The sequence below is a fragment of the Limanda limanda genome, chromosome 6 (genome assembly GCF_963576545.1).
Source record: "Limanda limanda chromosome 6, fLimLim1.1, whole genome shotgun sequence".
NCBI lineage: Eukaryota > Metazoa > Chordata > Actinopteri > Pleuronectiformes > Pleuronectidae > Limanda > Limanda limanda.
Genome location: NC_083641.1, coordinates 16,394,536 through 16,531,754, shown reverse-complemented (window position 1 = coordinate 16,531,754; position 137,219 = coordinate 16,394,536). Strand labels below are relative to the sequence as shown.

The 137,219-nt window shown below is 42.5% G+C and overlaps 10 protein-coding genes, 1 long non-coding RNA gene and 1 other non-coding gene across 14 annotated transcripts; 5 read left to right on the top strand and 7 right to left on the bottom strand.

Moving 5' to 3' along the window:
• Positions 1-6,452: 6,452 nt before the first annotated feature.
• rnf26 (ring finger protein 26) lies at positions 6,453-10,274 on the top strand. Its single transcript, XM_061073042.1, has one exon. The coding sequence runs from the start codon at positions 6,887-6,889 to the stop codon at positions 8,171-8,173; it is 1,287 nt and encodes a 428-aa protein (XP_060929025.1). The 5' UTR covers positions 6,453-6,886; the 3' UTR covers positions 8,174-10,274.
• Positions 10,275-18,759: 8,485 nt separating this feature from the next.
• c1qtnf5 (C1q and TNF related 5) lies at positions 18,760-24,246 on the bottom strand. Of its 2 annotated transcripts, XM_061073095.1 has the most exons (4): positions 24,036-24,246; positions 23,527-23,628; positions 20,389-20,633; positions 18,760-19,691 (listed from the first exon to the last, which is right to left on the bottom strand). In XM_061073095.1, the coding sequence occupies exons 3-4, from the start codon at positions 20,618-20,620 to the stop codon at positions 19,171-19,173; spliced, it is 753 nt and encodes a 250-aa protein (XP_060929078.1). In that variant the 5' UTR covers positions 20,621-20,633; positions 23,527-23,628; positions 24,036-24,246; the 3' UTR covers positions 18,760-19,170. The 2 variants fall into 2 exon arrangements, with proteins under 2 accessions (XP_060929078.1, XP_060929077.1); XM_061073094.1 differs by having other exon boundaries at positions 23,527-24,246.
• Positions 24,247-26,783: 2,537 nt separating this feature from the next.
• On the bottom strand, positions 26,784-63,497 carry kmt2a (lysine (K)-specific methyltransferase 2A). The gene is made up of 34 exons (XM_061072680.1): positions 63,233-63,497; positions 52,976-53,048; positions 49,548-52,846; positions 48,758-48,935; positions 48,157-48,385; positions 47,328-48,013; positions 47,143-47,216; positions 46,793-47,029; positions 46,509-46,655; positions 45,516-45,614; positions 45,074-45,194; positions 44,800-44,913; positions 44,379-44,563; positions 44,087-44,263; positions 43,723-43,833; positions 43,017-43,090; positions 41,059-41,273; positions 40,857-40,951; positions 40,637-40,774; positions 40,372-40,530; positions 40,079-40,190; positions 39,899-39,977; positions 39,591-39,751; positions 39,354-39,500; positions 36,577-39,238; positions 33,889-36,462; positions 33,356-33,424; positions 33,046-33,275; positions 32,713-32,787; positions 32,420-32,594; positions 32,010-32,117; positions 31,803-31,883; positions 31,505-31,634; positions 26,784-31,408 (listed from the first exon to the last, which is right to left on the bottom strand). Exons 1-34 carry the CDS (start codon positions 63,476-63,478, stop codon positions 31,133-31,135), a joined length of 13,536 nt encoding a protein of 4,511 aa, XP_060928663.1. The 5' UTR covers positions 63,479-63,497; the 3' UTR covers positions 26,784-31,132.
• Positions 63,498-65,732: 2,235 nt separating this feature from the next.
• On the bottom strand, positions 65,733-77,663 carry ube4a (ubiquitination factor E4A (UFD2 homolog, yeast)). Its single transcript, XM_061073072.1, has 20 exons — positions 77,592-77,663; positions 74,773-74,942; positions 74,478-74,654; positions 73,787-73,899; positions 73,507-73,659; positions 73,237-73,396; positions 72,907-73,109; positions 72,504-72,695; positions 72,065-72,398; positions 71,799-71,925; positions 71,327-71,634; positions 70,842-70,974; positions 70,502-70,692; positions 70,056-70,156; positions 69,517-69,630; positions 69,071-69,245; positions 68,793-68,973; positions 68,441-68,588; positions 68,113-68,270; positions 65,733-67,927 (listed from the first exon to the last, which is right to left on the bottom strand). Exons 2-20 carry the CDS (start codon positions 74,900-74,902, stop codon positions 67,792-67,794), a joined length of 3,234 nt encoding a protein of 1,077 aa, XP_060929055.1. The 5' UTR covers positions 74,903-74,942; positions 77,592-77,663; the 3' UTR covers positions 65,733-67,791.
• Positions 77,664-79,277: 1,614 nt separating this feature from the next.
• si:ch211-235m3.5 (BICD family-like cargo adapter 1) lies at positions 79,278-95,004 on the bottom strand. The gene is made up of 10 exons (XM_061073461.1): positions 94,615-95,004; positions 92,567-92,782; positions 86,550-86,669; positions 85,277-85,423; positions 84,531-84,713; positions 82,547-82,711; positions 81,892-81,969; positions 81,307-81,419; positions 81,036-81,156; positions 79,278-80,243 (listed from the first exon to the last, which is right to left on the bottom strand). Exons 1-10 carry the CDS (start codon positions 94,858-94,860, stop codon positions 79,998-80,000), a joined length of 1,635 nt encoding a protein of 544 aa, XP_060929444.1. The 5' UTR covers positions 94,861-95,004; the 3' UTR covers positions 79,278-79,997.
• A 10,822-nt stretch (positions 95,005-105,826) lies between these two features.
• On the top strand, positions 105,827-109,820 carry im:7138535 (uncharacterized protein LOC797998 homolog). The gene is made up of 8 exons (XM_061073240.1): positions 105,827-105,954; positions 106,062-106,168; positions 107,703-107,828; positions 107,977-108,215; positions 108,297-108,377; positions 108,452-108,568; positions 109,153-109,299; positions 109,402-109,820. The coding sequence occupies exons 1-8, from the start codon at positions 105,911-105,913 to the stop codon at positions 109,561-109,563; spliced, it is 1,023 nt and encodes a 340-aa protein (XP_060929223.1). The 5' UTR covers positions 105,827-105,910; the 3' UTR covers positions 109,564-109,820.
• A 685-nt stretch (positions 109,821-110,505) lies between these two features.
• chchd2 (coiled-coil-helix-coiled-coil-helix domain containing 2) lies at positions 110,506-113,604 on the top strand. The gene is made up of 4 exons (XM_061073053.1): positions 110,506-110,673; positions 112,110-112,374; positions 112,893-113,112; positions 113,216-113,604. Exons 1-4 carry the CDS (start codon positions 110,624-110,626, stop codon positions 113,224-113,226), a joined length of 546 nt encoding a protein of 181 aa, XP_060929036.1. The 5' UTR covers positions 110,506-110,623; the 3' UTR covers positions 113,227-113,604.
• Positions 113,605-115,869: 2,265 nt separating this feature from the next.
• LOC133003827 (phosphorylase b kinase gamma catalytic chain, skeletal muscle/heart isoform-like) lies at positions 115,870-120,973 on the top strand. Its single transcript, XM_061073645.1, has 9 exons — positions 115,870-115,952; positions 117,987-118,165; positions 118,382-118,436; positions 118,519-118,584; positions 118,669-118,832; positions 119,702-119,792; positions 119,884-120,037; positions 120,156-120,281; positions 120,707-120,973. The coding sequence occupies exons 1-9, from the start codon at positions 115,870-115,872 to the stop codon at positions 120,971-120,973; spliced, it is 1,185 nt and encodes a 394-aa protein (XP_060929628.1).
• A 1,017-nt stretch (positions 120,974-121,990) lies between these two features.
• On the bottom strand, positions 121,991-124,192 carry LOC133003746 (uncharacterized). 2 transcript variants are annotated; one of them, XR_009678299.1, is made up of 6 exons: positions 124,090-124,192; positions 123,582-123,698; positions 123,202-123,253; positions 122,692-122,783; positions 122,193-122,251; positions 121,991-122,110 (listed from the first exon to the last, which is right to left on the bottom strand). It is a non-coding gene; the product is annotated as an uncharacterized LOC133003746 (long non-coding RNA). The 2 variants fall into 2 exon arrangements; XR_009678298.1 differs by having other exon boundaries at positions 122,193-122,783.
• LOC133004049 (small nucleolar RNA SNORA15) lies at positions 123,028-123,166 on the bottom strand. Its single transcript, XR_009678330.1, has one exon. It is a non-coding gene; the product is annotated as a small nucleolar RNA SNORA15 (small nucleolar RNA).
• A 1,675-nt stretch (positions 124,193-125,867) lies between the features above and the next one.
• Positions 125,868-129,547, top strand: psph (phosphoserine phosphatase). Its single transcript, XM_061072989.1, has 6 exons — positions 125,868-125,897; positions 127,350-127,493; positions 127,591-127,725; positions 128,463-128,608; positions 128,809-128,957; positions 129,080-129,547. Exons 2-6 carry the CDS (start codon positions 127,354-127,356, stop codon positions 129,188-129,190), a joined length of 681 nt encoding a protein of 226 aa, XP_060928972.1. The 5' UTR covers positions 125,868-125,897; positions 127,350-127,353; the 3' UTR covers positions 129,191-129,547.
• A 63-nt stretch (positions 129,548-129,610) lies between these two features.
• Positions 129,611-136,347, bottom strand: nipsnap2 (nipsnap homolog 2). Its single transcript, XM_061072988.1, has 10 exons — positions 136,254-136,347; positions 135,500-135,639; positions 135,374-135,419; positions 134,900-134,994; positions 134,512-134,582; positions 134,295-134,435; positions 133,059-133,090; positions 131,183-131,277; positions 130,819-130,902; positions 129,611-130,631 (listed from the first exon to the last, which is right to left on the bottom strand). The coding sequence occupies exons 1-10, from the start codon at positions 136,343-136,345 to the stop codon at positions 130,567-130,569; spliced, it is 861 nt and encodes a 286-aa protein (XP_060928971.1). The 5' UTR covers positions 136,346-136,347; the 3' UTR covers positions 129,611-130,566.
• Positions 136,348-137,219: the final 872 nt, after the last annotated feature.

The window sequence follows — 137,219 nt, the reverse complement described above, 5'->3', positions numbered from 1 at the left end:
GGTATTTAAAAGTTACAAAGTCGTGGCGGAGTGGTTCCAATTTTCTAGAAAGGGGGCGGAAGGATGTGTTTGGATTATTGATTCGAATCACACTGCTCAGTCTTCCGGGAAAGTCTTCTCCATGGTCCTGCATGGACAGGAAGCTCTAAGAAATGTTTGATTCAGGAGGAGCGAGGGGGTTTCCGTCCTAGCTGTGAATCAGTGGACCAACTCTTTACCCACGAAGTCAAACAGGTTTCCGGTGGGTGATAGACTGAGCCAAGGTTGGTCCTTGTTGCCAACCAGGGCGATGATGCTATTTTTAATTTGTATCTGCCTTTATATTATCCTATAATGAAAAATCATTCATGTTTACCAAACCATGGCAGCACATACACACACACACACACACCTGATGGCAGGGATTGTTGTTGAAGGGTCGTTACTCTTCAACTGAACCTTGGAGTTTGGCACAGCCAGGAACATCTGATCAGAACACCTCTGGGAGCAATGTACTGTATGCTAGAAACAATACAAGACTTCCTCATTCTCTGAACGGACGGTGATAAAACCTCTAAATGTTTGCGCCGTTAGAACAGTCAATTAATCGTAGCATTATTTGATCCCGTGTGAACAATCCCAGTCTAGTTGGCCACAGATCAAAGAAGAGCAGAAGGTGTCGTGTAAACTCTGAGACCCTCGACGTCTACCTTCTATGTCGGCCAAGTGGGCTGCCTCCTGGCACAGGACAGGAAGGATTCAGGCGATGATACTGGACTCTCTGATGTGATGGAGTCCACAGTGGAGACGGGGTCCGCTCGTAACAGCATCAGTGCTCCATCAAAGACCTCATGTGTTCCAGAGGCATGAAGCTGTCAAGTTGGTTTGGTTTAGGACTTTCAGACCTTCTGCCAGGGAGGTTATGTTTTCATCGGCAAGTTTGCACACAAAAAAACTGAATGCGTTTAAACAAAACTTGGTAGAAGGATACAGCACTGATAAGGGAAGACAGAAGCAGAGAGGGCGTTTTGTAACATGGTCTCTATTTTCCCACGGAATAAAGAAAATAAAGAAACTTGAAGCCAACTTTTTTAAATGCAAAGTAGTCTGACAAGAACGATGTGAAGGAGGAGGCGTGGGTGTTAACATTTTCTGGCCAGGTAATTGAACTGAGAGTGGTATCCATGTTCTCATTAATCTCCCAGCAAGAAAGCAGATAGGAGTTTTAATATAGATTAATTAATGACCGACACACCCATAGTCTCATTGCAGTTTCTTATTTTCAGGGTACTGCTGTGTCTAAATGTTCAAAGCAGGTGGACAGCAGAAATGAAACAGAGAGGAAGCAGGAGTGTGTGTCTGCTCGTAGTCGACGGATCCTGTAGTGTTCCCCAGATACACTATCACTGGTGCTCTGTTTTTCTCTCCCTCCTAAAGCCATCAGAGGGGATCTGTTGGTGGAGATACGAGCACTGTGGCTGTGTTTTGATGGAAATATGAGGCCAGTGCTGATAACACATGTGTGATGTTGGGTTGATTGGGTCACTACACATCCTCTCCTCCTGCAGATCACTGCTTTGTTTCTGCAGTGAAGGGAAACAATTGCAATTGTCTGATGTCTCACAATGCCGTTTACACACATTCTACTTAAATATGCATCACAGGCTTCTACAGTATTGATCTATAAACCATCAAGGATCCTATAGGTCAGAAAAGGCCTACTGGATTGTACTGTAGCCTGTGTAGATGTAAAGAAAGGTGTGAACTGCTGTGTTAATGCTTCCATTTCCTTTCCTTATGGTTTGAATCGATAGGAAAGAACGGGCTGTTCTCAAAACAGCTACATTGTTCTACCACTCAGGGTCTGTGACTGAGTCATAGGGGCCCTGTGAAATGGGTGTGGCACATTTGGAAATTGGGTACAGTAAATAAATAAACATATGGAAATTTGGTGAGACCAATTTTTTTTTTATAGCACTCTTAAATTCATGGTGGACAAATTGCAAGAATGTTCCCCTTTCACCCTCAATTTAATATGATACATCCTGGACAGGGCGTTGGGGAATATCAGGGGGCAATGGGTTTGGGAATGAGACCGAATGAGGAAAATAGAAGCAGGAAAAGCTCCGTGCCCTCCCCCACATAGTTCCCAGGGACTGCAAAGCCCTGAAGGATGTTATACGACCGTGTTTCTAACCTGATGACTGGAGATTAACCTCTATCATTAAACCAATAACCCATTCAAATGAATCCGGTTTAACAATTTTTCATCATAAATGAGAAGTTGCACACATACTGTGTAATTCATAAACAATTGCATTATTCTTTATGATTAGCTTTGTCTGTTCTGAGTCTGTCAGATTTGCTGGATAATCTTTTCATCTGATTTGTACAAAGATCTGTTTAATAAATTCCTGTTTTATGTTAATTTCTATTTAGAATGTCTAGAAAATGAACAGACAAGGTTTAGTTTATTTCTTATTTCTTACACGTCACAAACTGAAAATGTCAGGAGGAAAAACTCCAACCAAGATGTCAACTGCGAGATTTTAGGCGATGAGGGCCAACGCTAAAATTCTCATACAAGTTACACCAAGAGGTTCGATCAGAACTAATTTAATCTAACTCTCATCAAGATGGTGGATGAAACTTGGCCCCTTTAACAATCACGGATGCACTGACTCAAGTGTGGTTACTGTGTACCTCTGTGCGTGCCACTCCTCAGTGATTGATGATTACATACAACTTCTGTTTATCTCCCCAGTGCTCACAGCGTCGTGCTTATGGGCTAAGGAAAGCCTGAAGGAAGGAAACAGAGGAAAAGAAGTCATTCTTTCCGAGCCACTGAAGCCAGACTGGAGAGCAAGTTGTCGTCTGTCCGGCATGAGAGGCGGCTATTGTCCGAGCTGCTCTGGAGGATGTGGGGCTACTGAGCATACACTGGACTGGTATGGTGAGGGGGCTCCGAGGAAGAGTGGGAGAGCAATTTGAATTTCTGCTCAACTCCATCACAACAACTGGGATTGTGACAAAAGAGACACTGTGATAACTGTGCGAGCCAAGGCATGAACATTGCTTCTCCATGGTGATTATATGTAATAGGGGCATTAATCATAATAAATCAACCCTCCGACATGTGTCTTCAGTGTTTCAGCCTGGGAAGATTTTGATGTTAAAAAGAAGAGAAAGGAAAGATGAATAAAAAATTAGACTAATAAAGTCTAATGACCTCAGATTAATGAGACTTTCGATCTCTGTTTGGGGCGATTACAACCACAGGGAAATGAGAACACGCAAGACAATCTCAACTTGTGTCTTGTTTCAAGACTTTTCCATAAATTAGTGTCTGGGTCTTGAAATATGAGATAATAAAGAAATGATCTTCCTTAAATGTTCAGTGTGTAGAATTAAGTGACATCTAGTGGTGAGGTTTCAAATAGCAGCTGAATACCCCTCACCACTCCCTTCCCTTCCAAACATGATAGGGAACCTGTGGTTGCCTTCAGTTGTCATAAAAACTCAAAGCATTTTTAGTGTGTCCAGTCTGGGCGACTCCTTATCTAATACAGTATTTAAATATGTAGGGCCCATTCCAGGGTAAAGAAAACAACAATTCATTCAATTCAGACGAAACACACTAGTGAAAACATCACTGGGATTATTTTATATAAAATTTCTACCAAAAGTTCTCCTTCACCTCAATCTTACACATTGGTCATTTAAATATAAAGAAGATTTAATCGGGATTGTGAAATGGTAATTTCTGGGTCCAAAAGGGTTGGGTCATAACAGTACCTGCAGCCGCTGCAGGAGCACTAAGGCCTCTGTACTTTTTAATGATTGAAAGATCATATTTCAGCTACTAAAAATAAGCTCCTGACATTGGCAAATTGTAGCTTCATGGATGCAATCAGGTGCTTTATTTTACAGAAATGACTTGTCTATTAAACGGTAAGTTGTTGGTAAGTCTTTAGCTCACTCTCTACAATGCTGTCAAGAGATATCATTTGCAACCGTACGCCTTGAAAGATTAGGTTTATGTTTGACAGTGAACTGCTTCATTGCTATAGGATGTGGCAGCCTCAGAAATCTTAACACTGACTTTTCATGACCATTTGTTGTTTCTTTCCTGATGTTTAATGACCATTCCTGAGGAGAAGAGTTGTTAGGTGCTCTTTCCAGGGCTGTGTCTTCATAAATTTTGTCTGATGAAAGTCTGAGGAGCAAAAGGATTTTTGGGTTTTAACAGGACCTCTTTCGAAAGGATTTGAAAGACTAAATTGATAATCAATTGAAATATACATTTTACATTTATTGATAAGGCTGGTGATTGTTTGCTGCAGAATGATTCAATGATTGATCTATTGATTGAAAATCATCAGATTGATATCAAATAATAGTCAACAACCGCCCTATAAGTGACAAAACAAAGGATCCCACTGAGGTTATTTTTTGGCACAGAGACAGAATAATGACTCATGCAGCAGGAAGCTGCTTCTGCATCCTGCAAACTCATGGACATCCTGCAGATGTAGACAAGGTCCTGAGAAGACGACTCAAAGGACAGGAATGTCATGCTGAGGGACCTCCACACACTTAGTCATACCATTCATCTCTCTCTGAGGCACGTAAAACCATCATTGCCTCTTTTCCTGCAATGAGTCTTTTATCCCCGCTCAGTTTGGGTGTGACAGGGGCAAATGACAGTTGACAAACATTCTCTGAATACTGCATATTTCCAGCCCAGTGTTGATGATGCTGAAACCCAAAATGTATGTCCATGTTTGTGTCCATTATGTCATTCGAGATATGAAATTAACTTACAATATACAACCCTACCATGACAGTGTGGAAGCGACTTTCGGAGTTAGATGACAAGATCAATATCACTCTCACGTCTGTAGTGTAAATATGTGCCTACAGTCAGCACAGAGCATTACGATTTGAATGGGGGGAAATAGCCAATCTGGCTGTGTCCAGTTTCCCTTCACTAGAAAAAAAAGCTAAATGTTGAACGGATCGGATCGGGGGGATGAAGCACATGGCGAGGAAGGAAATAGTTTTGATATTGTTCACCATTGTAAAGCTTTTATGTTTCATTGTCACTGAAGCAGCTGAGGTTGTGGGACAGAATAGATCAAAACATGAGATTGTGTTAATGGCCAAGGGATGGGGAGACGGGAAAACCCTGAAAATGACTAGAGCAGTCGTTTTTACACACACACACGCACACACGCACACACACACAACACACAGACACACACATACACACAACCTAATTTAGAAGAGAAAGACAAACTGTAGATCCCCACTTTCCAATTTCACATGTACAGTATATGATAGCTTTTCATTGTTTGGGTATTCATTAGGGCCCGAGCACCTCCGGTGGGAGGCCCTATTGTTTTTCGAAGAATTTGTATTTCCCTTTTGGAGCTTTTTCAGGGCCTAGACATGCTCAAATTGTTATCCAAGTTTGCAGGGAATTCAAAACCCCAAAATGTAATTGTATTCTGGAATCATTTGAAATGGGCGTGGAAAAATGGCTCAACAGCGCCATCTAAGGAAAAGCCCCTCAGTTACCTTCACAAAATCGTCGCCCAGATGTATCATTACCAGACAAACAAAAAAAAGGTTGAGGTTGAATTGGAAAAAAGCAACAGGACTTTAGTGGCCATATTGGCCATTATCCACATTTTTACTTTGACAAACAAGTCGTAGGGCTTTCATCAGATCAACTTCAACTTCTGGGAATGTCATCTCAACAAGATGGAGATCTAAACTACATCGGTATGATTTCATCACCCAGTGTGACTGCGGCGTGGCATCAAAGTTTGATTACACGCCATCAAAACATGAGGTTCTGTATCTCTGACATATTTGGTCCAATCGAGTCCAAACTGGACATGTAAGACAAGAGTCCCGGCCTGATGACATCTACATAAAAATCACGACAACAGGAAATGTAATATAAAAGAACACTTCAAAGGATTCATCAAGAAAATCATTATTTGTTATCAGTTTGCTTTGATGTCACAGTGTCAGTGGTGTTGGATTCCTGTGATGCCATAGATGCAAAGGTGAAAGATTTATATGATCTGATGAGAGAAAAGAGAGTTTTTGACCTGAACACTGTATATAGTGAAAGGGATAGCACCACCAACGCAACTGCTGAAAAGAGGTAAGCCCTGTTCTGAAACTAAATTCGATTTTGATAAAATTTTCACTATTTGGTCTAACCACTCCCATCTTGTTATTATAATATTATTATTATTATAATTATTAACTGAAAACTGAGTGCATGTTTTTAATAAATCAATTGTTCTAAAAAAGAACATTTCCAAAAATAGTGGCATTGCCTGAAAATAGCATATTTCAATATATAAACTCCTTTCCTTTTAAAAAATATAAATCATTTTATTTTGTAGACTCACCGGAAACCGGAAATAGATGCTGAGGTTACTTGAGACGACCAAAACAAACATGGCGGCTGAGGTAATAACATCGAAGCGTATGTGTGTTTTTCTGCGTCTCTCTTGTTGACGCCGTTCGATTTTTACGGTTTAACACTTTTTTGAAACCGTATTTCTGAGCCGAGGAAACGCTTCCGGATCATTCGACGATCGGAGAGAAGAAAACTACATCGAGGAAATGAAACGGAAGTGTGCGTCTCTCGTTTGAAACAAAACATCCGCCTCTTGGAACGCGTGTGTATGTTGTGTGTGATGGACAGAACATGAACAAGAAGGCGTGTTGTGGTGAAACAAAGCGGGGGATGGCGGAGGGTTTCGGGTAACGCACCGGGACGAGCTGCCGGTCCGAACAAGATGTAACACCCGAGTGTCTCAGCTCGTACACAGACTTCACCGCGGAGACAAGCTGAGGGAGGGAGGACACCAGGGAGGACAGCATGGGGCTGGTGAACTTTGTCCTCTCCACGGTTGGAAAATGTCTGGACGCCGTGTGTCTCCTCCTGGACCTGAACTTCTTGGTGGTCCACACCGTTGTGCGGACCCTGCTGGCGGTGGTCACCTTCATCACCAGCCTGCCCACCCTCCTCCTCACCTCGGTGCTGGAGCTGGCCAACTTCCTGGTCTTCTGCCTGGTGTCCGCAGCGGAGGCGACCACCACCGTGGCCCAGGGCACCGTCACCATGCTGGGGGGCCTGCTGCTGGCCCTGGAGGGGCTGCTGGAGAGCCTGAAGATGGTGGGCTACCTGTCCATGCACGTCCTCCTCCGCGGGAAGGAGCACCTGTGTCGGGGGGTGCTCTCCATGCTGGAGGGCTGCGGCATCGCGGTGTCCCTGGTGGTCTACTTCACCAACACCGTGGTGAACTACGCGCTCATCGCCACGCAGAACGTGTACATGGCGGTGGCGGGGGTCTGGCACACGGTCTCCAGCCCCCTGCTGAAGGTGCTGGAGCTGACCCTGACCTCCTTGACCTTTCTGTACAGCAGCCTGGCTGGGACCTCGGCCTTCCTGTGGTCGCCCTGCCAGCTGCTGCTGGACTTCCTGGTTTCTCTGGTGCACATCTTCATCAGCATCTTCATCCTGAACATCTACGGCCTCGTGCTCACCGCCACCATCGCCCTGACGACCACGGTCTACCTGAACCCGCAGCTGACCCGACAGGCCGCCGCACAAACCGTGGATTACGTGAACTCTTTTCATGGTGTCCACCGCCTTGCTTCAGCCGCGCAGGGCCTCCCACATCTGCTGCGTGGTAACATGCGGCGCCTGCGGAGGATTCTCCATCACCTCTACCTGCTGGAGACACGACTCATGGAGCATTTGTCTCGACACTTCAGCCAAATAGGCCGGGCGCTGGACGGCAACCCTCAGGAGGAGCGGCGAGGCCCGCCAGACGGACGAGCCGGGGACGGAGCCCACCAGGAGATGCAGGATTTGGTCTTCCCCTCCTCCAGTACGGACAGACCCCTGAAGAAGGTGTCGTCTCCGGACAGAGGCGGCAAACCTCTGCCTGAGGACAATCTGCTGACTCTGCTGAAGGAGCAGGAGGACAGGAAGAAGTGTGTGATCTGTCAGGACTGCACCAAGACGGTGGTGCTGCTGCCGTGCCGACACCTGTGCCTGTGTAGAGAGTGTACCGACATCGTGCTGAGGCAACCCGTCTGGCAGCAGAAGTGTCCTCTGTGCCGCCGCTTCATCTTCAAAACTATGGACGTCTATCTATGAGGGACCAGGGGATCTAGAGGCTGCTGACAATCAGTATCTACACTTACAAGTTCTAACACCACTGAAATAATGTTGTATGACTTTTGTTTTACTGGGTTTCCTTATACATATGTTGATATTCTAAATGGAAAAAATAATTCTGTCAATAAATCCCATAAGCAAGACAATGAATCTTCGCAGACAGCTCGTACATATATTGTTTCTGATGTTAAAAAACACTTAACTCTGTGGTTTTTGGGGAATTGAGTAAAGGCAATACTTGTTAGTGGATCAATTTGTCAAGGGCTTAATTTGTTAATAGGGATTTACTGATAATAAAAAATTGAGACTATCCGCAGACATATCTCCTAAAATCTTGTTTCAGATCTGTGTGGTCAGTTCAGAGGAGAAATACTAAAGTAAAGATGCGAACAGGAAATTATATAATACTTACGCCCTCAGATGCTTTGGATGATAAAATGGCACAACAAAATAAAGACGAGGGTTGCAGTGTAATTATTTCCATGGTCAATTTGCTGATTATTTTCCAGATTAATCACGGAAATGTATGAAACATCAAAAAATTGTCAAAAACACAACTTTTCAGATCCCAAAGCAATGTCCTGAAAAACCTGTTTGTGGGATGTTGATTTATGCAAACAGTCATCAATAGTTTCCCACCACAAACATTGATTTGTAATTTTTTTTTTGTGAAGCTGAAATCAGCAAATATTTGGGGAAAAAACCGACAAAGTTAATCCACTAGCAACAAATCTGCAGCTTCATTGTATTTATGTTAAGTGATCAACTGATAAAACGTCGTGGCCTTGAAAGAGACTGAGAAATGTTGTTTTTTTTCTAAATTTAACGGGACTGTTTAACCACTATTTTCTTTCCTGCTACCTGTGCATTCAACTGTGGGATAATAAACTGGGTTTTGTACTTGTACTGATTGTCTGAAATATATTTAATTTTGTTGCTTTTCAAGTGTGAGCGCTTCCTGTAATCTGGACGTGCGTCACAGCTACAGTCTGTGTTTTGCCACTGTGATGAATCTGCTGAAAAATGATCCTGTGTCGCCGCGCTGGTCTCAGGTCTCGTAGCCACGGTAACCCATAAGTGCCCCCCCCCCCTCCCTGATGCTGAAATGTCTACCGCTGCTCCTGTCTTAAAAAATGTGCTTTAAATAGACCAAGCTGTGAATACAAACACATGCATTGAGTATACGAGTGATGACACACGCTGTATTTTAAACAGTATATTCAAATCAACTCCATGACTTTTTGTTGCAGTGGAATCTTTTACCATTTCACTATACTTGTGTAAATGTTTGCGCTGCATGGAGCCATGTAGTCAAAGTCATTTAGAATTGTTCAGTCAGTGACAGTAAAATTCAGCTTTATACGATTTAGATTCTATTGATAGAACTTATTCCAGTCCTGCATCAGAGGCCGGTTACAGTCATCACCCACACATGATCCATAAAAGCTTTCCTCTCTCCTCTTGTATAAAAGGACCATAAACTAATAAGCATTCACAATTTCATTTGTTTTCTCATCTGTAGCTGTTGAAGCTAACGTGTTGTCATTGATCGGTGTTTAAAGGGCGATGGTGCCACTTAATGTGTTATCATTGATGTCGGGTGGTGTGGAGTCAGATCTGTGGGACAAGGGCTGTTTATAACTTGCCCTCATTTGCTTTCTGAACAGTTTTTTAAATTTTTACATAATTTGTATGATTAGAAGAAATGTGATTTCTGCATTGTTTTTGTGACAGGAGCCATGTCATACATTTTACTGACATTATGTTTCTTTAGTTCCTTACTCAGATATCAATAATGAGAGTGACTGTTTGATGAGGTTGCCAAAGATTTGTCGGGACCAGACTGTAGTCAGATCTCTCTCAGGTATCCCTATAATGCTAATGTGCAGTATTTCCCTAACTAAAGATTGCAGTGGAGTGAAACCGCTCACATGACTATCATCTGCTGCTTCCTGCAGGAATGATGACACAGTGTGGGACGATGCGATTTGAAGAATGTAATTTGTGTGTTTTTTTTTAATGCTGTGGCTGCCACATAGTGAGAATTCATATGTTCATAATAAAACAACAGTCGAGACTGGTTCTTGTGACCTCTTTTACCAACTCAACACAACACACATGTTAATAGTGATTCAGTATCTATGATCCTTATCGTTAGAGGTTTATGGGGGGGCTGAACCAATTCCATGGTGACATTGGGCTTCACAAAAACACATGAGCAGAAAAACACTTAATTTCTTCATGTCATGGGTACAGAAAGTGTTCACCAGGAAGAACCTTTACTCTGAAGAAAGGAAACATGGCCTTTGTTATATTACACCAAATTTAGTTATACTAATTTTACAATGTCCACATAGACAGACAGCAGGACCACCTCTGGACCTTCATATGCAGATTACTACTACTGGAAAGAGTTGTGGGCGGAATAATGTTTATCTGAAAGCAGTGATAACTCAGCAGCTGATTTCAGAGAGAGTTCAACTCCCATGTCTTGTATCTGCAGAAGTAAAGGGGGATCTAGCGGAGCTGCAGTGTTAGAGGAGGAGAGGAGGCCCTGATGCACGAGGGACCACTTCCACAAACATACGACTATTCACCAGAGGCCTGTGATGCAGAGGCTCCGGTCCTGTTCCCAAAGTTTTCTCTAAAAATATCCCCAGATCCACATTGAACATCTGCAGAGATAAAAAGGATAGACTCAGATGTTGAGTTTCTGTGAACATGACACAAGCATTTTACTCCTCATCTTTATAACTCGGAGGTTTCTCTGTGATGTCCACAAACCAAACAAGCTGTTAGAGGGATCAGAAAACTAATCCAGAGGTTGTTAGTTGACGACCTGACCCATGAGCTCTGCCTCCGCTGTGTTTACGTGTTGGTTGTAAATGGCGGTTGTGTTAACAGAGGGGAGGAAGTTTAATGTTGGGGGGGGGGGCGGAGCCTGATACTCTGGGGGTTCGACCTCTTCCCTCTAACTCCGGGGGTCCCTGTTGGGAGCAGTGTGGGAAAATGTCAAACCCAAGTGCACTTTTGTCTGCCTCTCTCAGGATCTATCTTTTTCTGTTTATGATGACTCTCTCTATTACTGACTCTGGCTGCTGATTCTGCATCATCTCTGTATTGTTTGTTTTAAACTCTGCTTCTTTACGACTGGGAAAACTTCTTCAAAACCAGAAGGGGTTCGAGCCACAGAACAGTGATGCTAACGGAGGTCAAAGGTGACAGCCGGATCTTTCTCCTGGAACTTGGAAGCTTTGCAGGAACTCCCCCAAAAAATCCCTGGTCAGGGGGTTAGTACTTTAGCGGAGGGGCTTGCAGCGCTATATGTGATCATATTAAAGCCACCATTTATAATAACATGTCACATACATTTTTTATAAACCACTCTCGTACCGACATCATGGAGCCACAGGAGAAACCCTATGATGGATGGACAGAAAACAAAGTCCGAGTGTTTTTGCTGAGGAGGAAATTCAGACGTGAAGATTGTGAATCTCCAACGGCGCAGCATGACCCCTGACCTCCCTGTAAGGGGGCTCATAAATCACGAGTCTCACCCTAGACAGAGTACAGGAGGTTTTAGATGATGTTTCTATTTCTGATATATTGACAAGCCTGAAGTGACAGACTCCTCCGTCATGACGCAAAGACAAACAGAAGACACATAGATTGTAGACACAATCAGAGATCCACAAGAGGTAAAGAGGAAAAACGAAAGAGCTTGAGTGAATTAAATGTGAAGTCAGCCATTTGACGGTGAGATGAAGACACAGACGTTCAGCACGGACTCTACTGTGATGAAGAGGTTTGTTCTAATTAGCAGATTTCTACCACTGATAATCCTGATGGCTTTGAATAAACTCAGTGTGTGATTAATGGGCGTCACAGAGATTAAAGCTGCTGCAGGAAACTGGGTGATAGCCATCAGGTCACAGGAGTCGGGTTGGGTCCCCCCCGTAGTACTTGAACTTTAACCTTCAGCCTGAATGACACATGAAATGTGCCACTGTTTCCACACAAAGAGATTAGAACCAGAGCCGGGAGGCAATTTAAAAACTGTTCAGACAGATACTCTGGTTCAGCGTTTCATAACATTGAATCTAGCGTGATTTAATGTGGTTTTTCCTCACACTGATAAACAGACAAAAAGCCTGTAAGGTGAATGTGAAGATAAATATCTCTGAAGCGATCTAAATGAGCTACAATTACAAGATTTAGACGTGAGTGTGCTGCAGGAACTGCACAGTGAGGACATTGGGTCACACACTGCATTTCTGACCGTCTTGCTCAACAGAGACTGGAGGTCTTTCAACCCCCAGGCCAGAGAGTGATTAAATGCATTAATCATTACCGTACTCTTCTTCTCTCACCTCAAACTTTCAATCACTTAAACTTCTTTATTCTCTTATATCTGTATTGTCAATATCCCGATTAGCAGATACTTCTTTACAGTGACAGCTTTTTAGTAGTTCTGGTGGCACGACCTTCATCCCACTGCAGATTACATGTACTGACTCTTGACTTTTTATGATTTTTGTGCTCTTGTGTTTGACTGTTGTTTATGCTACTGAATGCCTTAATTTCCCTCGGGACAAATAAAGTATCCATCTGAATAGTGTTAGACCTCTCTGACTTGAATCTTCAATGGTGCAGCCTTTAGAAGTCACATGATGATTTAAATCATTGTAAAGAAGGGCTTTTTATTTGATTGTTGTATTTGAATAAACATGTAGGCAGCATCAAGGCAAAACCTTCACCCTGAAAATAATAGTTTGTTAGAAATGTTTAGGAGCATGGTATCACCAAGTATAGCACAAAAGAAAGGCTACTTCTTTGGATAACTGAAACAAGTAGAAGTTTGACTTTGTTCAGTTACTTTGTGCAGTAAAAAAAATGCTTGCATCCTGACCATCATCTCTAAACATCTGATTTCATCCTCCAAACACGAACTCTGCATTTTTTCTGTGAAGAATTCTTCTCGTTGATCTTACCTTACAAGGGAAAGTCAGGTCAAAGTAAACCTCGGTGGAATTTCCTCCTGATTGTTCCACAACAGTGTAACTGAGGTCCACTGTTTAATATTGGTTTCCTACAATGTCTCATTAGACATCGACTTTTACTTCAGTTGTTGATTTTAGCTTCTCGTCCAACACTAACACACGGAAGCTCTCGATTTCACTAGACATTATTATTTTTGGACGCTTGAGAACATCCTTTGAAAAACTGGACAACGGGAAGAACTGTAATGGAAAACAAATCTCCAAGGATTCATGTAAAAGTCTGCAACAGGTAATTCAAAGACATGTACTCAAAATTAATCAGTAGCTGTGCCAGGTTAGTCATATCATTCTGAAGATAATTAAAAACTCCATGATCTCTCTGCTGTACTTCTTTACGTTTTGAATTTATGCAAACATTTTGTCCAAGTGTCAACATATGACCACTAAGGCCTTGATTTATCCATTTATCATTGAAATATGCCACTACCTTTAATTAAGTGTTAATCTCCTGAGAGCAGGTTCTGGTTTCAAAATAAATCATCTGTTTTTCTAGCCTGTATATTCTGTAAAAGGAATGATGTGATCAGTAAATAATGTCTGGAATCCTAATGTACCATAAACATTCCTGTCTGATCTATTTATAGCATCCAGAGCTGGTGTTATACTCATCATAGAGGCACCTCAGGTCAGTGGATAGAAGCGGATATAGAAACGACACCAGTCCTGTCCAGATCATCTCAAACACAGAATGGAGATGCTCCTGCAGGGTCTTAGCTGTGAAATGCTGTGACAACACTGCCCCCTGCTGGATTACGCAGTAGCTGAAGAAAGTGACGTCAAGTCACAGAGGAAAATATGGTTGATAAGAGCAGATTTCTCTCATTGAGGACATGAATTTAGGTTTCTGATCTGAGAATTTTATTATCTGAAGGTTGATTCAGTTATTTGTTTTCCTTAATAATAATCTAATAAAAAATGTGTTCAGAATTTATATCCATCAGCACCTTTAAACCTCACTAACATGTTATGTCTTGCTTGTTTGATCCAAACTAAAAAATATATATTGTTTTCCCTCATAGTGATAGGGGTAGTCTAAATATTTCCAATAGAAATGTCCATTTTAGATTGAAAATCAAAACGGATCTTAAAAATAATATTAGACCTTCATGCAGGGACATAAAAAAGGTTTAGCGGCTTTTGGAGGCAAATAGTTCACATTTTAAAGTGCAAGGGTTTTATGATCTCATCATTTTCTTAAATCATTGATACTGCCCTGTCTCCTCTTTGTGCGTGAACATTCATCTGCATTATTTAATCCAGATGTCAAACTCTTGCCTCACTCTCCTCCACCCAAACAAACCCCCACCCAGCTCGTTCACAGAGCGACGTCAGCGTCTGCTCAGCCATTGGCTTAAATTTACAGGCTGTGAACTAATGGAAATAACTGATTAAAGCCAGAGGAGGATTGATTAACTCGCTGCTCCTCTCCTTCTGCCCTAGAGAGAAAAAGTTATGCGGTTATATTTAGAGTCTAATTATATGTCGGAGACTTTGGGAGTGAAGGGAAAATAATATTTCCTAATGTCTGAGGTACAGTGTGTTTGACAGTCATAGGGAGACCCCTGGGTTGTGGTTTTGTCAGTGTTTATTCTCTTAAATAAACAATCAGGCCTCAATAAAATGTCAGGAACAATGGCAGAGACTTTGCTCAATAAACTGGGAAACATAACATGTTCTTTTATATTTGAGAGACGGGCAGAGGGAGATGAGTTCTATTAGCTGCTCAGTGTTGAAACGTTTGAGTCAGTCACAGCATTTGGTGGAATCATCAGACGGAGGTAAACAGTGTGTACTCAGTGGAAAATGGATCTTTTCCAGGCTTTCTCATTAAAGAAGTTAACTCTGGTAGTGCTCTGCCTGTGAAAGTGAAACCCAAAGGATCTAGTTTTTTATTAATAAAAATCCAAAAGAAAAGTACATCAATCAGGCAGAGGTGGAAAGTATAAGTGTAGTTCCTCAAGTAATTTGCTCCACAATATTCATTTAGCAGCTGTGGCTAATTTAGTATTTTACATGAAAAAGAATCTTATACAATAAAGTGCATTGTTAACCATTAAACTATTGGTTGTAGACATTTTGGGCTTATGACTCCTCAAAAAAAGAGTCATAAGCGAAGCTACACGGTGTGATTTGAATAAGAAAGTTCAATGGCCAGATATAAAACCACCACAAAAACCCATATGAAGTTTTGGATGAATTTATTTATTTTCTTTTCTTTTCCTTTAAAGCAGAGAGATCAATATGGGGAGGGGTCAGCTCCAACTGGTGCCGGGCTCTGTGCACAGGGGAAAATGATGGTTAGTTAAGAGCTTCAATGCATTTGCCTCCTTTTAGTGAACATAATGAGGGAAATTGGGACTCACCTCATAAGTTCAGGTGTGGACCAGGAAGAGGAGGATGCTCTGCTGGGGGGTCCGGCTGGTCCCCCTAGTCAGGTCAGGTCTATCCCATCCAATGGCTCCTAACTTAGCTGGTGTTCCCTTCTTAAGAGGTTAGAAGCTCTGCTCTGACACCTTCATGGTAACAGCCACCACTGAGTTTGCACTGATTCCAGATTGAGCATACCTGACACCTGTGCCGGGGGGGGGGGACCCTCATGCACAGCTCACTGAACCAGACTCAAAACAAAAGAATGCAAACATGCAAAGTAAAAGTAAATGAAAGAAATCAAATATAACTTATATTTTTCATCTTTTCTGCTTCATGAATAATTTTGCGCCCTGGGATAATTCTAACAAATGCTGATGTCTAATGTCTATGTATTTAGTTTTAAGGATTATGATTCTTGTAACATCATCAACCCAGTCATGAGAAATAGGATGAGAATACATTGGATCAACCCAATTGGATAAGCGTCAATGTGCTGTAGATCTTTTTTGGGATTGGAACCTGAAAAAGATGTCGATAACCATTCGGCCAGAATTTCCAAGAAGCATTGTTGGTTGCCTGCGTTCTGGTTCAGGGTTACAAGGCCAATCAGGAGTAGACTTGCAGCCACTGTTTTTCTGACAGGTTGTCTGAACAGGCACTGACAACCTGATTGACTTCACCTGGAAACGTCTGTAGAGAAATTGACGATATCGACGTTGCACCTCCAAAATGTCCTGGTCGTGGTAATGGATACAAAAAGAGTAAACCTTTAAAACACTATTCTTCTGATCAGGGGCGTTTCTAGGATTGAAAGAAAGGGGGGGCTTAGCCCCTAAGGATGCTGAATGTTTGCGCGCGCAGCGCGCGCCAATTTATTTTGAGCTCATTTGGGGCTGCGGATATCCATTGTTTCAGACAGTTCATAGATTGGTTCAATCAGAAAGAGTGTGATTTTTTCTCTGTATCTTTGCTTGCATTCATTCAGTATGAGATAACAGAAGAGACAGAATTTCAGGGTCATTGTGAAATTTGACAACACAAATATGAACTTTTCTCAAATAGAGAGAAATAATTTTCAACTTCTGAGTTGTTTATTTGTAGCTAGCTTAGTGTAAACATAGCTCAGTACAATATTCCCTTTCATTTGCCTCAAGTAAACCTAAATTTAAGCAGGTAACAATCATTAACAACTACAGATAGCCACATTCTGTAACTACCTGTACTTACAATTTCACTCTGTGCATCATTTACTATGATCTAAACTCCGTGGCTGTAATCCTGCTGTCTTGATGAGAGACGTTACTTGGAGTGAGAAAGCCAGCGCAGCAGCGATGCAGACTCCCCAAGGTCCTAGTGCCCGGTCTTTTTTGTTAAGTATGATGAGAGGCTATTGGATTGTAATTTGATGGTGGAGAAAATATACAAACCAGAAAAGCACTCACATATGTAGCATGTGAGACTTATGAATAACTTGTCCATGTGTAAAACAATAGTTTAATTTTTTTTTTTTTTAATAAAAAAAAAAAAATTAGTAACGACGCCCCTGCTTCTGATCTACCTACTACTGATTTCTATTGTCTGGTATGAAAGATGCTTGATCCAGTACAGTCAGTAGATGGCGCTATAGTTCGAGGTGGACGTTTGCTCAAACCTCCAACAGACATCTCAACTTCCCTGAGGCCCGAAAATCTGATAACTGCATCAAATGACCTGGAAACTGTTTAGGAATCAGATAACATGAGTTACAGACTCTATAGATATTTTTGATAACGTGTAAATGCAGGAATATTTGGATTGTAATTTGATGGTGGAGAAAATATACAAACCAGAAACGCACTCACATATGTAGCATGTGAGACTTATGAATAACTTGTCCATGTGTAAAACAATAGTTTAATTTTTTTTTTTTTTAACTAAAAAAGAAAAATTAGTAACGACGCCCCTGCTTCTGATCTACCTACTACTGATATCTATTGTCTGGTATGAAAGATGCTTGATCCAGTACAGTCAGTAGATGGCGCTATAGTTCGAGGTGGACGTTTGCTCAAACCTCCAACAGACATCTCAACTTCCCTGAGGCCCGAAAATCTGATAACTGCATCAAATGACCTGGAAACTGTTTAGGAATCAGATAACATGAGTTACAGACTCTATAGATATTTTTGATAACGTGTAAATGCAGGAATATTTTTAAAGAGTAAGTTTTCACACAGTCTGAGTAATGGACACACACATTTCTCATTGTGCCGGTGAAACTGCAAGTTACATTTGTTTTTCCCGTTGTGTTTACACCAGAGCTGAGTATGTAGACAGCATGTCGACCACTAACCATCCAATTAGGCAAACCCATTGTGGCTGTGAGGGTTTCTTTCCTTCATTAGTTCTAGTTTCTTTCCCGAAATCTCTTTTCTTTCATTTCAGTCTCACTCTCTGAATAACATTTCATCTTCTCCTGTGTCCATGTAGGTTTACTCGGAATCCCTGAGTACAAACACATGTAGATCGAAGATTGAGTTAATTGACTCTGAATTGACAGTGTGAGTTTATGTGTGAGTATGAATGGTTAGATGAGTGGGTGGATGGATGGAAAATGGAAGGATGTATAGTTGGATAGATGGATAGATGGATATAGGGATGGATGGATGGGTGGATGGGGATAAATAATGGATAATGGATGATGGAAGGATGGATGGATGGATGGACAAATGGATAGATAATGGTGAATGGATGGATGGATGGCTATATTGACGGATTGATGGATGGATGGATGGAAGGATGGATATATTGAGAGATGGATGGATGGATGGATATATTGAGGGATGGAGGGATGGAGAGATGAGGGATGGAGGGACGGATTGATTGGGGGGTCCATGTTGCCTATGATTTATTCTGTGCTTTTACCTAAATGGGAGTGAAGAGTGTTTTTTTTTACTCTTGTGTGTTTTGTTATTTCCACCAAATGAAAATGAATAAACATCTGTCTAATAAAACTTCTGTTTAATATTACAGATGTGCACAGGCAGGTGTGGCTCCACAATCCTGTTTGAATTATTGAAACTCCTGACAAAATTGCTCTCCTCACATTTATCTCTCTTCTGTATTTAAGTGTAGCTGTGGCCAAAAACATCACTCGAGTGTGTTTTAAACTAAAATGATTTATTCATGTTTCATGTTGGCTGAGGAGGAACAACATGCATTATTAACATGAAGACTGTTTGAATCTGTGGCCTCGGGTTGGTTGGATAAGTCCCAACATCTGGTAGAAGAATCAAGTGTCTCAACCGTTTTAAAAGCTGCAACTGAAGAACAGACACTGAACAAACATCAGAGCTCAGTGTGAGCACCTCACACTTCACCAGGACGGTATGTGCCATCCAAAGAACATTGTCTGTCTTTACTTCATACACAAATACAGCTGTGGCACATCTCAGCCAATTCACTTGTCATTATCCAGAACATCTCAATTAGGAATCTTCTAAAAAAGGTTGTGATTCATTTCCCACAAAGGAAAGTGACTTTGTTTTGTTCTTAAGCACATCACACATATCATCCAAACACAGCAGAGTTCTTCCATTCGGAGTACACCAGGAAGCCGGTGAAGGTGCTGTCCGTCTTGGTGCTGGAGTAAAACCCGTTGTACTCTGACAGAGCCATCTGGACCCACACCTGGTCACCAGGGACGAGGTGGAGCAGGGAGCCGCCAGACAGTGACCCCGGTTTGGGCCAGTTTCCGTAATACTGAAAATAGGATGCCACCGTGTGTCCGTTCTTCATCAGGTCAAACTGCAGGCTGGCACGGTAAACTGTGGCGTGGACGCTGAAGTAATACACTCCAGGGACTTTGCAGGTGAAGCGTCCGGTCTCGGCGCTGTAGTCGCCTTGTTCATTCAGCAGGATCTTGTCAAAGCACAGAGCGTCGCCCACAGTGAGGGGGAGAGTGTGGCCCTCAGATAGTTTGGCACTGAAGGCTGATTTGGGGGCCACAGCGCACTCGCCCTGTTGGCCCCTCTCCCCCTTGTCCCCTAGGTTGCCTTGGTCTCCGGTCAGGCCTCGTGCTCCTGTCTCACCTGGAGAAAAAGAGGAGCACAGATGTGAACACCCAGAGACACACACACAGGCACACACACACACACACACACACACACACACACACACACACACACACACACACACACACACACACACACACACACACACACACACACAGTTCTGTCTCAATGCCTTCAGAGGACATTACATTGACCTACATTGTTTTCCTGAGCACTAACTCGAATCTTACCCATATAACTACTTGCTTAATCCGAACCCTTACCTTAACCTTGCCCTTAATATAGCCTTAGCCTAAAACTTAACTTAAACCTAAACCTACACCCAGCCTTAACCTTAACCTTAACTTACACATACACATACACATACACATACACATACACATACACATACACATACACATACACATACACATACACATACACATACACATACACATACACATACACATACACATACACATACACATACACATACACATACACATACACATACACATTCAAATACACATACACACCTACACCTACACCTACACCTTAACCTTAACCTTAACCTTAACCTTAACCTTAACCTTAACCTTAACCTTAACCTTAACCTTAACCTTAACCTTTACCTTAACCTTAACCTTAACCTTAACCTTAACCATACTTTCATCTTTATCTACATCAGGTGAATTTGCTTTTTGTTTCTCATAATGTGACTGTTATCCACACACACCTGAGTCTCCCCTGTCCCCTTTCTCTCCCCTCTCGGCGGGAGCAGCATCTCTCCCGTCCCTCCCATCTCTTCCTGGCTGACCAGCACTGCCATGAACTCCAGGAGAGCCCGGGATACCAGGGTGACCCGTGCACAGACTGGGTGGGATCTTGTTGTCCTCTAACTGGTCGGACCAGTGGACTTGTAGGACAAGGAGTGAGTGCAACAAGGATAACCACCCGAGTGAGGTCATTGCAGTGTCACAGCTGAGAGAGAAAAGATAAATATTTAAATATCTTACAACAGTGTATAACACAAGAGTTCGAACTGAACCACACACAACTGGATTACAGTGATCTGGTTAAACACAAGTCCTCCACAGATAGCAGCACTATAAACATCACGTCAAATCGAAGGTGGTCAAATTACAAACTGTGGGGGAGGCACATAGAAATTATGACACAGCAACATCTATGAACAGCTTGTGATTTCTTGTTCCAGTGAAATGGAATCTACCAAATGAATTTAAGGACTTTTTTCCTTCAGGCAGAGCTGACGATACTAAATCATGATGGACAACAACTAATTCACACAACTATTTAGAATAAGTTCAATCCTGCAGCATGATGTTCAGTAGAAAAGACTGCACACTGCGTTCAGTCCCGAAACTGTCTGCAAGTACTGATTTATCAAATGTAGTATCTATTGTTTGAGTAGTTAATTTGAACACATTTGATCTTGCACTTTATATTTTTTAAAAAGAATCAAATCAGGGTTTGTTGCCAAGTAGGAACCAGTTGGAATTTGCTGTGGTGTGTTCGTGCAAGTAAAAATATAAAAAATAGGAAAACAAGAAACAAAGTTCCATATACAAATATTATAAGAAGGGATTGTAGAATACTTATGACAAACTATGAATGTTCTGTTGTGTCTTCCAACTAAGTCTTCTCTTGTTTTGAGGGTAAAGTGTGGTCGCCATATTGCGCAACTGGACTGGTATTCTCCATTGGAGTATATTATATAAAGTGGAAAGAAGTAACCACTAATTTAGACCAGATGACGTAATAAATATGTCCTGCTCCACTCAGGTAGACAAAAATATGAGATTTAATGGTTTTTAATATGTTGAAATGATCCTAAGTGGAGGTTTTTAATGTTACAACAGACGCTGGAAGTTTGTTTTCATTAACTCTGTAAAAGGTTTTGGTTTCCATCAGTGATTCAGCTTCTGCAAATAAACGTCTCAGAGTCGGGACACTAAGAACAGCACGCTCTGTGTGAGTGAAGGCACGTGGAAGGAAGTGATGGAACGAAGGAGGGAAAATATGACCAGAGATAAAAGAATACAATTTGTCAAAGAGTCAAATCATCCATGATCCCAAACGCATTTATTGTAATGTGTCCAATTGTACATGGATGAAAATGAGAATTGTTTATCAAAATATACTTCAGTTGGTAACATACAAACTAATTAAGTTTGTTCAAGTAAAGTTCCACACAGACCTAATTGATCATTTTACAAACTATTACTATTCATGTAAATACCCTTGTACATTTCTAACATGTCATATGGGATGGTTTGGTGAATGAATGCAGATTTAGCCACATATAGTTGATCTGCAGACGAGGAAGGTAAAACTAATAGATCAAGATCACGATTACTCATATTTGTCCAATAAACCATTACCAGATGCTTCTCAAAAAAAAGTATGACAAGTTGCTGAATACCAGACGGTCGATTCATGGTCAGACCGTTTAAAAAGTTCATCCTCAGACTCTCCTCCCTCACTGTCTCCTTTTGTTTTCTGACTGTTTGAACACGAAGAAAGAAGCTCTAATCCTCAGTTGACCCGATGCAGACGAGCAGACAGTTATCAAATTACGTGGCTGCTACCGACCCAGTATAACGTCAAAGTATTTGCAGCACGCTTGTCTTTTCCTGTCGGAGTTTTAGTCAGGAAACACCAGCTTGTCTCTGTTGAGCTGTGTGTGTCAGAGCTTAGAGGACTTATAGACTCGTAGCACTGGGTTCCAGCTCTGTGACATTGTAATGAAAGCTGTCTGTCTGCGGGTCTCCTTATTGCAATCGAGAGTTTACAGTGCATCCACAACAGCTACAGTGGAGAAGAGGGGAGGGGGATAAAACTGATATAAAAGAGGGAACCAGCGAGAGAAAAAAGAAGGAGGGAGAGAGAGACTTGTATGTCAGGATTCCTGGCAGACAAGAGGAGAAGTACTGGGGAGTCTGAGCAGCTGCCTGTCTCCGTCACCCTCGATGATGAGGAACACACACTGAAGAATCCTCCTCTGAAGTTCACTGACATGTGAACATCAGTGTTTACTGAGCGACTCTACCCTCACTTAATACTGTGGGAGCAGATCATTGGCTTTGCTTTTCTGCATGTGAAAGTCTGTTAATGTCAACATATTGAATTCTTTCAAACACTTTATTTACCATTCTGTATTTTTTGGGGATATCCTGTTGTTTTTAGTTTAATAAACAGTTTGAAGAAGTATAAATTAAGCTTAATCCAAATCACTTGACTGTAGCCTATCAGTTGAAAGTCTGGTTAGGGTTAGGGTTAGGATGATCTTTGAACTTTAACAGACAGTTTCAAGATCAGATTTCTGAAAGATGTCAGCGAACAAACCCCAAACAGCCACATAAAAAAAGTTTGGCATCAAGCCTTCAGACCAGCTGGAGTTCTGAGATATTATCCACATTTACTGTAACTCATTATCAGGCTGTTAAAGGCAGAGCTGCTCCTTTATTTGAACCTGGTGTTGCTTAATAATACTCTTTCACAAATAATACTCTAACTAAGTACAATTTATACTTATTGCCAATACTTTATACTTTTATTCTACTATAAATCTGCTATATTTCAGATCAATGTTTGTACTTTTTAACTCCCCTACATTTATCTGACAGTTCAATTGCACAGTCAATATTTCTCAGGAGGAATTTTCTAGTTATATTGTTATCAACAGTTTTATTAACAAAATACACAATGCTGCTCTATGCTGGAAAATAAACACTTTTATCAAGACTAACCCTATAACTCAGGTCTGTAATGTTCAGCCTTCAGATGTTTCCCTTGACACTCACATACAGTAGACAGCTTGGATTCAATATTTAAGAAATAAAACCCAACTTACTGGCTGAAGTGATGAAGACTTTAAGAGCTGCTGAAGTACGTGAGTGCCGAGGAGAGTCCAGCTGAAGCTGATCCTCCCCACAAGAGCCTGGCTGAGGAAAAACTGAGAGGAAACGGTAAAGTAATGAAAGCCAATTAGAGCCTGGAGGAGGAACTAGGGTGGAGGAGAGAGAGCAGGGAGGACACACAGTGAAATATGGGATGGTAATCTACCACAAATTTAAGGGAAATATAACTAAATCAAAAAATGTGGCACAATCGGAAGGAAGGGAAGGGTTTGGTTTGGAAGGATGGGAGAAGTTTAGGGCAGGATGATAAATGTCTGAGAGATGATACAACGGTGTTTGAGGAAACTCTCTGAGACAGAGCCAGAGAGTTCAGAGGGCTGTGGTCAGAAAAGGACAAACGCCAAGACAATGACCTGCAGCTGAAAAAATGAGCTATAACCGTCTCTATTACTCAGAAACACCAATGCTGTAAAGAAAAAGGTGAAGAGAAGTAAATACAGACATCATGAGGCAAACAGGCGAACACAATCTGCATGACGAGTCTTCTCCACTCTGGGATTTTCATTATCTGCCTCCGAGATGAACCAGTTTGTCTGATCCAGATACCATCCTCTCCTTATCAGCCGTTTTACTCCAGCGAGACTCTCCGACAGTAATCCTCTTTTGATTGTAATCCCCTCAGTGGCAGTGTGAAGACGGTGGAGAAAAAAAGTCAAACTATCATTTTTGGCAGGAGAGCTGAGGCTGAACTGATAAAGCCGTGCAGCTGCCTTCAGTTCAGGCCAATGAAAAACTGTTTTGACAGTTGCCGTGCATCAGCAGAGACCCTGGAGGAACCAGCCCTGTGCCAAGGAAAGGAGATGTGAGAGGCCACGGTCCATCCAGTAAATCTCTGAGGGGGAAGAGAGAAAATAAACAGGAGTCTGCAATTAAAGGTTCAGAGCCATGAGCCAGTTTTATTAACCTAGAGTTCATTGGCGAGGGGCAGCATGTTATGGGAACAACTCAAAGATGTAAATAACTATTTGACCGTCATGAGCTGATGCTGAATGAAGAACATTAACCGAATGAAATGTTTCATGGAACACAAATGTACAAAGAGTGTTAAATATGTCAAAAACACTTGGAAATATATTTTCAAAATGAATAAACCGATGAATCAATGTTCACTCATTTAAAGGTGTCCATGGAGTCTGCACTGAAAACAGGGACCAGAAAAAACACATGGCTCCCATGTGCAGACCAGTGTAGCATTAGCTTAGCTTGAACACATGGTTAATGAGCATGTGATACAGTCGGCTAACATGGGGTTAACATATAGTTTGGATAGTAAGTATACTTCAGGACCCCATGAGGCTCAGTTTGCATGTGTCTCTTCGTCTGGGGGGAGTCATTATTTGTCACAGGTCCCTTCATCGTAGGATTTATCAGAGTATTTATGAGAAGTTTTATAGCACACAGGCCTCCTATCAAAAAACAGTGGTGTAATAGTTTAAACAAGTAAATCATAAGATGAATTCAGTCTTCGTGAGTTATTATAACATACTGAGACAATTAAAATGACATAATTACTTGTGAATAATGAATCACTACCCTTCACTTTTTCAAATGAAGCATGTTGGTGTTTGGTGTCCCAGTCTGAGAGCAAAGTGTGAAGCAGCTCGGATTCAACACATGTGTCTGCTTAGAGCTTCGACACTAAAAAACATTGTTTTTTACAGGGGTGTGATCGAGGGGGGTGGTGGTGAGGGGGTGAGCGGCTCTTTGAACCCAGAGGTGACTTTCCTTGGAGCTGGACTCCCCGGGCTGGTGTGAGGAGCAGGATCCTGCGGCGACAGCAGAGTTAAGACGTGGTTTTAATAAGCTGCGCCAGAATCAGCACATTCTGGTGCTGCTGTGCTGATTTCCTGTAAGAATCCATAAACTGCTGAATGGAGGGTTTACTGTTAATGTGGACCACTTGGTAAACGAGCAGAATGAGTTTATTGGTAAAGGGTAGTGGTAAAGTTATAACAAAAGAGCTATAAAAAAAAATGCTTGCTAGATAAAAGTTTAGGGTTGGGCGTGTTTCAGAAACTGTCAGAGTAAAAACAAAGACATGGTGGGAAAGTTTTGATCTCAAAAAATTTGAACACAGATTTGATGCTTCTTTAAAAAAGACTTGAGTGTAATGATCATCTGCTATTGGTGGGTGAGAAATCTGTTCAAAACTTTAAAATAACTTGTTACAGTTTACAGAGAAAACCGCTATGTGAATATTTGTAGGAAGATCATTCGCATCAGTTTCAAAAGTTCATTCTGGAAAAACATTCTCACCTCAAGGGCCGTTTAGTAGCTGATCTGGAGCTTTTGATCACATTGCACGTTCTTTGTGAGCAAATGGAGTTTTGTCCAAACCGAGTTTTGTCCAAACCTGGTCTCCACGCAAACTACAACTATGAAGATCATGTACGTTGAAAGCTTAAGAACAACACTTCATATGATGATGAAGACATGATTCAGTATTTTTAAAACACTTTAGGCATAATTCAAAACAACCTTTCTAACCTGGAGACCTTCATGTATATTTTCTAATATATTTCATATCTTTGCTGTTTGTCTTTTATATGTTCCTGCTTTGGGACAGATGATGCAAATTTGCTATATACAATGTTTCTGCATTTTCCGTCAGGTTAAATTTAAGACTTTTTAAGACCATAATAGATAGATCTAAGACATATGTCTAATATGACAGATATAAAGAAACATCCTAGTCACAGAATTACTCACACTTCCTCATAATTAAAGATAAGGTGAAGTCATTTAGTAGAGAATAACCCTTGGTATGTGATTTTGCATAGGAGTCAGTAGTCCCACATTCCAGCAGAGTACGAAGATATATCAGTTCCATGTTGGTCTTGTTTGTAGCTTTATTACAGCGTGAGAATATCATTATGAAAGAACCAGGGCGACATTATGAACTCTGCATGCCACCAAAACATTTGTATTTTGCTCCTAAAGCACAAATAGAGGTTGCACTAAACTAATATTAACAAAATTCCATATATATTTCACCGCATTAAGGACTAAAATTCACCTTATTCAATCTTAAGACTTTTTAAAAACTTTTTAAGACCCCATGGAAACCCTTAATACATCGCTAACATGTCTTGTGCATGGCCCCCCTTAAATAAACTACTAAACTAAATCTTTTTGCAACAAGTGGTGTTAATGTCTGCACTCAATGATTGAGTCAAGAAACGGAGAAGAGTAAAGGAGACATGTTTATTATTTAAACTATCACTTAAATAAAAAAGTGCATAGAAAATAAACATGATTAGAAACTTTTCTTTTTACACTTATGTACAACTTTGTTTCCTAATTATACATTCAACCAAGTAGTTTGTGGTTTATTTTCACTGTGGTGGTTTTCCTTCATTTCGTTGATGTGTATTGAAAGAACACTGTTAAAAACGGGAGGAAATATGACTGTTGAACTCATGAACACCGTTATTACAGAGAGCAGGAGGAGTATTGATAAGACAAAGGTATATTGAAGGCATAAGAAAGCAAGCCTGTCCACAATCCATGACCCATACATCCGCTCCCCCTGTGACACCACATCCCATCCTAGGCTGACAACTTCTATACACGAGAAACAAGTAGAAAATGACAAATACACACTCAGTATTTGTCCCACCTCTCCCAAACCTTGACTTGTAAAAGAACAATTCAGGGTGGATGTTGCACAAAATAAATAAATTAAAATGTTTTTAACATCAGCATTATGACTTTCTATAAAAACAGTACATGGTAAGTACAACCAAAGCTTCGGAGGAGAGAGAGGTGGTCCGGGAGACACAAGAGGCTTCCAAAAGAGACAACTGCAATTTTGGTGGAAATCTTTAAAGACTCCTGATCCGTCTCCACAAACCCCGCTCTTCATTTATACCACATCAAGTAAGTTGTCAAAACGTCCCTGTTAACACGCACAAAGAAAAAATATAACAGAAAAACATTCACTACAACAGCCAGGGGGGGGGGAACAAACAAACAAACAAACAAAGCAAAACAAAATAAAAACAAAAAATAGGCTGACCTCAAGAATTCACAACCACATTAATACAGGTACATTTCTCATCACATAAAAACCATTTGTGTTCCAGAGAAAGGAAAAAGGAAAGGAAAAACTGCAATGTCCCTTGCTGGTGCAGGAACGCTCACAGGCACAGCAAAACTGGTACTGGATATTAATATACAAAAGAATGATGCACGTTAGTTTCATCTGATAGTACTGTAACACAAAACCATTATAGAGTACATTGAAACATTGCTAATAACCTTTATAAATCTGCTGATTTGCTACTGTAACTAAGTTTGTCTGTCCATTCCATATATTGTATAATACAAGAAATTACTATGCACGTTTCTGTATATTATTGTCATGTATTTATACTATAATTACAGATAGTGACGGAGAAGGGCCACTGGTGTGGCGTGGTAAAAACAAAATCCAAAGAACCAACAGACACCATTTCCTTATTGTATATATGTTGTTTTGAAAAAGTGAAATACACAGACTTATTGTTCGCTAAACCCAGCGACCTTGAAAATGTAGAAGTGGATCTCGAGAAGCAAGTTGTAGACAGAGCCCTTGGCATCAGTAAATGTGTCGTCACCGATGCTAGCGTGAACTGTTGAGCTAACTCAGTAAGAACCTGTTGACGTACAGGCAGACGTGTCGCTGCTGTTCGTGTGTCGCTGTTTTTTATTCCCAGTACTGAAACGAAACTCCTGCTGCCCAGCGTGAGGTCCCATCTAAACACCATCCGTTATCTACCAGGGTGGTTAACGCAGGAACTGAAAACAAATGTGGCAGACAAAGTATCGACATCATCACAAGTCTGGTGATGTGGAGGAGGAACATACATTCATTGTTGACCTTAGCAGCAGAACCCAGCGAGCCCGGCGTGGCAGCAGCTGTTAAACCACAAGGCCGACCTGTCAGACAAGACCTGATCTTGGGCCCAAGCACAGCCGAGGTTTGCACAGGCTGAACCTTCAGGAAGGAACGGGCTGCTGGTGTGATCCCTGCCTTCACTTTGCTGCAAAAAACAAAAAAAAAGTCAAGTGCACTTCGCTAGAGCCTCAAACACCATGTTCAGTTCTAGGTTTAACTGAACTCAGGGGCCTCATGCACTATTTCTGCATCGCAGTTGCATTGTCTGTCTGGAGAAAGAGTTGAGGTTTCCTATGTGCCTGTGTCATGACTTCAGTGCAAACCAATCTGTGGGTCACTTTTTTGTTCACAACAACAGAGGGCAGTGTGGGGGAAACGGCCTTCAGGTGACAAAGTCAGAGTGAGAGGTGGGCAAGAATAATTTCATTAAAAAGGACAAAAACGGAAGTAGGCGACTTCATGACCAGTCGGTCGAAACAGTCTAATTTGATATTGGGTCCAGTACATGAAGGCATGCTCCTTCACAACTAAGGCAAACCCAGAGGACGCTAACCAATAGAAGATAAAGTGATTTCCAAATGCTGGTGAGTGGTCACCAAATAGACGGACTGGCTCAACACAGATATGCTGAATGACCTTGGTAGCTTAAAATAAAGGCACCTCTTTACTAGTGACTGCAGAGGGACAGAACACTTCAAACCGACAGGACTCAGGTTGGGTTTTTACACATGTGAACAGTTGGCTGCAAGTCTCCCGACCCACAGTTTATAAGCGACAAGAAGTCTGTAAAGTGGACTTGACTCTCGGTGTGATGTGGTGTGGAGACGATAAGGCTGGAGAGAGGAGATATCTGCTATGGATCAACAATCTGAACTCTCTCAAGTGCATATTAATAGTTGGTATGACTGCCACACTGCCAGCTAGAACTGGAACAATGGAAAATATAATCTGTCAGCTCCGACCGAACGGCCTGGGATAGATAAAGAGCTACTGGTGGACTGAACTCAAAACGGGACCAAGCCACAGACCAGCGTCAGTCTTTGGAATCAAAGAAAACATTCAGGCTACAAATTAAAAAAAATAAATCACAACAAAAACAACTTTGAAAAGGCAGTGGAATACAAAACATAGAGACCGAGCATTAGTGTTTGTGTAAACCTCTATTTCCTACAAAAATGGCAATAAAATAAATACGATTTTTAAAAAATATAAATACCATCATTAAGTGCTATTCACTAGTGAGTGCTTTTAAGTCTTTTTTCGTAGAAAAATATACATTATTTACATTTGTTGTTTTTTTTAAAAGCAAGCATGATACTTTCCTGCCCGCAATAAAAAGACAGATAATAGGCAAGACTTTAAAAGACTTTTACAAATAAAATCTTCTCCATGGTAACGGTTATCAAAACAGGCCAAGAAGAAAAGTGGTGAGAAAATTAAATTGTGATGTTTGGTTCTCTCTGCTGCTGTAATTTGGAACGTGATTCAAAATCTGAGCTTATATAATTACCAAAAAAAAACAACAAGTCTGATATCAACAACAGCATGCACAAACTGACAACACATCCGTCTGTATGGTTCCGTAAGATCCATGGCTGTTTGTAGTTCACACCTCGAAAAAAAAATTCAATTATAAATATTTCTACTAAAGCACATCAGTAGGGTTTTCCAGTCCCTTGGCTGTCAGTCCACCAGAATCTCTAGCTGCCTTGCTCTCTCAGGCCAGACGCTTCAATCCCAACAACATGTCTACATAGCTACCAAGCTGTCAGACTAAACGTTACTTTAAGTACACAGGATGATATCAACCTCAGATATCACCCCTTCACTCGAACTACCAAAAATAACCTTTTGTTTTTTTTCCAACCAATCTAAATTTCAATCCTCCTCGTTTTGCTCTGCTCCCTGTGGCCACAGCTCCTCCTAGTGTCGGTACAGCTTATTTCAGGCTGCTGAACACCAGCTGCTCCTATTTACACACCTATAAGCTTTTAGGGGAAAGGTTTCAGTAAAATTACAATGGCTCTGAAGGCATCAGGGCACATTTACACAGGGAGATGTGTACCAATATCACGCGACACTGTGACGCAAATAAAAAAAACAAATTCTAACAAAGTCTCTAATTTGTCTTTCTAGAAAAAATTACTTTTCCCAGTCCCTTTAACAAATTGCACTTTGGTGTAAAATGGAACCAAGTTATTTGATTTTTACTTTCCATGATCAAATCTCAGTATAAGTGGACGTGGCAATGTAAAGAAAAAAAGAACATGATGGGGTAACTTTATCATCGAAAGTTAATATTGTAATTTAATGTGAAGGCTCAACCGTTTCATACCTCACCTCTAAAGGTGAAACGTCCCGTGCCAAATGTAACTGAGACAAAAGGAGGCACAATATGTTGGAATTTCTGCAAATGGCCTTTAAACTAAAGTGGCTTTAGCTGCATATACGGTTCGACCCACAGCGGCTCTGTCTCTGCCGTGTTCTGCCAACACCAGCAGCAGAAACACGGACAGAGCTGTTGCACAGTTGGCAGCTGTGGTCCTACGTGGACCAAACTCAGAGTGCTAGTGCCACAACAAACCCCCAGCAGGGGGCGTCCTCAGAACATTGTGGCCTTGCTGCTCACCAGATCTTCAGTCCTCTTTTACTTGTTTAGATCAGTTGAGGAACTTGCGACACTTCTTTGCACTGCAGTTGCAGGGTAGCTTGTTGCTGGCGTCCTCGATGGGGAACTTGTAGTCATAGGTGAGCTCCTCTCCGCAGAATATGCGGCGAGAAGCAAAGATGACGATGTGTTTCTGGCCGTCCACGGTGATGACCCGAGAGTAGCAGTTCGGCTCACAGGAGTGGTTGATGAAGCGTGCGGCGTTGCCATGCACCGTCGCATCGACAACCTCGTAGTCATCGATCCGAAACATGTAACAGCCAATGCCCTTTGAGGAGAGAGAAGACAGAGGTTTTATCTTACTCGTTCGTTTTTCAGTAAAGTTCATCAAACAGCAGGCAAAACTGAAACCCCAAGTCCTCACCTTTCCGTCATAATATTTCTCCCTTTTGTCAGTGAGCACAGAGCGAATGACATTTCCAGAGTATTCGATGATCATCTCCCCTGCATCGATGGTTTTCTTGCAGAACAGACCACGGCCGTGAATGGGAGACCTGCAGAGGAGAGCGGCATATCACGAAAACACAAGTTAGGTCTCGATATATAGATGCAGGTATAATTCTAATCTCTTTATTTTATATCCTGGAGCTATTTGATCTACTTCTTATGAAACTATTCATCATCCTCAATGGTTATATGTGATGTTATGCCACTGATCTAACCTGTAGACTCCCACGGTTTCCCTGGATGTGGCCTTGAGCTGTTTGAATCTCAGCGTGAGTGGTAGCTCCATGGAGGCCCGTCTGCAACAGGAGCACGAATGAGCAACATTATGATGACAGTTTCTCTGCTAACTAATATGAAATCATCTTGACACAATGATTTGGACAATAAACTCAAGATTAAGTTCAGCGCTTGCTGTAACTGACCTAGCTGTCTTGAGCTGCCCTTCCTCATCATCGTCTTCGTGCGGCCTGTACTCAGGAGGCTGGCGGTGTTTTGAGGCCAAGAAATTGAACATGTCAAAGACAGACCTCCTGGAGGGTAGACAGGTGGAACAGACAAGCGGTCAGAAACACACAAGAGACAGGAGGTTGGAATGATCTCATTAAGGGAAGAAGTTTCCTTACAAAAGCCATTTTTTAACAATGTGCAGCAAATGTGGTGCATACAATCAACAATAGTACAGTGTGGATATAGAATCAGTAGAAGTTAAGCGGATCTATATTCGTAATAATGTTGCAAAAACCTTCATGCCTGAGATACAGACATACAGAATTTCTTTACAGACTCTGCTTAACAACTTGCTCTAACAATATCATATAGATCTGTTCCTGACCTGTGGTTGATCTCTGCACGAGCCGAGCCGTGGGGGTTGATGGGAGGTTCATCGGTTTCCTCTGGTTTGTGGAAGCGGAAGCGGTAGCTCCGACAGTGTCTGGAGCCATACAGCTGCTCCAGCAGGAAGACCACTGCCTCATGGACGACTCCCAGCATCCTCAGCCCATTCACACCTGTGACAAGAGGGGAGACAGACATTACAGTCTTCCATTTACGTGTGTTTGGAAAGCATCTTAGAAACCGTTTGAACAAAAACAACTTGTGTTTTATGTAGTGAGTGAGACACCTCACCTTCAAAAGAAAGCTCTTGGAGTCTTGCATTGGAGCGAGCTTCCTGCACTTTGTCAGTCAGAGATTTCCAAGCCTCTGTAGCGGGACAGACAGTCGGGAGATGACAGTTAGTGTTTTGCACCCAGTGTTTTGGCTATTCTGATCATATTAACGGAAAAGCAATCTAGACACACAAAATATAGTATATGTATGTACCATTAATGTGAATGATGTTATTATCACCTTGAATATTTGCTCTGTCTATCAATTAAAGCAGAAGGGAAGTTGAACTATTTACAGTATTTTGTGTTTCAGGGTGTAGGTTGTGATTTTCCAGAGTTTGTTTTCTCTCACCTTCGATACTCTCACAGCGGATGTGGAAGCCGTCCTCACTGCAGATTTCAAAGATAATGCCCTTCTTGGGTTTGCTGTCCAGGCCGGCGTCCCAGCTGTTCCCATCCTGGTCAGGGGGTGAAGCCACAGGAAGAGACACTGCCGCCCCTTCAGCTGCAGATGCTTTGTCTTTTCCCACAACTTTCCCCAGTAAAACAGAACCTTCAGATGTCTTCTTTTTACCAAAAACACTGGAAAAGAAGTGAGGATGTGTTAGAACTCTATTAAATTATTCATTTGAAAATGGGTGACTAATATTGAAACTACATACCCCTTGGTGGTTGCCTTATCTGCAGGTTTGCCGGTGTCCATTGGTTCAGGGGAGATCAGCTCTTTGGAACTGTTTGCAAAAAATACAGAAAGGTTCAAAATGGAAACATATTTATATTCTACATAAAGTACTAGAAATGGTAGATAATTGTCCTCCAAAATGTAACAGTGAATTGTAGATGCATATTTTTTATCTGAACCTAACTTAAAAACATAATTTTGCATAAAAATGATTCTCTTGAAGAAGCATCTGCTGAATCAAACCTGACTTTAAAATCCCCATTCTAAGATTCAGAAAGAACTATACTGTATTTTATCTCCATGCAGATGCTATTGTACTTTGAAGAATCTGTTTGAGGTAAAGTCACAGTATAATGACAGAGGGCTTTGAAGTCATTTAAAAAACTAACTTACTGTTTTAAAAGTCACCTTCATTATGCAGAACAACTTTCAAGAAGTTATTGCATAACAAAAACTGACCCAGCTCATAGTATTGACACATCTCAAACATCCAGGACAGTATGGCGGTCTCACCTTGGGTTTGATGGAAGTCGTCCTGCAGGGTTGCTGTGATGCTCCTCTGCCCGAGAGCCCTTGAGCTTCTTCCCGCTGCTTGAGTCTGAACTCTGTCTGCTCCTCTTGGATTTCTGTTTGCCCTTTTCTGTTCCTGAACCTGTTCTTGCTGTAGTCACGATTGTGTTGGAGTAAGAAAGTCTTTGTTCTGATGATTTGGCAATAGGAATGGTTCTGCTGCCCTGCGAGAGTGCAGAGGTTTGTGTCTGTGTCGTGAACACTCCGATAACACGCCCCTTGGCAGAGCTCAGGTGGGTGGCTGTGCAGGGGGTTAAAGTGACAGTGGTGGTTGGACAGGAGTCCGCACTCTGCACCCTGTTAACAGACCGATGCTGTAAGTGGATATTACCGCATTCGCTCTCTCCTTGCTGGCTGACAGCCATGCTGATGGTCTGCTGGGAGGGCAGAACGCAGATGCTACTGGCTATTGATGTCTGCACTGAAGAGCTAAGCTGTGACATCAGAGGAGCTCCCCCTGCTGATTGAAGGAGCATGGGCTGATCTGACAGGCCCAGGCCATGCGGACCTGCCTTAAACAGGAGACTGCTAATTGGTCCTGTGATCTCAGTGGAGCTAAGTACAGGGGTTGAGAGGGAGACTGATCCGGGTGCAAGAATACCAGCAGCACCACTAGAGGGCACAGACACGACACTCAACACTGACTGACTGGGGTTGAGACCAGAGACTGTGCAAGGCAGGAGATGTGTAGAGGAATCGTGACTCAGGATCCCAGGTTGAACAGTACCAGCAATCCTCTGCTGAATTAGAGTAGTGGGATCCAAGTACATTACCCCACCCGATTTTGGTCTCTTGATGATATTTGGAACCTTGCGCTGATGAGCAGAGAGGGTGGTTAACTCAACCAGGCCACCAGGTTGGCCAGAGATGCTTGCAGTGATCTGGGGGGAAGACAGGTTGATAAGGGTCATGTTAGAAGGTCCCACTTCCGAAGGGGCCAAAGTAGGCTGGCTACGGCAGCGGGCCAACTTTTTGCCTTTTCGTGGCTGAAGACGGGAGATGGGCCTCTTTCTGCCGTGAGCAGAGGCGAGTGCCATCTGTGCGGAAGTGAGGGAAGAGGGACTGGACACTTGGTCGTGGGGCTGAGTGGGCAACCCAATGAGAAGCCCTGAGGTGGTGCTGGGGATTCCAGTTTGGAAACCTGCCTGTGCGGCTCCAGTGAAGGTGTGAATATGAGTGGGGTGAGACATGGTGCCCAGGACTTTGCCACCGGCAGGAAATATTGGCTGGGCTGTGGATAAACCAGTATTCAACCCTGTGGTGAGAGTCATAGAGCTCAGCACTGCAGAGGAGCTGGTATCCATCACTCCTGTTGCACTAATCTTTTGGGTGACACCATTTGGGACAGTCTGAAGGACATAGAGGGGCTGGAACTGTTGATTGACAACAATGAGTTTGTCAGGGCCTGGTTTGATGAGTGCCGGACTGGAAACCTGAGTCTGGGATGGTCCTGGTCCAGGGACTGAACTCGGGCTGCCCTGTGCTGCAGTTGTTGCTGGTAGATACTTCTGACCCTGAAGAGGCAGGGAGGGAGAACTTGGCAAACCCGGAGTGCCACAACTCCTTGGAACGTCCTGGTTACCTGGAGGGTCAACGACCTGGCCAATAGCAGGACTGGGAATAAACTGCTCAGGAGTCATGTGACCTTCGGTGACAGTTGGAGCATCATGCTGATTCCCAGATGGTGACACATCTGACTCTGCTCTTTTCTTGTCCCCACTCTTTTCTGCACTGATGGTCTCTGGGTCAGAGGTCAAGCTGAGCATGGTGCGGTCTGAAGTATCTGAGATGAGACTTCCAGCAGTGTGGTTCTGACTGGTGCTGACAGACGGGCTGCGTGTGGTCAGGACAGAGAGATCAGAGGGCAGCTCCAGAGGAAGATATGGCTCCTCTACAGATATGGAGCTGTTCACGCTACTCTCCGCTACACCTCCACTCTCAGCACTGGGCAGCGGCTGGGAGAAGTCGTCAAACAGAATGTCTTTGCGCCGGTTGACATCCACCCCGACATAACCCTCGTCCATCAGCAGCTCCGAGGAGGACGGCTCAGACTGTTGACCCAGAGCCTGCATTGACATGGAGGGCGTGTTCAAAACGAACTCCATGATGTCTGAAGGCAAAATGTTCCCACAGTCGTCGCTATTGTTGTTATCGGAGTCTGATTTTAGAAGGTCTGTGCTAAGAGACAGTTGGGCCTCGAGAGGATCTTGACCCTGAGTCTGAGGCTGCGATTTGCCAGCGACTCCTAGAGGAAGACAATTCTCTTTCTGGTTCTTTCTTCCTTCTCGGGTGTTGCTACTCACTGCTCCTCCACTGTTGTCGGCCTCCTTGTTCGAGTCAAGAGAGTCGTGTTTCTCAGCGTGTCTTTCTCTGCCTTTCCTCTTAGGAGTGCTCTTAGGTGGGGTGGAAGAGGATGTGGTGGTAGCAGCTGTGGTGCTTGTGGTGCAGGTGCTCGTATCGCTCTCTGAGCCGTCGTCCACGCCATCAAGCTGCCCAATACGCTGCTTGCCTAATGTCCTGTTTAATAAAGCAAAGACAATATATCAAATTGTTATTGAAGATCATAGAATAAAATATAAATATATATATATCTTTGCTAAGAATTATACCAAAACAATAGTGTAGACTTACAGAGCACTCAGCATGTCCTCTTCAGCTTTTCCTTGAGCCCTCTGTTGTTGCTGCTCCTCATCTTTTAGAAAGCGCTGAAGCTGGGAGCCCCGTCCGAGACACTGGTCGATCCCTTCTATAGACGGAAGGCCCTCACCAGGGTTAATTACAGTTCGGGTGAAGTTGTAGTAGTAAGGGTCTTTACCCCTGTGTTTCATTGCGCTGTCTTCATCTTCTCCACTGTCCCCTGATGAAGAGGAGGTGCTGATATCATCTGCTCCATCTACCTGCCCCTCAGCTGACTTCTTACGGCCGCCGGTCCTCCTCTTAACCACAGGCCCGGTTCCATCACCGCCACCATAGAAGGCAAGATCTTCTTCACCATATGAGCGAACCCCATAGAAGGGTGTGAGGCCAAAAAACATGTTTGATCGTGCACGGGCACTGCGTCGAGGGTACCGCCGCTTGGCTGAGCTTGACCCATCACTGTCATCCTCATGATGTTTGTCATCCAGATCCCTGTCATGGTCATCATCCAGGCCGTCACCCTCATCGTCGTGGCCTTGAGCGAGGAGGCCGTGGTGGTCTCTGAGCTCACTGCGTGAGTGGTCCTTGTGCACGTCGTCGTCCTCTGTCTGAGTCTGAGTGTCCGATTCTGAGCTGTCACTGCTGCTCGCGGAGGGTGAGGAGAAGATAGTAGAGCCTGCAGAACAACGGGTCCCCTGGCCAGCAGGAGAAATGGTGGAAGTAGTGGTCGTGGAAGAGGAAGAAGAAGAAGAAATGCCACTAAAATTGCTGGTCCCATTAGGGTCAGTCTTGATATCACTCTTTAGTGGAGTTAAAATGGGGGATTTAACTGATTGCTTTTTCTCTCTGGAGGACAAAGTCAGCTGGTTGTTTGTTTGTTTCGAGTGAGACTGGGAAGATGTCTTCACTCCTTTCTCTGGAGCTAAACCAGCCTGCTGCTGCAGCTGCTGTAGGTCCAGAGTGGAGCTGCTCTTCTTCTCGGAGTAATTTTCTCTGCTCTTTAAGGAGAATCTGTCTGCTCCCTGGTTCTCATGCTTATCCCCATGCTGAGACTTCCCATGGACTTTACTGCTGTTTCCCAGCATTGGAGCTTTGCTATTGCTGCTGTTGTTGGAACTGGGGCTTGAAACATGTGTGTTGGAACCGGCTGTGGCTTTAGCATTGTTGTTGATGATGGGAATTTTGTTGCTGCTGTTGTTGTTTTGGAGAGTCTTGTCTATTTCACGGTCTTTGGAAACCTCTCTGCTGCCTGCCGTCTTAACTTTGGGGTGTTTGTCTTTGGCAGCTGAGGCTGCAGCTGGGGAGCCCAGCTGCATGGAGCCTCGCTTGACCACATCATCTTCCGCCGATGCCCTAGACGGCCACAGGGGCTTCATAACCGCTGCTGAGGCTGAACCCGAAGAGTAATCATTGGATTTCCTTGCACTGGACTTCTGAAATGAAGGCTGTGCGGATCCAGATTTCCCAACAGCAGAATCTTTATGGTGTGGAGCTAATGTTAGATTTCCAGTGCCACTACTACTCTCCTTCCCTGAGCTGGGCTTGTCCTTAGACTGGATAGTGTTGGAGGTGGGGGTCGAGCGGTGACGAGGCAACAAACTGAGGCTTGCAGAAACATCCTGGTCTTTGCCTCCGTGTTTCCCTTGCTTGTCCATCTGCTTGGTGCTGCCCCCTCTCTGGTGACCTGTGAGAACAGCAGTGCCCACAGGAGGGGAGGACTGGCCTGAACCTGCAGGTGCCAGTCTCGGGCTCTTACTCTCACCTCCAGCTTGTTTGGACTGAGTGCCAGGGTTACTGTCTTTCCCTGAGCCAGAATCTTTGTTTCTCTCTGTGCTTCTGTAACTGGAGTCTCTAGACGGAGGTCGACCCTTGTCAGAGTCTCTACTAGAGGGTCTGTCTTTAACTTGGCCTGAGTCTTTTCCTGTTTCTCTGCTGTATTGTCTAGGTTTATCTGAGTCCCTAAACCCTGAATCTCTATTGAGTGACTTTGCTTTGTCCACATCTTTATAGCTGGAATCTCTAGAGGATGATTTGCTCTTATCTGTTTCTCTATTGCTTGACTCTCTGCTTGCCTGTCTCCCCTTCTCAAAGTCTCTGTTTACTTGTCTCCCCTTCTCTGAATCCCGACTGAGTGGTCTTCCCCTCTCAGATTCTTTTAGACCAGAGTCTTTACTCAGCGATCTCCTCTTCTCCGGCTCTTTGGCTGGTTGTTCGCCCTTGTCTTCTCTTTGCGCCAGCTCTCTTGACGATCTGTTCTTCTCAGAATCTTTAGAAGCTTGATCTCGACTTGAAATCCTCCCCTTGTCGGGATCTCTCAGCCCTTGTTCTCTGGTTTCTCGCAGCCTGTTTCTGTCTGCGGAGAAGGGTCTCCCTCTGTCATCATCTCTCTGGACTGGACTCTTTGCCGAGTCTTTACCGGGGTGTTTGTACTTTTCTGGGTCTCTGGCAGGAGAGGGGATGAGGGGAGGGGGAGAAGTAAGGGGTCGTGACAAAATCCGAGTTGGGGAGGTCACCCCTCTCTGTCTGTTCAGGTGGAAGGGAGGAGGAGAGAATGGAGGGGAGCTGTGTCGACGTGAGTCAATATTCCGCATGCCGGGGTTCACCAGGGAGTCTCCTACTGTCACAATCTCATGGCTTTGAGGCTGAGACGTACCTCCTACAAAATGAAAGAAGTAGAAGTTGAGATTACTCAGTGAAAAAGGCAGGCACCATTGACATTCCACTCAATGAAGTTGGAATGATAAATTGTATTCAAAAATGTCTAGTCATACCTGGGGAGGGCATTGGCCTGGGGCCTAGTGAGCGCTGACAAGGGGGGTAGCTGGGATGTCGATTCCTGGAGTAAACCCTGAGCTTGGGGGAGTTTGTGGGGGAAAGGGTGTCGGAACGCCTCGGGGACTCAAATGGATCAGGAAAGTCTGAATGTGAAAACAGTTACACATTTAAGTTCCATACATCCTAGTCCCAAATATAGTACAGACTGAAAACTGCACTAGTCTACAGGTTACCTGTTATGGAAGGTGGGCTGTGTGCTATTGTACGATTCTCTTCGAAAGCCATCATGTTCTTCAGGTCAGTTTCTATCACTGGAGGACGACAAACTAGGATCCTACAGGTGTACACACAGCGCTTCCGAGCATCTAAAGTACTCCAGTATACCCTTGAACACCTGTAGAAATGGAAATAAATTAACTTAATTGGCAATCAAATTTCCTCCTGCAGTTGGATGTACTTTACTTGTAGAGACAGTAGTAATGATGGCACTTAGCAATAGAAGACTTGCAGATAAATGAAAAGGAGAAAGAAAAGCACTCACTGGTATCCTACGGGGAAGAGTTTGCGTTTGCAGTCTGAGAGTTCGGTCAGTATCCCCAAACAATCGATGGTCATGGAGCCTGTAATGATGAGGTTTGAATCAGCATTGAAGAGGACTCTGACAGTAAGACAAGGAAATGGTGCAACAACATCGACAAAAAATTAGCAGCAGTCGACCTACCTATCATCATGTGGACATTTTCAGGCTCCAGTCCTGCAAGCCACTTCCTTCTGAGACTGATTCCCTCCAGGTCCACCAGGACCCTGCGGGTTACCTCAAACCCAGACACCACCTGGAGGAAAAATACACAAACATAGGATAGGTGAGTAGAAAATAAAGAATAGTAAGTCACATTTTCGACCCTGAAGTAAATACACATGATTTTGCAACCAATTTTTAAAGTGTCTGCTATCTAGATTCATGAATTAGTATTAAACTAAGTTATTATATCATAAATAATGATATTTCCTTACTTCTCCCTTGATGAGGTCCCTGTGCTTTGGACAATAGACCTTCTTGTCCTCCAGGAAGATGCAGTGGCATTGGCGGGCGCACATGAAGTGGTAGTTACTGGTGCATGAGGTGAGGCAGCAGCCAACGGTAGCCCCTGGCTTTTGACACTTCTCACAGTGCTAAATAGAAAGTATAAATGTATGAATAAGTCAAACTCACATAACAATAAATATACACTGAAAATCAAGTGTGGGAACTTGTGATGGACAAATTATCCCATCTTACCAGCTGTTTTCCCCTGAGAACAGCCATATGAACATTTTTCAGTGCGCCATCATCATCCTCAAACACCTCAGCAGACCACAGGGCACAGTTCACATGGGTCCACTCGTTCTGGCCGATGTACAACAGCCTGCCACCCTCCTAAAACAAACAGAGATGTTGAACATGACATAGATTGACCTTTGTGTGTGTTTGAGAGATTTTAGCTGGATATCTGACTCACATTAGTGTTCTCGTCTCCATATTTCAGACAAAGGACACACTGCCTATTATCAATAACACCCGGTGGAGGAGGGAGCTCTGGGCTGTCTTCACGATCTAAGAGGGAAAGGTCATGTTAGAATTTGGGAATACACATAAAGTGACAAGATGTAAGAAACAGTGTTCATGCAAGTATTCATACACGTAATTGTTTATTGTCTTACCAGATAGGAGTGGAGGTGGTGGTGGTAGAGAGGGAGGGAGAGGAGGAGGGGAGGCTGGAGAATCGGGTTCACCTGGGGTCTTGGGACGGGGAGCTGGTATGATCTTTTTCATGAGGTGGGGGTGCTCAGCGCGGGAAAGCTCCTGTCTCTCCTGCCACTGGGCGTAGTTGTGATCCAGGGATGGAGGCAGCACAGCGTTCGGGAGGAGCCCATTGCTATGGAGTAATGACGAGCAGAGACAGGGACATTTCTATTATTACCAACATTGATTGGGTAAAATATGAAGTATTGATTGTTTTATGTCCGAAGCACTGACGTAAACTACTGAACTACCTAAGTTCAAATAACCACACACGTCACTATGTAGATTTACAACTTAACTGAAGACTAAGGACATGAAAAAGTCTCCAAGCACATAATTCTGGGTTAAGGGGAGCATACACTGGACATTTCCAGACTTCTGGTTTTCGTCACTTCTGTCCAGCATCTAATGTTTAACAAGTTTGTATTTGCATGCTTTTGTTAACTTCCTAAACCCCCTTAACAGGCATCCATCCAATGGATGGCCACAGGATCCACTGCGTGGATCACTGGTTTCCTGGACCGAGGCACTGATACATAACGCAACGGAGCAAACTGACAAGTAAACCACAATTAGACCACAAGTATGTATCAGAGAGCCTTCAAATGAAATTTGACACTCTTAGGGTTTGCCTCCCACAACGCCTTGAGGTGAAGCAGGGTAAACGGCCGAGGAGTGGTGATAGCTCGATTTAAGAGTGAGGGAATTAATGAGTGTGTAGTGCTTAATTTCAATAGGCTGAACAGTAAAACACACTATTCATATACTTTGTGAAAGGTTCCTGCTGCCATATAATGGCTATGACCTATTCTTTCTAATAATCTAGATAAACTTGACATCTTCGTGAACAGCATCAATTATTCATAATGACCATTTTATTATGAATCATTGATATAAAAGGCACCCATCAATATATAATATAATATATCTAACTGCAGCCGGGGGGAGTTGATTTCCTTGATCCATTACTCTCTAGTCAGTGCAGACTAAAAGAGATACTGACTACATCTTTCCACCAGATACTGTATTAATCACATCAATTAGCTTTCAGTCATCACTCACTCACATTCACCACTAAACTGTCCAGTGGGTTCATTAATCAAATAGACTGTGTAATCAGTTTCATTACTGCAGCTTTAAATCGTGACCTTTAATCACAGTCACTGTCCTGACTTAAGTATGACTGACCAGCATACAACTTTGCAGATTTTCACTCTTACGAAATCCTTATCTCTCTACTTGGCTCATGTTTCTTTCGGGTTGTTGTTTAAGTCAGCGCACACATTTTAGAAATATTAATTCAATGCTTTCTGGTTCCATCCTTTACCCTGATGATGATGCTGCAGCTTCTCCCAGAGAAACCACATCTTACTGTTCATTTCAATAATTACAGACCAACAGTTCCTGAAAACGGCAGTTCTTCTTTCAAGGGTCGTGGAACGTGATCATGTTACTAAAGTGCCCCAAAAAGTCTTCTGTGTAATTACCAACATAACTCGCAGCTCAAGTTTATAAAATAACAGGAGATCACACACGTCACAAAATTGAGAGCAATGCATCCTGGGAGACATCTTTAAGTATTAACTTTCAGATTCTTCATGTTAGTTTGAGCTTTCAGTCAGCACTGTTTCCTGACTGCGTGGATATCAAATTGTTCAATATGAAACAAAATTGTTAAACCAATCAGTAAGTACATAACTTGTCGAATGTAGAAAAACATTTTTGAATAATGACATCATAACTCTGTAAAAGTAATCGAGAAGCAACTGGTCATATAAATGATGGCTTACATAACTCTAATGAGTTAGTCAGAAGAGTTGGACACTGACCACTGAACACAAACGCTTGCATTGACTATGGTGGGATAGACACTCACTTGGCAGAGACTTTTTGCCTTTCCCAGAACCTGGACTCTTTCGCTTTGAACCATGGGAAGATCCGGTCCATTTGCTGAAAGAGAAAACATGCAATGAAGTTTGCACACTAAAGCATTCGCACAGACCATAATTAGGGGCAAGAATTCGAGTTAGCCATACTGTAGCTCCACAGAAGGGCCCTAGCTTGATACTGCCACACCTTGACTAAGATACTTCACCTATTCCTGCTTCAGGATTACACCAATCATAGGATAAAGAGTGATTTTTGTAATTATTAAAAACACAAGACGTGTTGGTGAATGTTTTTTGGAAGCCTGTATGTGTCAAAAATTATATTGCATCATATAACTTCATACAAACACAGAGCCTGAGGCCTGTGAGCTGCTCTACAATGTTGTGTTTTCATTGGTGCTGAGGGGACTGATTCAATCTATAGCAATGACATTAACATTGACAGGTACACAGACTACAGAGTGGATGAACCTGATTGATGTTACAAAAGCATGTGGTAGTGCATTCATGTAGAAGTGCGACAGCGAGCACACGGCAAATAGCTCTGCATACGTTGCACATATCTCAAAGTTAGGGATCTCATATGTTATTATGATAAGTGTAAAAAATGTTTGGTACATTACTAAAGCGTGACGGGACAATTTAGAATATGGTGGGCCGCCACAGTCTGGATAATTAATGAGACGTTCTTACCCGGATAAAGAAAGACTTGACCATGCTGTTTGCTTTCCTGCTCTCCGGCTGGCCACCGTCACCATTGAGGGCCGTTTGAATGATTCGCACGACGTCGTCACTAAACTCCAGCTGGGAGAGAAATGGAGAACGGACACACATATGGAGAGTAATTGTTAAAACAGTGAAGTGGCGACGGACACTGGGAAAGTCATTAACAAAACTATTCATCTCCCTGACAACAGATTCAGAAGAGACCAATAGTTAACTCTACAACTGTAACTGGTGTCATAGCTTCAGAGTTATGACTGTAATAGATACAAACTGCTCTGCGAGGTGAATAAGACCTCACTTTTCCAGACAACAGACTGATAACATAACATACCACTGAATTGTAGCGGCCTTGATCCATCTTTTTCTCAACATTGTCCAGGTCTGGAGGGGAGTCACTGGAAGGTGTGGAGGTGACTTCAGTCAGAACTGGAGGATCTGGGCCCTCGGGGGAACGACGGGACGGACGACTCTCCTCTGTCTCTGGATTCAGCTCCGGAGGCTTCACCGCCTGCCCCAAAGCCAAAGGGTTACACACTGAATATCACTATCCTGCTTATTAAGCTGCAATTGCTCATTCAGGTGTTCTGGAATCTCAAAGGAGGAAGCAACGGTGTGTATCTGACCTGTCTGTAGCGCAGCAGGTGTGTGGATGTACGAGAGTTGAGCAGTGCGGTGAGGACGTGGCGGATGCAGCCCTGAAGCTCCCTCTCCAGCGCCGTCCTCCACTCGGCCGGATGGCGCTCAGTACATTTGGTACAATTGTAGGCAACACTCTCTGGCAGCTTTGACAGTACCTCATACATTTCATCTGGGGGACAGTGGGAGATGACAGGTCATTATTGTGTGTTATTAAGTTTATCGTCTTTCAGCATATCATCAGCATGACAGCGCTCCCAGAGCAGCCTGTCAGTCATTTGCACAGACACTGACAGCTGACAAGACAAATAAAGAACAAGTGCTGCGGAATATTAAGTACGGAGCTCCAAGAGAGTAAACTTTTGTTTCAATACACATCTCTACCTGGCTTGTGTGGGGCCTACTGACCTGTCAGGTTTTCACACTTGGCATGAACCCAATGGTTACAACGACCACACTCCATCATCTTGCTGTCATAGTCGTCGTCATCATAGCACTTATCACAGAGTGGGCAGAAGTTCCCTGAGGGATAAAACAGTGACCGTTACATTCTGATTTAACAACTTCGCAAAGATTCAAATGTCCTTTTAAAAATGCCGCTTCAAAAAACAGAACAGATTCTTACAAAATTATTTTCCTTCTAACCCAGAAAAAAATCATCTCAGAGGGTAATTATGCTCACCTTTAGCAAATAGTTTGGCACAGTCATGACACATGGAGAAGTCATGTGACCATTGGGCATCCCAGGACTTCCCAGGTTTAGTGGCTCCACAACTCTTACAGCGCACACACTTGGTGCAAACCTGGAAGGAAAGAGCACACAAGCAAGACGCTGACTACATGACAAAAACTTGCGAGCAGTTGTTTAAAGAGCAGGGATGGCGTGAAAGTGACACTGTGAGAGGAGTAAAATGTTTTCATAGACACGGCCTGTGAGAGGCTCCCATGAATGTGAGTCGCGCAGTGGTGAGAAGCTGGAAAAATGTGTGAGCATGATGCTTAAGTTTGACTAACGTTTGTCAGTGGTTCAAACTGTGTTAGTTACACAAAGGTGAAAACGTAGAGGGTGTCTTAAGGAGGAGATGTGTGTGTGTGCGTGTGCGTGCGTGCGCGTGCGTCCATACCCAGACTCTCTTCTTCTTGGTGGGTCTGGTTGGATGGTTGGGACCCAGGCACTCCGGGTGATAACTGTTGCGGCACTTATCACACTCTAGCAGCTGCTGCTACAGTGACAGAAACAGAAAGTGTGATGATATTATTTAAAAATGAAAAGTGGCCACATTAAATTGTCCATGCTCAACAAACAACACAGATCTGTTCAGAATAATTGGCAACAAGTATGTGACCTGGTTCCAACATGTAATGGTATAATTCACTGTGTATGTAAGATGTCATGCATACATCTAACTACAGTGTAATGGAGGTAACTGAGTGGCACATTCATTGTGGGCTTCATGGATGAATGAACATCATAATTAAAAGGCATTACGATGCAGCTCCAGTTTGAGCTGTACTGAGCGAAGCGTGGCAGAGTTTATAGACAGCCACTTAAGTGGCAACTAGAGTCAAGCTTTTCCTGTGGGTTTGGGTCAACACAGTTAGGCCTCATCAAGGCTTAACAACATACAGTTAATGTGCTGCAGCCGGTATTTTCTATTCCAAACTACGAGCCATTAATAATGCAAAAAATAATACATTGGCAAGGTTAAAACATCTAGTGTGTAAGATTCAGGTGAACGGGATGTATTGGCAGAAATTGAATATAAAATAATCATAGTGATGTTTTCACTGGTGTGTTTCATCTAAATTGCTGACAGACCAATAACCAAATACAAGCTTCTTAACATGTAGCTACTGGACAAAACAATCCAAAAGACACATGATTGAGTTGTGTAGACCAAATATGTATGCATATATTTCTGACATAACAACCGTGCTAGACTAAGACCATGAGTTAAATAATAAAATCATGGAAGGAATCCAAGAAGCTGATTAAGTGCTGTCTGCTGGCACGCTTCTTTCTCAGGAAGATTCTTCAGCCTTTACACTCTGTCACTCTAAACTAAGCTTCTTTGTGAGCAGCTTTGAAATGAACAGAACTGAACTTAATGGCTTACTTTAGTTTTCTGGTGCTGGCGCCCACAGACCTGGCAGAATCGACATCTTCGACAACACCAGTTCTCAATCTGCTCCTTAAGAGGGCGCTCCGATTCCCCCAGGCAAAAGAGATGGAACGGTTCACAGCAAACCTGACAGAAGACAAACTAAGGACAAAGAGACAGAGAGAGAAAAAGCAGACAGGGGAAGGCAGCAGGGGAAACAGAAGAGATTGTTAGAAGGTTTTGTTATTATGCAGACAAATGAATAAAAAAAGTTTTAACAACAAAGACTGTTTTTTTACCTCAACATTCCCGCTGCTTGCACATAAGAAGCAGAGCACCCTGGGTGTGACCGGCACAGAGGTGAGCAGGCTGAGGCCACCTGCCTCCCACACCTTCTCCACATCATGGTCCGTCTTGAAATCCACTCTGATACGATGCACTCCGTCGCAGGGCGCTCTGGACTTCGTCTGGCCCCTAGTCGAGGGAGTGCTCAGCCAGTTTAAAGTACTGCTGCCGGGGGGTTTAGTTGTCAGCGGCTTCAGGTGATTATCGTACAGGAGAAGGGAGACACAGGGTTAATATTGTGAATTATAAGAGGCCGATGTAAAGAACCACCATTTTTAGAAATAAAAAAGTGACCTCTTCTTACCTTATCTTTTGGTCTCTGTTTGGGAGATGGAGGGACAGTGCGGGAAGTTGGCTTCTTCAACGGTTTTGATTCAACTATTAAACAGAGACAGGACATAACATTCATATTGTGATGGGTGCGACTTATATATCTCTATCATAACTTTTTTTTAAGAAAATCAGTGCAACAAGTTTTATTTTTTTTACCTGTATCTGAAATATTTGTAGCAGAGCTCTGCTGTTGCAATGATTGATGCTGGGGCTTCTTCTTGGACTCGTTCAGGGGAATCTTGGGTGAAGCCTCTTTTTTTGGAGGCGCCTGACTCGTAAGAGCCCGTTGTTGCTGGGATGCTTGATGAGACTGCGTAGACTGAGAGGGGGAATTCTGGGCTGAAGATGACGAGGAGGAAGAGGATGATGACGATGACGAAGAAGACGACAAGGAAGAGGAGGATGACGAGGAGAAGGATCCTGGTGTAGGCAGATGTGGTTTGTGTCCCTTCTTACTGGTGACACTGGCCGTGACGGAGAGCTGTTTGGACTCTGATGACGGGGCTGGAGATGGAGCCTGGGCTGTGCTGGGGGTCTGAGGTGAATCAGCAGGGGCAGGGGACGATGTGAAGGCGGGTGATGATTGCTTTGAGGATGGTTGCTGCCTTGACTTCTCCTCTCCCAGCTTTAGAGGAGGAGTTTCACTCTTTCTGCGAGGGGGCTCTTCCTTTGGTGGTGCAGGAGACGACTTAGGGGCAGACTCTGAGTTCAATCTTTTACCCGGATTGAGACCCTCTCTCCTCTCAGACAACCTGTACTTTTTCTTGTCCTTCTTGCTTTTGTCTTGCTTTTGAAGAAACATCTTTGAGGGCATCCACTGCAAATTCTGACACTTCCTCATCCTGTAGATAGTGAAAATTACAAAGTTCAACACGGCATTTCTTAACGATCTAATTAAAAAACTAATTTGTAATAAAATGATCTTCAATGGTCTCTTGAGATTGATAATAATCCTGCACAACAAAGGGCTCATCGTCTTACTTACTTGCAGCATTGCTTTTTAATGTTTCGTCCTCCAAACTTAGGCTTGTCGAGACAGTTAGTACAGATACCACAATCCTCTGGAACCTGGCAGCCTGAGCATTGGCCACAGCGTCGTGACCGACGTCCCTTCTTGGGAGGAGCTTCTTGAATGGACTTTTGACGTGTTTCTCTTGGCTTTAAGGGAGGGGATTGAGGCTCTGCCTCTTCAGAACCTGCTACTGATGACTTGTCTGTAAAAAGAGAAACATCATACATGCAATTTAACAAATGTAAACTAGGTGGCTTGTAAAAAAGAATGATACCGATTACATTCAAACTGGAACACTTTATTGTATAAATGTAAATATATAAAGCTCAGAATTAAACAAAATCTTCATTAAGCAAATACAAACCAGGGCTTTTATTAGTATCTCTCAGCTGTGTGAACAATACTCCAAAGCAACTTCTAGTTTTATATAATAGAAATTAAAATTATATTATTTTAATCATTGTTTCCATTATTAAGCCCCTACTCAGAATAAAGATATAAACTTAAACAGTTGAGACCAGATTAGTAATTTACAAGCCACAAGGTAATGAAAATAAAATTGGGTGTGCCTTACCATCATTCCCCATGGAAGATAGGATCTTCTCTCTCTCCTCCCAGGGCAAGGCACTAAGTGTGGGCATATCATCAGGGAACACTGCCCGATTACGGCCAAGAGCCACAGCTGCACGACGACATACATGTTTGATGCGTGGACCACGAACTGAGGTCTCTGACGAGTCGCTCTCCTGACCCTGCTCACAATCACACATCACCACAAAAGAGTGAAACAAATGTTTGAGGAGCTTCATCATAGGAAGTGAATACACAGACATGTGTACATGTTCAATAGAGAAGGCTGACATTTAAATACGTTGCTTATGTCCCTAGGATTTGAGATTTTATTGGTTGTCAATGCTTCACTGCAGCAAACAGAACTCTCATCTATGAACAATGTGCAATAATAAAGATGATGTGGTGACAGGGGAGTAGGGTTGGTTTGAGTTCAGCTGGAACAGTTGAAAATGTGCAGTGACTGCTTATAATCATTTAATCTTTAGATTAACAGCAGAAGAACAGACGAATATATTCTGTTCAGAAGACAATACTTTCAAAAGCAAAGCCAGTGCAGCGTTCTGCATAATGTATGAAGCAAACAGAATTCCCCTTATGTAACACCCTCTGTGGGACTTTCCTATTATCAAGTTTCAGTTTGAGTACAAACACAAATCCTATTTTTAACAAATGTTCATAGCAGCATGTCAGAGCCACTTGCTTGTGGCTATATAATGTGAATGAGAGAAACGGAGAAGAATTTAGGTGAGACATAGTAACATTGAAAGCAACACATGAACAGGAAAACTGACCTGGACCTTGGTCTGATCTGCAGGCTTCAGCTTAATCTTCTTCAAGTCAAAGAGCTGTGCTTTGGCCTTCTTCAGTAGTCCAACTACCCGCTTGTCACTCACAGGCTGTTTCTCTGCTTGGTCCAACACTGATCCAAGAGAGGAGACAGGAAGCTGTTGTCTGCCCAGCTGCCCTAGAGGGCTTGCAGTCTGCTGGTTAGGAGCACTTTGTTTCTCCTTTTCCTTTTCTGCATCCTCCGTTTCTTGTCCTTTCTCAGAGGGTCTACCTTTTTTAGGTAAGCGTCCTTTGGCGATGGACACAGGAACAGAGGAATGGGGCCCACGTACCTCTGAGGAGGCAGTGTCAGAAACCGTGTCAACTGAGGTCGATTTTTTTCTTCCTGGAGCCTTTTTCGTAGCAAGAGATATAAGAGCATCTTCTGAGTCCCTTCCATCCTTCCTCCCTTCCTTCTTATTCTCCTTCTCTCGGATTTTCTCTGAATCCCTTTCTTTCTCCTTAGGAGCAGGTTCCTGGGGAGCTGGTGAACTTTTTTCTTTACCCCCTTTACCAGCTCCTCGGCCTGTGTCCTGGGCACTGGAAGGAAAGATAGGGAAAAGTGGGGAAGAAGCAGCTGATTTAGTTGACAAAGGAGGTTGGTTTCCAGCAGCTCCCCTCCTGCTTTCAGGTGTCCCTTGTGAGGCCAGACTCAGGGATACGGTGGAGAAGGTGCTGAAGGAAGCAGGAGTTAAGGCACTAGTGGCTAGTGGACTTGCAGAGACCCCTGGCAATGAGCTGGGGTTACTACTTTTGACAGAGCCCATCAGCACAGACCTCTCAGAAGAGCCTTTCCTCATAGATATCTGGCCTCCAATTTGGCTGCTGCGTCTGGTCATGGAATGAGAAGGAGACCGCGGGCGGCCCCGTAGCGTTCCAGTGACAAGTCGTCTCCTGCGCCGCGAGATTCTGCTGGAGCCAGAGGATGACTGGTGTTGGGAGTGAGAGCCGGAGATGCTCCCAGAGGATGACTTCAGGGTAACAGACTCAAATATCCTTGAGTGGGCCTCACTGGGTGTAAAGCGAGGAGCGCGGAGCAATGGGCTGCGTTTCTGGAGTGGTGCATCAAAGCGGGATGAGGAGGGATGTTGGTGGTGGGTATGGCTGTGAAGAGGGGCAAATAGACGAGTTCCTGTTCCTGCTCCACTGCCTTGTGCAGGGAATGCCACTGGAGCAGCTCCCCCTGCTCCACTAACACTTTGGGGCAGCAGACCAACATCTTGAGCCGTGAGAGGGGGAGGACGGAAGTTGTCAAATACAGGCTTACGAATGAGGCCTTCCTTGGCATATTTAGCAGAGGAAAAGTACTGGTGTTCAGGGTGGGACAGGGACGTCCAACGGAAGGTGGGCTCCCTCAAAATTGAGCGGCTACGCTTGTCTGCCAAGCTGGACAGCACTGACGGGCCAGACAGAAAATGAGGCATCCAGGGGGACTGCGAGTGGTGTTCACTGATAGTAGCTGTGTTGGAGGAAGCTGACTGTAGAGGTTGTGGAGGGGTGAGGAGAGGTGGAGGTGGAGGTGAAGAAGAGGAGGAAGCTGTGGATGAAGCTTGCTGGGAATTTGCAAGTGTAGAGGAGGACATCAGCACTCCAGTTTGTGGACTGATGATCGGCTTTTTAGGCCCAGTCGTGAGAGTCTCTCTCACTCTCTGGCTGTGACCTCCCCGGCCAACTGCTGGTTCTCTCCGACCTCGCCGATTCCTCTCTGCCGACACATGCTCATGCTCAGGCTCTGGCTCAGAGGGAGGGGAGGGAGGCCGTGAACTGTGCAACAGGTTGCCCTCCCTCTCTCCTTGCGAGGACGGAGAACGATCCTCTGGCTCTGACAAAGCCTGTGTGGCCTCAGAAGCCTGGGAGTCACATGATGAGTCATCCAAGCTTGGGCTGCTGGATCTGGAAGACTCTGCAGAGGAGAGCTGGGAGGAATGCTGCGACACAGCACTCGAGCCACAAGATGCAGCGCTACTGCTAAATCGCCCATTGGTGGCATTGTTGGTGTTGTCGTTGTTGAGCAGACTGGCAGCAGTTGATGGAACCGTGGGGGTAGGGGCAGCAGGTGGAGGAGGGGGGAGGGAGTCATTTTGAGCGGAGGTACCAGTGCTAGTAACAGCCGGTGTAGAGACCAGGGCAGGAGACAGTGAGGAGGAGGTGGTGGAGGTGGAGGTGAGTGGGGCAGATGCAGAGACAGATGAGGGGGTGGTTTCTAACCGTGGCATCTTCACATGTGGTGGTGGCATTCCAAAGCCGCCCTCATCTTCAATGAAACGCTTTGGGGTTTTGATGATGCGAAGGGAAACAGTGCTGACCACAGGCATGATAAACTGTCTAATGTTCTTCAGTTGTGTCTTCCTGATGCCAGCTTCAATGACTCCTGTCCCACGGCCCCCGGTGGATACAGCTACTTTCTCCATTCGCTTCTGTGCTCCTTTCTTAGCTCGCTGCAGCAGCTGTTTAGCAATGGCTGCATCGGTGCGTTTAGAAGGGGGGACAATTCTGACAGGTTTTCTATGGCGAGGGCTTTTTCTGAGACCCACCGTCTTGCCTGGCTTGGAGGGAGACGGGGAAGCAGGTGGATTGGAAGAGTCCTGGTCCTCAGCTCCATCTACATTCCTCAGCATCAACTGCTGGGGAGTATGGGGTTCTGCACCTCTGGCCCTAAAGGCCTTGCTTTTCCCTTCCCCACCTTCAAAAGAGGTAGAAAGCTGTGCAGCAGCAGCAGCAGCAGCTGCTTCGGCCTCAGCTTTGAGCCGTTCAGCAGAGGGTGGTCGACCACGTCTGCGTCGGGGTACACCAGGCAAAGTCTTAAGCCGTGCCTTGAGAGGGGTGAGTTTAGTTGCTCTTAACTTCTTCATGTTGGTAACTTTGGATTCACCCCTCCCCCCTTTAGGCAGCCTTGCCTCACTGTCATGAGGCTGAGTAGAGCCAAGTGGCATCCTCTTGGCACCCTTTCTGTCCGTGTCCTCCTCTGTGTCCATGCCACACTCAGACCCAGCCTGCCTACTGTTATCCCCTGCTGCATGGCTGCCTGTACTCCAAGCTTTCTTGCTACTTGAAGATGGGGGTCGACCTCTTCTCTTTTCCCCGGTGCCAGGTGGCCTTCCGGGCAGCCTTTTTACCTTGTCAGCTGGCCTTTCTGGACCCTCATGTTTTGTCTGTGTGGGGGTGGGAAGTGAAGAAGGGGAAGGTAGACTTGTAGCAGCTTTCTGGGCTGTCAAGGCCCGTGGTGGTCGGCCTCTGGGCTTCTTTTCTTGTATGGGTGGGCCTTCTGATAAAAGAGAGCAAAACAAGGGACATTTAGGTGGCATGGAAGCATCAGATATAGACAACCTGCACAGGAAGAGGTATCTCAAGACATCTGCAAGGTCTCTGATAGGCCAGCAGGGAGTTACTTTACCTGAAGAGGTTGTTGAAGCACACTGTACTCTTGTCTGCTCGTCAACAATCCCAAATCCTCCAAATGCTTCTTCCTACAAGAAAAGGTGAAAAGCTATTAAATCCTTTGTGAACATACAATTTATGTAATGATAAAACACAGCATAGAAGCAATGGCTGGACAAAGGTGCAACATCGATCATGGTACATAATTGTCAGTTGGCCTAAATGTTCAACACTAATATCAGTTCAGAAGTAGGACTAAGATAAGAAATATAGCTTTGAGGATATGAAATGCTCAATCACTTTCGCTTGCTGGCTCTCGCTGTGCTTTCTTCTTCTTTGGTTTTCAGGGTGACATGTCTGCAGCCAGATAAGTCTTAAACCACAACTGAGATTGAATTGCTAACATCCAAATTTTACTGAGTGACTAACACATCGTGCCGCATTCCTGCTCCCCGAAGGAAATGTTATATTCTAAGGTGGTTGCTCATAGATGTACAGTCAGACAGAGAGCCCGGACAAGGACACAGACAAAACAAAGAGGCCTTAAAGAGAAAGTTCACCCAAAAATGAAAATTTCTGTTTTTTCCTGTTGTTTTATTCAGTCTGAGGAAGGACTCACCATTGACTTCAATAGTATTGGATTCTTCTGTAACACTGTTTACCCCTGAGACTCCAGACCTGTTTTGTGGACTCAAACACTTTACCCAACCCTCCATCGGCATAGTGGTGAGTAGATAATGAGTGTATTTTCATTTCTTGGTGAACTATCCCTTTAAGTCTATAGCTGTATGAGCAGCCCTGTGAGTTTAAAATGCTCATCAAACAGCTCCATCACACAAGATGTGTGGTGTGATGAAGTCTTGTGGTGCACAAGGCCATGTTGTTACCTTCCTATGGTGATATATCATTTACGCTGTAAGCGTTTCAGATTATCTCAGCTGGAGCTTATCACACTTAAAGGAGACACATTGTGCTTTTTCAATTTTTCTTTTTCATCTATTGAGGTTTAAAGTTTTGTGTATGTAAAAGATAAAAAAGCCCAAAGTCCACAGTAAAGTTGGCTCCTCCAAAGAAAACACACCTCGGTAGTCTAGCCAATACTTCTATAGCATCATGATGTCAGATGGTCCCAGTTTGCATAATGTATGACCTTAACAAAGCCAGTGAAAGGAAGAACAGAGGTGCACATTTTCCTACATATGCTGGAAGTGGTTGACCGGTCACTCCAATCAGAGCAGACTGAGCTCTATTGGGAGGGGCCCTTAAAGAGACATCGACTTCTTAAAAGCGGAATTATTTCTCTTTTTTCATCTCTTGGTCCATGACATAATAAACAAGTCTTCATTTATGCACAAAACACTGGGACGGATGATGCATCAAAAAGCATTTAAGAACCTGATATGGCAGATAAACCAGACTATAATGAATGATGCTGCAAGTTCTTGCACAACAAAAACAGACTATATTCTAGGAACAAATGCCAGCAGATATAATGCACCTCGCAATTGAGTGAGTGTTATTCCTCTACCTCAGTGGTTCCCAAACTTTTTACAGTCCCATACCCCTTCATACATTCAATCTCCAGCTACGTACCCCCATGTTATTTTTTAATGTTTGTTACTGCCGCCGCCCCCAAGAAATTGTGAGTGAATGTAATACACTGTAAAACCAGACTGAAAAACAATCCTCTCGTGCTCTCAGTCCAACTGAAATTAGCAGAAGATGATTAACATCTTGAGGATTCAGTGTGTGTCACTACTTCTTCCAATCAGTGTGTGTGTGTGTGTTTAAGAGTCGAGGTGAGTATGTCATTTCGTCATGTTTATTTATAGCAGCATGCAGGGATACAGTCGAGGTCTCGTTGGCCCAGTTTGTGGAGCAGCTGCTAACCAAGTGTGCGCACACAATTACATGAGAACTGATTTGCACCAGCCAAGAATTTCACACATCCTGATGTGTGCAACCAAAGTCTCCTTTATTTGTTAAAAATCACAACAACAGATAGTCAACAATGCTGTTTATCCTGGTAGGAAATATAAACCTGAGCATCCTCCACTCCTCATAGTGCAGCTGAGCATCCTTTTCCTCTTACATCCTCTCCTCTCTGAGGCAGCTTCTGCTCCTGGTTGGTGTTGTTGCAGAGCAGAGGGGGGCGGAGTACCAACACACGCCTCTGACTCGCTGCTATAGTGTGAGTTGCAGTCAATGACATCACAACACGCTTTAGTAGGGGAGAGTGCACAGAGCGGGCTGTGCAGGTTCATGCTGCACATGCACACTCGAACATGTTGTGCACACGCACCTCCCGATGCTGTCAGCCACACAAACACTTCACACATATAGAGAGAGGAGAAAAACCTGCGCATGAACTGCACAGTGAGATGTAAACAAGCGGAGCACAGGAGTGAGGTTTGCGGGGGAGGGGAGCACAGACGAAGCAAGCACGCAAAGCATAGCAAAGAAAGGAGGAGGTCTGTGGGAGGAGGGAGAGGAGGAGAGAAGAAAGAGACAAGGAAGCAGCATTTTGACCACATGTACCATCAACAACAGAAGGAGCGCGGCAGTCTCCCGGGAGCAGAGGATGAAAAGGGTTTGGTGTTTCAACATGCTCCTGCAGCCCCTTGCCAAATCCCAATCTAAACGGGCCTCCCACACACGACAAGGCAGCCCCTTCCTCCCCCTTGCTCCATGCCATGCTCCCTAACACATATTCAGTCACTCACTGCTCGCTCACTTGCTTCCCACCCACTGACTACTGAGCACTGAGCAGCAGCATGTGAAACACAAGGCTCACCATGAGCTCAATAGTAGGGCAGGCAAACGGAGGTACCATCAAGAAGTAAACAAACACTGTAGTAGACTAGCAAGGTGAGGGGAATGCTCTGCCTTTCCTTGCAACATGCAAGGGATCAAAAGTTGCTGAAAAGATCTGAGTTTCCCTTTTCTTTTTTTATCTTTTCTGCTTAAAGATTGTACAAGAACGTTTTTGAACACAACTGTTCTAGTTCTTCTCCTGCTGTCGCTCTCACCATGAGATCCTGAGCAGTTTGACTTCCTGCTGCTCTGTCACATCTTATGTAAATGATCAATACATAAATGACTGGATATGAAATCCAGAGATCAAAGAAAAGGAAACTGATCTGAATCATTGAGGCGACAGCATCATTAGTCTCGAGAGGTGCGGGGGACTGTCCCTGACAGCTATGAGGAGAACATAAGTTTGGTTTGAGGTAAACATCTCAAACTGAAAAGCAAAGGGGACTTTTACTGACAATCAAGACAGCGTTTATCAGAAATCAAACAGCAGCCGATAAGGGACCAGTTTCCTGGGCAGGCTATAAACCAGGTTTTATCTGCAGAAGTCATTTCTTAACAATGGATTCTCAGACTACTTTTAACATAGATTATATTTAACCACCTACATTAGTCTTCATTACTTAGAGTTAATGCACATAGCTTTAACTTGCAGGAGCTCCTAAAAGCTGTAAATAATCACAATAAGCCCATAACTTTTTGAAAGTGTATGAGCAGACACAACTAGAGCACACCTCTGCCAAGGCTAAATTGAAAATGTTGGATTTTTACTTCCATACAAATCCTCCTAATTTCCAAATGCTACGAAAACCTCCCCAACTAAATCGGAAGCCAAATTTAGCAGGTTCTTCCCTGGCACATGCCCCATCCCTCCTCCACGTACTTTTGCCCAATCCAACTGACAAATAGGGTTGGGCCAATGGACAACACCATTGTGTCCCTTTAGCCCAATCCAAACAACATCCGGACAGACCCTGCCACAAACACAAATGTACACACACATTGCAATTCCATTGTCCCTGCTATAATAGAGAAAAATATACTAATTACTTATCATTTATGACAAGTTGTTTCCTGCACAAGTTTGTTTTTGGCCTGATCCAGATCCAAGTCTTTTAAAGGTTCAGTGTGTAAAATGTGGGTGAAAGGGATCTATATGCTGGAAATTGAATATAACATAATCCTATGGATGTTTTAACTCATGTGTAATCATCTAAATTGTATGATTAGTTGTTTTCTTTACCTTAGAATGGGCCCTTTTACATTGGAAGTGGGTCCTCTCTACGTAGGACGCCATGTTTCTTACAGTAGACCAAAACTTGACAAAGTAAGTGAGGGGTATTCATCTGCAATATGCAACCTCACCACTAGATTTCACTACATCCTACACACTGAACCTTTAATATCGAGTCTGAACATAACAATTCTGTACTTCACATTATGACACCTACATTTTGATTAAAGTCTCAGTGTATCTGACACGTCGAAATAACAGAGCTGTAAACTAGTTCTTCCCAAATACCCTGTTTTTATGAGCTTATTCATCCACATACTCAGTAACATGCTTTAAAAAATATGTGTATGTAAGATGAGATGAATGAAAGTTCATCTTGGAGAACAGCGTCGTCAGCAGCGACGTGATACAAAACGCTAAGACGTCTCACTCTGTTAATTTCATTGGAATTAGAGAAACACACAGTTCACCCATGCTTGTAGAGTGGTTGTGGTCGTAGAGTGGTGGTTCTTCTCTCACAATTCTATCTTTGACAAGATAGTGGCTTGCAGAGATCACACAAACAGCCATGTTTCATTTAGAGCTGCCATCAAGTTAATTGTCTACAGATGATAAAACTGCTACCATTTGTATTTGAACACTGCGATGCTTAGCACCAGCTGAAGGTTTTCTACGCTACATTGCTAATGATAATGATGATTATTAGTGATTGTTGCTAATGATTATTAGTGTAGAAGCTTAGTAAACAAAGATCATCAATTGTGATGCTCCACTGTAAACACTCAGATTTAGTAGATACACCAAACCCTATTGAAAAATAAACAAACCTACAGACATGTGAAAACATTAGGAAGATAAAACAAATTCACTATGAAATTACTCGTATGGCCCCCAGTCAACCTCTCTCCTTCAAATATAATATTTACATTCATGAAATATTACATAGCAAAAAATGGCGTTGGGTACATTGGTAAATGGGAAGTTGGAAAAAGGCTCAATGTAGAAGTGTGTAGATAGACTTTCTACTGCTTATCAATACCAGCAAACTCAGTTTCCATTATACTTTCTTACCTATGTTAATTAGGTTTTGCACTATATTGCACCTAGTTAAGTTTATTCTGGAGGTCAAAAGAAATACAGTTAAGATTTGGAGTTAACAAGGGAAGAAAGGGGTGACACAGTCTTTTTTTGCGAGAGAACAAGTGTCTCATCTCATCTCCCTAACCACCCCACACACCCCAACACACTACTCCCCCACATATTTAAATAAATGCAAAATTAATATGAGCCAAAATGTATAAATCATCAAGATTTCAAACAAATCTTGCTAACAAATGCATTATAATCACAAGGACTAGGCAAAGTGAGAAACTTTAAGTCAGACGTTATCCATTTAAAGATAGAAAATCATCTGAATGAATAACGAGGAGGAAAAGAGTGGAAGGAGTTTGGATCAGACTGAGGGGAAGGATGTCAAATAAATGTTTAATTTGTCAGGTCAGGACCCTGTCAGTCACTGTGATGCTCTTATGAGGTTTTCCCTTTCCTACTACTCTGAGAAAAAAAACACACATATTCTTGACACATTCCAAGAAGCTTACATTTACTGTAGAGACACTGTGCATCATCCTTTCCTGGAATATAAATTGAAGATGATGAGTTCATACTCCTATATGGCCCTCTCATGAGATATCTCTTCAAACAGGCCAAAGAGGAATTCCAAGAATTGTGCCAACTTCTGCTATTAATTATACAAAGCAGCGAACATGAGTAATATGAAAGAATGTTTCAAATCTGCTCTGAGTCACTGCTTAAAACATCTTGTTTCCTCCACCAGAATGAATTACCCTGTGGTGGGACTCTTTTGTAACCCCTGTCAGCCCCCAAGCAAAAGGTGGACATTTGTTTTTTCAAGTGTCCAAACACTGAGTGCAACTGTTTTCACATTTGTTCGACAGTAACACAAACCAAAACAAACACTTTCCAGGGAAAGGTGCCTCCTCTTGCTACACCTCGCACGTAGGGAGACATGAACAGTCAATGGACAAAGACAAACAGACAGACAGATTGGCATGTGTGTATGGTGTCTGTCTTGCACACACACACACACACACACAGGCTGGCTGGCATCCGTAGACACACACCCCCTCCTACCCACCCAAGTAGGCTGCTTGAATTGAAGTTCTAATCAAAATAAAGACAAAGAAGGCATGCCCACTTCTGAGTGCAATAAGGGACATAAAGTCTGAGGGACACCCCTACCACAAACACACACACACACACACACAACACAAAGAGTAAGACGACACAATTGTCGCCTTTCTCCCAGTCAGGCAACTCTTAAAGCAGAGGTGAAAGCTCCTTGCCCGCCTGCTGTAGTAGTATAAAGCCATGGATGGGAGGGTCTGTGACTAATTCTCCTCCCAGCGTTGCCCCGTTGGGAGGAGGGGTGTCGCCCCACACCCTTTGATATCCCTGCCTGTGCTCTTTCAGCTGCCTGCACTTTGTGAGAGCTAGAATAAAAGCAGACACAAAGCTTCCTGCTCCAATCCACACGCTGTCTCTGGGATGGGTAAGCGGTTAGGGGGGGGGTTGTCTTCGATTTAAATAGGCCAAACACCTGCTGGACTGAAACCCCTTCCGCTCAAACACACCATTTCTCTCAAATCAGTGAGGCAAAGAGACATTTAGGGTTGATACATCTATTCAGCTGCACTTTTGTATGAATGATTAAACATTGATAATAATATGGGGGATGGACAGATGCAGCAGGAGGCATGATATAATGGAGCAAGGACAAAAAGTGAGAATGATGCTAAGCCTGATTAGCTTTACAGTGAGGTTGCGGGGGGGGTGATAAGATCACACGTCTACAAAATAAAGTCAACATGGACTAAATTCAGCATCAAAACAAGCAACAACAATTTGGCCGGATCCGGAAAATGAATTCCCTACACACATAAAGCTAACAAATGCCTTCATTAGGGCAGCAACGGCCGACAAGAACCCCTTTGAGCCAGCCCAATAGGCTTAGTGATCCATTCCAAAGTGGCAGCTGTCAGGAGAAAAGTTGCTCTGCCTCTCAGACGGCGTTGTGTGTGTCTGAAGTGGATTTGGGGTTTTTTCTGCTTGGGTGGAGGAAGGAGGGGTGACCAAGTGTCAGGCTGGCACACAGCTCGGGGTCGCCCTGTAAGCTCAGCAGGCTGCAGTGTGACACTGAACAATCCTGCCCCGTTCTGGCCAGACAGGCACTACACTGCTTCTCTATTAAATCCCCACGCTGTGTCCGCATCTTCCACCGGCTTCAGGTGCCAAGGGGGGTTTAGTGGTCCAGTCCTGTCTCTACAAGTCCAAACACTGCTATCTTCTCATTCACTGGAGCCAGGGAAGAGGGAATGTATTGTTACATGTAACACCACTCTCTTGAAAGGTTGACGTTACATCTGTTCCTCCAGAGTATCATTAAGCTGTGATTTATAGCACAAATGTACGTCACGACCACAATACGCTCTCCATAATCTTTATATGATTCAACCTGCAAAGTCATTTTATACACCAGCCTGTGTCTACACACCCCGATCACTGGTATACTCCCAGCTTTCAGTCTTTCAGAAGGGGGTGGGAAGAGCTCAAAAAGCTTGAAAACTTACATTTCAAGAAAAACATGTGTTTCTCCAGAACCTTTTAATGCATTGATTTAAAATATATTGCACTTTTGAATCAATTGAGTCATCATGCTTCATGCACATCTTCCATAGTATTCATGTTTTACAGGACCCTCTTATTCCTCCACACATCCCAAACACTGCTGCACTCTGAACGGCCACATGGACTCATGGCGTTGTATAACGAATGTTTCTCTAGAATACTGTGAAATAAAGATGCTAATATGATATATGAGAATAATGTATTTTTACAATGTTCTGCTAAATCTAACAGCAACACTGTGATGATTTTTTGTTTCAATCTCCCAAATATTAGCATTAAAAATGTATTCAAGATCCATGCATTTTTTCAAGTTCAGACTAAAAAAAACAATAAAAACGTAGGTAAACGTCAAAGTGGCGTGTATGCAAACACTCCAGTACTCTAACCCAAAGAGACTGGGAGCAGTGGAGCTGCTGGTAAACATCTTACATTTCTGGAGTGTTTCTCCAGAACCTTATAAAGCATTGATTTAAAATATATTGCACTTTAGAATCAATTGAGTCATCATGCTTCATGCACATCTTCCATACTATTCATATTTTACAGGACCCTCTTATTCCTCCACACATCCCAAACACTGCTGCACTCTGAACGGCCACATGGACTCATGGCGTTGTATAACGAATGTTTCTCTAGTATACTAAATATACTACGAAATAAAGATGCTAATAGGATATATGAGAATAATGTATTTTTACAATGTTCTGCAAAATCTAACTGCAACACTGTGATGATTTTTTTTTTTTCAATCTCCCAAACATAAGCATTCAAAATGTATTCAAGATCCATGCATTTTTTCAAGTTCAGACTAAAAAATCAATAAAAAACGTAGCTAAACGTCAAAGTAGCTCCAACCAGAAGAGACTGGGAGCAGTGGAGCTGCTGGTAAACATCCCCACACAGCGTGCTCCCACTGCAGAGGACGCGTGCTGCTCATCATGGAGAAGGAAGATGGTAGTTCGCTAAGAGGAACACACCCCCACATCACACGGTCCGTCAAGAAGGGGGCTCGTTGTTATTGTAGCCAGCCCTGCACGCGCACACTGTCACGACCACGTCTCGTCTCTCTGCTGGAACAAGCCGATCCAAACACCAAATACACCGATACACTCTCACAAGCACTCCAGCTCCAAGGGGGGGAGCGATCCTGGACGTGTGGCCGTGCACCAGACGTCCCCCGTCCCCCCCCTTGAGCATTATCAGCCCGATATTATTTTGGTACGAGCTACGTAGTGGCTGTGAGGAGACGGGGAAAACATGTCCCCCTCCCATTTTCCTATGCATCAGCAATAGCCCCAGTGGCTAGCGTGGCGTAATGCGTAGCATGGTAGCTGCCCTAGCACACCACCACCACAACCCAGCCGGGGAAATTATTTACTTTCGTGTGCGAGCTCCGCCAACTCCGGCTGCAAAGCTTTAACCCGATGTGTGCTCGGCCGGAGGAGGAACACAGCAGCCTCCCGGGCGAACCTGCAACTTTGACGCCGCTTACGTCGGCAGGGATCCTGGTGTGGTTGTGGCTGTGAGGTGTAGACAGCTAGCCTGCGAGCTAACCCGTCCAGCTACGCTAGCCGAGCCTCGCTGGACGGCTGGCACCTCACTGGAAACAGCGAGTTCAGGCTGTAAATACTGAGCTGTGAGGCTTGTAAGGACCGATTGTTAGATAGTAACGAGCAAACCAAGTGAATAGCGAGCAGCCCCGTTCACGCAGAAGCTACAGACGGACGCTAAGTTCACGTTAGCTAGTTACAAACCACAATTGTAGACACTCGCCTCCCCTCAAGTTGACATGTCTTGTTTTCAAACACACCACACGCTACCGTGAAGGTCCCGGGATGCTTCTCCCCGAGCAAACCTCCCTATAATAAACACACATATTCAAACACTGCTTTAATGTGTAGAAATCACATTAAATCCAAAAAACGGGACGATAACTTTTGCTCTGCGTTAATGTGACATGATTATGAAGGCTTCACGTCAAAGCTAATGTCAAGGAGCTAACTAGTGAACCAGTTACAAGGGCTTAGCTCCACACAGCCCAGACAGTCAGTGGGTGGACCGGTGTCTGGGCTGTGTGGGACCCGGGCTGGGGGCTGCGATCGCCGGGGAAAACACCAGGGGTTTCTCCACAATGTTTTGGTTCGGTTAGCAGCCTGATGCTAGCAGCTGCTCATCCACACTGTGTGGATGTAGCATGCCCCCCCCTCCTCCTCCTCACTCCACCCGAGGAGGAAACTTTCTCTCAGGTAGAACCCATAGAGAACCCAAACGTGAGAACCCGCCGGGGGCTGAAGTCAACAAGGGGACACGTTCCCGGGGAGTTTAAGGCCACAACAACCCGACTCAAAGTTAACTGCATCCCGGGCAATGACAAGTTTGCTTCCAGCCCCAGTGAGGGAGAGATGGTCAGAGAGTCACCGTTAGCTCCCGGGCTGTGAGGACCAGCTCTCCCGGGGGGGACCGAGCCCCAGCGCCGGTCCCACCCGGGCTCTGCTCCCCGTCCCGTCCCGTCCTTACCTCCGCGCTGCTCGAGTCGCTCGATTCCCCCAAAACATCCCGGAATTTCTGCAGGTTGCTCCCGATGACCGAGGAGACCTGTAGTGCAGCGTCGAACCCGGGTCCGAGCCCCGCTGCGTTGGGGTGGCCTCCCGAGACGCTCCGCAGAGAGGCAGTCACCCGGACTCGGCCCGCTCGCCTCCCGGTGCCGGAGTGGCTGCTCCCTCCGGGCCGAGCGGGGAACCGCCACCGACAGCTGTGCGCCATTTTACTCTCTCTGCCTGTCTGCTGCCCTGTGAGCACAGATACCTCGGTGGGCGGAACCCTAACCCAGCACTCACAGGAACAACCTCCGCCACAGCGCCCCGCTCTCACTGGCCGACACGTCGTTATCCAGGTTGCGGGGCGGAACCCGAGAAACCCCGACAATGCATTTCCTCCGCGGCCTCGTTCACACTCTGCATGGCTGATTCCAAATCAGGTTCAGGGGCTTTGCCCGGGAAAGGAGCTCCGCACTTGAATCAGGAGAAAGGACCAGGCCGTTGTTCCCGGTCACTTTCCAGGTTGAACAACAAGGAAAGTGATGTGTTTTTTAACAAGTGGCAGTGAAAGTGTGAAATGATACAAGAGCAAGTAGCACTGGAGAAACAAGGCAGTGGATACCTGTTAAACCAGGGGCGCAGCAAAGAAATCTGTTAGCCTATGATTCTCTGTTAAACATTAAATTTTGAATGTTTATTTTACACTTAGTATTTATGGTAAGTCAGAAAATTTCGATAAGTAGCCTATAAGTCAGTGTGTACAATTTAGTTACATCTAGTGGCAACTTCACACCCCAAAAAACTATTCCGTATTTATCTGAACATCAAGTCAAAGTTGAGAAACTGAAAAAATTGTCAACATGACATCTTTCAAGAGGGTGATTTGCAGACTGCATGTATACTCCCTTCTCCTATCTTGAGTATATAATTAAGTAATCAAGAAAAAGTTATAGAGGGAATTGCTTTGGCAGGTTTCTTAGTTGTAATTAAAACGTATTGCACCATTGTCAGTGATAATCATACATTCAAAAAACACAGTTATGAGCTTATAATTATTATTGTTATTAATTTGAAAATAAGACCTCCATTAAAGTTGATGTCCCTAATGTAACATGTTACACTTTAAGAACTTCAAGGTTTTTGAATATTAAACTTTATACAGAATCATATGTAGTCTGTTTGTAAATAACAGTCATTTTCAGCAACTTAGAGATTTATATTCAGATACAAACTGGGAAAGCAAAGAAAATTGTCATTTTTCATCAGCTGAACATATCTTCATTTAAATTCAATGTTCGTCAACTAAAACCTATTGTCTGTTTTAAAACCCAAACTAAACAACTCAATTACTGCTAAGTCGCAGGGATGATCCAGCCCCATGCCACTATGCTGCCATGGGTGGAACCAGGACAACAGTGGACACAGGAGCTGGGTCCGAACTCATGGGTAAGTTTGGCAGGCTGTCGTGTTGGCAGGACTTCAACCACCTATTCATTGCACAATATCTAATAATATGTTAATTTCAAAATAAAAATGAACACATTTCAAATTAAAAATATTTTATTTTTTTTAAATTAAATTAAATTAAAAAAATTAATTTAATTAAATTAAAAAAAAAAAAAATTAAAACTGCGCGCGCACATCCTGCGCAGAAGCCCACTGCGCAAATCCTGCAGAAGCCCATTGAGCAATCACCCCGATTATGGACATGATTAATGTTTATTTTTGTCGACATGACATGATATGCCATCAGTACAGCTGATTTCAGACTCTTTATATTTTTTGTTATATATTTTTATTGTTTTTTATGGCTTACAATTTTGTCTGCCTGTGTGTGCATCTGTATTAAGTCCAAAAGTTATTGTGGATGCATGACAGTTTGCGTGTGTATGTTGGGGGGCACCAATTTGAAAACTCGCCTAGGGTGCCAACATTGCCAGGGCCGGGCCTGAACGGCTGTCAAACAACACTACACACTAATGTCTGATTTGCCATCTTAGCTGTAATCTGGATGATATGTCTTACTATCAAAGGAAAGATGAAGAAATACACAATCCAACAAATGTGTGGTTCTACTATATAACTTGAGTGTCTCAATACTAATTGAGGGTCATTATAATAAAAACTATGAGTTGCTTGGAAAAGAAGTTCAGTTGAAAACCACAAAACAGATGGAAAAAAGCTAAACAAAGATGTGCGAGACAAAGTTAAGTTATTTTTAAAGTAGTAAAATATTCCAACATATAGTATTATCTTCAACATCAAATATTTATCTCAACTTTTTTCTAAATCAATGTATAAAATATTGACAACAATAATCTTACCTTCTACCTACGTCATGTACCTCTAAACATGTCTTTTGAGGTCCTCCTTTTCTGCTTGTTGTCAATTTCATGGTTGATCTCACGAACAAAAATACAATGTATATTTCCGTGTGTATTTAAATCAATCATATTTCTGAAAGAGAACATCACAGTGTCTTATATAACGCACATTAGTTTTTATTTTTTTAATCATACTGTACAATCAAAATAAACAATTTATGATCACAATTAAAACAAAAATATTGCAATATAATTTAACCCACGTAATCCTTCAGGTGGTAGATATTCAACAAACAGTTAGAGGGCATGCCAGCGAATACAGCTTTGTGTACATCTATCACAGTTTCCCATTTTATACAACCACACTAAAACTTGAATTAAAACCCTTTAATTGAAAAAGCTTCTCAAAAACAAGTTACCTTCTCTGATTTACGTTCATTTTCTACCTCCCTGCCTCTCTGAATCAAACTCTGACAAATTATGTCTCTTTAAAGAATGAAACAATTCAGATCTTCCTTTGCTTAAACTTACTGCAAGGCTCTTGGTTTTAGGCACCAGTTCTATTGATCAGTTGTTTGCCCACTCGCTAATTCACTATGCATTCACACAACAAAAACTCTGTTCAGCATCACTTAAAACCCGGTGATGTTAATTCGAAGGATGACAATGACCGCCAGTCAAAAATATTTGAACCCTATATTCTTGCTTTTTTGGTCCAATGTCAAGAAATATGGCTAATGGCAAGACCTTAAAATGAATATGAGCAGATGGTGAAGAATAAAAAAGTAATAAGATCTGATTTAGGAAATATCCACCTGAGAAGCCACTCAGCTTCGTCATAATAGGGACAAGACAAATCGATAAATGTTCAGAGAACAGATTTGCAGTGTTGGATGTTGTGAATATAAAAATTAGGTGTTTTTTTTGCAGTTGCTTGGCTCATTTCTCACCTCAGATTCATGCAGTCTGATTTTGATGAATAGGTAAGTGGAAATTCAGTAAAAACTCCAGTTCCATTACATAATGGTAATCAGTGCATAATCATTAGTTAACCACAGTCCACATTGATGTCAGCGTGACCTATAAACATTTTTCATACTCAAACCTGCGGTGCTAAAATATATTTTATCCTCTCACTATTATCCAACAACAATTTAAAGCCTTTACTCTTCCAAATATGTAAAGTGTATTTATTTTAAGGATGTAAAATTGCTTTAGGGAAGTGACCATCTGTGCCATATGTTTATCTTTTGTTCAACAATCAAGCAATTTTATTTTGCAATCTGGAGGTAGAGGTAATTTAATATGTTTTACAAAGGCTACATCCTAAAGTTATTATAAAATTAGAATAGTTATTCGACAGTATTTGAAAATGTTTAAATTCCTATATCCAACAGGAAACAACCCACCAGAAATGCTCACATCATCAGTTAGACTTAGTGCAGGTGCACTACAAGAAGTGAAGACCTATATGTATACATGTTAAAAAACACAGTATGTTTTTGTGCTATAGGTTTTGAAATACAGTTTATTTTCCAATAAATTATGTCCCACAGTATTCAGTTATATTTTTAATTACTTTACTTAAATTTTTGTGACTAACTCTATTTACATTGCTGCTTCAGATTAAACCAAAACTGCTCGAATATAGGGTGATCAAAACCTTCGAAAGGCAGTTTATCATGTATTCTTCATGAAGGTGAAATCAAGGTTAAATCATATATGACTCCATCAATCTTCTGCCTCATGAGTTCCCAAAAATACTCACCTTGCAGTATAAAACCTTGTTTTGGCCAGCTGCTCAGTCAGGAGTTCATTCAGTACATTCAACAAGATCTGTTGAATCTGATACATCTGGCCACAGCTCTGACTGTAATAATAACTAATCAATACACAGTGTTCAGGAGGGAAAGGAACCAGAGGTGATATCACCTAATGTTTAGAGTCAATGGAGTCAGCTGCTGTGCATGGATTTTGAAGTTGCCACCAGCTGGTGTGCTACAGTTTGTCTGGACTGTTGTCACAGAGAGAATCCAGTGATGATGAAGGCTGCATGAAAAGCCTAATGCAACATTAGTCAGATTGGAGGATTCAGAAGAACTCCACAGAGGAGAGCACACCGTGAATTAGCCAAGAAAGCAGAGGAGCACATGAGATGTGGGCCAGGAAAGAAAGGAAGGATTGAGTCATTGTTTGTCACAGCGAGGGATCACAGCTAGCCACTGGGTCCCAGCTGCAAGCTCTCCTGCTTATGCCTATCAAGCCACTGTAAAATCTGCTGTTTGAGGTCCTCGTTTGGCCTGATCTGGTCCATCGTGAGAGGACTGCGGTTGAAAGGGTCCGTCTGGTCACTGCAAAGAGGATACAGGCAATAAATTACTCATTTGACTCTTGCACACCAACCTTTTATTCTGTCATTATGCTCCCAAGTGTGAGTTATGATTCTACAGTCATCCCAGTTAGTAAGATTACAATGAATACCGGATGTTATTCTACTTGTGAAGTGAATTTCTAGGCATTGAAGGAAGTAACTTACCTAAGGAGATGTCTTGCTATAGTTGAGCGATCAACTGTTACGTTGGATGAGGGAAGAAGCACAGGATCCAGCATCAGAGTGGACATGATGGGGTCCAAGAACTCATCTGGAGCATCTGAATATGTCTCCTCGTCCTGCTGATGCCTATCTGCATGGGACTAAAACAGAAATGAAGAAAAATGTTAATCAACACCTTGTGGTTGTACAATATTAAAGACTTTTCTACTATATCCATATTTATCAGTCATCAGTACAGATTCAAAGGACAAATATTTGAAAAAGATAAAAACGTCCTCTTCTTATCAACATTTTCCAAATCAAATCTTACCTTTATTTTATCAGCAAGAACTCCAAAACCAACAATCATGTCACCAGGTTTGTTGATCTTCTTCAGTACCCTAACAGTCTGTGCAAAGAGGATAGGAGAGTACGACCGGCCGTCCTTTGGGACTGTAGCACAGAAACCCTCCTCATCACTGCCAAGGACAAAAACATGTTTTGGTTTAATTAGGGATCATGACAGAGTTTGCTTTGTAGCATGTAGTCAGCAATGTGCCACTGTATTTCTCTTCCAGATAATGAAGAACCAAACAAATTATATACAAGGAATAGAATAAAAACAGTTTATTTTCTTTTTCTCATGTGTATTCAGTTTGTACATGCTGTGTGTGACAACATACCCCAGGTGCAGGTAGATGGTGCAGATATCAGAAACAAGCTGCTGGGGCTTGAAGTCGAACTCACTGAAGTCCTTGACTTTAAGGGCGCCCATCTTAGGACCCACTAGGTGCTGCAGGAAGTAGTTCAGCATTGAGATGATCCTCTCAGCCAGGAAGGGATGCACAAAGATCCCCTTGATATCTGGAGAGGGAATCATAGAAAAGGAAAACAAACGTGAATGGATAAAGATAATGATTCATTAATACAGAGTCACATATAAAAATCATTTCTGCCTTACCTGAGGTGAGAAAGGCCAGTGTGCCGATGGTCTCATTCGACATGATGTTGTGGAAGCGTCCCAGCTGTCCCAACATCTGCAGGCTCGACTCTTTCTCTCTTCGGGCATCGGGGGCCAGGCCTTCCCACTCCCCTCGATCACGCTCCAGCTGCAGAACCTTGATTTTACTCAGGTACTGTGAAAAAAGAATTACATATTATTAAGATCATGAAAATAGTGACAGAGTGTTAAAAGTAAAAGTAAGCTATTGCTAAAGATTTCAATAAATGGATGCTAACAATTTTATATTTCCGTATTGCTTCAAAAGAACCAAATCTGTGCATGACTGGGAGCAGTTTTTTTTAAATTCCTGCTAATGTGAAACTAGAATTTACCACCAACGAAATAATTAGGAGCACCACTACAGACAAAAATAGGTCAATATGCAGTGAACCTCGTGAACTCACCTGAATAGCCTCATCTAGCAGGAAGATGGCATCATTCATCAGTAAGTTGAGGTACCTGAGGAACAGAGGGGGGTTCATGGCCTCCAGGTTCACAGATGCATAGGCGGCCAAATGCTGAAACGAGAGATATTACATCAAATGAAGAGAACATGATGGGATCAATGTTCTTTCATATAAATTCTGTTACATTTCGCAGTCCATATTATGAGTGTAGACCTTTTGACTTTCCATGTCCTTTACTACTCCTCTCACAACTGAACACTATTTGGCTGAGATGTGGTAAAAGTGTCTAATACTAATACTGTAATCATAATAATACATGTTTTACGGAACCTATTAATAAGCCATTAGTGGTGAAAGGATAGAGAATATCCTTGATAGAAAGGTATTTGAAAAGTTTACAGTGTCTCACTATTGGAACAGCAAACAATATTATTCTGGCAGCCACTGACTGGAAGTCACACAGAAACCTGAAAATGAACTTCTTGTCAACATATCACCATCTCAAAACGCCGTCAAAAACACAGATACCTCATTACCTTGATGCTCTCTCTGTAGCTTTCTTTGCCCCACATGTACTTGAGGATGGGATACATGGGCCTTCTGTAGTTGAATTTCTGTTCAAACTGATGAGGATCCCCTGAAATAGAGTGAGGAAAGGTAAATAAAACAACGTGCTTCATTGATGCCTTCTATTTGTTGTCACTTAGCCCAGCTCCTCTCCTTATCTTGTTCTGTAGAACACACACAGCTGTGCACACACAGTCCAACCTCTGTCAGTCTTTGCAATAATACCATTATTGCCTTTAAACAGTTTATTTTGACTCTTTTCAAGTGTGCACACTTGTAACAGCTTCTGTTCAATCTATGGATGTAAGTATGACTTATGATATATGATCTTCATGACTTTTCCAAGTTCAGTGAAGTCTCCATCCACAGCTAACACTAGCTAGCCAAAAACCTGTGAGGAATACAACTGATTCACCTGTGAATTCAATGTCTACGAACACACTGATGAGGGCCTCGGCCAGCTGAGGTGCATATTTGTAGGAACAGAACACTCTCTCTCGCTGGAAGATGATTGGCTGAGCAGCACCAGTAGACACAGGCTCCATGTGTGGCATCACTGCCTCTAGGACCTCCGCAAGCTTTGCTCTTAAGTGTGGGTTCTTCATCCTGTTTGAGGAAGCGGACAAACAGGCTTTGAGCATTATCTGAACATTTTATTAGGATCAGAACTAGATGAGCTTCCTTCCTCCTTTCAGTTCAACAGAAAACTGTTTACATAACAGTCATGATTTTTTAATGTAAGAGAAAAAACATACCTGTCCACATTACCCATGAAGACAGTGATGAAGTTGAGAATCTGCTCCAGACTTTCTGCAGAAGTTTCCAAAACATCGTCTGCAAACCGCCGCAAAAAGATGAAAAAATCTCCCATGTTTTCTGCAAAAAACTCTGACAAACACACAAAGATGCACTTTAGCCATGACTGTCATGTTAAGGAGTGTGTAGCATTGCTATCAGCTATATATAACCCAGAGTTAGAGACTTAAATAGCAGGACCGAAAACTATCTGAACTTTTACCAGGGGAAGATGCTGTTAAATAAAATTAGCTTTCTGTCAATTATTGTGAGGCCAGTTGAAGCATATAGGTTCCAGTTAAAAAAGTAAAAAAGGGAATAATCCTGATCCAATTTAAGATGGAGAAAGTTACAGAGAAACTCCGCTGATCTCATTGGGCCGCTCGACAAAGCAAAAAGGTATTTTTCTATGAACTTATATTGTGCATTGAATGATCTGACCTACCTGGTACGTAGCAGAGCACAGTATTCTGCAGCGAGGGCAGGGGGAAACTGAGTGCTACATGTTCAGGCCCCTGGTTTCCCATTCCAAGCTGTACCATCAGCGCAGCAGTGGAAGCTTGGAGGTTAAGGCAGCTTTGCAGCATAGCAGGCTGCGTAGTGGCAGCTTTGGTTGACAGATACACAATCATCAGACGCTCAAACTGCTCAAGGAGCTGCTCCGACATCGGGTTGCCACTCCGCTGGGCCTCTTGCCACGTCACCTGGAGCCGGTGGAGAGACTGGTTCATCTTCACCATCTGCTCATGGAGTCTGCACACGGACATTGTGCATGGACATTAACAGAGCAAGACAAAAAGGGTTAATGCTGAAATACGGTGAAAACATGAGAAAAGTACAGCTTCACTTTAAAGGCTTTAGTTGAGATAAGTCTAAAATTGCTATTTTAACTGGATAGAAAAGATATTGGTATGTACCTGTGGAAGCCTAGATGCTGTGTGAGCTGTGTGAGGATGAGGTTTTCAGTCAGCAGGCTGTAGGACTGTGCAGACTCCACCGGCTGTTGAGGGGGCAGAGGGATCAGACAGGTTTCCTTGTCGAGACCTGAAATGAACGACAGGGGATCATTTAGTTTTACTCAATTTTTACTACTAAAACATAACTACTGTATTATAGAACTACAATAACAAAATAATGCCTATAAAATGATAAGTGTTATTGACAATCATTCACATATATTCACCTTTTGCGTGCACATTGCGATTACGCCTCTCTTCTTCGCTCAGCTCTTTGAGGGCGCAGTAGGTTGGGTTGAAGGTGAGCAGTTTGGGCGAACGAGGCCTGCAGAAAGGCTGGCACAGCTTCAGTAGGGCGGCACCCAAGTTTAAAAAGAATGCATCTGAAGCGTACATCTGGAAGAAGATCTCTGGCATCTGATTGGCCCATATCTTTGCCCGTCCAGCGTTAGCCTGCAGACAGTTGCCCAGCCACGAGAGCAGGAGGTGACGCGTCTCACCAGATCTCTGGAGCAAGTTTTTCAAGATTTGGTGCAGCTTGTCTTGAAACTGGCCCATAAACTGTAACATATGAACATCAAAGACAATCAGCCCAGATGTTTTTGTAGTTTAAAGACAATACTGTAGTTTTGCAGCAAAAATGATGATTCAAATCATTCTGTGGACCTGGTGGATGTTGGCCTCCTGGACCTTTGTCTCCTGGGCACTGGAGCGGGAGGGGTTCAGGAAATAGCCATGTCCCTCCACCACACCTGGGGTTCTTAACAAGCAGGAGATACTCAGCACTGCCCCCAATAGGGTTTTCTGGTACTGCAAACCATTGGTTGGGTCTTTGGGCTGAATGTATTCCATCAGTACCTGAGAAAAAAAAAAGAGTCATTTTGGGAATGATTTGGAAAGATAGGGCAACTACAGAACAAATATTAGGTAACACTGTCAAATGTTATGGTATTTCAGTCTATTATTGTATGTTATATGATAAGAAGTAAGCAGGAAAACGTTAGGGTAGATTTCAAAAGGTAGATTACAATGACATTTGCAGATATAATGTCTATGTGTGTCAACTGACCTTAGCAATATCTTTTTGGTGGCTGAAGTACAGGAGAACGTCTAAGTAGGAGTAGAGGAGAGGCTGACAGAGGTCCATGTCTTTGATGCGTCCATGGAAGATATCAAACACTGGTACTATCACCTCTGCGAAGGTACGCACCTCCTGGTCAGAGAGCAGGGCGGCAGTTACCTCCTCCACAAACTCAACCACCTCTTCTGACTCTGAAACACAACAGTTTTTTAAGTGGAGAAAAACTATTTACAGAGAAAAATGCCAAGACAAGGGTAAAAGGAAGGGAGGAAAAAAAGGCAACAAATGAAAGGAAACTGTCAACAACACTAAACGTACGGGCTCCGTTGAAACCTTCCAGCAGCAGGTCGAAGAGCTGCTCGTAGATATTCTGGGTGACGTAGATCTCTGGGGTGAGCAGAACTGTCCGTGTGTTAGCAACCGTCAGATTCTTACAACGCACAGCAAACGACAGTAGCTTCTCTGGTACCTTCGTCACCTGGGGGACAGATATTGAGAAAATGTCCAACTACCAAGATTAGTCTAAAAACAGTGCTAAAACAGAGAAGTTTAGTGCAACATATAGATTGATGTAGAAAAATCTTGCACCTCTTCTTTAGATCTCTGGTAACAAGCAAAAAGGTAAGGGATGGCACATTTCTCTCCAGCGTCGCGGTCCGCAGATAGATTCAGAGCACTGCATGATGTCATGTAGATGAGGTGGTTTCCTGGCTCTGGCAGCAGCAGACGGTTAAACAGACCCTGAGGAACAGAGGGAAACATCACAGATACAGATCAGGCCGTGTAATAGGTTTATTGAGAGGAGAGAAACAAGACGTGGCAACTAACTAAAGTGTGGTGTCATGAAAACCCGTTGTTGACATCTGACCTGGTCTATGTTGTCCATGTCCAGCCAGTCCTGTCCATCCAGATCTGCAGCCATCTCCTCCAGATACACACAACGAGGGGGGATCCCATTACCTCCTCTCAGACTGGGATCACCTGGGGTTGAATATAGAGTCAGATTTTATAAAATAAAGTCTGCTTGTATGTAATGTTATACCTAACATCCCATGAAGCTTAAGTCCGACAATCATGAATTCTGGAAATAAATCAAAAGCCCAATATAGAATAAAATAAACACAGGGGGATTAAGTGCACAGCATGTGTTTACTCTGGTATATTTGAGAGGGAGGTGGAAGAGGAATTCATTGAAATGGCTCTCTGTGAAACCCGAGGGGCTTTTAGTCTGCATTTCATGAAAATCATGATTCATTCTTAAACCGTCACAGCGCTGGAGAGATGTAACCGTCTCACTGGGAGACCTCTCAGTGGGTGAGGGCTTTGTTCTGTCTTAAAAGGTGGTGAGTCATCCGTTATTTACTGGAAACTTCTAAATTGATTTTCAAGAACAGCAACATCCACCGACACCACCGAACAAAACATACTATGCTATTATTTGCAAACAACGTTTTGAGACAGCTATAACTCTGAGTGTTCCCAGTCAAAAAACAAAATAAAGGGTAGCTTGTACCCTCCCGAGTGAGTTAATACCCAATAATTTGTCTCCTTTTACTTACTGTTGTCTAGAGTGATGAGAAATATGCGCTGGATCATGTGATTGACATTGAGCTGTTCACACAGCTCCTGGCGGGAGCGGAATGAGCGACTGATCTCTGCCACAGATTCGTCATTTTCATCAACGCTGTCTGACACAGAGTTTTCTGAGTCCGACTGGCTCTCCCCGGAGTCCTCCACTGTGACACCAGATACAGGGTTTAAGTGTGAAACCATGTGGATTTACTTGAGTTAGATGTTAGTATGACCTTATCTGACTCGAAATAAAAGCAGAGGATCAGATAACTCTTTTCTTACGTGGTGGTTCAGCTGACTGCGGTTCCGGTTTCTGGCCTGATGCAAACTGTTTAGCATCAGCCAGTGAGCTGAAGAGGGCAGCGAAAGGGTTGCAGGAGATGTTCTGGTTGTTGTTGCCCTGGTCAGTCATCTCACTGGGGCTCAACTCTCACTCCATCCAAGATCCCAGCCTTAGGGAGCAATTCAGACATGATAAATAAGTGGCATATGCGCAGGACTTGTAACAACCAGGTAAGGGATTAGTGAGCCTGTGCAGCATATTACCACATATACATGAAATTATCATTTCCATCAGTGTCTAATTATTATCAACACCACCATTGACTGTATACAGTCTATGATCACAACCTCAACCTTACAATTAAATGTGATATTTAACAGCTTACTTTCATTTACTATCATCACTTCTTTTAGATTAAATTGAACTTTTTGTCTCCATCAAATTATGATTATACTTTAAATCAGAAAGCATTATAATAAATGTCATTCTCCGTCTCTTTTGTAGGGGGACAGTTTAAAGCCAACGTCACAATGAAGAAGTGCAAATGGGTCAATAGCGCAAAGTTTCCGGTAAATTTCCAAAAACTTTCCATGGGAAGTTAAGCTAGGGAATTTGGGGAATTTTGAAAAAAAAAATAAAAATACACAAATTAAACGCTGAGCTATAAAAACATCATTCAAAAGTCTATTTGAAAGATGTATGGAATGCAGCACACGCTGCACATTGAATTTCAACCCTCCACTGTGCATTCTTCCATCACATGCACAGATAATTCCCAGCATCCTTCACACTACAGCAGGGCTGTTGAGGCCTGCTGTAGTGTGCAGGACTAGTCAGGTAAGTTTCAATGATATTACTGGGGAAAATACATTTGCATGCTGATTGAGGATTGTTCATCTGTTCATCTAGCCTATTTCCATACATTTATCCATCAATTATAAAATATTTTTACACATTCCAATTGTTTGGCTAACTATTTATATCTCTGGCATTGCATTAGTGTTTTTTTACATACTTTTTCTCATCTTATTCTACAGAACAATGCCACGTGCACTATCTCGTGATGAGACATTTAACCCCATCCAATGTAGGAGGAAAGGCTGTGTACATTTGCAAATACTGTGCAAAGACCTATTTTCAGAATGACACGAGGCAGAAGCGTATAGTCAAGTGCCCAAAGTTTCCTCAGGGCTCAAATCAGCCTATGACAAAACAAAATGTTAATATTTGTCTGTATATGACAAGGTAAATACAGTTAGTATAAATTACCCACAACATTTCCAGTTTATTCCCCTTAATTCCCGTTAATTCCTGTTAATTCCCGTATATTTCCGTATATTCCCATGGAAAGTTTACAACTTTGAATATTCCCGGAATTTTGCAACCCTATTCATGTGTCTTTAGTACTGGTTCAACCCTCCTCACTGTCTGGATACTACACTCATTTACTCAGTCCAATATTGTCATAAACAATAAATATCATAAAAGCACTCTTCTGCCCACTCCCCCACCTCCGCACTCTGGTGTACTTTTTACACCAGCCTGTAACAGAAATGACAATTCCTGTATTGACAGCTGGTTCAGCCAGTTTGTCTACTGTCTCCAAAATGCTGATAGATACAGAGATGCACAAGTTTTACACTTCATTAAACTCCACATTTCTCTACGTTTGACTGTTGCACAAAAACAAACAACCAAAAGGTATATTTTCACTTTGGCTTCATGAAGTACTGATGGAAAACGTTCGCTATTTTCTGGCATTTAATAGACTGAACAATCAATCAATGTATTAAAAAAATAACTGTATGTTACACTGATGGTGAAAATAACTGATTGCATTATATAGAAAACCTCAATTCCTTTTCATTCTAGAAAACGTGATAGAGGTATGTAAACACAACTTTACAACATGAGCTCAATCAAATCTAAAAATAATGTTTTAAAACTACAGTCCTTTTATTAACCAAGGCCACAACACAATATTTGGACGGAGGGCCCTTCACTGTTGGTGTTGCACTCGAACAGTGAGGCCCACAACTTGAGGGCCTTTGGTCAGATTGTAATCTAGTGTTGGGTCATTCATCACATCTGCAGTTGTACATTTTGATAAGGACTTTCTAAATGGATTTGTGGTCAGAGGTCCTGCAGCATTATTAGAAGATAATCGGTCAAACAGACTCGGAAGGAGAGGGGGTCTCCTTGTGCTCCTGCTGCACAAGGATTTTCCACAACCTGGAAGTTTTCCGTATTAAAGGCTTATTACTAATTTGTAAAGCATAAATGAATGGCACGATTAAAGAGTGATTTAGGGATTATAACCCTTAGCTGCTGCCTCATCAGACAGTGGCACTGGAACCGGTTCTGGCGGGACTACAAAGCCTCTGTCATGACAATCAGACCCAACAGAGCTGATCCTCATGCCCACAGTGTGACACCGAGCTGCGGACTCACAGGCACCACACCGACGGTCCGTACCGGTCCCCGGACTCTGCTCGGTGCTTCAGCCTCACGTTGCAGCAGCGTGTCCCGGTTAATCACAAGTTCAACACCTCACACCGATAACACACGTCCTTCTCCGGGCCTGGCTCTCTGACGACCCTCCATTGCTCCGGATCACAGGTGTCACTTCCCCGCTGAGGGGCTTCAAAGCCCAGCTTTAGCCTCGTGACGCTAGTTAGCTGACGAGCTAGCTAGCTAGCTAAGCTGTCATGGGGTCAACCACGGCTGCATTTCAGCTTCGATTTAACAAACTGTTACGTGGAATTCGTCTACGACCAGTTTACACAACGAATAGGAACAATAAAGAGTGATGTCGTACCTGTTTGACGGGAGGAGGTGTGTGTTTGTGGTTTAAACAAATGGATCCTACGAAACCAGAGGGAGTTCCTTAGTAAACAGTAATCATCTACGTCATCAAACTGAGACGGAGCATCCTGTCTGCTGAGTAACTTTTTTTATTCTTCAAAGAAATAAAATAAATTGTGGAAAAGTAATAAAACAGCATTCAGTGTACAGCTTTATGAATAGTAAATATATATAATCATCTCACATCCCCAACAGTTAAACTAGATTCACACAAAAATTTAGAGAGAATATATAATCTTATAAATAAAGAGCAGTTTCAGATTGAATATTATTTTTATCTGTTTTAAGGAAGAATAAAGGAAAGTGCTTTGCTTTACAATATTCTTGGCAGAACTGCGTTGGATCTATTTAGTTTAAAATGCATCATGGATGGATTAACATCTCAGGCAATACAAATGTTGGCAGACACAAACTAACCCGTTGTCTTTAGTTTAAATAGCTGAACAATACATTCACAGAAAATAAATTGGCGTTAATTAGGGCCCCAGCACTGACAGGCACTGCGAGACGTGTAAGGATTATTATTATTATTCAGGCAAATGAATTGGCTTTTTGAGGGCTTTAATTCCCATTTATTTTGAGATAAGAAGTTTGGTGGAATTGAAGTAAATTCCGTGTTGGGTACATGAGGTATGACAGAGGACTTAAATAAGAATTTAGTTCCGCATTGATTGCACAATATCTTACACTATGTAAATTAAACAAACTAAAATAAATAAATATCGCTTCTGCGCAGGATTTATTTAATTTAATAATACAAAATTTAGAAAATCATTTTGATATATTTTTCATTTATTCATTTATTTTTGTTTTTATGTGTCCTATGAAAACAAAGTAAACTTCTTGACTGATATGCAATCTAAATCTGTTAGCTTAATTATTAGCTATTTTTTTCTATTGTCTGGTATTTTATACAATACAAAATTAATCAATCATTAACTGTCAGATGTTTTGCTAATGAAAAGCATTTTGTTTGCATCACTGCGGATGTCCAATAATAGGATAATATGACGTTTGATCAATGGAGACATGACCTCACAATATTCATCAAATTATGTCAAGTATTATGTAGGTAACCTGCCACATCACAAGCTTGGACAGCAGAGGGCAGCAGCCCACCATTACCTCAGCTGTCTGATGAAGTGGCCAGAGTGTGTATCACATCAATAAAAGGAAAAGTTGTATTCAAAGCTGTAATAATGCTCTAATAATTGAATTCAATACGCATTATGACTTACAGTCAAATATATATTTCTTGGCAGAATTTTTTGGTAATTAGACAAAATGTTTTTCTCCCTTTAAACATTTTGTGTCATGCTTTTACTAAGTTGCTGGTGCTAGGAACATGTGCAGTATGATATGATCTTTCATGCAACTTTTTTCCATAATGCAACTAAACTCGCTTTCCACATATTACATGCATTCAGACGGAGCCAGAAAGACAAATAGTAAAACACAGAGGAGATTGTTCAATGTATCTTGAAATTCATTGTGCCAAAGGATTTATTTTTTCTTCCAAAATGGAGATTGTGCATTGTCAGCTATAATTTGCTATAGACACTTCTTATTACTTGTCTGATTCACCTGTTATCAGTTTATCAAATTATTCTGAACACAAAGACTCAGGGACACAAATATCTGACAGGATTATTTGTTCTTTATGAAATGTTCTGGCAAATCATTCCAGAAGTTTTCAGTCACACAATTTAGGACACAACACAGTTTGAACTAAGCAGCTTTGATAGTGAACACTGAGTCACAGTACATACACATACAGTATGTGTGTCTGCTACACACACACACACACACAAATGCTTCACCATTATTCAGATTATTCAGAAACATATTTGTTTTATATTGAAAACAAAAAAGGAACAAAATTATAGAAAAACAGCTTTGTCAGTAAACATAGTGTTTCTTAAACAAATTAAACTCTTTTTAACAAATGAAATCTTTATATTTCTTTCCTGACATTACATTTTTTCTTTGTTCTGTTACATTAAATAATCCAAACAAATACTCTCTACTTGTCTATATCTACAGTAGTATGCACAGTATATGATATAAAGTCTCAGACAGAATGACATTCACATTAATACAAAATAAGGCACAATATTTACAGTCTCAAGCAAACGTTTGAGCGTGATTCTGTGAACATGACAGTGCTGCAGGTTGTCACATTTTAGGTTTAATGAAGGCTCAGCCTCTCAGTAAAATGTCTTTCAGTCGGTGTCTGTTTGAAAAGTCCAGTGTGGCTATGTTGTTCATCACTGAATCCAAAGTGTCTTTATGGCTCTTTAGCACCAAACATAATCAGTTCAGTTATGACGTCCCTCTGTCCTCTGATACTCAGCGTCCTTTATTTGCCATACTGCGCTCCTTTCCCACGTCTTAACCAGTCCCTCCAGGGGGACTGGGGTTTGTCTGGATTAATGTCTGAACTCCAGGTTGAGGATGAGGACGAGGTGGGCTGGAGGGTCCAGGTGGAGGCCACCTTGCTGGGCCTGCGGAAAAATGACGTGCTGTTGGAGGCAGGTTTCTTCTGAGTCTGCTCCGACTGCTGCTGGGACCTCAGCTGCTGGTTGATGATGATCTGGATGTCATCCTGAGGAGAGATGGAGGTGAAGATGGGATGAGCAGGAGGTCTGAGTGCCAGCAACTAAGGCTGGTGTCTCATGTTCGGCAAGATTAGCATCTCCAAATCATCACCGTCATAACTTACATTCACTTCAGGAGTTAAGATTCTGTTTCTGATCAATGCAGATATTTCATCTAAATGAATTTGGACCTTCAAGAGGAATTAGCATACGGCTGCTCCACTTCCTCCCATAGCATTGAACCAGAGTCTGTGGTGCAGTGATCGGGGATGGAGCCAATCGACCAATCACAAGCCAGCCTCAGCTGTCAATCATAATGTTTCACCCCATTTTTTTTAGCTTTATGGAAAAATAAAAGCAAACTGGCCTGAAAAATGAATATATATATATATATATATATATATATATATATATATATATATATATATATATCAAATCATATTAACAACTACCTAAAATGCCATTCATAACCTTCATGACTGGTAAGAGAATGAGAGAAATATGGCCTTGTCCACTGACGACACTCTCAATGAGATCCATCCCTCTCGTGTCTGTTATCTATCACTAGAACTGCACGCAGAATGCCTCACTGATTATTTATGAATATGATCTGTGGCGCTTTACAGCTTAAAATTGTAAATCACTTACATTGGTCAAAGGTTTCATGAAGTAGAACATGCACAGAAAGATTTTAAGACATCAAGATAGAGGGATAGAACCACAGCATATACGGAGCTGTAGGATAATGTAGATTGGAGGTGAAGGGGTAAAAAGCATAGACAGAGAAACATGTATCCCACCTGCCAGGCCTCCAGCTCCTGGGACAGTTCAAGTTTACGTTGAATGGCTTCTAATAACTGGTTGTTCAGAGACATCATGTCGTTTTTACTTCGCACCAACTCCACCTCCATCAGGTTTTTCCTATGAAGAAATTAATGAAACTTCTTCAGTAATAGATCAACCTAAACATTTACATATATATAAAAAAGGGATTTGATTTATAATGGAAGGTGAGATATATTTGATATTGTAAATTACAGTGATGGTATTAAGAAGGGATGAGATTCTCACTTGGCTATGGCTTCATCTCGGTCTCTGATGGCCTGTTGAACAACTTCACCTTGTTCTTGGACGTTCTGCAGCTTCTGTCTCAGCTCAGTGTTTTCCTGCTGCAGCTGGACATTCTGCAGGAGGAAGATAACATGAGCGGTGATTAGACGACTGTACAAAACTCTGTTCGTCTAAAGCACAACACAGACGACATTGTTGTTGCACTAAAATGGGTTTAAAAGACTTAAATCGATGTTAAAGGATTGCTGGACCAAAGCAAATCCACTTATTTTGCAATTTACAATTCATACTTAATCAAAAAACTAATAATAATCCAGGTGTTACTCGGCCACACACCTATGATAACTAAGTTATAAACTTAACATACCTCTACAAGTGATGCAGTATAATATTTAATTTATTTGAATTAAATCTGGCACCAGACAATGTAACCTTGTGTCAAATAAAAACTCCTGAATCTGTCTCTACACATGACACTGAGATGGATTACAGTCACAGTAACAAGGTCAGTAACGGCAGAGCCAAATGGAGCAGCCACAGGTGCTGCTCCTCCCTGACAGACGTATTTGTTCAACACTGTGTTACCTGATCCCTCAGCTCCTGTGCCTCACTCCTATTCCCACACTGATCACCGGTCCTGTCGACAAAAGCCAGATTCAGCTCCTGAAACGGAGACATAACCAGAAAGATCAGGTGTCAGTCGAGCATTTCACTGACATTTACACCAAAAGCAAGTTTCTGGCCTATTTGCATGTCGCTCCAAGGGAAGAAGTGGCTGGGCAGGGATATTTAGTTACAGATGCATGCGTGTTACTGGTCTGACTGGTCTACACATGCTGTGAGACACAACTGGACAGCTGTACACACTCGGGCACAGCAAACAGAGGTTTAGTAAAGCTGACAATGCCAACAATTCAAAGGATAAACAAGGTTGCACTGTTACTCAGCATGGTTCAAAGTAAAGACACTAGGACCATTGACAGCGACTGGCGGGCAGATAGGGTAACTGAATAAATGTATGGCTCTGTGATGAGTAGGCTGCTTTATAGATCTGGATCCCATTTATGTAAGACTATGTAAGAATATGAGATCATTGGACGTTAGGACTTTAGAGGACTTTAGTGTAATGACAAATGGTTCAAAAACTCCTATCCTCCTCTTGTTTCAAACAACAAGGTCGACCTTTTCTTTTAATTTCCTCTCCTGCCCCACTTTCTCTTTTGGTGTGTCTCTCACCCACCTGAGGGCTGGATCCCTGCGCCAGGGTCTGGGCCACTCCCTTCAGCCGGAGCAGCACCGCCTGCAAGTCATCCCGTTGATCCGGGAAATCTGACCCCGCTTTGCAGCTCGGATCCTGGGTCAGTGGAAGTAGTAACTGAAGGATGGACCCCATTTCTTGTGTTATCTACGTAGAAAAGGGGGGAGGGCATGTTGATTTATATTTATTATGACAAAAACACACATTGTTTACTCAAGCAGAAGTACATATACCTGTGTTAAAAACGTCTCAAGAAAAGTATAAAAGTACATGCTCTGAAACGCACTTAAAATAACTTTCTACTGGATGTATCTGTGCAAAGCAAACTTTAGACTCACGTCGCATCAATATAGTTCAAAGACTATTTAACTTAATCACTCTTATTTTAAATAAAATGAAAAGATAATGTACTATATTATATATAAAACAGATAATTCCACAAAAATGCATTAAAACGAAAATAACGAGCCTGTTTTGAAAAACTACGTAGTGGAAAGTACAGATATTTGTGTTAAAATGTAGGGAGACAAAGTAAAATATCATCAGAAAAATTGAAGGGAAGTGCAGACACTTAAATAATCTGTACTTGACATAATAGAAGAGAACTAATGTTTCAGATGATCCCTGACAAATAAAACTGGGTCAAAACAAAGTATTTATTTTATTTTTCCCCCCTTCAGCATGTTATAAACTTTATTCTCTTCACATGTGACATTATTGGGAGTATGACCTCATCACTTTATTTCTTACTTACTTCCTTGACTCAAATGTATCATGACGGTACTGATCTCATGATAACTGAACACAGGTTTGTTTTTTTTAGAAGAGATAATCATGTCATATTTTATGATAAGGTCACAAACACATGTGCCGTTGAAGAAACTCTGCGGAGATGTGGTCACGACAAACAGGAAATGTATCGAATGACTCACAGGTCGAGGTATACATCACATTTTCCTGCTGGAACAAAACAACAATGGCAGAAGGCCAGAGCGTGAGATCTAGAAGTCTTTTTCCTTCACTGTTTTCAAGTCAGTTTTCCTGTCCCCTCGCAGGTGTAAATCAAACGAGTGTTTTCCGCAACGCGTCTTATCAGAATTTCATTTTGTGGCGTCTTCGCTTTGCACACCAGGACTTTCACACCTTCTTTTTGCAGAGTGTGTTATTGCATCAAACACAAAGTCCCACTGTCACAGAGAACTTGCACAAGATGTTCTGTCAGACCGTTCCTGTCTACAGACGCAGCTCCTTTACTTTTGCTTTCATACATTCATACAATTCCAACTATTTTCAGCTTTAACTCAGCTTAAAGATGATGCTTCTCTGGTGTCATTAACATGTGACCGCACAGTTTTTTTTCAGCTGAAAACATAAATGCAAAGTGTGTGTTTCCAGTCATCACAGGAACATTGTTTCCTCTGAGAACATACATGATTCATTGTGGGCAGGACAACAATAGAACAAGACCAAAACTATCACTTGCCACCCACAGTGTGGAGAAACACAGTTGAATTTACGACTTTGTTCCATTTTGCACAATCAATCTACAGCATTGACTGACACTGTGAGAATAACTTTTGATGTAGAGAAAAATCCTAATATTCAATATATATAATATTTAAATCATAATGTTGCCAAATATTGTAATAAAGATCAATCAGAAACAGTTTAACAAGACGGAATAAAATTAGGTTTTAGGGCTAATCCAGCTAAATAGGTAACTGATAAATCAAGGCTATGTTGCCCTTTCTATTATTCATATCTTCTCACTATATTTGTTTATATTGTATAATGTATGATATAAATGTAGGTTTTTGATCAATATTTGACCTTTGTGGATATATTTTTTACTTCATTGATCCCTTTTTAATTATCTTTTGTGTTTTTCCAAAATCCCGCTCCGACACAACGTCTTAAACAAACTGTGTTCTATCACTAATCTACTCGAGTGCTTCTGTTTCCTCACCTCCTCTTTGCTGACTCCCAGCCCTGCCGTCTCCAGGCTGCTCTCCAGCTCAGACAGCAGGGAGGCGTCTCCATGGCTCCTGGCTTCCTGCAGGGACACCTCCTCCTGAAGCTCGTCCACCTGGGCCTGCAGCTGCTGGGAGCGACCCCGGGCTACCTCCACCTCCTGCCACGCCTCTGCGAGCTGGAAACACACAGCACAGGGAGGAACACACAAATGAACATGTGTAGATACAGAACACACAGGCATAGGTGTGAGCCTGAGCTTTAACAACAGATGACAGACATTAAGATGACATAATGAATCCTCATAGATTATTTAATGGATAACTGACAGAGGAAGATGGATTATGGTAACACAAACTTATATTACTCCAGGGCAAGTGTGCTGTGGTGAGACACCGCTTAAAAACTCTACTAATGTTCAGCGCGAGAGAAATCCTGACGTGCCAGATTCCAGCCCAGAGTCCGACGTGAAACTCAACAAACGAACACAAGTGGAATCCAGAGCTGTGAGTGAAAGTTACAATGACGGGGATGAGGTAATTGTTTAGCAATGTTTGCCACAATCCCACCGAAACCCGGGCAGGGAGCAGAAAATCCCCATTGTTATTGAGGCTCTTTCATTCCTACACCGACCGCACTGAGCTGCTCTGTGTTGTCTGAAAGACTGAAGCTGGTGGTGCGTCTGTGTCGTGATGCTCGTGGGTTTTCACTATGTGATGTATAAATGCAGAAGGTGCACACCTGCTGGCTGTGCTGCTGGTTGAGTTGGTCGTGCAGAGCCAGACGTGAGTGTAAAGAGGCCAAACTCGTCCTCAGCTCAGAGTTTTCTTGACAAACGCTCTTCAAACGCTCCTCCAGCCCCTGCTCCTTCTGGGTGAGACGCAACACCTACAAAAATACACACAGATAGATATGAAGTAAAAAACATCTCTGACTCCCGACCAGCTGATCCCTTAAACCACACCATCAATCCACAAATATTAAGATCTGGGAGTATCGAGAAAATATTTGGGAGTTTTTCTTTGACTTGATTCTGCCTAAAAAAACAAAATACATTTCCAGGAAGAGTAAAAAATTCAGCAGAGACTTGCTCTTCTGTATCAAAGGTATGTTGTTTGGTTTCTGCTTTTTGGAAACAATTCATCACAAGTACAGAGTGAAAGAGTGTGTGTGTTGCTGCTTGAAGAACAGATAATGCTTAATTAGTTACAATTAATAATTGATCTCTTTTGAATCTGTAATAAAAAAAGACCGATCATTATCGTGATCAGTCCAGTTTGTTTTATTTTTTTAAAGTCTGTCTTCGTGTGTATTTTTTTACAGACGTAGAAATTACTTTTCTATTTTGAGAAACTGCTGTTGTTGTATTTGTGCTGCATTTGTACCATCGTCGAGTAGGTTATGTTTTGACCCCTGTCTGTTTGTTTGTTTGTTTGTTTGTTTGTTCATCTGTTTATCAGCAGGATTACGCAGAAACATATTTCCAAGAAATTTGGTGAAAAGTAGGAACATGGGTCAAAAAAGAGGCCATTAACTTTGAGTGCAGTTCCAGACAACATGGCACAAACAGGCATTGATTACTCATTTCCTTTAATATTGTGAGATCGTGCACTGTCCCGGGGAACAATTCATGTATCTTGATGAAAAAAACAATTAGGCATATTTAGGGAACTTGTATGAATGTGACTAATTTGATGCTGGATGAATGAAGTTTGAGATTCTAGCCTTTGTACTGTTTTGTTTAATGGTTTGTCTTATTTAATTTCTCTACGCTTGCTTTATGTGCCTGGATTACTTCTGATGCCTGCTCATTTTAGTTTTACGGTGAGATTTAGACACTCAAATTATGTTCTTTACGTATTGGGAAAGAAAACTTTGAAACTCAAAACAGGAACTCTTTCCAGTTTGGTCACTGTTTTGCTGTATAGTTTTTTGGGGGTTTTGGTATATATTTTGGAGTTTAGGCTTTACCATTGGTTTCATTAGTGCATGTATACTCGTGTGTAGTAGGTACCTGCTCCCTCATGGCACTGATCAGCTCCTCATCCTGTGGCCTGTTGTGGCTTCCCTTCTGCTGGAGCTCGTGTTTTAGAGCCTGCAGCTCGCTGGACACGGCCCGCTCCACCTCCATCGCCTAAACACACAGAAAATGCACATCAGACACACAAAATGTACAAATAGGGTAAAAGAAAACTGAAATGTAGCTGTTGAATGTGCAGGTCAAAGCTCAACCCTTCGGACATGAGGAACAGATTACAGAAAGATATAGCCCAGAGGTCAAAGAGCAAGAGAAGTGGGATCGAACATGTGCATCACTCAACTTTAAACTTAAAAAACAAAGCTGACCCGAGGCAGGAGCTTTAAGAGAATTGAGAACACAATCTTGCAACTAAAAATAACCATATATGTGTAGCAGGAGGTCTCTGAGATACAGACCTGGGATAGAGAGCCCGGTGGGAAGAAATATAACATGATATCTGCCCTAAAGGTTGGGATTAGTATTGTTTTTCTGTGGGCCCTGAAACAGAAGGAAAATGAAACATGACTTTGCCACTACTGTGTGTTTCTATGGTTCCCAAGCTACATCCCAAATCCAAAAATCTGTTTTGCTTTCACTGAACCTACAGAACTCATAACCACACATTGAGATCATATTGGCTGTTTTTGACCAGTAATCGTGAGATGGATTTTTGTCTTTATAAGCACGTCCATGTTTATTGTTTCTCATCATATCTTTTTCAAAACTTTAACCCTTTAACAGACACAAACATATTTATATATATATGTCCTTTACCCTGTTTTCTTAAACATACCGATTTCCCAGAGTTCCTACACAATCTGAATACAAATGTGGAAGGAACATGATGTGACATCTTACATTTGGGCAGAATAAAACTCAACTAAATCATAATATGTTAGAACACACGCAATGTGTTTGGTAAGAAACACTGAACATCAACATAACTTGATTGAAAAGAAAACACCACAGGGTTTAAAAAAGGAAAACCCCGACAACCATGTTTTCACTGATCCATCAAAAGGAAAGCGAAACATTCATCCGTCGCTGACAACAATTATCTCATATTACATTGGGGGGGGGGAGCTTAAAATTGTCCAATTTCACATAACTTCTCTCTCAAGCACATCAAGATTTGATATCATAAAAACTCAGGGATCACTGGCACACCACTGTTCTACTTCTGACGCCCCCCGGGTGAACAACCCGTCGCCCTCACACCAACCCAATTCCACTTCCCCGTCCCGGGTCTCGGACCCTCTGTTCCCCTTACTCAGCAGTCCGGTGGGCCCCTGTCAGGTCCCATCACCGCCACATAATGCAAGATGAAAGAGCGTCCTCTGAGGCAGATGGAGCAAGGGGGCATCTTGGACTTGCCAGTGACATCATCATGCCACATTAGACAACAATGCGGTGGAGGGGTAAACTTGGACATCAGGGAGGTGAAGTGGGGCAGAGGAAGTGAGGCCGGCGTGAGGGCTAAAATTAGTGGGAAGTGTGTGTGTGTGTGTGTGTGTGTGTGTGTGTGTGTGTGTGTGTGTGTGTGTGTGTGTGTGTGTGTGTGTGTGTGTGTGTGTGTGTGTGTGTGTGTGTGTGTGTGTGTGTGTGTGTGTGTGTGTGTGTGTGTGTGTGTGTGTGTGTGACTGAGAGTAAAGCATGCACTGATGGACAATAACAAAACATAGCATGCAGACACACTATGAGGAGGAGAAAGGGGGGGGGGGGGAGGCCTTGAAGATGAACGTTTGTGTCTGTGAGTCGTCATTACTGCTGCCTCGTCCCGCCAACATGGGTCTCCTCCACAATAGAGGCAGCGACCCACTGAGAATCGACCAAAACACAAGTGGAAGCAGGACGCTCCATTTGGTAGACACACAAAGATGGCATCCCCTCGCATGGCCCCCGAGCCTCAGGCCCTCACCCGTCCAAACACAGGAGGCATCTAACAACAGCTGACCACCCCAGCCACAGCCGAGCCCCTCGGGGAGGACACACAGAAAAGACGTCTCTCCCCTGGGACGATGGGGCAGCATCAAAAAAGCAAATGAAAGATTTATATCTCCCTGCGATGTAAACTGTCTTTTTCTTTTTCTTTATGAGCTGGGTGATGCTGCCAGAGGGCGCAAAGGTCACGGGGCTCGCCTCAATTTGGGCGTCTCCTTTTACAATAACGGAAACCCGCAGTGAGGGATTTGTCAGGTTGTCAAATAACAAACTGTGATCTGTGAAGGTGATCATGTAACGCTGGGCAGAAAACAAGAGAGGAAGCGTGGGGGGGGAAAGACAGGGTCACTAAATATTTAGTTAATGAACAGTGAAACATTATTGAAAAAAACAGGGTGGAGAAACTATTTTAATAAAATGACTATTGCCAATAAACAAACCCAGTTTCATCCGCAGCGCTGTTTATCTCATCTCATCACTCTCCCTCAGCTCCAGGCTGGTTTTCCTTCTCCTCTTCACTAGATGTTTACAGACAGATTTCTAAAACACTGATAATGTTGAGCTGTGAAAGATGTTCTTGCACAAGAGTGAAACTTAATCAGCAAAACATCTCAATCCAATTTTTCTTTCCTTCAGTGTGAATAATTTCCTAACCGTCTGGCTCGGGAGAATCAGACGTCATGTTTATTTATTTATTTGAGATAAGCTGGAAATCCACTTCTCAAAACTGAATCAACAAACTGATGCATCAGAAACATGAGCAACTCTTTATTGCTTCATTAAAGTGTTGGAAAACATCCTGACATCATTCAGCACTCTCTTATATATTAACACCTTAACCCTCGTGAACCTGAGCTGCTCTTTATAGAGTCAGTTTGTGCAGCCGCTGCATCATAGGCACCAGTAAATCTAACCCCTCACATCAGAGCTTTACTTGGCTGCTGCTGGTCAACACAATGAATTCATTCTCTCTCAGGTTTCTGCAGTGCGATACAGTCGTCCACCTCCTCCTCCAGATTCCCGTCAGGCTCCTGTTACACTCCCACCATTACGATATTGAATTTCTAGCTCTTTGAAAACAAGCTTGTGCTTCATTAAATGTAGACTCACAATCTACAAAAAGACTACAGACTCCGAGAGCAGCTTGAATAGTCCACTTGTCCACAAATTAAAGGACATTTAATTAAAACCCAAACTATTTACAGCTTCTTTTCCACAACTGTCGACATGAATCAGCAACAAAGCCTGCTTGGGCCTTGGAATTCCTTTTTTCCTTTCAAAAAATATTAGCTTTATATCCATAAAAAACAATAACCCTGGAATTACACACAGCAGATCTTCTAAGATCCTAGAGTCTCCTGCTGAAACCACATTTAAATTCACTGCACCAAGATTTGGATCTGCACCAGGTCTCATAAATATCCGTCCCCTGATTATTTTCCAACAACATCCATGAATCATTCTCTGATAGATCAATGAAAAGGTTGAAAAACGCCCCATCAGACGATGTTCAAGCCAGTGAGAACAAACTCCCGGATCCGCATCAAAACTTTAATGGATCTTTCCCCGAGTGAGGCCCTATCCCTCCACAAAATGTCATGGATATTGGTTCAGTTGTTTTTGTGTCATCCTGCAAACAAACAAACCAACAAACAAACAGACAAACAAACAAACAAACAAACCAACAAACAGGGAGGAAAACATGACCTCCTTGTTCGAGGTAGTTCATTGTTTGAGTAAAGCAAAAGTTATAAAAAACTGTACTGGGCCCATCACTGCCCTCTGATCCCAAACATGAATATTCTGATGATAGTAAAGTAAACAGCTCAGGAAACAAATCAAGACATTTGAAGACTCAGGGAACTTATTCACCATTTTAATCTGCACGTTCGAGTGAAAATAATAATAAAGACCAAATCTCCTGCTCCAGGCATAACAGTGGAAGCGTGTCTACAAACACACACCCATATTATCACAGACACACAAACACAACTCACCGCAGACGGCAGCGCAGCAACAGAGGCAGCAGTAACATTTACCACCACGTCGGGTAAAGACACTTCAGACATGGACCCTCCTCTCGGTCTGTCTTTTCTTTTCCCTCACGTCTCCCCGAGTAACACACGTCTGATGCTCGACAGCCAAGTAAAACAAAATGTTTCCTTCCCATTTCCTTCTTCTTGAACTTCCTAACCAGAGATAGCCCCTTTTATCTAAATGGACCTTTTCCTGGACATCTGGGGAGTCGCTTTTCGTAAGTGCAAGTTCTTGAGGAGGAAGGACTCTCACAGTTCCTCATTCTGCGGACCTTGACTCATGGGAGGGTGTCTCTCTGTTGTTTGGGTACTTTGTTTTACTTTGCCAGCTCAGGTTTGATGATCATCTTTAAAGAAACACAAGGAACCGCTCCACTGAGTGACTGGTCAGGTGTGAAGTAACACGTCACATCGCTAATGTTTAGCAAAACAGTCCCACCTTTCTCAGGCTGGAAAAGTACTCACGGTCCTCCAGCTTCACTGATAAGAGGCTGTAAAACATGTCACCGGCTTGATTCTCCTGCCAGGGTACGTCTTCTTCTCATGAAGATTTAACCACAGCCTTTATTGCTGCTTATCACGATTCATTCAGCTGTTTTTAACCATTACGTCACATAGTTAAACACTAACCTTTATTATATAACTAAATGAAGCGCATCTGGTTTCATAGATTATGATGTTCTCATACAGGAGGACAGAAGTTAATGATTAGTCTTATAACCAATCCATCCTCACATGTGATTCAATTGATTCATTTTGATTCGTGGTCAGTTCAAAATACTTTTTATACTTTTTATTTACTAAAGCTTAAGGTGAAGTCTTCACTTATCTTGTCTTGCTGAAGCAACTGTTCAAAACTTAAAAGATTTTCACTTAACAATGAGATAAAACAGAGAAAGACAGAAAACATAGAAGCTGGGATCTGAATGTTCTGCATTTTTCCTCAAGAAGTGACTTTGAAAGGCAGAAATGAATGTTTTTCCTGATAAGATCAGCATGATTATACAAAAACAAGCAAATGAATTAGCTGATCCTGGAATTTCCTTTCACTTTCTTTAAATTAGAAAGAGAGGGCTTTTTCCCCAGTCGATATTCATGGTTCTTAATGAAAAAAAGCAGGCATGTTTAAGGAACTGATATCTATGAGTGTATAACATTTGGTGGTGTTGGGTCTTGGCAGAGGGGAGTGTCATCCTAGTTTTGATTGTTGGTTTGGTCTGTAAAAAGTCCAAGATAAATTGAGAAAGTTTGCAGAGCCAAATATATGTCTTCAAAATCTGGATTTGTCTGACCAACATAACACAACTCAAAAGATATTTAGTTTAATTTGCAAATATTCACATTTGGATGTTGTAACCAGTATATTTTTAGCTTTTAACTTTAATCTGGATCCTTAATCATTGAGAAAGTTATCAAAGATTTGCTCTCAGCACCATGATCATGTGTTGGATTATTTTCCAAAAAAACTGACAAACATGCATGAGTGGAATTCAAGTGGAAGCAGCATCTTCCTCTCCTCTGTCCTGGATCTAAAATCAGACTGTGTCACTAACACATCGTCTCCATCCGGCTGCACACTGGCACAGATCACTTGTCTCAGGCCGACAACAGAACAGACTTTCACTTCCCCCTCGGTCTCTCCTGCTCAGATGACAACATTCTCCTCTATTTGTGCAGTAAGCATTTTTTTGGGCTCTGCCTCGCTCCTAGCGTATAAACAGCCCGAGTGCCTGGCCTTGCTCGAGAACAGATTAGACTGAGTCAGACTGATACCAGAGCGGTTTGTAAAGAACACAGAGTTTCAGCGTGTGGATTGTGTGACAGCTCGCCTTATCGAGTTTGCCTCAGAGGACCAACTGCTTGAAATTCACAGGAGGTGTTTGTTTCACCGAGGCTCAGTTACCTGCTGCAGCCTGGAGGTTTCTCTACACCCAGATATGTGCTTCACGTTAACTTCTTTGGTGCAGATAGAATCACGTTATCATTGAATTGACGCAAACATTTTGCTCAACTCCATCCATGTGTGGGACTCACTGTGTTGAGCTCCTCCCTGAGCCGCTGGGCGTGCTCGCTGTGCTCCAGCTGGGCCCGACTCTTGTCCTTCTCGGCCTCGCTGAGCGCCAGGGTGAGCCGCTCCACCTGGGCGCTCAGCTCCCTCACATCCCTCTCCAGGTCCCCCACCTGGCTCTCCCACTGGGACTGGCAGCCCTCCAGCTTCAACCGCAGCTCATGCCGACCCTGCTCCAGCCCCTAAACACAGGCGGAAAAAAGAAAAACAAAATTCTTAATAGGTGACGGTGGGAACATCTGCAGAGGGACAAACATAATGACAACAAATACAGCACACTCAACGTGTTTGTACTGTGTTGGATTGAAATTACACTGCTGGTGAATTAACCTTGATGGGGATCGGATGTGACAAACAACAACACATTGTTTTGTGGGGAATCTGAGGACAAACTGCAACAATGAGCCTCAATTAGTCCTGGGAAGGATCATGGGAAGTTTGTGACATCTGTAATCTGAATCAATTTGCACAGAGAATTTACAACATAAATGTAATTCTACAACAAAAATCTGCATCACAGTTCCTTCTTTAATATGATGGTAAGAAAAAACACATCTTTGAGTGTTGGGATTGTTAAATAAGACAAAAAGAGCAATGTTATATGCAATAAACAGCATAATCTGCTGAATAATCGGAACAATCGACAATGACGATTACTTAAACTTAAAATCAATGAACACTTAATATTTCCACCTCTATCAGATAAGTCCTTGGACTTTGACACCTTCCCACCTAGGTTGTTTGTCATAAATCTGTAATGTAACACTTAGTCGCACCTGATAAGACTCAGGACAGAAGATCTAGGGCAGACAACGGCCTTCACCTAGAAGCAACCAGGATTTTGGAGTTTGTTAAGAGTGAGGTCATCCCACTAAATCTGTGGATCTCTCCATCGCTGCGGACATTGTTCTATCTTTGTATTTTTTATTACCCCTTTAGGAGCTGGTGTCTTACATAAGTGGGATTTTGTTCCGCAGAAGCAGCAGCAGGAGGAGGAGGAGGTGGCCAGTTGCTTACATAACCGGTGCAGATAACTTTTGTGTCAGTGTAGATAAAATACTTCTATACTGAGACAGATTGACATTTAGTAGCACAACAAATTGACATGGAACCATGTGCCAAGCAGCTGTTAAATCCCTTAATACAATCACTGTAGATTCCCTATGGATATACGATATATTGATTTAAATAACTGACTTTTCATTGCATTGCTGAATGATGTCTGAATGATGTTTAATGAGGACACTCACAACAAATGTGGTTTGTATCCACATTTCTATGGATGTCATGTGTTTTCAAACTGTAAGTCACAGTCAAGTCTTTATTATCAAAGCTGACTGTTGAAGTGCGAAAGTAACTTTTTATATTTAATAAAGTCTATAAGAAATAAACAGAAATCTACAGCAACTATAATTTATGATGCTTAAAAAAAAATCCAAGATTAATGTTTTCTACTCAGGCTGGACAATATGGCCAAAATATTATATAAAAATGTTCATATCAGTGTAAAAGCTGATTTTTGGTCCTGAGTGTTGTGGTTTTAAGAGAGTCACACTCTTGATGAACATCAAAACATTGTACAAATCTGAGGTGGATCAGTTATGTGGGTTAGGGTTGACCTCATCACTGTGCTGCATAATACCCATAAGCAATGTATCGATGGACTTTTGTTATATTGCTATTGCTAAAAATTACATTGTGATTATTATAGGTGTTGTTTTACCGGCCAACAATATTTTCTATACTTGATAATAGTGATTATTTCCATCCATGTCAATTGAGTGGTGAAAGTTAACCTTCAATCCAACTCCACAATACGAAATTTCTGAGTTTACGCAGACGAAAATTCTTCAAAGAGAATCAGGAAACCTCATGTCTTCCTCCGTCCACTTCAAACATCAGCATTAGGCCTCGTCGAGAGTTTTAAACTACACAACCACCCGCGAAGCTTCTATTAAACACACAATAACCAAGTTTGATATGAAAACCACTTGTGCGTAAAGTGCGCTCTTACCTCCAGCTTGTCTGCGTACTGCCCGTGGAGTTTCTCGCTCTGCTCTTTCAGCTCTCGGTTTTCCAGGAGCAGAGCGTTTCCCAGCTGAGCTGCCAAAATAACCTCTTCCTCCTTTTGTTTCAGAGCCACCACAAGTTCACTGGGGTCCTGATAATCTGTTATTTCCTCCGCTCCGTAGTCGAAGTAGAAATCCTCCTCCAGCTTCATGCTCCTGGTCGTGAAGCCCCATTCATCCAGTCGGTCCATAACAGAGGAGATGCGCTCAAGTCTTCTCGTAAAAATGTTTTTTTTTTAAATAAAGTGTTTTTGTTTAGTAAACGCAGGTGTGGGTGAGATGCTCATCCATAGCACCTGACACGAGCTGCTGTCTCTGTGAGTGTGCGCGTATGAATGAAGTAGAGAGAGGAGGCTGTTCCCTGTGTCACCAGCAGATGACTGCTTACTGGTTTGTCTCCAGGGGGAGGAACCGGCTGCAGTCACCTGAGCAACTATTCCCACCCCCACTGTCAACACACACACACACTGATACCCACTTGTCGTGTGCTCCTGACTCACACTGACTCTGTCATCAGTGGAAATTACAAATTATTATTGGGGTTTCTATATGATAATTAAAAAAAAAAAAACTGTCACATTTCCAAACTAATTTCAATAAATCTTGACAGTAGATTTGTATACTTCACTTATACGTAACAGGTCTTTCTCTTTCTTCTTCCAAACTGACAATGAAAATATATTATTGTACAGATTCCTCCTGTTATTCTTCATGTTATTATAAGTGGTGAAAAAATTTCACCACTTCCCCTTCCACACAAAAAAGTGCATGTTGTGGCGTGCACTCATGGGTGTGTCCTCTCACCCAGTGGGTCGATGGGAAATGTAAAGTCTGTAGCTATATATACTTCCCGTATGGGGAACATGTGCCTGTTCTTCCTGACTACTGATTAAACAACAGTAAGCAGTACCTACGTCTCTGCCTTTCCTTGTCCTGCCACATTGGTGACCCCGTTTTTTTGAACATGTTCGAGGTGAAGGAGGATAGTGTCCCTTCCTCATCGGGGGAAGACGTTTTTTCTTCCCCGGCTCCCGTGGACCGTGTCTCCACGACGACCATGGCGCAGCAGCTTCCAGGATCGAACAGCTCCGCGGAGCACGTTAAGCTCCCGGAGTTTTGGCAGAACGACCCCGCGCCGTGGTTTCAGCACATCGAGGCTCTCTTCCATCTGCGAGGAGTAACGGCAGACGACTCCAGGTATTTTTTGGTGGTCGCGGCTTTGGACCAGCAATCCACCCGGCGCGTGATGCAGCTCCTGCGAGCCCCGCCGCTGCGGGGAAAGTACACCGCCATCAAGCAGCTTCTCCTCCGGCGCTACAGCTTGTCAGCCGCGGAGAGAGCGGACAAGCTACTGTCGCTTCCCGGTTTGGGTGATGGTTCGGCAGTGGACCTGATGGACGAGATGCTGTCGTTGCTGGGCTCCGAGGATGAGGGTTTCCTGTTCCCGCACATCTTTCTGCGCCAGCTCCCGCTGCAGGTGCGCGCAGCCCTCGCCAACTCTTCCTGTTTGGCGGCCGGCGACTTCCGTGGATTAGCTGAGGAGGCGGACCGGATCCTGCTGACTTCGAGGAACGTCTCCGTGCAGAGTGTGGCCGTGGAGTCCTCGCAGTCGACGTTGGAGAACGAGGTTCCGGCAGTGACGGCTGCAGTCTCCACCCGCACACAGCGCGGCCAGCTGTGTTTCTTCCATCAGCGCTTCGGCAGCAAGGCGCGCCGCTGCGTTCCTCCGTGCGCGTTCCAGGCACCGGGAAACGGAAGAGCCGGCGCTCGGTAGCAGCCGTGGGCGCTGGTGATCAAGAGGAGCTGCTGTTCGTTCATGACTCCATATCAGGTAATCAGTTCTTGGTGGACTCCGGCTCGCAGAAGAGCCTTCTCCCTCCTGCAGCTACGGACCTCTCCGCCCGTGGCAGTGGTCCGCGTCTGACAGCGGCTAACGGCTCGGCTATAGAGACGTTTGGTACCAAGTCTGTGACTGTGTGTTTCAATGGACGCAAATTTCTGTGTGATTTTGTTGTAGCCTCCATTACGGTTCCTATTATCGGAGCAGATTTTCTGTGCACTAATGGGTTGTTAGTGGATGTAACTAATCGCAGGCTCATTGATGCTGTGTCTTTTGCGTCTTTTCCGTGTCAGTCAGGGGGACCCGGGCCGTTAACACACGCTAATTTTGCGGCGTCAAAGGATGTCTTCCAGCGCTTACTGGCGGAATTTCCTTCGCTGACAACGCCCGCATTTTCTGCCGCGGTTACTAAACACGGCGTGGAACATTTCATTCCCACTGCGGGTACGCCCGTTTTCGCACGTTCGCGTCGCCTCGACACCGTGAAGTTAGCCACCGCGAAGGAGGAGTTTGCTACCATGGAGCGTTTGGGGATCGTTAGGCGGTCCAACAGCCCGTGGGCTTCACCGCTCCACATGGTGCCCAAGGCGGATGGTTCTTGGCGGCCGTGCGGCGACTTCCGCCGTTTAAATAACATTACGGCCCATGACCGTTACCCAATTCCGCATGTTAAGGATTTTTCGATTCGTCTGGCGGGCATGACAATTTTTTCTAAAATCGATTTGGTGCGAGGTTATCACCAGGATGCCGTTCGGCCTTAAAGGCGCAGCGCAGACGTTTCAGCGATTGATGGACTCGGTGCTACGTGACCTCGCGTTTGTTTTCGTCTATTTGGACGATATCTTGGTGGCCAGCTCGTCGGCTGATGAACATTTGTCGCACCTTAGGCAGGTTTTCCAGCGCCTTGATGGGCATGGTCTCATTGTCAACACAGCCAAGTGCCAGTTTGGGCTGTCTGTCATAGACTTTTTGGGCCATCGCATTTCGTCGCAGGGTGCGGTTCCTTTGCCCTCGAAGGTGCATGCAGTTGCGGATTTTCCCCGTCCGGTCTCGGTCAGGTCGCTACAGGAGTTTTTGGGCATGGTAAACTTTTAAAATCGTTTCTTGCCGCGTGCGGCCCAACTCCTGCAACCATTGTATGGTGCTTTGAAGCTTAAGAAAGCCAAGGACCAGGTTGATTGGACCCCTGTGAGGATCCAGGCTTTTGAGGGGGCTAAGGCTGCCCTGGCTAACGCGGCGCTTCTGGCGCACCCCGCGTCTCGGGCGCCCATCGCCCTCACGACCGATGCTTCAGATGTGGCTGTTGGTGCAGTTGTTGAACAGCGGGTTGCGGGTGCGTGGCAGCCCCTTGCATTTTTTAGCCGCGGTTTGCGAGACAGTGAGCGAAAATACAGTGTGTTTGACCGGGAACTGTTAGCGTTGTACCTGGCTACGCGTCATTTCCGTTTCCTGCTGGAAGGCCGCCCTTTCACAGCCTTTGTTGACCACAAACCATTGACGTTTGCTATGGCAAAGGTGACAGAGCCATGGTCTGCTCGCCAGCAGCGCCATCTAGCGGCGATCTCCGAATTCACAACGGACATCCAACATGTGGCGGGTAAAGCGAACCCGGTTGCAGACTGCCTGTCGCGGGTGTTGGTGTGCCCTGTGCATCTTGGGGTTGATTTTTCCGCTCTGGCTGCCGATCAACCTGGGGACCCGGGTATCGTTGCACTGAGAGCTGCGAGTACCGGTCTGAAGCTGGAGGAGGCAGTTGTGCAAAATGGTGGGCCTGCCCTCCTTTGCGACGTCTCCACGGGCCGCCCCCGCCCGGTGGTGCCGGTTGCTTGGCGCCGTCGGGTCTTTGATATGGTGCACTCTCTTTCTCATCCGGGTGTCCGGGCGTCGGTGAAGTTGGTGTCTTCGAAGTTTGTGTGGCCTGGCCTTCGCAAAGAGGTCAAGGAGTGGGCGGCCACATGTGTGGCGTGTCAGCGAGCTAAAGTTCACCAGCACACTAGGGCGCCCCTCGAGCCATTTTTGATTCCAGCCAGGCGTTTTGATCATGTGCATATCGACCTTGTGGGGCCTCTTCCCCCTTCCCAGGGTTTTACACATCTCCTTACCATGGTAGATCGGACCACTAGGTGGCCAGAGGCGGTTCCTCTGTCTTCCACGACATCTGCGGACGTGGCACGCGCTTTTCTTTCAGCTTGGGTCTCACGTTTTGGTGCACCGTCTGATATCACCTCTGACAGAGGCCCGCAGTTCATTTCGGAGCTCTGGTCGGCGCTAGCAAAGTCTTTGGGCACACAGGTTCACCGTACCACTGCCTACCACCCCCAGGCTAACGGTTTGTGTGAACGTTTTCACCGGTCGCTTAAGGCGTCATTGCGGGCTGCGCTCTCAGATGCAAACTGGTTGGATCGGTTGCCGTGGGTGATGCTCGGGTTGCGCTCGGCTCCTAAGGCTGACCTGGATGCCTCGCCTGCAGAGTTGGTGCTCGGTCAGCCGCTCCGCATCCCAGGGGAGTTTCTGCCTCACAGCTCGGCCCCCTTTCCGCGTCCTGCGTCACAGTCCGCTTGTGCACCGGTGCCCGTGCATCATTTTTCTCCTCGGTCTTTCGTGCCAACGGATCTCGCGACCGCTCAGTTTGTTTTCGTGCGTCACGATGCTCACCGGTTTCCCCTCCAGCCCCCGTATGACGGCCCGTTTAGGGTGTTAGAGGCGGGTTCTAAAAGTTTCATTCTGGACATGGGCGGGCGCAGGGAGCGTGTTTCGTTAGACAGACTTAAGCCAGCTCATCTGTTGGCCGGCGAAGAGGTGCTACCGGCCCGGGTTCCCCGTCGTGGTCGCCCCCCTTCTAAGACCCCTGTGTTGTTTTCTCCAGTTGTGCCTCCTGATCCTGTGTCTGTTGTAAATGATGTCCCTTCTGCTTGTTTCACCCCTGCGTTTGCGGACGGGGATCGGCGTAGCCGTTATGGTCGCCTCGTTAAACCCCCTGAGAGGTACTGACTTTTGTCCCATTTTGTATTTTTCCCTCTGGGTGTTCGGGGGGGGGCTGTGTGGCGTGCACTCATGGGTGTGTCCTCTCACCCAGTGGGTCGATGGGAAATGTAAAGTCTGTAGCTATATATACTTCCCGTATGGGGAACATGTGCCTGTTCTTCCTGACTACTGATTAAACAACAGTAAGCAGTACCTACGTCTCTGCCTTTCCTTGTCCTGCCACAATGTGATGTTTTGCTTGAGGGTGGGGGCATTTTGTCTTGTTATAATAAACAATCGACTTTCTTTACTGTTTGTATTCTGCTTGTTTAACAATATTTATCTATTTTAAAGACAAATAATCATACATATTTTCTCTTATTGCCTTTCACCTCTCCTTAATACTTTATTTATATTTTTACATAGGAAAATGTATCCTGATTACCATCTTAACATTGTATTAAAGATTTAATATTTTATCACAGAAAAGTTTCAGACATTTTAGACTATAAGATGGATATATGTTGTATACTATGGCCTATGATAAACCTTTAGTAGTCCCACCAAAGGGTAAATTAGATTTATGCAGCAGCTAAGGGAATATCAAAATAGACAATTAGTTAAGGTAATAAATTAATCACAGGACTACAACAAACTAGAACTAGCTAAAGAAAAGTCTATAAAAATTAAATGTCATGTTTATTTCCCCACAGCATTGAATCACAGTAGATTTAGATGGAGAAGACCCTTTTGATATCAAAATCACAACAAATCTCTATAATTATAATACAATTTAAAATCAGATTCGATTGTTCTCTCCCTGCAGGCCTGTATTTAGTGGATGCACTTTTGGCTCCAGTTAGGACATCAAGACGTTATTGTGTTACTCATTCTCCTTCATCCAGCAAGTGTCAAACAGGGGGACTCACTGCTTGCTTTGTCTGGCTGCTTGCCAGAGGTCAAAGGTCAGCACCCACAAGGTTTGATGCAGCAGGGGCTAGTGTCAGGGGAATAAAAGACGAGGCATCCTGACGCACGCCGAAGCTTTTGTTGTCAGGAAAGCCAAAGCTCCTGTACATATGGCGGCAGGGACCAAGCAAACTTCGAAGCACTGTACGTCAGGGCTGAGCACGCCTCGCTGCCATTGTCTCCATTGTTCCTGTCGGGTTTACGGGCCACTGATGGAGGGGCTTGTGCCGTAAGCGTGACGAGGTGTCTCACATGCCGCCCGCTGTGCAGTCCGCATGTGGTCAAACAGTGCACACAGAGGAGGGGAGGCCTTTTGGAGTCAGCCACAACCACACAATCAGACGGAGTTAATGAAGCAGACATCAGAGGACGAGCCCTGTTACGCATAAGGAGGCTGCACAAGACACAAAAGATCAAATTCAAATGGTTTCTCCACTTATAACTTATAAACCCATCTTCTTCTACTGAGCAAGATCACAGAGAACAAGTTCACTTAGCTTTCCAAGTGTGATGGTGCCGCTTGAATTCAAGGTTTTTTCTCGTGAGAGCTGCGGCAGGAGATGTGCTGTACCCAAGCAGAGCCAGCAGCCATAAAAGCCTGATCGATGCTTTAAATCAAGAGCTGCCACGGCTCCCTAACAACCACAATACTCCACATAACACCATCTGTGAGTGTGTGTGTGTGTGTGTGTATGTGTGTGTGTGTGAGCTGCACTGCCTGCATCAGCAAGACCTGTGAGAGTGCTGAGTGGCAGGGGCCAGCTATTCATTGCACAATATCTAATATGAACATTTTAAAACAAAAATGAACCATAACCATTTCAAATTAAATATAAAAAAGCTTCAGCCACCCGTTCTTGCGTTGACTGCTTGCTAGCGTAGTTAGCATGCTTCGTAGCAAAGTGAGGGCTGATGTTGTACTCCATGAAAACTGTGACAGTTTCTCGGCATATCAGACAAACAGCCTTCGATTGGACTTCAGTGAAAAAGTATTTTGTTGTCGACTCTGTGTTAAACACTCGGAACTCATTGTGCACTTTTCGTTTCCTTGATCCTCTCATTTTACAGAAGAGCTCACAGGGCAAAGCTAAAAAGTGAAGGGAGATCATGCGCCTTTTCAAGCCCTACACACCACGCTCCCGGGAATTTTATATTTAGCTGACGCTTTTATCCAAAGTGACTTACAATAAGTGCATTCAACCCCGAGGGTTCAAACCCAGAATAACAAGAATCAAGAAAGTACAATATCTTCCTAAATAAACCAAAACTACAAAGTGCTATAAGTACGTGCCATTTAAGAGCTACTAAATTGTTAGTTTAAAAAAAAAATAAAAAATAAAAAATCAATTTTTTTACTTTTTTTATTTAATTTTTTTTTTTTTTTTTTTTTTTTATTATTTGGACAAGTTCGGCGGGCCGGATTAAAAAGCCCAACGGGCCGTATATGGCCCGCGGGCCATACTTTGCCCATGTCTGGACTAGACCAAACCGCCTGCTGAGTGCCGTGAGGAACTAAGCACAATAAGAAGATGGACAAATTATCTTGTGTGTGTCCGTGTCATTCTATGCTGGTTTTTATAAACACTTCAGAAAAAATATTTTCTACTTTACTACCTTACTTAAAAGTTACTTCGATATTTTTGGATTTTAGATACTGGAGGATTTAACATGCTTTAAAAACCTATTGTTAGAGAATAACCCAGTAGTTTCCAAACTTGTCTTCTGACGCCTTACAAGAATCACAGTCTGCTGCTGCTTGTTTCTATGTGATGTCTTGAGGCTGCCCCCTGCTGGCTGCTGGGTTCCTCTGCTGCTCTTGCTTGGTCTGTGCAGCTTGTGATTAACTAAAGCTGTCCATAAAATAAAATCTTTATTATCCTTCAAGGGCAATTTGATGTACAACCAGCAATCAGTGCACGACAAAAATAAACCAATATATACAATGTAAATAAAACACAATATAAAAACCCTATAGACTTAGTAGCAGGGGAAAATGAGCTTTTAATAAATGAATTGATAAGTCGACCAACAGAAAATTACCCGTCAACCTCTAGATATTCTAGAAACATTTCATTCTACTTTTAATTTCCTGTTGTGTTTCTAATTATCAATAATGCTGGTGACATTTCCTTGATAAATGTGTGGAGGTTTTATTGGCATATGCCGTTCCACTCGACGCCGCTGGATGCACAAAAAGAGAAAAACAAACCTTGACAACAACAACCTCACAACAGTTCCTCATAGCAGCATGATGCATACAAAGAGAAGTATAAAAACCTACTCATTTTCTGATGTCACCATCCGTGGCTCTGTGGACGGGCAAGCCAGCATCTAAAACATCCTCCTGGATGTCAAAGATGAATCAAAAAAAGATTAAATTATCAGGTGCACAATTCAGAAAGCACCGCAAAGTAGAGGAGGAGAAGAAAGAACAATAAAGAGGTAAGAATCACCCCGATTGTGGACATCTGTTGGGACATGGTTTTTATGCAAAAAGGCAGGTCTCTCTTTCAGGCCTGTATTCGAAGTAAAAACCTGAAAGCACATGTCCTTTGTCCTGACAAGCCGCATGGGCTGGAGAATACTCAATCTCCCAGAGTGCAACATGTTCTCTTTGTCCTGAGAAGGTCAAATAACTCAAACTCCCAGGAGGCAACATGTCCCCTTTGTTTCAGCATCTTCGCACATAGGTGCGAATATCTACCAGGGTCAACTCCAATTGGTCAGTCTGGTCCCATGACCAAGGGGCAACCGGGTCTATAAAAGATCAAGGCTCCCCCAAAGTCTTCCTTTTTCTCCAACCCCTCGGAGGGCCAAAGGCTGCTCCAGCAGCGCTCTTCTCCACCGACCACCACTGAGGACAGCAGGCCGCTGGCCTTTCCTCCTGCATCGGCGAGTGGAGGAACCGGATTCCTCCAGCTCAAATATTCTCTTTCCAACAACTGGAGGTCAAAGGTCGAGCTTCCAGCTCATCTTCTCAAGAAAACCTCCACGCATCTCAAGCTTCTTCTAAACTCCTTGCAGCGACTCGATGTCCTGCAGGTAAGAACTACGGCTTCAATAAGCAACTGAACTGCACAGCTCAACAGAACCGCGGAAGCAGAGACCACACGAACCAGAGACTTCAAAAGCCAGAACTGCTACCCGAACTGCACAGCAACTTTCTCCCTGTCCTTGGACTGGTAACATAATCTGGGCTTAATAATTTTACTAGGCTAAGCAAGACTGTTTATTTGATTCTGTGTGGTGTTTATAAGTTTGATATATGTGGTGATATTGTGTTACAAGTTAAATCAAGGTTAATGTAAGTCGGGCTCAACACAGACCCTGCCATTTTCTGATTAGCATTCTCACAGACCCCGCATATCTCTTCACCTACTTAGCTACGTCCCCCGACCAGAAGGAGGGGGGGGGGCCTGCTAGCTTAGAGATCTTAAAAGATTACAGGAAGGTGTGACTCTCTTTGTTAGCCACCAGAGAGACCCTCACACACACACACACACACACACACACACACACCCACACACACACACATCTTTATTAGTTAGTATATTGTTTAGTAATTGGTGTTTTATACTTATTATGTTTATAATAAATGCTTTCTTTTAACCTTGTCCTGTCATTAATGTTGCATAAGTGAAGTTTGCCAACCTCTACACTGTCAAGAACTCTATAAACCTTAACTGTTCATTATATAGTCTTTAATAGTAAATATTAAGATTTCTAATTGAACTAGATCTAAATGAGACTGATCTTAATCAATAAATTGGCTATCTTTTCCCTTCTATGAAGGGTGGTGCCCCGCGAGAACTTAGTCAAACTAAAGTTATGATTTAATATTAATATTTTATATATTAATGTTTTATTTTTCTATTTTTGATAACCAAATTTATTGAACGCCTAAAGGCACACTAGCTTATGGTATCATTCCTAACCATTATTGCACAACACATCATTAATGTTTATTTTGTCGACATGACATGATATGCTATCAGTACAGCTGATTTCAGACTCTTTATATTTTTTGTTATATATTTTTATTGTTTTTATAGCTTACAATTTTGTCTGCCTGTGTCTGCATCTGTATACAGTCCAAAAGTTATTGTGGATGCATGACAGTTTGCGTGTGTATGTTGGGGGGCGCCAATTTGAAATCTCGCCTAGGGTGCCAACATTGCCAGGGTCGATCCTTCTGAGTGGGTATAAATGTTGAAAAGGAAAAGGAAAGAAATTTGTTCTTTGGTCCCAGGTTGATACATTTTCATGTAAAAACTTATTGCTGTAAAGGAGGAATTAAACAAAGACTTTATTAGAGTAGCTAATGTTTGTCCACTGGCTTTAATCAGGCTGACTAACCTGAGGTGAAGAAAGAATAAGACATACTGTACATAGGCCTGGGAGATATCAGGAAGTTACATCGTATCATTATCATAATAGACAGTAGTGCAGGAATACTTAACGTTACACTTAAGAGATGCACTTAAGTAAGTCTACTTTCTGCTTCCACATTTGATATGTCAGTTATTTGAGTTGATCTTATTAAAACACCACAGTCCATCTTCTCATCACAGAGCTCTAGCGGCTTCTAGTGGATACAAATATGTGATACATCACAACTGCACTGACTGTCTCCTCTCGAGTACAGTTTCATTTGAAGAATTTGGCAAAAATAATGATCGGTTTGTCTCTTAAGGTCGAGTGGTTATTGTAAAGTAGATGTATAAACGTTATGGGGAAGGGGTCAGCCATGTTTGTCCAGGTGTTTAGGGAGGGGGGGGAGGGGGGGCAGATGAAAGTAGAATGACAGATTATATCACACACTTTCTATGAACGTCAATTTATAGCTTCTGAAAATAAAGTAAAACTCAAAAACATTATTCAAAATCTTGCAGTTTTTATTCGTGTAATTTCATTGATTTATTTCAAAACTGAATGTTAAGATTAAGTAAACGGTTGGCAGTCTATTTTGTATAAAATTCAATATTTCCTTACCAATTAAACAGATGTTTTCTTTGAATGGTTTGTTCTTACATTTCATTTAGCTTTTATCCAAAGCGTCTTTCAACCATGAGGGTACAATCCCAGAATAATACAATATTTTATATATATTATTTTTATTTATAATTTTTACTAATTTATTTGCTAAAAGTCTTGTGTCAAACCACTTTTATTTTCAGTTTTTAATATTTCTTTCAAAGCATTTATATTTTCTAACAAATTTGAACTGTGTTTTACTATTGATTTCAAGTGATTTCAGAATTTTTAGATGTATATATTTTTTACCAAACGTGCAGTGCACACTCCGGCCTTCAGGGAGCGATGTGCGTCCCGCCAACAGCCCCTGTAAAAAGCAGCATAGAGGAAGTGCAGTTGGTAAACACCTTTGAACCATAGACTGTGTGAAGGTGTGTTTGTTTGTGTGGAGTTGATTTACAGCTGCAGGTGTTTACGTGACTTTCACAGACACAATGGAGAGAAGCGGGGGGACAGTTTCCGCCATTAAAGCTTCAGGGTAAGTTACGTCAAGGAAAGCTCTCATTATTCTGACCCCACCTACCCCACATGTCTCCCACCTGTCTCTCACCTGTCTCTCACCTGGCGGCTCTACTTCCTGCTCAGGTACCCGGGCAGCAGCTGCCGGACCCGGTGTGAGTGTGACGAGCTCCCGTGCCCGCTGCTCAGCTGGTTGTCTGCAGAGCTGAGGAGGGTCTGTCCGGAGCTGAGGGGTGAGCAGGGCCGGTCCTAGAGTCAGAGAGTCCCAGGGGGGCCCCTCAAACTTTATGTTCTAAATAATCTTACACCAACGAAGGGTAGGAAGTGTACACGTGTTTTTAATTTCAAATTAAAGTGACCTAAGTACATAATAAAAAACATTAAAACCCTCTGTGGAGTGAAGTCTGTCAGCCTGGGGCCCGAGCAGCTGCCTGCCTCTTGGGTGAGACCCAGACCCAGACTTCATTATAGAGCTGTGTCTGCTTAGTGAGGGGCCGCACACTGATCAGCAGGGGGTCGCTTTACTGACAGAATAAAAATCATCATCTAGTGCAGGGGTTCCCAAAGTGGGGGTCGCGAGACACAGGGGCGGGGTCGCGAAATGCATTCCAAAAGAAAATACAATAATTAAATTTTTTTATAAAAAAAAAAAAAAAAAAAATGTTGTTTAATATATATATATGAGTTGATATTAGAATAAAATCATGCAATTGTAGCCGAGCGTTTAGTTGTTGTATTGAATAAAGCCTCAGCCTAAAGAAGACACAGGAGACATAGCAGCTGTTTAGTACAGCACATCCTTCCGGTAAAACCCCTCTTCAAAATAAGAGTCACTAAATAAAATAGCCCATATATAGCCCATAATAGCACATTTCCCTTACGACACAGGTTAGCGACAGTTCAATTTACAGCAGCACCAGTCACACGATAGCTGGCCAAAACTCTTTTTGAAAGCAGCTGAAAATTATTGACAGTCACAATGAAACGTTGGTTAATACCAAACAAATCGAGGAGGCCACAGGAACAGGACAGGCTAGCGGAGAAGGAGAGGCTATCTGAGCAGACATGCACAAGAATGCACGCACGCACGCACAGTGCATGTGCGTGGCTGTGCGCAACATTATAAACCACCTCCAGTGTCGTTGGGGGTCCCCAGTCTCTGGCACCGTTATTCTGGGGGTCGCAGGCTGAAAAGTTTGGGAACCCCTGATCTAGTGAAGGTGTTTAATATTTAGTAGTAAGAGGATGAAACACAAAAAGACACTCTGAGAATAGAATAATACATTCAATTAATTTATAATCTCCTTTGCTCTGAGTCAAACTGGCAGATCAGCTGAGATCTGTTACAACTGTGTCTACAAGTCTGGGGTGTTGATAAGGTTTTAATATCTTATGCCCTTTTACTTAAGATGCATTTTTCTTATATTTTCTTTTTTGTTGGTTCGTTCCTGCTGTATGTTTTTAATTAGAAGTGCAACTAGCAGATTATTATTTTCTCCATTAATCGATTAGTCATTTCGTCCATTGAATTGAATCTAAGAGAACATATTCATTTTGCTTTTTTCCTACCAACTGCCCAAAGTCCAAGTAATTTAAAAGGTCTTCAAATTAGTTTTTGGACCAAAAGTGCCAAACAAAACATTATTTATTCAAAAATCACAGAATTCATGTTCCATTAATTTACTAATCGATTATTTGACTGATCATTTCAACTCTAAAAAGCTAGCACTATTTAAACATAATGTGCTCATCTTTCTTTTTTTTAAGACTCAGTTGGAACAGGCAATGTGTTGCTGGTGGGCGAGCTGAGAACTTTACTATCAGACATGTTCTCTCCTCTCACCGTGCTGATGTCAGAGGTGCTGGATCCAAGTGTCCTCAACAAAGTCACTGGTGAGAAGTGAGCAATATATACGTCCACTTGCTTCTGCAGCAAAATTCTTTGTTTATAATAATACCGGATGATTTCAGTGCCTATGGATCTATACATTAACTGCACATCCCTTTTAAATGAAGGGTGTATTATTGCTTCATCCTTTAGAATTCCTTGTATCAGAACTGCAAGCAGCTCACATGATTAAGCGTCAGGAATCACATCCTGAGGAGAAGACAACAGGAGACGAGTCTGAAAAAGAGCAGCGAGTTGTAGATCACAGCCATGAAGACGAAGATTGCTCTGACAAAGAGAGGAGGAAGGCTGAGATGCAGGCGGAGTGGATATTAGTGTTGCATGCACTTAACATGGACGCCTCTTCCCAATATGAGGATGTGTTGACTGAAGTAAGGCTGATAACAGAGAGAAAGAGTTTTGTGTAAGTTGTGATCATTGTAAAAGCTTAATATGTTGGCGTGTTATTGCAGGTGGAGTCCAGACTCGCTCGTCTACCATGTGGAGCCATGATGGAGCCTCTGCTTAACACCAACCTCCGCTCAGAGCAGTGGGTACGTTTTCAGAGCTGTTCTCATATTCAATCGTAAAATCCGCATCTCAACCTTATTTTCTGTTCTGTTTTAAGGTTCAAGTTAAAAAGATCGGTCAGGTCATGTCCAAGGATTATCAGTGTCGCTGGCATATGATGACCAAACGCTTTCAGGTCACACTTGAGTCCTTTGGATGGGGAGACAACCAAAAGGTAGGAATGTTAAGTCCCTGCACCTGTTACACTTGCCTCTTGTCACTTTTAGCCACAATGTCCATCCAAACTGAAATATATATATATATATATATATATATATATATATATATATATATATATATATATATATATATATATATATATAACAAAAACTTAATAAATTTGAGCTAAAATCGTTTTTTTTAAAGAATCTTATGAATAAAGTGTGATAACTAATTGTATATAATTACCTCCTCCAAGGAGGTTAGTTTTTCATCTGCATTTGTTTTTTTTAGCAGGATTAAGCTAAAACTACAGGGTGGAGGGTTGTGATATGGTTCAGGGAAGAACCTAATACATTTCTTTTGCGAATCCAGCGTAAGGCCCAGATCCAAGAATAGATTTTCCCTTTCTTTAACAATTTGAGATATGGTGTTAGGCTTGGTGGATGAAAGCTTTCTCTGAGTGTCCTTCTAGAATAGTAATTTTTTTCAACTCCTCAGATTCTTGTTTCAGCTCTGGTCAAAATCTGACGACACGATGCATCACTGTGTGTCATGATAAAATCACACAGCCCAGTTCAATCAGTGCTTTATTTACAGGAGCGCAGAGAAGCGCTTGCCTCGGTGCCTCCTCTCGAGTCCCTCGCCCACTCCTCCCAAGTGTCTCTGTCTCGTCTGCTTGCTGCCAGAGAGGATCAGTCCTTCATTGAGCCGATCAAGGCTGGAAAAAGCACTGCCGTGTACAAGGTACAACTGTAAACACCTAAACACCAAGTCCGAGAGTATGATTGAAGGTGTGTTCAGCTCTGAATGCAGATGGTTTCTAATATATTTCTTTGGTCTTACTAGATACGGATGGGCAGTGTACCCGACAGAGGAGGACGACCGGGGGAAATTGAGCCGCCTATGCCAGTGTGGGGAGAGCGAAGCGCGAAAGGGAACCGGGGGGGTCGAGGAGGTGGACACCATCATCGGCGTAAATTTCCAGAAAAGAAAGGGAAAAACCTGTAACATGTCTTTCTCTTTAGTTCAAATTAAGGAATAAGTGATCATTTTTCTTTATTTAAATACTTCAAACAAAATGTGGCCGTGGATCGCCACATGGGACTTCATTTTATAGTTATAAATGTGTGTATACTTTTTGTTATAACACATAAACATACCTGACATGTACATTTCTAAAAGAGCTTGTCATTGCTGTAATGTACTGGTATATAAAAATATATTTTTGTTCTGTTTATCAAAGAATAAAATATGTTGGCTTTGCACATTTATATAATGAGGTCTATTTAATTCTGGATACCTGAACATACAAAACACAAGTTTATTGGAATTTTGCTATTGCCTCCATGAAGGAGGTCATCTTTCTTATCTGGGTCTGTTTGGTTGTTAGTGGGATTGTGCCCGAGGAGCATCAAAGGATCAAAACATTCAACAACAAATTAAAGCCCTCAAATTACATAACATTACATTACATTTTATTTAGCTGACACTAAGTGCATTCAACCACAAGGGTACAAACTATAGGTACAAACCCAGAACAACAAGAATCAAGAAAGTAAGATTTCTTAAAAAAGAAGCAAAACTACAAAGTGCTATAAGTAAATGCCATTAATGTGTTACTAAATGGTTAGTTTTAAAATGTGTAAGCTTTCTGCTGGCCGGATGTCCACGGGGAGCTCATTCCACCATTTAGGAGCCAGGACAGCAAACAGTTTTCTCACCAAAGCATGTGCTCGGGCCCATTATTATTATTATTTATTATTTTTGTTATTTTAACAATAAGTGGAGTGGACAAGCAGATTACAAATAGTTAAATAACGAGGTAGAATAAAGCCTGAGGGTGGCGGTAGTGCAACACTGTGGATGCACGCTGCCGTTAAACTCCAGAGAAGAAGATGAAGCAAGCGGCTCCATTGGTTCCGTCACATAAGTTACCCGGAAGACAATTGATGTAACACAAGGAAAGTTCCCGATTAGCCAAAGGTCGAGTTAGCTTGACAGCTCCTGAGCAACGCGTCTGAATCTTAATCTGACTGAAAAGCAACACTTTTTACCAACAGATCTAACGATGCCGAGAGGAAGCAGAAGCAGGACGTCCAGGATGGCCCCCCCAGCCAGGTAACACCCCGATTCAAACCACATTTATGGGTTTAAAGTTGTTGTAACGACCGTGTTCGTGGTTTGGAAAACCGGCTAGCCACTTTACCTACGTCACTGCACCGTATGTTAGCCTCCTGGAGATTCAACACATGAATAACTGTGGATTATTTTGTACTATTTACACGTCTTGAAATGTGTGTTAAGCATTCAGTAGATTTTTAGAAATTCAAGGTCACGGTGTTTTCGGCATTTTTCTGTTGTGTCGCATCAAACAGGCTTCACTGATTTGTTGTTAATATATAAACTACTCTTTGCCCAATTTGTTTCCTACAAACCCACAGGTAAATTGAGACGACTAGATATCATTTTGGATTTTCTTCAGAGTATAAATAATAAAACGTGTAAAATTTGTTTCATCTTTAATGTGATCATCTGACATGAGCATCGAACCTGTGACCTTCTGTCCTCATGTCTCAACATCCTCAGGTCAATGTTCTTTAACATGATTTTAATGCCAAACAAACCAAACGCAGCAAGATTCATATCAGTGACCTCAACTGACCCCATGGGACACTGCTACTTCTACTGTAGTTTTCACACTGATCTGCTGATGTTTTCGTCTGTTTTATCATGATATATCATCATTATTCATTGTATTGTTTCACTTAAAGTGTTTTTAATCAAATGTGTCTTTTAAAAGTACAACATTTAATCGACAAAATGACTAATAATTTTGTAATAATTTAAATACCAGAGGCTTTGACTTGGTATTAACATCCGTCCTCTGTCATCCAATCACAAGTGGTCTCTACTAAGTTCAGGTCTGACGCAGCCAAATTTCTCCTCAAAGCGTCCTGAGATCCGATCCCCACAAATCCGGTCCTGGGCCACAGACTTTCCACTCGCATGACGTCAGTGACCTGCCACAGTTTCACACTGATTCAGAGTATTTTAACGTTTTTAGGTGTCCGTACATTATTTTGTTTATAACCACGACCAAAGTATTAACACTGACCAGCACATAATGATGAATACTTTTTAAATTCTAAAATAATTCTTTCATTTTTAAACCTGTCTTCACAGCTGAGCTGTACCAGTTTCATTAAGCTGTTCTCGACTCCTCTCTGTCATTCTTGCTCACGCCAACACACAAACATTGACATCGGACACGTTTGTTTGTCTTTGCGAACACAAATGACGTACGTGATTTTTGGTCATGTAGAGCGGGTAAGTGAGATCGGATCACAACTGGTGACAGGAGAAACACTAAAAGCATTTTAGTGCCAAGTCTGAACAGGCGAACTTACCACAGTGCACCTGTGATCGGATCTGTCAGGTCTGAACAGAGCCAGAGAACTCAAAGAAATTATTTAAAATGGTGTCAGTAAATGCAGATAGTTTCCAGTTGTTGATTGCAATTGGACCAAACCTCTGAATAAACGTTATTTTCACAGGAGGTCATCACCACCACCATCACCACCACCCATGGCCAGGGCTGCACCTCCTCCCTCCTATGCTCCAGCTCCAATGCAGGCTCCTGCCTCTGCTGTGGGCGCACCAGCAGCCCCCAGGCAGCCGGGCATGTTTGCCCAGATGGCGACTACAGCCGCGGGGGTGGCAGTGGGCTCTGCAGTGGGACACACTATCGGCCACGCGATGACTGGAGGCTTCGGTGGAGGAGGAGAATCCGAGTCCGCCAAGCCAGACGTCACATACCAGGTAAATACACTGTTGTTGTAGGGCTGCATTAGCATCAGATTAGTGTGTCTGTATCGTGGTAAGTAGGTCACAGGTACTAAAGATTGTATGTGTGGGGCAAAGTGTTGATGAAACAAACATTTGATGTAATCCACAGATCAGAACATGCAAGTACATTCACTGTGTATTTACATACTAAACAATAATGATATTTGCAACCTCCTAACTGGGTTATCATATTTTCAGTAAAGCTCTATCAGCATATTCTTACCTGCAGTAGTCTTTTCATAGCCTGGTAATTGTTGGTGGTTTTTTTTATCTATGTATAGATATTTGGTGACAGAGGAGAAAAAGATGCATGTTAAGACAAACAGAGAAAAAGTTTATTTTGGAGAAATTTTTTTATTTGTGAACTAAAATTGCTAGCAGGTAACCAGATGTTATCAATATTACGTTGTTTCAATTCTTTTTTTGGTCTTAAAATACCATATTTACACAAGATGTATGAACAATTGCATCATCTGCCTCGTGTCTTTCAGGAGCCGCAGCAGCCGCAGTACCAGCAGCAGTACCAGCAGCAGCCACAGTACCAGTACCAGCAGCAGCCACAGTCCATGTACCAGCAGCAGCCTCCTCAGCAGGAGCAGCAGGCCTGCTCCTTCGAACTCAAACAGTTTGTCGAGTGCGCCCAGAACCAGAGCGACTTCAAACTGTGTGAAGGCTTCAGTGAAGTGCTCAAGCAGTGCAAGTTCTCCAATGGTAAGTGAAGTGTGGAATTCCTTTTACTCCAATACCTTAAGAGTTCATCTCATTAATAACCATGCTTGGCCGTGTGTTAATAACACTTGTCTTTTCTCCACAGGTTTGTCATAAGGCTGAGACAAATACCTGGAGAGAAGTACACGCACAAACTGCAATAAGTAACCATACTGGATACTTACTGGTGTAATTCCCAAAAGATTAATAAACATGCTTTATTTAGACAGTTGGTCATCAGAAAACAGTGTTTGTTTCTCAGGAGACTGCTACAGACCTTGTAATCATAGTCGTATAAATAATGTTCATTTATTTTGTGTTGCAGTGTTTTGAGTTGATTTCATTAGTCATTGTGTTTTCTTCTGCTTCAGTGCTTTTAATTTAAAATTCCTCCAGTATCTATATTATAAGGTGAATTGCATTACTTGTTGATAAATTGTGAAATCACATCTCTCTCTGTAGATGTCCACTGTAATAAAGCACTTGGACCATGAATGCTCTGTGTGGTGTGATGATGTCTTTCATGGATTTAGTTTCTATTTTGTACCCAACATAATCTTTTAACTTTTAACAACATTAACTTTATCCAATAAAAACTATTATCAAGATACGAACCTGATATTAAAATTTCCCAATTCCAACAATGTTAAATATCCATCCACTGACTCATTAAGACAGAATTCTTTAATTGATACCAATAATTGTATTTTTTGTGATTTAACAGAAACTACTGATAATTTATTTCACGACTGCTTTTATTCTTAAGCTCTAATGCTGAATGTTCATTAATGGCTCCCCGCCCCAAAAATGTTCCAACTTAAAATGTTCTTCCAATATGGCACCAGTACCAGTCAGCCAGTGATTGGAGGCAGAATGTTTAGGAACGCCTCCAGGGATTCCTCTCAGTTTTGGCACAAATGTTCACTTTGACTCAGGAAATTACTGATTCGATTTTAGTTGTTAAAGATCTATGTCACCATGGCCTCACAAAACTTCTCTTGTGCATGATATATCAAATATGCCTGGTGGGAACTTCTTAAATATGACCAGTTGAGACTTGTACACAAAGATGAACTAATGTGATTTCAGTGGTCAAAGGTCACAGTGACATCGTATGAGCCTGGAAAAATTATTATGAAGACTAAAACTACTTGTTGGCGGAAGCTTACAACCAGTGTGCAGTGTTTCTGGTTTTGACCTAGTTATCATTTACTTTATCTTTAATAACATTTATTTTAGTTTCATGTCCGTCATTTATCTTTACAGCTGCACCTGCTCCCTATCTTATACAGTATATTGAGGTGCCATATTGATTTTGAAATTGTTCAGTTAAGAAAATACAACCTCTCCCAGTTCCTGTCTGGAAGGAACATTATAACACTGGACTTTCCAAGAAAGGTTTCTATTTTTAGACACAGTTTCTCTAATAAGACTTGTAGTGTTAGACGCAGAGGTCTGTCCAGCAGCTGCCATGTCACTCCAGCGTGGTGTCAGACCCTCTAGCTGAGCACTGCATGTGTAGTAATGTTGTGTAATGTAGGTCTGATCATATTTTTGTATGGACACACGTGTTCCCGCTGCAGAGGAAGCAACAACTTATTTTTGGCATCTGACATTAGAGCTCACCCCCAGCAGAGAGAGGAGCGACCCCACAAAGCTGCAGCAGCAGCACAGACTCACTGCACCTCTGTGTGCGTCCCCTCCTCTACAGGCCCAGCTTTGATTATGGATTATCTTCACACCAGGAAGTGATCCGTACTGATACGGTGAGTGATCCAACTTTGTTTAGTTTTTTTTAATGCAATGGATTGTGGTAGCTGGTTAAAGGTCAAACAGAGGGATCCAGTTCACACATGGTGATACTTTGCTCCACACTGAAATCTGTCTCCGGACATGATCTGAAGTTCAGGACGATCATTATACTTGTATACAAAAACACGAGACAGAGCTGACATTATATAAGTCATCAAAATCTATGGAAAACAGCCCTTTATTTGTGTTTTATTTAATATAAGAACAAGGTCAAATTTGCATGAAATAAATAATTTAAATGAAATCCATGTATCTGTTATATTTATTTATATCTAGTATAATGGATTAGTTTTCTTTATTTTTACAAATGGAAAATGAGATTAAAATATTTAGATCAGAGCTCTGTCATCTGACGTGGTTCAGAGGAAAAGAAGCAGATACATGTATTATCATATTGGTAATATAGAGTAACAGTTAGTTACTATTCTGGCAACATTCAAAGCATGTGATAAGTGTATGAGACTTCATGAACTGTTTCAAATGAATCTACACAAAAGTATAAAAAACTACCGAGGGATGCAATGTTGAAAGATTCGTAGTCAATTATTCAATATGTTGTTTGTTTCATGAAATGTGAAAATACAATAGAGAAATATGTTCTATACAGTTGCAGAGCAAGAAGAAATATGATAATTAAATGATTTGTTTGACCCAACACCCATACATTTCGAAAAATTTTGAATCCTTACATTATAAAACCAGCAGCCAGTAAGAGTTTGTCATTGACCAAACTTATTTCACACGAATACTTTGTCCACCGTCACCAAATATCTTCTTCAGACGTGTGACTTTACTTCCAGCTCTGATAAATGACTCTGTCCGAGTGGTGTCAGTGGCTGTTGCCCTGTTGAACATGTTGAACACGTGTTGTCCTCCAGCTGCCTGGTGTTGAGCTGTGAGAGGAGAATACGGTTCTATCTGTGCTGGTGAAGTTCACGTCGCTCCATCATGACCAAAGATGAGGAGATCCCTGACTGTGTCGGAGCTCAGGAGTTCTACAACAAGTATGAGACCAAGGAGATTCTGGGAAGGTACGATCATAAAGCACATGTATGGAATAATATCATCTGATTATGGGCGTCAGGGCCTCACAAATGTAAAATCTTTTGTTTTGATTTACATTTATATTTGTTTGTTTCTAATGAAGGAAAGAAATTCACACTTGATTTTCATTTGTCACAACCAGTGGACATTTGTGACTTTTAAAGAGGTGATGCACATATTTCTACCTCCGCCGGGGAGGTTGTGTTTTCACCTCTGTCTGTTTGTTGGTCTGTTGGTTTGTCAGCAGTATTACACAGAAACTATTTAATTGATTTCCTCAAAACTTGGTGGAAGGATGGGAAATGGACCAATAAATACTCCATTCAATTTTAGTACAGATCTGGACCAAGGGCTGATCCCAGACATTTCTTTTTTATTTCCTAATTTCTGTAACGTAGTGTTTTTTCAATGAATGCATGTGTGCAATTGGGTTTGTATATGGGGTTAGGCTTTTTTCATCTACTGTACGGCAACACATTTTTGTCTGGATTTATACAAAGGGGCTGATCTGGAAATGTTTGGCCCTTGGCGGAGGTATTCACTCTCTACTGAGTGCCAGTCCAGTTAATATAATAGTTTGCTTCATTTTAAAGAACTAGTTCAACATTTTACGGAAATAATTCTTATTCTCTTTGTTGCTGAGAGTTTGATCAGAGGATTGATGATTCAGATCAACAGATTAGTACGATTATTTGTTTATTTTGACCACCTCTGTGGAAACAAGCTGAATGGTTTCCCTGGAGTTTTCCAGAAGTCCCTGAGAGCCGTCCTCTGTGCAGAGCCGGCTCATTGGCATTCCCCACTAACCGTCAGACAGTGGTGCTGTTATGTAAACCACACAAACTTCAAGTAGGCTAAATTCACTCATTAATAAGATGTTTTTGGCACAAAGGGTTTAGTGTTGAGAGCAGCCCGGGAATGTGCTGACAGATTAGATTATGTTACTCACTGTCTCACATGCTGACAACAAGGTCACTGGATGAGACCATCAGCTTCTCAAACACAGGGGTCGGTGTGCTAGTAATAGTTTCTTAATGTTGGTCACCTTCAAGTCTCTGTCCTGAAGTAAATACATGAGATCAGATGAACAATCACAAAGATGATTTAAAAAAGGCAGAGGAAACTTATCCCTTGTACGTTTGAAGGTCTCCCGCATTAGTTGGATGATAAGGTGCCAACCAACAGCAGATATTAGTGACCACCAGTGGATGTTAGGGACATGTCATCAGGTGACAGACCCACCAAAGGCTGACCAAACCTCGATGTGTGCCCCTAACAGCTTGGATTCTTTCCTCCTGATCCAGAGTCAGTGGCTGCAGCGTTCTGCAGTCCCTCATGTGAGATTAGAGGTGAACTGGTTTAACATTGTAGCGTGTGTGGTGTGTATGAAAACCTCATCTGCTCCATTGAAGGACACATTCTTCACTGATTAGATGCGATAAAACATGTGGAAAAGTGTATTTCTTTAGTGTGACAATGTGAAATATCGGTTTTGATCTTGGCACCAAAGACAGTGTTGAGCAGAATAAACAGGATTTCAATCAGAATGGCACTAGTGGGCGTACCTCCACCAAGTCGCAACAGACCCCTGATATTCAGTTTCACACACTCATAGATATCAGTCCCCTAAATATCCCAGATTTATTATATTAAGATCCAGGTTTGAAGCCCATGAGAAATTTAAAATTCTCTGTCTCAATGTTAAAGAAATTGAAAAATTATTCCTGGATCCAGCCCTTTGTCCGGATCTAACTTCAAAGTTTGATTGGTTCTTTCTTGGCCCACGTCCCCTCCTTCCATTAAGCTTTGTGATTATCTGTTCAGTACTTTTTGTGTGATCTTGCTGACAAACAAACAAACGAACCGGTGTGAGAACACAACCTCCTTGGGGAAGGTGAAAATGTCAAACATCCCCGAGCCATGTTGCCTCTGGAGTCCAGCTGTCCTAATGGAAAAAATCTGAGGAAATAAATAAACTGGCAAAGCTGTAGAAATAGAGAACTGGATGTGTTTCTCCTCAGGGGGGTGAGCAGCGTTGTGCGTCGCTGCATCGACAAGCGGACGGCTCAGGAGTACGCAGTGAAGATCATCGACATCACCCCCTCGGACAAGACCACCCCGGAGGAGATCGAGGAGATCAGGGAGGCGACGGTGAAGGAGATCGACATCCTGAAGAAAGTCTGCGGAAAGGACAACATCAGTGAGCACAGACACACACACACCCCCCACACTCACACACATCTAATCTAGTTTGGAAATGTACTGTTGCCAACACAAGTCTTATTATTGCTTACACAAAGCAAAGGCATTGTTTGGCTTTTGTCCCACTAACCCGCTGATCAACATGATCCCATGCTCTCTGACTTAATAAAATTCAAAGGTTAATGTGTCTCAAATGTCTCTGTCCTCTCTCCAGTACAGCTTAAAGACTACTACGTGTCCAACGCCTTCTTCTTCTTGGTTTTTGACCTGTAAGTGTCACATCTCAAGTTTAACATGACTGCATTTTACATTGTGAATTACCAGCTGTTCAAAATAGTTTCTGTCCACCAGGATGAAGAAGGGTGAACTTTTTGACTACCTCACAGAGAAAGTTACTCTGAGCGAGAAGGAAACCAGGTCAGCGAGCGTGTGATAGTAATGAAAGAATCATCCTCATCTCTTTGAGACATTGTCTGAGTTGTGGTGTGTGTTGGTTTTAAGGAAGATCATGCGTGCTCTGCTGGAGGTGGTCCAGTTCCTCCACAACCAGAACATCGTGCACCGGGACCTGAAGCCTGAGAACATCCTTCTAGACGACGACATGAACATCAAGCTCACGGACTTTGGCTTCGCCGTGCAAATTGAGCCGAGTCAAAAGCTCAAAGGTCAGTGAGAGGTTGTGTGGAAACACACCAGAAAAAATTATAACCTCCTCCTGACAAGGAAACTTGTTGGAAGGATGCATCTTTCAAGGAATCTTTTATCACTTTCACTCAAATCAGCCATGTTCAGGGGACCGATATTTACGATTTTTAGAAGTTGTACAAGTGCAAAGTATGTGCGGGCAACTGGACTTGCTTGTGTTTCACTTCTCATCCAAGGAGCTTCTTTAGTTCTTCAGTTTATAAGTGTGTGTAATTTGGTGCAGATCAAAACAAACTCTGGATTCTTGTGAATTTTAATGTTGTTTCTCGAGGGGACAGTTAAACCGTTGAATTGTTAAAAAAATGTTACATCATCCTGCAAAGACAAGTTCTTCTACGTGGTCCAAATCACTCAGGGGGAGAATGTAGCAGAAGTCTCTTCTAGTGGAGCGTCTCTGAATGTCCTGCTCCAATAAACGTCCCATGTTTATGACGCTCGGTGAACTTTTCAGCTCAGCAGCTGCTGCTGGTGGTCAGAGGAGAATCTTCTCTCTGAGCTGCTCCCACAAAGGTTAAGATGCAACAGGACACTCTGATCTGTTTGCTGGAGTCCTGCTCACAGCACACTGACCTTTCCACTGAGTCTCCTCAATGACCTGCAGCGGGAAGTCAGACGTCTTTGGAGTCTGAACATCACCGCATGGTTTGCTTAGTTAGTAAATAGAGCTTGTGATGTGCGGTTCAGATTACTAGCATATATACAGAGACTGTAACACAAACTCTGTCAATGCAGAGTAAATTCAATATATATTCACCTCGGCCAAGGAGCTTATGTTTTTGTCTGCTTTTGTTTGTTTCTTATTACAAGCGAGTTGTGTTGTGTACTGCAGAGGTGTGTGGGACCCCTGGTTACCTCGCTCCTGAGATCATCGGGTGCTCCATGGACGCAGGACATGCAGGATATCAGACCGCTGTGGACATGTGGGTGTTGTTCAGAGGCAAAAACCACAACAGGAAGTCATCTGACCATATAATGGTTAAAATCTGACTGACCTCTGGCTTATGTTTACAGATGGAGTTCAGGCGTGATCATGTACACGCTGCTCGCAGGCTCTCCGCCCTTCTGGCACAGGAAACAGATGCTGATGCTGCGGATGATCTTGGCCGGGAGCTACGACTTCTCGTCTCCTGAATGGGAAGACCGCTCAGACACTGTTAAAGATTTGGTAAGATTTTTTTCTCACGTCTACACACTTCAATGAGCTTGTAAAATTAAAGCAAATTCAAAAAAATTTACTAAATTTCACTAAATAACTGTAGAAACTCTTCATGTGGTTCCCTCAGATCTCTCGGATGCTGGTGGTGGATCCGAAGCAGCGTTTCACAGCCATGGATGCTCTTAACCACTCGTTCTTCTCACAGTATGTGGTGCATGAAGTGCGAACGTTCACCCCAAAAAGACGCTTCAAGGTGAGACAACAGAGATTATAAGAAAAAAGCCTTAATGTTTTACATGCCCCCCTTTTCCTAGAGCTGATTTCCACCCTTTTGGATAATTTCCAATGTTAATGACATAATTCCCATAAGGTTTATTGTGTTTCATGTATTTTAATATTTTCCTGAATTATTTGACCCTTTATTGAGTGTTTTATGTTTATTAATGTTTCAATTTATATTTGGATTCTACAATTTATTGGCTGCATTTATTTTGTATCTTAATTGCTATTTTCAAGTACTGAGATGAAAAAGGGTAATCTGTGATACAAGTTCATTTAATGAGACTGAAAAACCAGCAGCCTAAATTCATGAAATTCACAGGGTTCGTAATAGTTTCCCACAAATCGAAGATATAAAAAAACAATAACCAGCAACCTTGGCTGACCTTTCTCCATCAGGTCATCTGCATGACCGTGCTCGCCACGATGAGGATCTACTGCAACTACCGCCGAGCCAAGCCTGTCACCAAGGAGGTGATCAAGAGCGACCCGTACTCGATCAAGCCCATCCGCAAGCTCATCGACGCCTGCGCCTTCAAGATCTACGGCCACTGGGTGAAGAAGGGCCAGACTCAAAACAGAGCCGCTCTGTTCGAGAACACACCAAAAGCCATCCTGCTGTCGATTGCTGCCGAGGCAGATGAGCCCATTCACCAAATCTGGTAACAGGCACCTGCTCCTCTGGTGCACATCTGCTGGAGCTGTACTCTCCCCACTCTATGATCTGGTGTCTGACCCCTACCAGGCAAGGTCGAATAAGTATGTAATTTATGTGGAATGAACTTTAAAAGCACTTTCCAATACTGCAGTACAATTGTACCACGTGTGGCACGCATGGTGCCTGTAAGTCTGCAAGGAAAACTTGTAACTGTTAAACAGTTTGCTTATTGTCATCAAGGTTTAAAAATGACTTTAAAACAAGAAATGTACTGTTAGTGTTTTAAAGTATGTAACTTAAAATGACCCAGATCTCCGCTGTAAAGTATTGCTTTGAAAATGTGTTGTTGATGCTTAATTATAACAAATGGAGGCAACAGCTTCTCCAGGTTAATTATCAGAAACACTACACAACAAATTTAAATGACAATGCTCTTAATTGATTTCTGGTTGTATAAACCATTTTCAGATAAGTGTTAAATCAGCTGCATCATGCAACACTAAAGAGTGGAAACTTTGAAGTGTTGGGCATTGGCCAAGAAAGAACACATTACATTTGGACACTGGTACATACAAATGAGTAGATTGTGCAATTTCCCATTACTTTCTTGAATATCTTAAGATTGTATTTTGATATTGTCACGGGGAATGATTCACCAATAGATAATTTCAAGGAACCGTTGAGCCTTGGTGGAGGTTTGTGCTCTACCGAGTGTCATTCTTAAAATGCGAGACCTTGTCTCAGCAGCTGAAGCTAAACTTGTAGAAACTTATTGCAACTGGATTATGAAAGAGAATCTCCTTTCTGAAATGGCACTGACTTACGTGTGTGTGTGGCTTTTTAATGGTTGTGCAGGATGTAAGATTTTGTTCACAGCTTCAAAGAAAGTTGTAAAGACTGTAGGACTTAAATGTTATGCTTTGAATTTATTTATTAAACTTTAATTTAAGATATGTCATCTTGATGCTTTTTCATTTTAATTCAGTTTATCCAACTACTTTCAGCACATTAAATGAGACCCAATCTGAAACCAGTTTCAAGTTTATTATAAAAAGAGGGAGGTACATTCACATCCACTACATCTTTGATAGAACTCATCCATGGGCATGGAGCACACGTATTAGATCTGCCTTCCAATGATGATTCTATGGAGAAAAAAGCAAGGAGAAAATGATTGAGCTGAACAGAAAACGGGGATAATAGTTACTTATATTTTAATCTTCTTACCACGAGTTGGAGTGGACAGTTCTTCCTCAGCCCAGCTTCAGCCACAGACATCTGCTGCTCTGTAGAATTTAACAAAAAATGAAAAAACGAAAAGAAATTGACAGAGCAGCATCTTCAGTTTCCTCGTGCGTCACTGTACTCATTCCCGCCGAGTAAGATGCGGCACAGAACAGCACACATCCAGTCATATAGCAGGAATGAGACGATACTTTTGCATGGTGTCTGACTGTGTCCAACACAGAGCAGCTGGAACAGAATTCGTCCGTGCCTCCTCTAGCATTTAAAGGGCTATGAATAATATTACATGTTATTTAGCTGACGCTTTTGTCCAAAGCGACTTACATTCGTACACTCGACATTTTTGAGGGGCCATTTAGGGGTTCAGTATCTTGCCAAGGACACTTTGGCAGATGGGGAAGTGGGGATTGACCGGCAACCTTCATGTTGGAAAACGCCCACTCTACCCCCTAGGCCACACCGCCTCAGTGTACAAACGTACCATCGCCCGGCCGTTCTTCACCGGCTGGAGATCACAGCTGCTTCAGTGTGCGGGGACGGCTTCAGGACTGAGAGCTTGAATCACAGCACATGCTAGAAGAAAACAGGTCAGATATGTTAGGAGAGTATTTCATCTACTCAGAAAATTCATCTCTTACAGACATGAAATCATTCAGAGCTCATGGCAGGGTTCAAAAAGTGGGATAATCCTTATTGTTAGACTTAACTTACTAAATTAAAATATCTGAACGAATATGACTGCAGGTTTAATAAATGAAAACAATATTCAGTTGTATATAATCATATACAACCATATATATTCAAACTATTAACACATTGCTGTATTCACTCTGAGATAAGAAAAGAGGCACAGAACAAGCACTCTTCTGTTATTGAGTCAGTTTGTGAAAACAATAATTTTGCATAGTGTCTGACTGAATTTACTATTTCGAGAGTAAAACAGAATTCTTCCATGCTGTCAATTACAGGATATCAACAACTATTTACTAACCTCTGCATGTTTCTCCTCTAGGCTCGACAAGGCTCATCCTCACAAGTACCAGCTGCAACATAGAGAACAAGAGCAGCTCAATAACAAGCAGCTTATTAAAATTAAAAATCTGACTAAGACCAGAGGCAACATTGACAAAACCATTTTAATGAGGTTCTGGGTCAAGAGCTCAAAAGCACCCAAAGCAAGACAATGGACCATAGATGTGTAGAAATGGGTAAGACATTATTAACTAAGAAATATTGGTTATTCACTCTCAATATTTAGCATTATATTACCATTAAAGTTTAATTGTGATGAGCATTGACCTGGCTGCAGAAGACATTCGCTATAGTTTGTGCTTGACAGTAAATTATACAGTCCATAAAATGTCACCTTACCATGTTCACTTTACGGAGGTCCTCCTCCTGTAGGACAGTGACTTCCTGCTGCTCGGACACGTGGTCTGATCATGTAAAGATGGAGGTTGGAGTCATGACACCTTTTCCAGGGTGGTGCTGTGATTTGATCAAATAACAGAGGTGCACAAATAAATAACTGTGAAAAGTGAAAACGATCAGCAAAAGTTTTATAATTGTGGCACACAGGATTATTTGGCTAACCGACATTATACAAACTACTTGATACTTGTAATGGTTTTTTAGAGGCTAGAACATATAAATACAGCTATAAACACCCTGTCACACTATTAAAATACTAGTGATCCACCATTCATTCACTCAGATTAACTTTAAAATACTGAGTACTGACACGCGTGTAGGACATAGACTGTATATACTGTGTAGGACCACGTGTTTCCGCCCCACAGACGTTAAGGTAATCTCACAAATACAAAAGCTGATCGCTGACATTTACTTTGAAATAAATGGTCCTGACATAAATACTCACATTTCCATTTGGATCCAGACTTTAAAGCGACACAGGAGAAAGTATGGAAACATTTTGTCTTGAGCTCCACACAACCAGCTCAAGTACTCGTGGCTGTATGCGGTAGACTTCTTCTTTGTCGTTTTTTTCCAGTTATATATGGGATTTTGCAAAATACTCTCGCCTCATTACCGCCAACATGTGGTCTGGAGTACTGCACTACACTTGAGCCCTCTCATTCCTATCGGTTTGATTTCAGGACTTGTCTCATCTGCTCCAATCACGCGTCTTCACTAAAGCGAGAGATTTGCAGTCGGTCCTGATTGTTTTTCATTACAAAATAAATCCCTGACAATTTGTTATTAACTGTCAGCAGTTGTTATTTTCCACTTCTTAAAGACATTATATGGGGTTGCAATAAGAAAATATGAATTAAACACAGAACAAAACCATTTAAGATGCAAAAATAATACACAAAATTACTATAACAATACCAAAACATTTATATACGTTCTAAATGATAAAGCATTGGCTTAAAAACGTATGCTCAAATTAATAAATTCAACTGTAAAAGGTTTATGCAACATGTTTGCTTATTCTGTGTATGAAATAGTGTGGCTTTGGCAGAAGGGGCTTTGTTAAGACAGAAGATATAGCATTCAATTGATTTAATTCATACAAGACCTGAATCTTCCCATTTTAAATCATTGGTGAAACCCCCAACACCAGCTGGAGATCTACTTTAAAAATAAGTTTTTGTAATGATACAAGATAAAAGCAACACTGCTGAGGCACAAACCCTGTTATTAACATCCCGCTCAGGTGATCTGATCACAAGGGCACAGGAATGTGGCCTCATTGCCACAGACTTGTTCTCAGACCAACTCCTGACGTGGTCTCCATGAGCAGATCTCAGAGTGTGACCTCGAAGTGTCTTGGTTGTGATCACGTCATGTATTTGGAGCTGTGGTGTGGTGGTGGAGTCACTCGGGGTCGATGTAAAAACCAGATTAGAAAAGGGTGTGGAAAGCTTTGTGTTGGCAACACAAATGTGGATCTGGACCACATAGAAGGAACGGTCACTTTGCTGACATCATCTGGCATGCTTCAGTTTATTAATAATACAACATGATAATAAGATAAAGAACATACATCTTTATACCTTCAGCACAAATCTAAACACAAAACAATTTTTTTAAACAATCAACACCAGTTCAAAATCAGGCATTAAAAGGCATTACAATTCATTAAAAGGCCTTCTTTTACAACAGGTTTTAAGCGACAGGTAACTGGCAAATATAATCTCCTTAGGCTAGGAATGAACCAAATGTATTAAAAGTCTAATATTATTCTTTCAATCTTTTGAAATAAAGATGAGACCAATTTGGAACCCGTTTAAATCGACATGGTACATCTCAAGGGGTTTATCCTCTATGGTTTGTCCCATGACAATACATTTTTTACTAAATGGACCCCCCCTAGTGATGATTTGGACTTGGCAGAAATGACGCACTTGGTCATGACTCATTAGCATACAGAGCGGGGAGGTGAACAACAATTCAGTTCCTCTTTCGAAGTGACGTCATCGGAGCTGCTCCCCTGTGATTGGCAGATGTTGACACCAAATACAAACTTATTGAACATTATGAAGATGAATGAATGAATGAATGGACTGTTCCTGTTGCTATGGAGCCGGCTCAGCGGGTAGTGGGCGGCCCCACAGCAGCGGCTCTGTGATTGGTCAGCGCCCGGTGAGTCCATTGAACGCGGAGTGGTTGGTGAATCCTGCTGCAGCTGCTGTTTGGACCGGATCGACTCTGCTCTTCCCGGTAAGTGACAGCGGGAAACCGGGGGATATGTACCGTAAAGTAATCCGGTGTGTTAGTGTGACGCTGCGGAGTGATTCCTGACGCTCGACACGGAAAGAGAAGGCGTTAAAAGCGGCTGGAAGCAGAACACGACACGCGGAAGGTTACAGTCGTTTGTTCACGCAACTTTACACAGGCTTCTTCTGCATCTGGCGATTAACATAACACACCGGTGCACTTGGTTTAATCACCGGGACACACCGTCTCCTCCCGGGGACGGTGTGTGGTCTCCGGGGGACCGGGTCTCCTGCACCGCGCTGCGCATCGGGTGATGCAACACGGGCAGAGGATGTCCATCACCCTCCTCCTGTAGGGTGGGTTTGTGCAGGCTGCTGCTTTATGTAACGCAATTTAGTCACACCTCACCGGGCCAAGGACACGTGTTTGGTCCCGGGATCACACACTGTCGGTATTTCACCCAATGGACGAGTTTGCTGCGCCACTGGATTGAAGACATCCACTGCGCACAAGACTTTAGTTACACAATGAAGTCCATCAGGATCCGGGGGAAGAAAAACTACAGAGCTCCTCCTCACCTCTGCAGCTTTAGAGATCATAACTATTAGATTGCAGCAGGACTGCTTGACATATAGTATTGAAGTTATCCTCCAAAATGTTTACCCTCATCAATGCTGCTAAAACCATTATCCTGATGATGTTTTCCTACACTTGAACTTCTATTGCACTTCTGTCCGTCCTGGGAGAGGGACCCCTCACATGTGGCTCTCTCTGAGGTTTCTACGTATTTTTACCCTGTTAAAAAGTTCTTTAGTAGTTTTCCTTACTCTTGCTGAGGGTTAAGGACAGATGATGTCAGACCATTTAAAGCCATATGAGATAAAATTGTGATTTGTGAATATGGGCTATACAAATAAAATTTGATTGATTGATTGATTGATAGATTATCTCTCAGGTATGTGTCCCTAAGGTGACTTCCCAATGCTGCCACACCATAATGTTTTTATTTGGAAACAATCATTTAAAATGCATTCAAAGTTTTGTCCAACAAACTTTTGTGGGGAGCTCAGAGAAACGAAGGTGTTCTTCTTTCATACTGTCGTGTTTTTCCAGATTTGGAAAGATTACTCGAAAATTGTACTTAAGTTCAAGTAGCAGTAATAAAAATGGGGAATTACATTAAAAAAGTAGTGGTAGCCGTCAAATAGTTGAATTTACAAAATTGGCCAAATTAGATAAAAATCTGCTTTGCAATGTTAAAGAAAGTGAAATAGTTTTATGCTTTTATCTAAAAAGAAAACATCTGACAGAGATGAAGTAGTAGTAGTAAAGGGTAAACAATATCCCTTTGAAGACAGAAGGTCAAGCTATGCTGGCAGACTCGTCAATCCAGTTGAGCTGCTGCTGCTGTTTTTGAGTGTGTCATTTCAGATATACATTTTGTTTTCCTCCCAGCAAGATGACGTCAATTTCCCAAACGAAGGAACTGTTCAGGAGAGCAGATGCTGTGTGTTTCGATGTGGACAGCACAGTCATCAAAGAGGAGGGCATCGATGAACTCGCCAAATTCTGTGGTGTTGGAGATGCCGTCACTGAGATGTATGTATAGAAATGCTGTCAACATTCCATGTCTTCACTTGATATTACTGCGTTGGTTCTGGATGTGAAGCCATCCTGTGTTGCGCTCACATTTCAGGACTCGGAAAGCAATGGGCGGCTCATTGACGTTTAAAACGGCCTTGACTGAGCGTCTCTCCATCATCCGATGTTCCAGAGAGCAAGTGAACAAGCTGATAACAGACCACCCACCTCAGCTCACACCAGGCATCAGGTGAGGGGGATTGTTCTTTATTTTTAAGTTATGTCAGTCAGTCAGTGGGGTTTGTATTCCACTGAAGTACTGGTATGTGCATACAACATGCATGACGGGGTTTCCCATGTGTTTATCATTACACGCCTTTCCGGTCTCCACAAAGCTGCCCAAGTACTCACACTGACTGGAAAACGTTTGCAAGCACGGTTTGTTCACAAAACTGCTCACCCAGAGTTTATAGTTGAGGCTTCTAGGCCAAAATCATAGACTTTATGTAAAGATACACAATGCACCTCCACTTCCTCCTTCTATACAGCAACGAAGCAAAATGTCCCCGATACAAACGCTGCCATCTCGTGCCGATGACGTGCTCTGGAGCCAGAGTCTGAAGTACCAATCAGAGTATGGGCACAGTATCGATACATATCACGTATCGTATAATTACATAAACGTTTCACCTCGTTTTTTAAAGCATCAAATAACTCATTGAAACTAACAGGAACAATGTGCACTTGCAGCCACCAGGAGGTGATAGAGACACTTGGATTTCACTTTTGAGGAGTCGTCCAGTTTGTCTGTATGTGCAGTCTGTCGTCTAAATTAGATTTAGACTTGTCTGTAACCCACAAATAAAAATAATAAAAAAAACCTTGCAACCTATTTACACTGCTTCAACGAAATCTACTGTGATGAGACAGTTTTTATATATGTTCATACATTTGATTGATGCTAAATGTCCATTTGTCTTTACCCAGGGAGCTGGTGAACGATCTGCACCAGCGCAACATAAAGGTGTTCCTCGTTTCAGGAGGATTCCGCTGCATCGTGGAACACGTGGCCACTCAGCTCAACATTCCTCTGCAGCACGTCTATGCAAACAGGCTCAAGTTCTACTTCAACGGTATATTTGACTCTCCCTTCTTACTGGAGTGGACCAGTTTGTTTTTTTAACAAGTCTAGGGAAACAATTCAGTGCTCGCTCTATGAATGGAATGAAGAGGCTTGATGATATAAAAAACAGACTTTTCCTTCATCTCAAGTGTCTCTTGTCATCTTGTTCTTGGACATAAACCTCTACTTGTGCATCCTGTGTGTTTACAGGAGAGTATGCTGGTTTTGATGAGAGTCAGCCCACAGCTGAGAGCGGTGGAAAGGGGAAGGTCATCAACCTATTGAAGGAACAATACGGCTTCAAGACCGTGGTGATGATCGGGGATGGAGCCACCGATCTTGAGGCCTGCCCTCCTGCTGTAAGTGCTGTTCAAGTGTGCATACATGTAAATCTTTGACATGTTGTTTGTGTATTTTTGAAACAATTTGAGTATATTGGGAGGGGCAGTGTGATCACAATATTATTTCCCTCTGCCCTCAGAGTGCATTTATTGGATTTGGCGGGAACGTCACCAGGCCGCAGGTGAAGGAGAGGTGTTCGTGGTACGTGACCAGTTTCGGGGAGCTCCTAAAAGAACTGGAGAAGATTTAAAGATTCGAAAATGAACTGTTATTTCATTTTAACATTTCAGATTTGCAAATCTGATGGTTTTATCCAGTGCACAAAGTTACTCACACTCTCAATAGGTTTTTTTTATAATAAATGGATATGTTCACGTCAGTGAGACCAGTTTTACCTTCATGGAGATATTGCCTTATTGATTTTTATACTAGGAGACACTACAAGAATAACCAAGCACTGTGTGTGGAATGTTACGATGAAGACTTTAGTGTTAAGCACTTTTTGCATTAAAGCCTTTAGTTAAGCTAATACAACTCCTGTACATTATGTCAATGTGCAATGAGCGCTAGAGATGTTTTAATTATGTATGGATTCTAAGAGCTGTAACCAGACATGTCTATGACTGTGATGACGTCAGTCCCGTTAAAGAAAAAACATGCTGTCAAAGAATTGAATTGGTTTGAATTTATTTAATCTGTGTTGGTGTTGCTCTCCTTCCTTCTACATTGTTCCCTATGAACCAAAAACACAAGGAAAAACTGCTTCCTTTCAGTTCAATAAAACTTTGATATCACAGTTTGCAGCAATATGATTGGCCCCTCGACCAATGATAGATAATGTTTGTTGTCAGGATTTATTATAACACGATAAATATTTTTGCCTCATGACAACATGTTGAGATTAAAAACAGGTTTTAAAACCAGGCATGCTGTCGTCTCAAGAAAGAAAAGTGGGAGCCAAAGTTACAAACACGGCACCATGAAACAACAATATAACCATGACGGGGAACTTAGGAACATCTAGAAAAAGCAACTGAAAGGTGTTAGATGTATAATAGACCTCAGTTTTACATTTTATTCATCATATCAGCTTCAACCATAAACGATTTCCATGGATATACAGAGGTTTTCCCCCAAGAGCATGGCTTACATGGAAGTGCCCCTTCCACAGCACACTTATAGATAATATAAGAATTCCAAATTGATATTAAATAAATAAACGGCCACTGCACCATGCAGTGAGCTTCAGCCGCGCCATCTGGTCTCCCACACCAGACAGCTGCTCGCCTTCAAGTAACTTTGGTTGGTTCTAAACTTAAATGAGCACGAGACGTCGGACATAACCATCAGGAGGTTAATTCAATTTACTTATTCTGCTCCAGAGCCGAAAGAAAAGAAGCTGTGCGCGGTCATGTGCTGTTAAATGGTTTGGGCGTTTTTTTATTCCCAAATATAGGGCAGGCATTGTAGCCTCCTTTGACCTGATGACATCTTGAAGTAAAAGGGAAGGGACATTATCTGGCAGCACCGACAGGAGGGGGAAACAACCGTGATAGTGAAGCTCTGGATGGATGTTGACATTCGAAAGGGTTCCACTTGTTTTCAGCTTCCAGCTCGCTGCTCATTTCACTGCAGTGGGGAAGCCTTTGTCGGGATCATAATCCTGGAATCCATGTGCTGAATGAGCGGAACTGGAGAAACGTGGAACACAAATGATTTAGTCTATTGGATATTGATCAGGTTCAGCAGGGTTGAACAGAAACAAAAGCTCAGAATGTTGTTAGTCTAGACAAATGACTTGCACACCTAAAATAAAGTTTACGACAACAAGTTTTCATCACCACTTTGTGTTCGGAACAGGATTTTATTTCCTCTCACCTGTGTAGTACACCACCTCGTCCCAGCCCTCCTGCTGCCAGGCAGAGTTCCTCGTGTTTTCTCTGGACTGAAGGTCTTTGTAGGCTGAGGTCAACAAATCACACATGTTTTCTTATTATAGTAAACAGAGTCAATGGGCTATTTTACCAGATTTATGGCTATAAATAGTGATTTCCATTATTTCCTAACATGATTAAAAGATTAATCATTCACAATATAAAAACATATAGCTGGAGAGTGGGTGGCAGCAGAATGTACATATATACACAGGGAGACATTAATAAGTAATTGGGAAGTAGGATTGTGGATTTTCCCTTTTATCCTTGACACTATTATTCTGCATAAAGCTGGTATTTGACCGTACCCCATAGGTGATGAACCATGTAGAGATTCCCGATCTGAGAGAAAAACCCTCCCACAGCTTCACTGTTGTGCTGGCGGTATCCAATGGCCCGGGCCCTGCAGACAAGAACAACTCCAGTTAAGACCCAGGCCAAAAAACACCAAGGCTTCATCTGGGAAAACACAACCTGCCACCAAACATAAGATACTTGACCAGTCTTCAAACCAGGATTTCAACATCATGTCTGAATTTACTCTGGACTGTTTTTAATTTACACAAGTGGATTCAGTTGGTTTTTGTTAACGTAAGACAGACGACAATTCTGTGCCAAAGCTGTGATTATTCATCCGATCATAAGATGTGATGACATAACTCACTGAATGTATGTTTATGGAGCTTTACACTTGACATGTGTGTCATGAACAGACTCGGTGAGGGGGGTGGGGGTAATTAAAATACATTCAGTTTTTACCCAAAGCAAACAGGCACTTTTTAAATCATAATCACTGTTTGGATATGAAACTATACAGCCTCAATACTTCAACTATACAGCCTCAGCCTCACTAATAACATTGAAATTACCGTAAGTTGATTTACTGGCATTAACGGCATAATGACAGAGGTTTGTTCAAATAAAGCTTGGTTAAAGTAAACATATACAAAACCAGAAAAGATGGAAGAATAAGGATACACTTATGGAACAGGTTTACATTCATTTGAAGTATTTTATCAAAGATATTTTCCCCCATGAACATTTTTAAATCACTCGTTAGGTTTTCCTCTGTGTGTTTTTTTGTCTGTTAGTTAGCAGATTTCCATGAAAACTTGGTGGAACGATGAGACCTGGGCGAAGAAAGAACCCATAGAATTTTTGGTGACGAGTTGATTGAGTGGACGTATTGGTTCGATATTCTATATGAGACAGGATGATTTAAACATATTCACTCATTTCCCAGGGAATGATTCATGGATCTATGATGAAAATAATCTTGCACCTTTGGGGGACTGATATTTATGAGTACGTGAAGTAGAATTCAAATCTGGATCTAGTCAATTTAAATATGGGTTCATAAGGGGACTGTTGAGCCTCACGAATCCTCAAAGCAGAAAAGATGATAGATAGATAGATAAATTGATGCACATGAGGATTGGGAATCACCACAAATCTGTTAACTGGAAAAAGACATAGAAGATTTTAAAGTACAAGTTCCAGTAACTTCAAAGGCGTTTCTAGCAGCCCAAAACACTCTGTGAGATTTAATCCATCACAGTCTGTTACGCCTTAAAAAAACTGGTCAGACCACTGCAGAGTTTATAGAAAAAATCTGTTGAAACGTACAACATGTGCACAGAGCTCACGTCTTCATTTGAAATCAATTACAATCAACTGAGTTGCACAAACTGATAAATGTTGACCTGTTGGCTCGGTCAGACCTGGAGTTTCAGATTCATTATAAACAACAATTATGGACACACACTGGTCGTCTATAGCAATGGATCCCAAACTAGGAACTGCCACATTTGTCACAAAGATAAAATAATAGTTGATTAAGATAAAATGATGCTAATTTCAGACAAAGCATCCCATAGCAGTCGTAGTCATAGCATCGGCTGCAGCAGGTTGATTTATAGCACAACAGGACACATTACAACATCAGCACAGAGGTACTTTATTATTAATCAAACTAGCTTTAAGCAATACCCGCTGGTAACCCCAGGTCTATATATTATTACACTTCAACTGAATCTTTGTTAGAGGGCGTGACATTACAGCTGTAAATAGGTTCCTCTCTGTGGAATAGATCTTATTAACGACAGTGTGATGAGGAAGGTTTCGTGAGGTGCGATTCTTCTGTAACCACAGTTCAGTGAATGAAATGAATCCAGGCTAACTTACCAGTAATTACCCCACTCGATCATGGTTCCTGGCTGCAGGGGAGAAAACGGGATTCTTCATTACAATTAACAACATTAAGAATACAAGGTTTTGCAAACTACAACTTGATATCACACGTTGGTCTTCATCCCACGGTTAACGTAAGGGTATAAATGAATGGTAAACTCATAGCCCAGGTATTTTTTGTCTTTGTGAAGATAATCTGCCATAACAATTACACCCAAAGGCTTCTTCAATAACTCTCTGATGCTTAAGACAACAAACGGCGTCACTGTGATGCAATGTCAGTACGTGATGAGGGATAACAGCTTACATTCATCACATGTCGCAAGCAGCTCTGATCTACACAGTTTTGTCTTTCGGATTAGAAAGAACGACTTAATCTGCAGCTGGAGGAGTGTGTATCATGCAGTGTGCATGAGTAAGAATCATGTGCCGCTGGATTACCAGTTCCAACAGAGGACAAGAGATGATATAAATTGTTTATATAAATTCTCAAGTGACCCAGTTCAAAATAGTGCATGTCTTGTAACTGCTGAAGACACAGTGGCAAACCATGTCATACAGTATGTCTGTTAGCGGGGTGGTAAGTTAGAGAGTCACAATAGTACCGGGAGAGCTTTGGGTTTTAAGTGGAAAAATGTGAGTGAGGTAAGTGAAAGAGTAATGTTCTCCTTTTCTGCAACCACTGCTGGGCAGGTGACCTTTAGCCCTGAGGCCCCATCTCGTGCAGCGAAGCTGCTTAGAAGTGAGAAAAACATCTGAACCAGCAGTGTTGTATGTTGTTGAAAGGCAAATTTGAGATTATTGGCTTACGTGGCTAAAACTGGAATACTCATATGGATGTAGCAACTTGTACTGAGTTAATCGCTTTTTTTTTTTTTTTTAAGTGTTGGATTTGTCAAAAAGTATACGAAAGCATACACATCCAAACTAGATAAGTACTCGGCCAGTGCTGGAGTCAGGAAAACATAGAGGAGAGGTAAATGTCCACACACCAGTTGATGCTCCCACAAACTACTGAGACGTTTACGGGCACAGGTTCTTCTTAATAATAATAATAAAAATACTAAAAATGTTACTTGGGGGATAATGAAAGGTCTCTGGCAGATATTTCTTGACTTCAAAGCCAAGGAATGTACCAAGTCAGACGTTACACATGACTTAGTTCATAAATCTGTAGCTGCCATCAGCAGCACTGCCAATGAGAAGATTAAAGCCGGCTACATCACTCACCCTGAGCTGGTAGGACCTGAGCTCATAGATGTTGGGGCCCTCTCTGGGTACAGGCTCATTCCAGAAGCTGAACTCCAACAGGAGCTGGTTCCTGCGAGACAACAGCATCTTACCCCGCTCCTTCCTGTACGCTGTGAACTTCTGCCAATGGAAGGACACTTCAATAAGCTTTACTTCAAATCCTGGCAGTACGACTAAAGAATTAAGGAGACTTTACCTCGTTCTGTCTGAGCTTGTTCATCACTTCTGTCAGAGCTGGGTATCCTCCTCTGTAACGCCACAGATGAACTGTGGAAATAGAATAGACCATAGATCCAAAATCACTATAACTAGAGAAAAACATATTGATAAAGCATAATTGATTATGAACAGGATCATTTATGATAGTAAAACATTACCCAAGCCCTCAGATTAAATGAAAATGAAATACTGACTTTGGAAAACAGCTCAGAGAAGCTTGATAGCTTCTATAGGTTTTAAGCTGATATAAGCTGAAAAACTGATTTCTGATAAAATGTTTTATTTTGTGACAGATGTATTGCATGTAGCATGTCCTGCTCTGTTGTGCTGCAGATGTGTGTATGTGGTTATAATAGTAATCGTACCAGCCTGATCCTGTTCTCCATACCAGGTATTCCAGGTTCCCACCAGCTCACAGGGGTAGTACTTATCAGCATGGATGGAGGGCAACACTTCCTCACTGTGATGACAGACAAATTAATTTAATAGCACTCTAAATAAATAGTAAAATATCTGCATTCAAGTCTCCTGAAGTAGTAATTTTCAAATCCAATTGGCAATGACATGTTTTCTGGTCTAAGAAGTGTTTCAAGTCCCACATTTTGTGCCTAACTAGAACTCAGCAGCCTCAAGGCCTCTTAGCTATGGGCACAGTTGGTCTGTGAAGGTCTGATCACCAAACAGGAATAGACTGCTCTCTACTATTTATACACAACACTGTACTTATGTTGTCCTGGTCTCACACTACTACTCCTTCTAAATCTGTCGGCACATCTTCTGCTGAACTACAGGGTATGAACAGAATACTGATTCCGACATTTATGTGAAACAACGCTCACCAGAGTTTGTTGTAGGAGTCCAGGCACTCAGGCTTCACATTGTGGACTGAAAAAGAACATAGACATTAGACAAAACAATCTCCTTTTCCTTGCGGTTTGAGTCCAACAGCAGAAAAGGCAACTTACACTGAATTTTGTAGAGGTTACTCTCCTCATTTTTGGTCAGCAGGTTGGCGTGTGCATCTTTCCTCGGATCCACTTTCCTCACGAACAGAGATTTAAACCAGCTGTCCTGTCCGCTCCTGCTGTCTGATGCCGAGAAGCCCCTGCAAACACACACAAGTAGTGTGTCATTATGGTATACAATCACTCCGGTGGCCGAAATTCCATCTTTGATAGCAGATGCAACACCTTTAAATAGTGCTTTATTGGTTATAAACACTGTAACAGTGCAGGTTTACAGCTGCTGGATGGAAACAGAGCCTGGTTGTGACATGTCAGCTCCTCTAGTGCACACAATACAAACACAATTGTGCTAATGTAAGTGAAACACAGCAGCTATACAGCATGACACACAGCGTGGTGTATTTATAGCATGTAACAGAGGACACACACACACGAGCAAAACACGTTATTACATTGACCTTGAGCCCCGGAGCTGCTCAGAAACAAAAAGTGACAGAGACTTGTGTTGTTTCCCCCCCACCTGCAAACTCATAGTGGGTCGATGTGAAATGTTCCCGAACAAACAACGTTACAGTGTGAAGTTACAGCTGAAGGCCACCGAGGTCTGGCTAGCAGATAACAACAGATAACACACACTAGCTTCCCCGCAGCCAATTCACACACCCACTAATAAACACACACACACACACACACACACAGACACACACACACACAGAGATAAACAGTGAACCCTGCACACTGACGACCGCCCCACCTGGTCCACAGGACGAGCTGTCCGGCCGGGCGGGCCCTGCCTGCGGCCCGGGACAAGCCTCCGCCGACTCTCTGAAGGACTCCGGTCGCCATCTTCCCCTGTCAATAAACAGGAAGGACGCTGTTCTCATGTCCGTCCAGCAGGTGGTGCTGCAGCCCCGCAGCGCTCACAGCTGAACACCAGGAAGCCGGTTGTTGTTTTTTATCTAGTGACGATGTGGAAAATACATCGATAATAAAAACACTTAATTTATTTAGCGAAATTATTCACTGAAACACTCCACTTTATTCACTCAAATAATCCACGTGATCCACTTAAATTATTTACTTAATTTTTCACTTCATTCACATGAAAAATTCACCTAATTATTCACAAAATGTTTCACTTATTATTAACTTTTTTAAAAAAAATTAGAAATGTTGCAGTCTTTGTTTTTGAATAATGTTCTTCTAATGGCTCCACACATTTTTTTTCTGCTCAAGCAGTAACTATATTTATACCTGAGACAGTTCAGCTGTGGATTGGATGGATGGAAACTAAAAAAAAAAGATATCTCTTGCTAATTGGCCACCAGGTCACACTACATGTTCATAGATATTAACAAAGCAAACGGTTATGTTTTATCCAAACCACTTCAATGTGGAAGATACATAGCATGGACAATAAAGACCAAAACACTTCATTTACACAGTCAAAAATAAAATGTTTTATATACATAATTTATTTAGAAATTATGATTTTATCGTTTTCTAAATATACATGTAATGATACTTCATAGATACAGATCTATACAACGGTTCAAGTTCAACATTTTTATAAGGGAGAAACTGAAGAATATGATGTCAACCCATTTTTTGTATCACCAAGTTATCATATTCCTTCCTTTTAGACACTACATTCTGAAATAAAACCAATAAAACCATAATTTTTGTAAAAGACTTAATGTTTTCCAAAGGTTAATGTAAG

Bases quoted from the DNA above. Each gene is read 5' to 3' on its own strand.
- rnf26 (XM_061073042.1), top strand. From the start codon at position 6,887: ATGGGGCTGGTGAACTTTGTCCTCTCCACGGTTGGAAAATGTCTGGAC.
- c1qtnf5 (XM_061073094.1), bottom strand. From the start codon at position 20,620: ATGACCTCACTCGGGTGGTTATCCTTGTTGCACTCACTCCTTGTCCTA. The intron at 19,692-20,388 runs GTGTGTGTGGAT...CTTTTTCTCCAG, and splicing joins AGGGGACAGGGGAGACTCAG to GTGAGACAGGAGCACGAGGC.
- kmt2a (XM_061072680.1), bottom strand. From the start codon at position 63,478: ATGGCGCACAGCTGTCGGTGGCGGTTCCCCGCTCGGCCCGGAGGGAGC. The intron at 45,615-46,508 runs GTAAGCCATTAA...CTGTCACTGTAG, and splicing joins GCCAGCACCAGAAAACTAAA to CAGCAGCTGCTAGAGTGTGA. The intron at 44,264-44,378 runs GTCAGATACACA...GCTTTGGGGCAG, and splicing joins ACCTGCTGCGCTACAGACAG to GCGGTGAAGCCTCCGGAGCT.
- ube4a (XM_061073072.1), bottom strand. From the start codon at position 74,902: ATGACTGACCAGGGCAACAACAACCAGAACATCTCCTGCAACCCTTTC. The intron at 74,655-74,772 runs GTAAGAAAAGAG...CTGGTGTCACAG, and splicing joins GCAGTCAGCTGAACCACCAC to TGGAGGACTCCGGGGAGAGC. The intron at 71,926-72,064 runs GTGAATATATGT...CGTTCATTTCAG, and splicing joins TCGCAATGTGCACGCAAAAG to GTCTCGACAAGGAAACCTGT.
- si:ch211-235m3.5 (XM_061073461.1), bottom strand. From the start codon at position 94,860: ATGGACCGACTGGATGAATGGGGCTTCACGACCAGGAGCATGAAGCTG. The intron at 82,712-84,530 runs GTGAGGAAACAG...TTTTCTACGTAG, and splicing joins TGGGAGTCAGCAAAGAGGAG to ATAACACAAGAAATGGGGTC. The intron at 80,244-81,035 runs GTGGGATACATG...ATCTCTCCTCAG, and splicing joins AGGAGCTGGAGGCCTGGCAG to GATGACATCCAGATCATCAT.
- im:7138535 (XM_061073240.1), top strand. From the start codon at position 105,911: ATGGAGAGAAGCGGGGGGACAGTTTCCGCCATTAAAGCTTCAGG. The intron at 108,378-108,451 runs GTACGTTTTCAG...TTCTGTTTTAAG, and splicing joins ACCTCCGCTCAGAGCAGTGG to GTTCAAGTTAAAAAGATCGG. The intron at 109,300-109,401 runs GTACAACTGTAA...TGGTCTTACTAG, and splicing joins AAAGCACTGCCGTGTACAAG to ATACGGATGGGCAGTGTACC.
- chchd2 (XM_061073053.1), top strand. From the start codon at position 110,624: ATGCCGAGAGGAAGCAGAAGCAGGACGTCCAGGATGGCCCCCCCAGCC. The intron at 110,674-112,109 runs GTAACACCCCGA...TTATTTTCACAG, and splicing joins AGGATGGCCCCCCCAGCCAG to GAGGTCATCACCACCACCAT. The intron at 112,375-112,892 runs GTAAATACACTG...CGTGTCTTTCAG, and splicing joins AGCCAGACGTCACATACCAG to GAGCCGCAGCAGCCGCAGTA.
- LOC133003827 (XM_061073645.1), top strand. From the start codon at position 115,870: ATGACCAAAGATGAGGAGATCCCTGACTGTGTCGGAGCTCAGGAGTTC. The intron at 115,953-117,986 runs GTACGATCATAA...GTTTCTCCTCAG, and splicing joins ACCAAGGAGATTCTGGGAAG to GGGGGTGAGCAGCGTTGTGC. The intron at 118,833-119,701 runs GTCAGTGAGAGG...TGTGTACTGCAG, and splicing joins GCCGAGTCAAAAGCTCAAAG to AGGTGTGTGGGACCCCTGGT.
- psph (XM_061072989.1), top strand. From the start codon at position 127,354: ATGACGTCAATTTCCCAAACGAAGGAACTGTTCAGGAGAGCAGATGCT. The intron at 127,494-127,590 runs GTATGTATAGAA...CTCACATTTCAG, and splicing joins GGAGATGCCGTCACTGAGAT to GACTCGGAAAGCAATGGGCG. The intron at 128,958-129,079 runs GTAAGTGCTGTT...CTCTGCCCTCAG, and splicing joins TTGAGGCCTGCCCTCCTGCT to AGTGCATTTATTGGATTTGG.
- nipsnap2 (XM_061072988.1), bottom strand. From the start codon at position 136,345: ATGGCGACCGGAGTCCTTCAGAGAGTCGGCGGAGGCTTGTCCCGGGCC. The intron at 135,640-136,253 runs GTGGGGCGGTCG...GTGTGTTTGCAG, and splicing joins CAGCTCGTCCTGTGGACCAG to GGGCTTCTCGGCATCAGACA. The intron at 134,995-135,373 runs GTGAGCGTTGTT...CTGTCATCACAG, and splicing joins GACTCCTACAACAAACTCTG to TGAGGAAGTGTTGCCCTCCA.